This window comes from Schistocerca cancellata, chromosome 1 (assembly GCF_023864275.1).
Source record: "Schistocerca cancellata isolate TAMUIC-IGC-003103 chromosome 1, iqSchCanc2.1, whole genome shotgun sequence".
NCBI lineage: Eukaryota > Metazoa > Arthropoda > Insecta > Orthoptera > Acrididae > Schistocerca > Schistocerca cancellata.
The window spans coordinates 414867433-415011611 of NC_064626.1; positions in this window are offsets into that span (position 1 = coordinate 414867433).

The following is a 144179-nucleotide window of genomic DNA, read 5'->3' on the forward strand; positions in this document are numbered from 1 at the left end:
CGGTCTGTTGTATCTGACCACGAACGGCTCCTATGCAATGTTCACAACACGTTTCAAGCGTCAAACATGATCAGAAAACTCTTCTGTGTAGTTTTGAATGTATTATGTCGGAACTCAGTGCATTCGACGTGGGAAAATTGTTCGTGGTCGTTAGGTGGATGCTTCCGTAATCAAAGTAGCCGACGTGTTTGAAGATTCAAGAGGTATCGTATCGAAGATTTGTACCACATACAGTGAAACATCATACGGTAAGTCACAACGCGGGCGAAAGTGTGTGTTGAGTGATCGTGACAGACGGACACTGAAGAATATTGTGACGGAAAAATAAGAGGAAAGACAGCTGCAAGTTTTGCTGCAGAACTGAACGTCGCACTCTCGGATCCTGTCAGCACCAAAACAATGCGAAGTGAACTTCATAAGCAGGGAATTGTAGGGTGAGTTGGAATTCCGAAACACTCATCAATAATACAAATGCCCGTAACCGGAAAACGTCGTGCCGGATCTATAAAACCTGGACTATGAACAATGGAAGAAAGTCATTTGGTCGTATGAGTCCAGTGTCAAGTTGTTTCAAATTTCTGGCGGAGTTTATATCACAAGAGTGGAATATGACGGGGGTTTGATGAGGTCTAGGCAGCCACACAGTGGTATTCCATGGACCCCCTGATTAGTCTGCAAGATCGAATTACTGCCAAGGTTTACGCGGCCTTTTGGTACAACTTTGTTCCCCAATGGCGATGCTGTGTTGCAAGACGACAGGGCCCATGTTCGTACAGCTCGCATCGTCTAGGACTGGATTGGTGAGTACAAGGATGATTTGCCGCATCAGCCCTGGCCGCCACACTCACCAGATCTCAATATTGGTGAGCCTTCGTGGTCTATTTTGGAGAGAAAATTGAGTGACCGCTATCCACCTTCATCATTACCTGAACATTAGGTTTTTATTTTTTTTTTTTTCGCAAGTAGAAAGCTAAAAAATTCTCTTTAAAACACCTTACAGAAGCTTTATGTATCAATTCTGAGACGACTGGAAGCTCTTAAGAACATCTATGTATTCGCTTGCCCTATTAGGCAAGGTGATTCGTGATTTCAGTGTTTTCATGTTTTATACATGCACTGTAGAATAACACAGTACCCGCCAGGAACTGCTTCCTGGACTCGAGTAGGCACGCCGGCCCCAGACTGGAAGCTCTTAAGAACATCTATGTATTCGCTTGCCCTATTAGGCAAGGTGATTCGTGATTTCAGTGTTTTCATGTTTTATACATGCACTGTAGAATAACACAGTACCCGCCAGGAACTGCTTCCTGGACTCGAGTAGGCACGCCGGCCCCAGATCTTATCCGTCCAGCGGATTAACGACGAGGGCCAGTGTGCCAGCCAGCCTGGATGTGGTTTTTAGGCAGTTTTCCACATCCCACTAGGTGACTTCTGAGTTGGTCTCCACGTCCTGCCTCAGTTACACGACCCGCAGACATCTGAACACATTTGCACAATTCCATGGATTACACTACTTCCTGCCCAGGGTGTATGGGGTGGTGGTAGGAAGGGCATCCGGCCACCCATTAACATTAACCTCAACAAATCCATTCCTAACAATACCGACACTGCACAGCCGCGGGATAAAGACATAAGCAAAAGAAAGACTGTAGAATAACACAGCAATGCACAAAGACAGTATGCAACCCTGTTCCTCATTCTAAACACAGACCAGTCCTGTGCCAGCTTTTCAGCACTATTCGATCACAGTATGTGCCCTATGGTTGCAGATATAACTTCAAGAAAGTGGGCTGGCTAAAATTCTCTGCTTCAGACAAGATCGCTGTAGCATAAATTCTCAGCCTACCTCAACGTACTTTTTTTGAAAACAGCCTATCCTAGACCTTAGTGTTATATACCATATGGTTAACCATCGCATTCTCTTACAAGAAGTATTTGCTCACACCAACTGTCCATAACTTACCTCGCTGATAACAACACTGTTCCAGAATCGTAGATTTCTTGTTGATTTTCATGGGCAAAAAAATTAGTAAATGGCTGGCTAAGGAAGCATTCTGGCTACCTTGCTGTTTAATATTACACAAATGACCAGCACTTCCTTATAACACATGAAGTTTTATCTATATCAAAGACTTTGCCCTGGCCTTCCAAAAGGAATAATTTGAAGACGTATAAATCACTTCTGATACGGCTCTGAAAGACCTAGGCACAAAGGCTCGCCACCTACGGGCCAACCTCTGGAAAACTTTACTCTGTGCTCCCATCCCGGAACAGGGGTGTGGGGGTGGGAATGAGGGGGGGGGGGGCTCAAGGACGGGACGGAATCACTTCAAAGAATCTGGGAGTAAAACTGTACCACTACCTCAGACAATAATGTTCCAACGTCAAACGGAAAACCTGCGATCGAAATAATATCTTGAAAAAGTCAAGAGGCACGAACTGGGGAGATAAGGGACTGCTTTGGCGGTGTGCTAATCTGCAGCAGAGTATGTCTTCCCAGTTTGGTAATAACCATCTCATTCCAACAAAGCTATGGTACCTGCTTTGAATAAATCTTGCATGCTGATACAGGTTGCTTGAAACGTACCCCTGTTGAGAACATTTATTAACTCGCCGGTATCGCGCCGCCAGGTTGCCGCCGATCATGAACGACTGAAGGCTGAAAAGACTGAAGCTCACCATCAACTATCTCATCCTAGGACAAAAACCAAGAAATAAATCCTTCAAAAAAGCAGAACCCTTGAGGCTCCCTCCAGGCAATGAATTTCCTTGCAAAAGGATTGGATGGACAGCGGAAACGTCTTATGGCCAGCGACGATGAAGAGAGGGTGTGTGGATTACCCTTAACGATTTAAACACGGGTTGCGGTAGGGTGACATCGTACCTTTCGCTATTGGGTTTGACTAAGAAAGTGTGAGCGTGGAGGAGAACAATACTAGTGTCCTCTTAGGTCATTTATCAGCTCAACGCAGGATCTTACGCTTGCAATCAATAGTGTCAAAGGCGTGGCTCAGTTTTGGATAAATGTTAACTAATTTGCAAATGTGGTCGATGTTAAGTCTGAATTTCCTGTTTTTGTGATATCTATATACTGTGTATACTTGGAGGGGTGAGTGAAGAAGTATTAATAAGCCCTGCTCACGGAGAGGAGAAAGAAATTTACATTAGAGATGTTAAATTTCCGTGACACATAACCTCGAAGAAATTGTTAAAGCTGTGAATCATTTGGAAAATGGGAAATTATTGGGTCCGGGTGGCGTAAACATAGAATTAATAAAGGCAGGTCCTTCGGTTGTGTATGGTATCTTGGCTAAATTGTATAATAAGTGTTTGGAAGTTGATCAAGTACACAAGGAATGGAAAAAGTTAGTTATTAATCCAATCTATAAGTAGGGGAATAGAGCGATTATAGAGAGAATCTTAAAAGAAGGAATAGAGATGAGACTGTAATATCTCAAGAACTGAGGTCGCAAAGCACTGATGGAATATTCACGGTAAGGAATCTAATAGAGAAGAGAACTGCCAAACGGATAGTGATCCATATGGTCTTCGTGGATTTGCAGGAAGCCCATGTTCGGTACCATAAAACAAGTGGGCAAGTATGCAGAATAGTAGCTCGCCCGGCTAGTCGCGCGGTCTAACGCGCTGCTTCCCGGCACGAATCCGAACCGAGGTCTGGTGTACCGGCCAGCTTACGGATGGTTTTTAAAGCGGTTTTCCATCTGCCTCGACGAATGCGGGCTGGTTTCCCTTATTCCGCCTCAGTTACACTATGTCGGCGATTGCTGCGCAAACATTGTCTCCAAGTACGCGTACACTATAATTACTCTACCACGCAAACATTTGATGTTACTCCCGTCTGATATGAGACGTTCCCGAGAAACCGAGAAAGGGAGGGGGGGGGGGGGTCCACTGGGGGCCGAACCGCACACTAACCCTGGGTTCAGTGTGGGGCGGCGGTGGGACGAGTGGACTGCTGTAGCCTGTTGTGGGGTTGTGAACCACTGAGGGCTGCGGCGGGGACGAAGCCTCTTCGCCGTTTCTTGGTCCCCGGTTCAATACACAGTGTACTCAATGCAGAATAGTGGCGTGTCAACTATTAGGATCAAAGCTGTAAAACAGTTCCATACTATCTGTTTGAGCGCCGTTAGAGTAGGAAGTTCAGTGTCACAGGAGTTCTGTGCCACAAAAGGGCTACGCCAAACGTCTGCTATAACACCATCGCTATTTAAAATCTCTGTGAAGGAACAAATGTTGAGGCATGGATGTCCCGGTGGGTGATGAAGACTTGTACATACTTCTCCACAATGATGACCGAGTAATCGTAGTGGGAGACCAGAATGGTGCTGAGTACATATTTCGCAATTAAAAGAGGAGTATGAAAAATTGGACGTTACAGTAAGCATGACAGAAACTGAATATCTGGAAGTTGGTGACAGAGCATAGAGGTTCTGGAGTTTGGAGCTATTAAGATCAGAAGGTATAAGACTTTTAATACCTGGGGGTTAGTATGTTATCAAACGGAAAAAATGAAGATGGCATAAATAGTAAAATAGGCCAAAGTAAGAGGGTCATATGACAATTGAACTCGATAGTTTGGAATAACAAAATTACATAGAATATAAACAGGTAATACATTGTTCAGTTTTTGAAAACATCGATAAGCACGGCTCAGAAACATGAGTAATAAACAGGCATCAGAGAAACAAGTTACTTACGCTAAAAACGGCATTTTGAAGACGAAGTAGTGGCATCTCCTGAGTGGACAGTGTACCAAATACCAACATAAGAGAGGCTCTAGATATCGATGAGTCAATAATAGGCATAGAGATGAAACACCTAAAATGGGATTGACATCTGGAAAAGATTAACCGTAGCCGTTGGGCAAAGGAAGTGTGACACTGGATCCCGGCGGAAGGAAGTAGGCTTGAACGACGTAGGAGGAGCTGGAATCTAGAGGTCTGGGGCGCGATGGATGCCAGATAACTACATGGATACTGGCATGATAGGAAGAAGGGGAAAACGGGAAGCGATAAGCGGCGCCAGATGTACATTACTCGCGACTAGAAGATGATGACATAGTGTGTACAACTGTGTATATTATAAAGGTACGCTTCTGCCACGAGTAAGTAAAACAAAAATACTATATCTGTGTTATGACTTAATAGCTATTTGAAAAGGCAGCAGACGTACCACAGTTTCATATTTCATTACTTCATTTTGGATTTCATCAGTTCTGCTCTGATAATTGTCTTTTGATAGCCGCGATGGTTGTGTTATTGTGGCGTGGATTCAGTATGAAAAAAACTCAGAATATTTCAGCCACGTTGCCCAGTTCTGCGAACGTCATTAGTTTAGCTCAGCCTGCAGGTTGCAGTGAATATCTGCAGAGCCGCAATTAAATAATTAAGTGGAAGTGGATTCCACGAATCCACACATCAGAAAAGCACAAACAAGATTTATTGTCAGTGACCTCGAAACTTTAAAGGTTTTCCGTCAATATAATACGAAAAGCAACTAACTTTCCAACAACGACTATAGAACTGCACTTGCTTAAAAAGTCTGGAGGTACGTGCATTTAGCCCATCTAATACCGATGATAAGTTTGCGAGTAATTCCTTAATTTTAAAATAAAATGCATTATTTTTTCTTTCCCTTTTGTTATTTCGTAAGTGGAATAAAAACAAATTAAAGACTGATTAAAATAGGTTATTTTTAACCACACTAGTATGATTACTTATATTTCTTAGAAATGTTGAACCAAACATTTATGCCGGCCGCGGTAGTCTAGCGGTTCTAGGCGCTCAGTCCGGAACCGCGCGACTGCTACGGTCGCAGGTTCGAATCCTGCCTCGGGCATGGATGTGTGTGATGTCCTTAGGTTAGTTAGGTTTAAGTAGTTCTAAGTTCTAGGGGACTGATGACCCCAGATGTTAAGTCCCATAGTGCCCAGAGCCATTTGAACGATTTGAACCAAAACATTTATCTTTGAGAGATTAAAAAATAATCACTCTAGCCACTATTCTTCTAATCTATTGTCGGTTGCGTTAATTACAGAGTGTACGAAGCTAGTTTATTGTTAGGTAGTATAGACTTCTATTACTAACACAGCCATTGGACATGGAGGTCTTAGTGCGCGCTTCATTCAAAATAGAGATAAGTCGTGTACGAAACATTGACAAATAGTTTCCTAGCAAAATAAATATTGTAATACATTGTGTTTCCTAGTCGTACGTTATCCACTAATTGTGAGTGTATGATGACAATAGAGCAAATAATAGCAAACTATAGGAAGGAAGGTGTTACACTGAAATCTCTGAGCAACTTTATGGATTTCTGTCCCTGACTTCCTTACTTCCGCAAAACGACTGCACGCGGTTGCATGTACGAGGGCGTTAAATAAGTAATGCAACACATTTTTCTCTGAAAGCAGGTTGGCTTGCTTTAGGATTCCATTACACCGTATTATTCCCCATTCTTTTAATGTAATCTTCTTTCAATGCCACAGCCTTACGCCACCTCACTGCTAGGGCCTGTATGCTCACGTGGTATCACTCTACTGGTCGACGTCAGAACCAACGTCATGCTGCACCGATAACCTCCCCATCATCCACGTTCTGCTTCCCGAGGAGTGCACCCTTTAATGGGCCAAAAAGATGGGAGTCGGAAGGTGGCGTCCGGTTAAGAGGCGATGAACCCGGCAGGTACACCCTTTTGAGTAGCCCAGCTGGTGGACAAGTGTTTCATCACTGCCAACAGGGTCGTTCAGTTGTGCAGCGAGTTGTTTGACTATGATCCGTCTATCATCTCGAATGACAGAGTCTGCACGTTGCAACATTTCAGGAGCCCCAGCTGTGTGTGGCCAGCTGGCACATTGGAGATCGGATGGGTTTGCACGACCTTTTTGCGATGATGACAGGCACTTCGCCCAGTAACTCACCGTGCTTTTGTTCAGGTCACTGTAGACATTCTTCAAGCACCTATGAATGTAGGTGATACTCTGGTTTTCACGGAAACACACTTAGTGACAACTCTCTGCTTAGAATACACCACCGTTACTGACACCTGTGTGAAGGTTACACATAGCGCCGCCATCTATCGAAACTTCACGAAACCATAGGAACTGAAGCGAGAAGACTCCACAACGTCCCGCAACAAATTCCACATGTTTTCAATCGAAACGGATAGAAGAAAGAAGTAGTACATTACTTATTGAACGCCTATGGTAATCCCAATACTGAGAAAAATTGCAGCCGTTTCTCAAGGTGGCAGCCAACGCCCACCACGTAAGTCAAGGGCAGACGTAATGTCTCAGAGTCCCGTGCGCCTTACACGTAGGCCGCCAGCGGAGCAGCCGGGACCCCGCCGTATTTTGTGCGGGGTGTCCGCGACGACGTACCGGCGCTGCTGCATAATTGGTGTAGGTCAGAGGCTGCGACGCACCGCGCCTTCCCACGGCGGCTCGTATGGGAGAGCACGTGTGTGCGCCCTCGCATGACGGGCTGTACCTGCGGCTCGTTTCCATGGAAGGTCCCGCTGGTGACACGCGGCTCCACCCAAGCCCGCCTACGCCCGCCCCCGATGCTCAGATAAATAACAGCTGGCGACGGCTGGGGCGCATTTTCTACCACCGCCGTCTTCTTCACAAGACAAGTCTCCAACAGAACAGGGGTGCACAACCGGTCCACTGCCCGCCATAAGCTCTTACTCCCCCAAGGCGTCGCTAAACTGTGACTCTGCGTCAGCCTTCTCTTCCTCACTGTACTCACAGTTCCAGCAGAATTCAACGGACTTCTCTCTTCCCTGATGGTATGAAAACTCTGAAATTTTTTGTCTGAATAAACTCAACTACGGTATTCATTTTATTGCGTTATTAGCAAGCAGGAGTACAATGCTGGAGGTTTTGAATGGAGTACCTCATTTTTTATTAAATTTAATAACTTTTTCTTATCTTATCTGTATCGTAGAATGTCACTATCGACTTAGACTTTACCTGCGTTAGAATGATTGACGACAGGAAGGCCATCTGTGGCAAAATGAACTTAGAGGCGATTTTCTGCAAGTAAGGGAAATTCTCGTGGGTCAGTCGCTTTCCGCTTTTTGTCGTCGTTGTTAAGTATCTGGTTGAATATGAATGTAATAATCAAAGGGCACAGAAAATTGGTCACCCCTAGGAGATGTCAAGAGCATGTAGCACCGCTTCTAAACCTGTGGTTTCAGTACTAATCGACACGTTTTAGATCCCGGGTTCGAAACCAGGCAGCTCTTGAATTTTGAATAAAAATCGTAAGCAATGACGGTCGAAGACTCCCGGCCTTAGAAGTATCTTACGATATGCCAACGGCCTTGTCAAAGAGGACGCAGGAGCGGTCACAGGTTCAGGGCACTCTTTTGCCCTTATGGTGTGAAATTGCCCCTAAAATGGAAAAGAATTAGCTGTGACCAATGGCATGAGGATTCAGAAGGCAATCGAACTATAGAATTAAAGAGATGTAAGGTATATCCACAGCACATGTGGCCTACAATTGGAAAAGTGTCATGATATTCTGTCCATTGGCAAAAGATTCGGAAAAAAAGGGAAGGTTCGAGAGTGGGGCTAAAATTTAGGGTGAAAAGGTATCAGTGAAAAGATTTCCTGAGGACAATGATATTACTCAGTGAAAGTGAAGAAGAATTACAGGACCTGTTGAGTGGAGTGAACAGCCTAATGAGTACAGAATATGGAGTGAGGGTGTAACAGAAAAAGACAGAAGTAGTGGGAAGTAGTAGAAACGAGATTAACGAGAAAGTTAACATCAACATTGGTGATCATGAATTAGGCGAAGTTAAGGAATTTTTCTACCATGGAGCAAACTAACCCAAGACGAATGAAGTACAGGCAAATAGAACATTCCGGGCCAAGGAAAGTGTAATGGTATCAAAGATAGCCCTTAATTTGAAGAAGAAATTTGTGAGAATATACGTTTCGAGCATAGCGCAACCTAACGTTCGAGACGTGGTGCTACAGAAGAATGTCGAAAATTAGATTTACTTATAAGATAAAGAATGAGGAATTTCTTGACAGAATCGTTGAAAAAATGGACGTGCGTAAAACACTGGTGTGAAGGGACCAAAAGATAGGAAATGTGTTAAGATATCAGAGAATAACCTCCATGGTACTAGAGGGACCTGTAGAGGGCCGAAACTGTAAGGGAAGACAAAGATTGACGTACAACCGACAAACAATCGGGGACGCAAGGTACAATTGTTAATCCGAAATGAAGCTGATAGCGTGGGAAATGAATTCACGACGGGTCGCATCAAACCAGACAGAAGACTGATGACTTTTAAAAAATGAAATAAATAAAAAATAAAGCACTGATGATGGTCTCAGTTCAGCGAGGAAGAGTGTGAGGTATGCCATATTCAGATGAAGCGCCTCAGTGATGATTAAATCCCGTTGAGTTACAAATTCCGCGGATGTTTATCCCAAGTGTCATCCGCTGTTCCAAATTGTCCCATGCATTTTTTGGTGTTATGATTGGGTGATTTAACGAGACAGAGCAGGTACGACGGAGTGGCTGACCAGGAACGTTTGCGTGCAGCCTTGTCTACACAGCTGTGACTTCTTGGAATACGGAAGTGTCGACATCATACTCATCGTGAAGACTTCAACCCGAGGAAAACGCTAGGTCACCGATAATTTAGGGATAAACATCTTGGTTCACGTGTGCGGTGGCTTGAATGAGTGGCCAAAGGCCCTGCCAAGAGAAACACTTCCAAAACATCACGTAACTACCCCGCCCTGTTTTATACCTTACACACACTGCAACTTAGACACCTCATTGGGTCGTTGGGGAACCCGACGCCTTGTACCAATCGAAAGAAGGTGAAAGCTCGACTCGTCGGACCACACCAACGATCCCTGACCGTTCTTCCAGCTTCTGTGTCGTTTGGTCCATTGAAGGCGAGCAGTTTTGTATGTCGCTATGAGAATTTGCCTTTGGCAAGGAAAACTACACTAGACATCACTGCATTCAGATTCCTTCTCAATTTTTACGCGGATACTGGTTGAGGTGGACCTGAATTCGTTTACAGCAGCAATTCTTGTCGTGTTTGAAACGGATCGTCGTTGAGAATACGTGACTCTCGTTAGCGATCCCTGCCGCAGGCTATAAATTGTATTTGACCACTGCACTCACATAGTGTTGCATGACTGCGAAAGGTACGTTATCCCTAGCACACACTTTGCACAGCCCGCCTTGGCACATCTACAAAGCGGGTACCTTCATTCACGATGTAGTCACGGGAACGTCCAAATGCGACAGCTCTTTCCTGCCATTCCGTCACATGTCTTACTTCTCTAATTGTACACGACCAACTAGATCACACGCACCACTTCACTGCCATGACTTAGACACCGGTGGAGGACAATATGGTCGTCTGATACCAGTTCTGCACCGTCTTCAGCGGTCCAAAGCATCCAGAGATCTCTTTTAAAGGGGTGACTAATACTTAGTCCTGTGTACTTATTTTTGGTGTTCTTATTTTCAAGGTTATTTAGATTCTTCAGATATCTGTGGGTTTATTTGTGGTAATTGGTTCGTATACGAATCTGACAGACGACATTTGCAATCATGTGAGCCGTAGTTTGGATTATATGAATTTGATTAGTGGCATGGGTTGTCTTACGGCTGTAGCTATTGCGATCTTACGTACAGCTAATCTGTCCACTCTACTTGTACGCGTGAACAGGGTACATTCATAGTGGCGGCACACTTGCAATCACTTGCCAGCACCGAATTGTTATCACGCGCACCCAGCAGAATGACGCTATAGCATCACGATCCATCTTTGTTGCGGTTCTTACTGCGGTAATCTCTTCTTCGGCCATAGTCGTGGCCGGCCGAAGTGGCCGTGCGGTTAAAGGCGCTGCAGTCTGGAACCGCAAGACCGCTACGGTCGCAGGTTCGAATCCTGCCTCGGGCATGGATGTTTGTTAGGTTAGTTAGGTTTAACTAGTTCTAAGTTCTAGGGGACTAATGACCTCAGCAGTTGAGTCCCATAGTGCTCAGAGCCATTTTGAACCATAGTCGTGTTTCTTATTCCTGGGTGGAGAAGAGAAGGTATTTCTTGTTTGATCAGCCTGCAATGGATGGCGCCGTTAGTTTTCCTCGTTCCATTCATTGCCATTAGAGGGCCGAAATGCTGTGCTGCATCTTGCAAAATTACATCTACCGCGTTCGCTGCCTACGCGCATCGTATTGACCCGGCATATCTCGTTTTCGTTCCGCTTGTTGCTATTTTGTTCACTCAAATTATTATATTGACGGAAATCATATCCATGCTAGTTCCCGTCGTCCTCCACATGCTCCAGGAATGTAAAAATTTGTTTAGTTACTGCTTATGCATCTCCTGGAATGTCCTGCGAAATTTTCCGAGACTTCCAGACAATTTCGGATTCTGTCTGCCTATTTCAAAGTTGCACTAGTTTTCGGAAACAATTTTCACAAAACTCTTTCACAGTTTTTCTTCACTGCCTATCATACATAGTGGTGGTAATAAAACCGCATGACAAACAGACATATTTTCGTTCAAAAAAGTATTTGTTAAGAAATTACTGTTTGAAATCGGTGAAAGTCATCTGGTCTCTACTTTCTGGGATCCCAACGTTCCGCGACTCGCACAAGAGTGCTTGTTACAACGTTAATCTTTCCTTCATCGCTCATACCACCAGGCAGTATTCTTTCACAGTTCTTTATAACGTCCATAGAGTGCCATTCAACCTGTCTCTTACTCGGATCAAATTTCTTTCCATACTCCAAATTTTTTGTATTGCCAACTCTGTCCACAAGGTAGTTTTGCCCATCTTTAACTTCCTTTCCAGGATCACACATCAGATTGTACATAGAATATCAGATTGTTGGTGACACAGTTCTGTTCAAAAATATCTACCTGTTAGTTACCATTACATTAGTATAGAAAACAACTTTCCTCAAATGAGATTTTGGTTTTATTTTGCTCGACTATTTCTGCTTTTAAGGAGGACACATTTCCTTTTACATTCATTTGAATCACAGGCTCAGTACTTTCCTGCATTTTCTCTAATTATGTGTAAAATCTACAGTTAAAGTCATTTATCTGAGCGTGCATATTCGCAACATCTGTATTCAGATTGCCCAATTATACTTTAATGTATTTAATTTCCTCATTCAGAGTTCCTATCTATTTCCTATTGAATATTTTTGTGTATCTGATGTCTTACTGCTCCGAGAATCAATTTTAGTGATTATTTTTCTGTTCATCAAAAGTTGACACTCTGGGCTTCAATTTTGCTACTTATTAACAAATTTTGATTAGGTATTTGGTCAAAATTCTTAACAAACTTTTCGCGCTTAATTGTGATTCAGGATTCTATTCTGAGACCATACTATTATACAGTTCTCCTTCGCCCACTTCGTATTTAGGTCCTTGTTTTATGTGACTTGTGTTCTCTGTCTCTGCATCATCAGCTTCATGGTTGTTACTGGCTACGTAAGTTTCTTGCAGTACAGTAGAATCAGCTGCATTCTCTGTCTGGTACTGCCTAGCAGGGTACCCACTCTCCATTCACCATACTGAACTTCTCCGATCTGCTCATCACTTGTTGCTACAGTTCTCACGTCCGTTACAGTGCAGTTATTTCGCTGCAAATTATAATTTATTTTTCCTGTTTTGTGCGTTAATTATAATCCTTTTTAATTCATTCGGCTTGTATTTTATAGCGTTATTCAAATTTGAGACACCTGGATAGTGAGTAGATATAGTGTCAAATAGTGGAGGTCTCACATGTAACACCTATTCACTACAATTGAAAGAAACCAGCACTCGGTCACCATTTTTATCAAATTAACCGGGTTTCAACACTTCTAGGAGTGTCTTGCTCAGAATTTACATCAAAGAATGGTCTATAACATGGACACATAATTATGACTAAAAACGTATGATACAGGGTATAAGTACAGAATCATCGTGAAAGACTGGCAGTACTTATATGTCATTTACAAAATAATGAAGATGCCAAAAGGGCATTAGTCACAACGATATTTAAGATAAAAACTGGGATGGCAAGCCGCTAAGGGCTGCTCGTTACTTATGCGGTTACAGGTTGCAAACGGACCGAGATGCCCACATTAACAAATGCGACCAGGTGAACATGGCACTGCAACGAGCGCGCCATCTAGTAGCCGTAGATACAATTAGGCTACTTCACATTGAAATATAGGCAGAAATGATTATAAATGAACAGTATTTAGTATATAATGGAAAGCAGTGTTTGTCTGATTCGTTAAAAATAGTGACCGAGGGCAGTTTTCTTTCAATTGTAACTATTCACTGTCTCTGAACGTGCAGCCATGTACAAAATTTTACCCATTTACTAGTTTACTTTGATAGTTTTCTCTTTAATGGTGTTACTCATGTGCAGGATTTGTGACTGTGATCGTGTAACTAATGGATTTTAAGCAGTTGGCTCTTGGAATTGTCTCCAAAACGCAACAGTATTTTATACGGGAGAGTATACATTCTAAAACAGTACTGGAACAGGGATTAGTTTACAACAGAGCCCCGAAGTTCGAGCTAATTGGGGCTGAGGCTACATCGAATTACAAAAACTCGCATTATACGGAAATATCACTAAATCAATGGGTAAATCATGAATAAATGTTTAGTGAGCAAAATAATGATTAAAAAATAAATAAAAAACAATACAGCACATACCTGTGTTATATGTACGTATGACTCTGTGGTCTTCAGTCCGAAGACTGGTTTGCTGCAGCTCCCCATGCTACTCTATCCAGTACGTGCGAGAAAATCTCCCAATAATTACTGCAACCTACATCTTTCTGAATCTGCTTAACGTATTAAAAAATGTTCAAATGTGTGTGAAATCTTATGGGACTTAACTACTAAGGTCATCAGTCCCTAAGCTTACACACTACTTAACCTAAATTAACCTAAGGACAAACACACACACCGAAGCCCGAGGGAGGACTCGAACCTCCGCCGGGACTGCAGCGCCTTAGAACGCTCGGCTAATCCCGCGCGGCATTACCGTATTCAGCCCTTCGCCTCCCTCTGTATCTTTGCCCCCCACACACTTCCTCCCAGCAATAAACTGGTGATCTCTTGATGCCTCAGCATGTGTCCCATCAACCGATCCCTTCTTTTGGTCAAGTTATGCCAAAAGTTACTTGTCTCCCAATTCTGTTCCGACTTCCTCATTAGATACGTGATCTATCTAAGCTTCAGCATTCTTCTGTAGCACCGTATTTGGAAAGCTTATATTTTTAGCTAAACTGTTTATCGTCCATGTTTCACTTGCATTCATGGCTACACTCCATACAAATACACACATCAAAAAAAGTTTTGCATCATCTCGGTTCCGAGGGTTCCGGAACCTGTACAGTAAATTGGAATAGAGATTAACATAAGTACCATTTCCGCCATTTTTACTGCTCATGAAAGCCACATATTGCATGTTGTGCCACCAAACAGTGAGACCTTCAGAGGTTTAGGTCCAGACTGCTTTACACACCGGTACTTCTAATGCCCAGTAGCACGTCCTCTTGCATTGATGCAGGACTGTATGCGCTGTGGCATACTATCCACAAGTTCGTCAAGGCCCTGTTGGTCCAGATTGTACCACTCCTCAACGGCGATTCGGGGTAAATCCCTCAGAGTGGTTGATGGGTCACGTCGTCCATAAACAACCCTTTTCAATCTATCCCAGGCATGTTGAATACGGCTCATGTCTGGAGAACATGCTGGCCGCTCTAGTCGAGCGATGTCGTTATCCTTAAGGAACTCATTCACAAGATGTGCACGATGGGGGCGCGAATTGTCGTTCATGAAGACGAATGCCTCGCCAATATGCTGACGATATGGCTGCACTATCGGTCGGAGGATGGTATGCAGGTATCATACAGCCGTTACGGCGTCTTCCATGACCACCAGCGGCGTACTTCGGCCCCACACAATGCCATTCCAAAACAGCAGGGAACCTCTACCTTTCTTCACTCGCTGGGCATTGTATCTGAGGCGTTCAGCCTGACCGTGTTGCCTCCAAACACGTCTCCGACGATTGTCTGGTTGAAAGCTTATGCGACACTCATCGGTGAACAGAAATGATGCCAATCCTGAGCGGCCCATTTGGCACGTTGTTGGGCCCATCTGTACCGCACTGCGTGGTGTCGTGGTTGCAAAGATGGGCTTCGCCATGGCGATCGGGAGTGAAGTTGCGCATCATGCAGCCTATTGTGCAAGGTTTGAGTCGTAACACGACGTCCTGTGGCTGCACGAAAAGTATTATTCAACATGGTGGCGTTGCTTTCAGGGTTCCTCCGAGCCATAATCCGTAGGTAGTGGTCGACCACTGCAGTAGTAGCCCTTGGTAGGCCTAGCGAGGCATGTCATCGACAGTTTCTGTCTCTCTGTATCTCTTAAAAGTCCGAACAACATCGCTTTGGTTCACACCGAGACGCCTGGGCACTCCTCTTGTTGAGAGCCCTTCCTGGCATACACTAACAGTGCGGACGCGATCGAACCGCGGTATTGAGCGTCTAAGCATGGTTGAACTACAGACAACACGAGCCGTGTACCTCTTTCCTGGTGGAATGACTGAAAGTGATTGACTGTCGGACCCCCTTCGTCTAATAGGTGTTGCTCATGCATGGTTGTTTACATCTCTGGGCGGGTTTAGTGACATCTCTGAACAGTCAAAGGGACTATGCCTTTGATACAATGTACAGAGTCAGCGTCTATCCTCAGGAGTTCTGTGAACTGGTGTGATGCAAAACATTTCTGTTGTGTGTACTTTCAGAAAAGACTTCCTTACACTTAAATCTGTACTTGATGTTAGCAAATTTCGGTTTTCCAGAAACGCTTTTCTTGCCATTGCCAGTCTACATTTCATATCCTCATCACTTCGGCCATCATCATTTATTTTGCTGCGCAAATACAAAACTCATCTACTGCTTTAAGTGTCTTATTTCCTAATTTAATTCTCTCGTCATCACCTTATTTCAGTCGCCTACATTCTATTATCCATGTTTTGCTTTTGTTGATGTTCACCATATGTCCTCCTTTGAAGATAGTGTCCATTCCGTCCTCTGCTATCGCCACTATTTCGTCTCTCAAAGCCACCCATTGTTCTGCTAATATATTCCTTTCCTCTTTTCTAGTCCACTGTTGTATAATGCTCCCTCTGAATTTCTCAACAACCTTGGTTATTTCGACTTACCCAGTTACAGTCATCTTAATTTCCTACCTTTTTTCAATTTTTTCAGTTTTAACCTACAATTCACTACTAATAAATTATGGTCAGAGCCCATCTACGTCTGCCCCTGGATACGTCTCACGATTTAAAATATGATTCCTAAATCTCTCTCTGACCATGATATAATCAATCTGAAACCTTCCAGTGCCTCCAGCATGTATACAGCATTCTTTTATGATACTTAAACCAAGTGTTATCGATGATTACAGTATGTTCTGTTAAAAATTCTACCAGCCACGTTTATCTTTCATTCCTTTCCCCCAGTCCATGTTCACCTAGTAGTTTCCCTCTTATTCCTATTCCTACTATCGAATTCCATCCCCACGTTACTATTAATTTTTCGTCTCCCTTAACCATCTGCATAATTTCTTTCATCTGATCTTACATTTCCTTAATCTCTTCATCATCAGCGGAGCTAGTTGGCATATAAATACGCACTATTGTTGTGTGTGTGTGCTTCTTGTCTATCTTGCCTACGATAATGCGTTCAATATGCTGTTCGTTGCAACTTACCCACGTTCCTATTTTCTTATTCATTATTAAAGCTACTCCTGCATTATCCCTATTTGATTATGTGTTTATAAGCCTGTATTCACCTGAACAGAAGTCCTGTTCCTCCTGCCACCGAACTTCGCAACAACTTTAATCTATCCGATTCCCTTTTTAAATTTTCTAACTTCCCTGTCCGATAAAGGCGATCTGACATTCCACATTCCGATCCGTAGAACGCCAGTTTTGTTTCTCCTTGTGACGACGTCCTCCTGAGTAGTCCCGCCCCGGAGATCCGAATGGGCCACTATTTTATCTGCAGAATATTTCAGCTAGAGGATGCCGTCATCATCGTTTACTCATACGGTAGGACTGCATGCCCTCGGGAAGAATTACAGCTGTAGTTTGCCCATGTTTTCAGCCGTTCGAAGTACTTGATGTTACAAGGCCAAATCAATGAATCACCCAGACTGTTGCTTCTACAACTACTGAAAAGGGTGCTGCCCCTCTTCAGGAACCACACTTGTGTAAAGCCTCTCAACAGACGCCCCTCCATTGTGGTTGCACCTACGGTACAGCTATCTGTATCGCTGAGGCACGCAAGCCTCCCCACCAACGTCAAGATCGATGGTTTCAGGAGGGGGAGGGATATAGACATATATTATTATTATTATTATTATTATTGGTTTTTTGCCCTTAAAGAGCGCATTTGGACTAAACTACATGGCCAGTTCCTTTTGCTGCCTTCCTTGCTGCCCAAACTTCCCTCATTCGCTCGCTGTGTTTCTGTTTCCGGTCCTCTGTCCATGCTTCTTGTCGGCTTTGTGTCTTCGGCTTCATCTTGTTTGCCTTTTTGGTTGCCCATATTTCTTTCATCTTCTGGCTGTGATCTTGCTTGCGTTCTTCGGTCCATTTTATGCCTGTTCGTTTGTCACATTGTATCTCATGTAGTTTACTTTTCTTAATGATGTTTCTGAACTTTATTCTGTCGTTTATTGTGTCTGCTGTTATGTTGAGTTGCTTCAGGTCGTTTTCTACCTCTGCCACCCATTTGTTGTTTCTAGTGGTTACCCAGTCAAAGATCTGTTTGGTCAGCCTGTGTGATGGCATTCTGTATAGGTGTCCATAGAATTGTAGTCTGCGTTTTCTAATCTTTTCTGTGATTGTCTCCGTATGTTTGTACAGTTCCTCTGTAGGTTTCTTGTTAGTTGCGCCAAATATTTTCCTAAGTATTTTCCGTTCTACTTTTTCTAATTGTCTGATACGTGTATGCCCTAGGATTAGTGTGGTCTCTGCTGCATATAGTGCCATACATATATAGTAATACATTTCTTAGAAAAAAATACAAGTTACATTTTTTTTAAAAATGTCTATAGTCCTTTGTTTTGAAATACAGCCTCGTTTTTTAGCAGCAGTGTCGCGCTACCTTCTAAGAAGCAGGGTGTCAGGTGGAATAGTTTCCCTAGCTGCGCAGTATAACGAAATGCCAAATCTAGCGCTACTAAACCTTTGGCGTGAGTGAACACTAGTACAATTTCTTCAGGCAGTTCATCGTCGTCATTGTCTTCAATGGATTCACTATGTTGTTGTTGTTGTTGTGGTCTTCAGTCCTGAGACGGGTTTGATGCAGCTCTCCATGCTACTCTATCCTGTGCAAGTTTCTTCATCTCCCAGTACCTACTGCAACCTACATCCTTCTGAATCTGCTTAGCGTATTCATCTCTTGGTCTCCCCTTACGATTTTTACCCTCCACGCTGCCCTCCAATACTAAATTGGTGATCCCTTGATGCCTCAGAACATGTCCTACCAACCGATCCCTTCTTCTGGTCAAGTTGTGCCACAAACTTCTCTTCTCCCCAATCCTATTCAATACTTCCTCATTAGTTATGTGATCTACCCATCTAATCTTCAGCATTCTTCTGTAGCACCACATTTCGAAAGCTTCTATTCTCTTCTTGTCCAAACTATTTACCGTCCATGTTTCACTTTCAAACATGGCTACACTCCATACAAATACTTTCAGAAATGACTTCCTGACACTTAAATCTATACTCGATGTTAACACATTTCTCTTCTTCAGAAACGCTTTCCTTGCCATTGCCAGTCTACATTTTATATCCTCTCTACTTCGAAAATCATCAGTTATTTTTCTCCCCAAATAGCAAAACTCCTTTACTACTTTAAGTGTCTCATTTCCTAATCTAATACCCTCAACATCACCCGACTTAATTCGACTACATCCCATTATCCTCGTTTTGCTTTTGTTGATGTTAATCTTATATCCTCCTTTCAAGACACCATCCATTCCGTTCAACTGCTCTTCCAAGTCCTTTGCTGTCTCTGACAGAATTACAATGTCATCGGCGAACCTCAAAGTTTTTATTTCTTCTCCATGGATTTTAATACCTACTCCGAATTTTTCTTTTGTTTCCTTTACTGCTTGCTCAATATACAGATTGAATAACATCGGGGAGAGGCTACAACCCTGTCTTACTCCCTTCCCAACCACTGCTTCTCTTTCATGTCCCTCGACTCTTATAACTGCCATCTGGTTTCTGTATAAATTGTAAATAGCCTTTCGCTCCCTGTATTTTACCCCTGCCACCTTTATAATTTGAAAGAGAGTATTCCAGTCAACATTGTCAAAAGCCTTCTCCAAGTCTACAAATGCTAGAAACGTAGGTTTGCCTTTCCTTAATCTTTCTTCTAAGATAAGTCGTAAGGTCAGTATTGCCTCACGTGTTCCCATTTTTCTACGGAATCCAAACTGATCTTCCCCGAGGTTGGCTTCTACTAGTTTTTTCATTCGTCTGTAAAGAATTCGTGTTAGTATTTTGCAGCTGTGGCTTATTAAACTGATTGTTCGGTAATTTTCACATCTGTTAGTATTTTGCAGCTGTGGCTTATTAAACTGATTGTTCGGTAATTTTCACATCTGTCAACACCCGCTTTCTTTGGGATTGGAATTATTATATTCTTCCTGAAGTCTGTGGGTACCTCGCCTGTTTCATACATCTCGCTCACCAGATGGTAGAGTTTTGTCAGGACTGGCTCTCCCCAGGCCGTCGGTAGTTCCAATGGAATGTTGTCTACTCCGGGGGCCTTGTTTCGACTCAGGTCTTTCAGTGCTCTGTCAAACTCTTCACGCAGTATCGTATCTCCCATTTCATCTTCATCTACATCCTCTTCCATTTCCATAATATTGTCCTCAAGTACATCACCTTTGTATAGAGATATACTCCTTCCACCTTTCTGCTTTCCCTTCTTTGCTTAGAACTGGGTTTCCATCTGAGCTCTTGATGTTCATGCAAGTGGTTCTCTTATCTCCAAAGGTCTCTTTAATTTTCCTGTAGGCAGTATCTATCTTACCTCTAGTGAGATAAGCCTCTACATCCTTACATTTGTCCTCTAGCCATCCCTGCTTAGCCATTTTGCACTTCCTGTCGATCTCATTTTTGAGACGTTTGTATTCCTTTTTGCCTGCTTCATTTACTGCATTTTTATATTTTCTCCTTTCATCAATTAAATTCAATATTTCTTCTGTTACCCAAGGATTTCTACTAGCCCTCGTCTTTTTACCTACTTGATCCTCTGCTGCCTTCACTACTTCATCCCTCAAAGCTACCCATTCTTCTTCTACTGTATTTCTTTCCCCCATTCCTGTCAATTGTTCCCTTAGGCTCTCCCTAAAACTCTGTACAACCTCTGGTTCTTTCAGTTTATCTAGGTCCCATCTCCTTAAATTCCTACCTTTTTGCAGTTTCTTCAATTTTTTATCTACAAGTCATAACCAATAGATTATGGTCAGAGTCCACATCTGCCCCTGGAAATGTCTTACAATTTAAAACCTGGTTCCTAAATCTCTGCCTTACCATTATATAATCTATCTGATACCTTTTAATATCTCCAGGGTTCTTCCATGTATACAACCTTCTATCGTGATTCTTAAACCAAGTGTTAGCTATGATTAAGTTGTGCTCTGTGCAAAATTCTACCAGGCGGCTTCCTCTTTCATTTCTTAGCCCCAATCCATATTCACCTACTACGTTTCCTTCTCTCCCTTTTCCTACACTCGAATTCCAGTCACCCATGACTATTAAATTTTCGTCTCCCTTCACTATCTGAATAATTTCTTTTATTTCATCATACATTTCTTCAATTTCTTCGTCATCTGCAGAGCTAGTTGGCATATAAACTTGTACTACTGTAGTAGGTGTGGGCTTCGTATCTATCTTGGCCAAAATAATGCGTTCACTATGCTGTTTGTAGTAGCTTACCCGCATTCCTATTTTCCTATTCATTATTAAACCTACTCCTGCATTACCCCTATTTGATTTTGTATTTATAACCCTGTATTCACCTGACCAAAAGTCTTGTTCCTCCTGCCACCGAACTTCGCTAATTCCCACTATATCTAACTTTAACCTATCCATTTCCCTTTTTAAATTTTCTAACCTACCTGCCCGATTAAGTGATCTGACATTCCACGCTCCGATCCGTAGAACGCCAGTTTTCTTTCTCCTGATAACGACGTCCTCCTGAGTAGTCCCCGCCCGGAGATCCGAATGGGGGACTATTTTACCTCCGGAATATTTTACCCAAGAGGACGCCATCATCATTTAATCATACAGTAAAGCTGCATGCCCTCGGGAAAAATTACGGCCGTAGTTTCCCCTTGCTTTCAGCCTTCGCAGTACCAGCACAGCAAGGCCGTTTTGGTTATTGTTACAAGGCCAGATCAGTCAATCATCCAGACTGTTGCCCTTGCAACTACTGAAAAGGCTGCTGCCCCTCTTCAGGAACCACACGTTTGTCTGGCCTCTCAACAGATACCTGTTGTGGTTGTACCTACGGTACGGCTATCTGTATCGCTGAGGCACGCAAGCCTCCCCACCAACGACAAGGTCCATGGTTCATGGGGGGGGGGGGGGATTCACTATACATTTCAACAATTGCAAGACCAGTCACTTCAAACTGTTAATCCATTCGCATTTTCACAAAAAATGGCTCTGAGCACTATGGGAAATAACATCTGAGGTCATCAGTCCCCTAGAACTTAGAACTACTTAAACCTAATTAACCTAAGGACATCACACACATCCATGCCCGAGGAAGGATTCGAACCTGCGACCGTAGCGGTCGCACTGTTCCAGACTGAAGCACCTAGAACCGCTCGGCCACACCGGCCGGCGCATTTTCACACACAACAAGCTTTTTCATCAGTTCCTCCAAAGGTAGGTCATCTTCGTCTGTGTCATAGGTTTCAATTTCATTCCGCAAAATCTGGTTACAAGACTATTTTAGTGTCTCCGCCTTTATTTCAGACCATGAATCGGCCATCCAGTAAACTAAGTCTTTTATCGTAGTTCTGTCTAAAAATTCTTTGATCGTTTCTTCACCTTCTGTTACTTGTAGATGCGTCTGAAGTAAACGACGACGATACATTTTTATCAACCATTGTAAATCGCCCTTGTCCCAAGACTGTGTTAAACTCGTCATGTAAGAGGGTAAGAACAACGCGCAAACACCGTCACATCGCAATTCTTTCTCATTGTCAACCGTTAAGATCGCTTTGGACGGCAAGCAATTTTTCTTTAGGTATTTCTTTATCTCTGGAACAAATTCTTCAAATAAACATTTCTCAAAAATATTTTTGTGCGGCTAAGCAGATTTTTCGTGGACATATGTAACAGGCAGTGCGGAAGCAGTGACATTTTATGAAGCTGTAGGGTTAGCAGACGCCCCTATTACCAGCAGCTTCAGTTTATGACCTCCATTTGCTTTCGAAGCAGCAAGAACTGCTAAACTCTCTTTAGGTTATTTGTAGCTTGAGGCAGTCTTTTCTTCTTTTGAGGCTAGAGTTTTAGATGGGAGTATTTTATACTCTAGCCCTGTTTCAACACAGTAATGCATTTGATCACGAGTAAGGTTTTATTCTTGTACAATATTTCTTAATTTCACACGAAATTGTGTAACAGTCTGAGAAGCCGCGGAAATTCACAGCAAATTTCAAGCTACCGTATGCTGTATCGCTTCATCCATCTATCCAACCATCCTGAACTTGCAGTAAAATCGTCCTCACCTTCCTTTAACTCATTTGTAAAAAATACTGCTTTTTGTTGCAGAACAGACGGTGATATCTGATATCTGTTTTGTCTTTGCTGAGAAAACCAAACAAACATGGCTTCATATTATATGATGTTTCGGAATTGCAGCCGGATCATGTTGACTTCTTGCCGTATTATTTCGGATGGCAACCGTCCAGCCATCTTCAGGTGAGTGTCCGCCTTGTAGTCTGCTAGTTCACGGCGTCGGCTTTATAGCAAAAATTAGCGCGCAATCGCATGCCGATTGGCGGCCGTCACAAGAGCGTCCTCTATCGAAGAGGAGGTTGGGCGGTTGCCAGCCGCAATATTGCGGCAAGAAGTCAACATTATCCGGCTGCAATTCCGAAACCTCATAGGATATTCAGTACGCCGGGTAAACTTTAGTTATCACAAACAAATTGTTGTTTTATACACTTCCGTTCAAACGACGAAACAGAATACTTGTTTGATGAAAACTTCTCAAATTTGTCTCTGTTTCTACGCCAATCTCCAACTGTCACTTCATCGACTCCACATTCAGCAGCATTTAGACACAGGGAAAACAATCTTAGTTGCACGAGATCAGATCATTTAATCTTCACTTGTGACGCGTTTCGCCTGTTTTAGGCATCATCAGATAATCGGGGAAATTACAAACTGCTGTAGGTATAAATCGATATTAAAGACATTAACAGATGAATACATTAAAAATAACAGAAGACAAATATTGATTGGACTATGGAGCACAGGGCGACATTTGTGTTTCAGTGGGTGGTTTCAGCGGGTGGTGAGGGGTATAAAATTGAACTTGTAAAATGTTGCACCATAACTGAGCATACCAACAAAACTCATCCTAATCGTAACCGAAGCGTCGAACGTAATTAAAAGTCCCAAAGAACTGGGAGGAAACAGCCGGATACCCACTGTCAATGGTTCATTACATAAGCAACGTAAAAAGAGGTAATGACAGTAGGAAAAAGAAAGCTACAAAGGCTTGCAAGCGGTACCTACCTTAGGCAAATAGGCAAATAGGCAAATTCAGTGAGCAGAAAAAACGGCTAGGCTAAATAGCTTTGGAAAATGAATGAGCACTAATAATAATGATAAAACAGCTAAAAATTTTAGTAAAAATATGAAGCAACGGTAAATCAAAAACTGGCTGTAAGAATGACAACTTACCCGTGAAGAAACAGCACCATGAACACAAATGTGGTCTATTTACAACACTGTGAGCACCCGCTGTCACCCCGACAACTAGACTGAAAGCAAGTATCAAGATAATGGGCCACTGACTGAGGAATTTAATCATGTACCCTAAGTTAATCTTCACCCATGAAATAGTGGACGAAGGCGGAATCTTAAATTACCTCTCTCTATGGCTGAGTAACGGTAAAATTATCTTGGATAATTTCAGAAAGCCTTCTACTAGTGTTTCAACAATTCACTCCACCTCCAGTCATCCGAGGAGCTATAAAGTTAGCTGTTTCAGACCAGCTATAACAGAAATGTGTGAAATTCCATCTCTGATGGCGATATCATAAAGGATTAGACAATCTGCGCTTTGTAGCACATTAAAATGGTTACCACCCTTCGCTGGTAAACAGTTTAGCCGTTTATATAATGAACGAAGAAACACTCAGTTATAGTGCAATATTTTATAAGTTGAAAATTATATCGCTTACCACTCCCTGAAACACAAATGTGGCCCTGTGCTTCATACTCCAGTGGATGTTTGTCTTCCTTCCGTTATTTTTAATTTATTCATTTATTATTGTCTCTCACAGCAATTTATACTTATAACAGTTTGTAATGTCCCCCCGTTTTCTGATGTTGCCTGGAACAGGCGAAACGTGTCACATGTGAAGATTAAATGAACCAGTCTTCTGCAACCAAGACTGTTTTTTTTTCTGTATCTAAGAAATTATTGCGTTTGCTGTACCAGTGACACTGCGGTAGTTGTAGAGTGGAGTTATTTTATTCAGCAGCAAGTTTTTTAATGTTTCTCCCTTGTCTACTCTTTTCAAAGCCTTCCGTTTCACATTCAATGCCACCAGTTTCCTGTTACTCATACCGCTCATTGTAATGCATGGATTAAAATTTTAAGAAACACACGCTTACATTTGTACAGTACACTGTACGTACCTACATACACTGTACGTGCGTACAACACTTTAACGGCATACAGATGGGCTCACTGCAGTTCAGATATTACACACAACCAACTACAGTGCATACAACAATGGCCAGCCAATGTTGTAAAATGTGTACTGAATTATTACTTAGACGTATAGTATTTTAATAACCACTGTTGCTGAGTACACAAACAATAGCAGTAACAATACAACTAATTGTCTAGCGGTCCCAGTTAGTGAAGGGTCGACGAAATACGAGCAAGCGCACTCCTCGAAACCTAATAGTACCTGTCAGTCTGTAATAAAAATGCATTAGCAGTCTGAGGCCAAGGTTGTTTCTGTACACTATGAGCGAAAACGTAAGTTGGCCAGTTTTACCTGTATCTTACATGGAAAACTGAAAGGAAGTTCAAAATGTAAAACATTAGATAGAGCGTAAAACGCACATGCGGACAACGTAAGAAAACGAGTTCTTGCGGTTGTGCCGGCCGCTGGGAAAGAGCAGTTCTAGGCGCTTCAGTCCGGAACCGCGCTGCTGCTACGGACCCAGGTTCGAATCCTGCCTCAGGCATGGATGTGTGTGATGTCCTTAAGTTAGTTAGGTTTAAGTAGTTCTAAGTCTAGGGGACTGATGACCTCAGATGTTAAGTCCCATAGTGCTTAGAGCCATCTGAACCATTTTTCTTGCGGTAGTTTTCTGTAAAATTTTAATTTTCCTAAGGCCAGCTCGAATATCATGGAACCTCGAAATACCAGGGCTCGAGTCACTGGGGCACTACTCAATTTGTAGGCACATACAAATACAGCCAACACTCCTAACTAAACATATAATTTAGAAATACATTTTAATCCAGAAATTCATTAGATAAAATTGAACCTCCTTGCATTTATGTCACCCTTAAAGGAGTCACATGGGGAGGACTACAGTGTACAATATACTTGACCGGTGAGAGTGCTGTGTTCACAGATTCGGAAGTCAGTTCAGCAACCTTATGCCTCCCCATATCGTAATACCTGGATCATTAGACCAATCACTTTCTAAAATGTTCGTTGGTGCATTAAGTCCGCTGATAATCGTTACAAAATGTAACCTGTGTACCTATGTGCAGCATAATGTTCCACGATATCTGATGACGGAAATGTCCAAAAGGAGTAATACTGGATTAACACAGTCAGCTTGTATCCAGTCAATGACTTTACCTTCAGCGATCTATTCGGAATATTTTTCCTTCGTGATTTCATGTCACAGGTATGTGTTCCCTCCTCTCGCCATATGAGGGTAATAGCAGCAGTGTCTTGATGATCGTTTTGGTCGTGATGGAGTTTTAATGGCCTCCATATCTTTGTCACGGTGCACTCACCACTCAACGTTATTGCGACACTTATTCCTTCCCCACGTACTTGTTTTCGGGGGTGCATTCGGCCGTGACTTTATTTTTATGGATGATAATGTGCGACCGCATCGAACTGCACAGGTGGAGGAATCTTGTAACGAGAGGATATTCGGCTAGTGGACTGTCTTGCCCGTTCCCCATACTTAAACCCCATCGAACACGTGTGGAATTCGTTAGAGAGACGGACTGCAGCACGTCCACATGTACTAACGATTACAAGCACTTGTCAACTGTGCTGATGAAATAATTGAACTCCCTACCAAAAGAACTTCTTACTACCCAGAATGAGATTTTCACTCAGCGGAGTGTGCGCTGATATGAAACTTACTGGCATATTAAAACTGTGTGCCGGACCGAGACTCGAACTCGGGACCTCTGCCTTTCGCGGCCAAGTGCTCTACCATCTGAGCTACCCAAGCACGACTTACGCCACGTCCTCACATATTTTTTTAATTCTGCCAGTACCTCGTCTCCTACCTTCTAAACTTCACAGAAGCTCTCCTGCGAACCTTGCAGAACTAACACTCCTGAAAGAAAGGATATTGCGGAGTCATGGCTTAGCCATATCCTGGGGGATGACTCCGAAAAAAAAAAATTGAGGACGGGGCGTGAGTGGTACTTGGGTAGCTCAGATGGTAGAGCACTTGCCCGCGAAAGGCAAAGGTCCCGAGTTAGAGTCTCGGTCCGGCACACAGTTTTAATCTGCCAGGAAGTTTCATATCACCGCACATTCCGCTGCAATATGAAAATCTCATTCTGGAAACATCCCCCAGACTGCGGCCAAGCCATGTCTCCGCAATATCCTTTTTTCAGGAGTGCTAGTTCTGCAAGGTTCGCAGGAGAGCTTCTGTGAAGTTTGGAAGGTAGGAGACGAGGTACTGGCAGAATTAAAATTAGTGAGGGCGGGGCGTGAGCCGTGCTTGGGTAGCTCAGATGGTAGAGCACTTGCCCGCAAAAGGCAAAGGTCCCGAGTTCGAGTCTCGGTCCGGCACACAGTTTTAATCTGCCAGGAAGTTTCATATCAGCGCACACTCCTCTGCAGAGTGAAAATGTCATTCTGAAAACATCCCCCATGATGTGGTTAAGCCATGTCTCCGCGATATCCTTTCTTTCAGGAGTGCTAGTTCTGCAAGGTTCGCAGGAGAGCTTCTGTGATGTTTGGAAGGTAGGAGACGAGGTACTGGCAGAATTAAAATTTGTGAGGACGGGGCGTGAGTCTTGCTTGGATACCTCAGATGGTAGAGCACTTGCCCGCGAAAGGCAAAGGGCCCGAGTTCGAGTCTCGGTCCGGCACACAGTTTTAATCTGCCAGGAAGTTTCTTACTATTCATTCAGCCATCATGAGAGCACGTTGCAGCTCATGTACTGTCGTCCATGGTGTTCACATACTCCCTTGAGAACCATGTTCTGCCTTTTGGAATGTCCTGGGGACCATTGTACATCTCGGTGACTTTAAAAAAGGTGTCATCTCTGGTCGCCTCACTGCTTATCTTTTTCATTCATTCTTTACTGTACTCTACAGCAGCAGTTTTTTCAATACATGATCCATGTTTCATCGAGATGTATTACTTGGCAGTGACATATCACGCGAAAACTAATTTCGTCCACAAGTTTTGCACACCAGTGAATTAATGGCACAAAATTTAGGGCTATTTTACCTTTCGCGTCAGAGAATTACTTGTGACGTCAGGTAAACTGTTACACCAAGATGTAATATTGTCATATGATGACATGGTTGCAGATCGTGGCTTGTTATTTGAAGACAAATGTTGATGGTGCTGAGACAGCAACCAGCCACATATTTATTTTTAGTTTCTTTATTCAAAAGGTACCGTTACCGGTTTCGAATCATTACAATTCATTGTCAGACGGCTTTCACGCTTTCATTAGAACGTGTGGTGCGTTTCTTATTGATTAGCTGTCCTAAAATATAAATAATACACAATTATAAGCACGTTATATAGATGGTTGCATTACAGATTTGCATTGGGATGTGACTCACGTGAAGTGTCGGTTTGGAGTACTTGTTTTCATAGTTTTCATCCAGCAGACGACGTTCCTAGGTCCTTTCCTTTTCCAAACATGGGGCATCTTTACAATTTTGCGATAGCATATTTGACACTCATATGTTTGTAAACACTTTGTATCCATCAAAACATGCGGTGCATGTTAGAAATCCGTTCTGTGACAAATCTGAAGTGCTCAGTGATACAAATTTAATTTATGGAAACAAGTACTCCAAACCGACATTTTACGTGAGTCACATCCCAATGCAAATCTGTAATGCAACCATCTGTATGACGTCCTTATAATTATGTATTATTTATATTTTATGACAGATAATCAGTAAGAAACGCACCACATGTTCTAGTGCAAGCGTGAAAGCCGTCTGACGATGAATTGTACTGATTCGAAATCGGTAACGGTACCTTTTGAATAAAGGAACTTAAAACATATTTGTGGCTGGTTGCTGTCTCAACACCATCAACATTTGTTATGCCAAGGACTGTCACACTGCAAGATGTGGCACATATTACGCGCTAATGTTGCTGCTAGATAAGGTGTATGGCACGACCGTAGACACGGTAACTGAACAGTCCGTTACAGACTGGTGTTGTGGTGAACGTGGCACCACATGGTACAGTTACCGACTTTGAACGTGGGCTGATAACGCAAGACGCTTAGGTCACAGCGTAGCAGAGATTGAACACTTTATATCTGTAAGGATGTCGATACAGAGTGTACATGCCACTCATCAGTGACGTCAAATTATGAGAGCTGATTGCGACCAAGCTTCGATACAGCCTTGCTGACACGTAAGCCGCAGTCTCGCAGACGCGAAACCTCAGCACGACAGAAATCGGGACTTAGACTATGCTAAAAGTCATCAGTGTTTCATAGTCCGCTGCCAGTGTTGACCATAGATGTTAAGTCCCATAGTGCTCAGAGCCCATCCATCAGCTACATGTGATGGGAATCGTAATATTGTGACATCTGTTCGGCAAACATTTGTGGCAGTTCCGTGCAACGATTTACGCTTGTGGAGACGTCTGCTCGGTAATATTGCCGATCAACCCAAGCAACTAAAAAGAAACAAGTAGACAGTTGACGGACTGCATTTGTTTCGATGGCAAATGTTAACTGAAATCAGTTCTCATGTATGGACAGTTCTATACATTAATAATGTACAGGGCTTTAACTATCATTTACATTCCAAACTAATGTAGTTCTTCTTGAATCTTTTGTAATAGCGCAAAATATACTTTCGTTTTTCTCCAAGTTAGTTTGATCGTTATAGTAGCATTCAGTATGCGATCAGACTTGTTTCTCACAGCATGATGCAATTATTGGCTCATGTACGCTTTTGTAAATACTTTCACTTCGAACGTTTCTAGAGAAGCAATAGATATATTAGGCTAGAGAACACTTGTAAATCCGATCATAGAGCTTCTTAAAATTAAATGAACTTTATTTCGTCAGAAAATTAGAGCAGTCGTGAAGTTGTTTATGACAGATATGCAAATATAACATGGCATCTATTAACCGACGGACAGATTGGTATCACGCAGATGCGTTACTTATACGCTTTGTTCAACTGACTACACGTGTATGTTACGTATAATGAGGAGACATACTAATATAGAGGATGGAGGTATCGATATTCTGTCATATCAGTAGGACGCATAACGTAACAATACGCTGATGATGACTATTGTCTACATTGTTCAACGAACCGGCGGGTTGGTCATTCTCATCAGCATAGCCTGAGCCCAGATATTGTTTCGCAACGTTTGTTCACACTCTCTTTGTGAGCTGTTCTAATCAATTCGGCATCGGTGGTTTACGCCATGCCATTTCTTTCTATTTGGCACCAGAATTGTTTCATGTGACCGCAGACAATTCATACTTAAATATTAGTATTATAAATGCGAAAATAACTCTCTTTGTTAGGTTTGTACCGCTGAACCGATTTTAATTAAATTTGGCATGGAGATAGCTTGATCGCTGTCAAAGTAAACAGGTTACTTTAGAATGTGTAAAGCACAACACATTTATCGATTTGAATAATATTACGCGACTAAGGGAAAAATATTTGTCTTTGAAAAAGTTATTTATTCTTTTCCCTTCAAACTTTATCACATCGGTGAAAACACTTTTAGTGGTAGAAAACTTCTGCATGATACGATTCAGCGTAACGTCTGCAATGCTTATATAGTCCTCAACTTTTTAATCCATGCTTCCATACTAAGATTATAAATGCTAAAGTAACTCTATCTTTCACGTTTCTATGATTAAACAGCTGAAACTTTCGAAGGAATGTGCTATTGAGACAGTTTGAAGCCTGAAGAAGAAGAAAGGTTACGTTAGACAAAAAAAGGATAGAAAAAGAAAAAAAAAACATGATTCCTTAGGGAGTGAAGTAGGGATTGGGAAAAGAAATCAACACCTAAGAGGATGGAGTCGGGAGTGGAACATCTTTCTTACATCAATAAACATAAATCGTGTTAAAGATTTTTAAATTTGTTCCATTGTTGTCTAGCTACTTCAGTATCAAGGCTCACAGATGAATGTTTCTGCCCACACTCCTCTGCACACAAAGTTCTGCATCGTCGTGCTTTTAGGCAGCCCGGGGAGTAGAGAGCAGCGAGACGTTATTGTATGTACAAATACTTACCATCAATCATCGTACTGATATATGAGTGCAGCTGCGAGTAACAACTTGGAACTGAATAAAATATTTTAAGTGATTATTTCATTTTGATGTTCAGTTCAATTTTAATCTAATGACGATGGGTCATCTAGAGATGTTTGCTTAATTTTTTATTGGATGGCTAACATACACTCCTGGAAATTGAAATAAGAACACCGTGAATTCATTGTCCCAGGAAGGGGAAACTTTATTGACACATTCCTGCATGTTAAGCCAGCATGTGCAACCATTTAAGTCGAGTTAGACGGTATCTGACATTTGGTGAGTTTGTTACTGGATGTTACGGAATCCACTTGTTTTTTTTACCCACTGCACTCGACTTCGTTGGTTGCACATCCTGGTGTAACACGCTGAACAAATTGTAATGTTTCCTTTTGAAGGCTTCGTTGGTCTTTGTCATTGTGGTTCGCCCGTTGATGGCAGATTACGTTTGGGGTCTGAGGATGACACTTTTCCGCCTCAAAAGTCTTAGCACATTTTGAATAAACGACGTTTGAATTATAATACAGCAATTAGTTTCAATAATCAATATTCAAGTACTTCAAGTCCGGCTTGTGTTCGACGGTACTCAATGAATTACCAAAGACTTAACTTTGCAACTGGTATACCGACCTTATTGTTACCCAATCACAAGCTTATCATTACAGTCACATTTTCTAGTAAACAGAATCACCAAAATTAGGGACACACCTCGTACGTCGGAGATCCCCTGTTTCTTCCAGTCTGGAGTAGTTGGAAACATCACTGTACAGGAACTTCATTTCTGTGCATTGTTTACGATGCGTTTCCAACAAATGGTGTATCTGACGGGAACTCAAAATCAACACCCTATCTTTTGCGGGCAGTTCTCTTACTGTCTCAGTTTTGCAGGCACAGATCCCATCCGCCCTCACGGTTTTCATCCAGAGCGAGATTCACGTATTTTCGCCACCTTGTACAGCAACTGCTCCCTTGTAAAAATGGTTCAAATGGTACTGAGCACTATGCGACTTAACTTCTGAGGTCATCAGTCGCCTAGAACTTAGAAATAATTAAACCTAACTAACCTAAGGACATCACACACATCCATGCCCGAGGCAGAATTCGAACCTGCGACCGTAGCGGTCGCTCGGCTCCGGACTGTAGCGCCTAGAACCGCACGGCCACTCCGGCCGGCCGTTCCCTTGTAATCACAGCTTACAGCGGTCATGGTAAACTTCTTCGCCTGAACACACTGGATAGAAGTAGAACTAAACTTGCCAGTGGAGACAAATAAGGACGTGGGAACATTGCAGCATGCAACAGGCAGTCACTGACAAATATCTTGGATATCACATAACCGCAAAGACGAACCTTCAGTGGTGCAATACATATTTAGTGTGAACTAGCGACCAGTGAAACATTTAATTTGTTCAGACGAGTCTAATTTTACTATGTACTTTACCAAACACCGTGTTAACCATGACGAACTCCAGGAAAGTGTGCAATCATATTAATCTTCGATCTGTGGAGTACAGCGTGGGTCACATACGGAAACGGCATTGTTGTCATGATTTTCGGTAGCCCCTTTGATCCTGTTGATATGATGTAACACTGTTAAGGACTATGAAACATTCATTCAGTGGCGTAATCGCTTTACAGCAGAATATATACATCAAACAACTCAGGTCATTGGTTGTAGGCACTATTCTGACATGAAGAAGTTGGGACAAGAGAGGATATTGTGCCAGTACACATCAGATTACTAGAAAAAAGCCATGTTCAGATTGAGCTGTCTATTTCTTGTCTGTTATGCAGAAGTAATGCCTTCTTTCCATGAATTTCTGTGGGCGATAAGCAATCCAAAACAAAGGAATTTATGGCGACTATTACTCGTGGTCTAAGGCAGCAGTCGCCCTTCGGTAGGCTAGCGGCAGGAATGTCTTGTTTACGTCTTCGCCGCATGGTTCGCTCGCGGAGGTGATTACGTGATTCTGCTGTCTTAGCGCGCTATATTTCCTTACAAGTGAAACTCCCAATCTCACCTCCCTCAGATTTAGTGGTAATAGGGCCCAATCGACAACTCATCAAAAACTGAACACAGTCAATCATGAAAACAGGAAAGAGGTGTACTGAACTGTGAAAAAAAAGAAGCAAAATAGAAACAGAGGACGGTCCAAGAACAGGAAGTGTAATACAGCGCAGCACGGAAGACAAGTGGCCCCACGGTTAAGTAGTTACGGTGTTGGACTACCCAGCGGGCAACCCGTGTTCAGACATCCCTCTTTTTTTCTGTCGCTATTCTCTTGATTCAAATTTGTGTCTGTGACGTGGAGACGTGGTGTAACGCACGTTTGCAATAGGTAGGTGTAAGGGACCGATAATGACAGTTGGTTCTGCACAACTACGTTAGCAGCGGAAAGGAAGTTGCTTTCGAATGAGAATCGCAAATGTTTGATGACGAAGGCGACAAGTCATCCGAATCTTTCACCGGAAAACACGTCTGGTCTGTCATAACGGCATTAGTGACAGTAAGTGTGTCAAATAGCCAACGGCCTTGCCGCAGTGGTAACACCGGTTTCCGACAGATCACCGAAGTTAAGCGCTGTCGGGCTGGGCTAGCATTTGGATGGGTGACCATCCGGTCTGCGGAGCTCTGTTGGCACGCGGGGTACCCGGGGTACCCGCCAACTGAGAAACTACTTGATTGAGAAGTAGCGGCTCCGGTCTCGGAAACTGACACACGGCCGGGAGAACGGTGTGCTGACCACATACCCCTCCATATCCACATCCAGTGACGCCTATGAGTTGGGGACGACATGGCGGCCGGTCAGTACCGGTGGGCCTTATGGCCTGTTCGGGAGGGGTATTTTAGTTTCTTTAAGTGTGTCAAATGATAGGAATCTTTTATCGACCCACCTAATCTGTAGGACTGGTAAGTGAGTGAGACACCTCCTTGCCCGATATAGGTGTTCGTATGAATGTGAATGCGATCACTCCCAAGAAAATGATGAAAACATTATAGTTTGTCACGTGAACTGCTTACAAATGAATGCAACGGTTTCACTGTCGCATAGTTTCCCTGTGCTCCGACAAAACATATGTTTTTAACGTTTTTGAAGTTCCGTTCCCATTTGGAAATCCTGACCCCGACACTTGAATTTCTTTATTGTGCCATGTTTCACACACGTTTATTTGTTGTTTTCATTTTCTCGCCTGTTCTAACTATTCCTCATATTTACTTGCGAAGGTAACGTTTTCTTACCACATGATTCATATTCTATAACCAATGTATAGTATAACAACTGCCACGTCTACAGAAAGAGAACAAACATTTCAATGACCGGACAGACAGTTCATTTGGTCCTGAAAAAAAAGGAAAATAAAAGAAAAATAGAAATAAGTGGCACTACGGAATTTTGAACACCATCACCACTTACCCACAACGCCGCTGCTGTTTTAGGCTGCTCTTTATTGCATTTCTTGTTTTTGGACAGTTCACTGTTTCTATTTTGCTTTTTCTTTTCACAGTTCAGTAAACCTTCTTGTTTTCTAGCTTGATCTGTGTTCAGATCTTGACTGGCTATCCAATGGGCCATCTTTCCACCAAATCTGAGTGCGGTGCAATGGGGAGTTTCCCTTGTTAGAAGGAGAGTGGCTTATGCCCACAGAAAATCGGTACTGAAGACTAGCTTTTCACCAGAATATGCTCGACTGAAAGCATTTGAAATCGAACGGTTTACCAGAGAAGAAGTGAAGCTTGATTGCATCGATCTTGTTGGCCTCCACCTGTCTATAGTGAGCGTTGTGGTGCACGCGAAACTGATTACTGAAGAAGTACGTGACACAATTCAATGTGCAACTCGAAGTGGTCTCAAGCTCCGGCACTCTGTTGGTCACATTGTTGACGTAACTGTGGAACGTGCGACATGTGGACTGCGGACTACCCGTGTATTTGAACGCTCCTTCGATGTGTCTTCAGAGGTAGTGGTATCTGCATTCCGCCTATATGGAAAGGTGATTGGTCTTACAACTGAAAAGTGAGTTCAGTTCACCACATATCCAGTTCTCAATGGAGTACGGTAGATCCGCATAGAGCTAACCAAACATGTGCAGCCTTACTTGTATAATGGCGGATGCTGTGCAATTATATGGTGGCCAGCCGAAGATGTACTGTGGATGGGACTAAGGACACCTCTGTTCCAGGTGAATGCAACGCAAAATCACACAGTTACCGCCTGGGAACCAGCAGACCACGACCGCCCCGACGACGCTCCCGCTGACGTTTGTCAAGTTCTCCAAACGACCCGCGACCACGACCGCTACTGGCTGCTACTACTGACACATCGCCGTCTCAGGTAGTACCTCAGGGTGCTGCGATGGAACGACGCCTTGCCCCGTACTCCTGCCTTGTGCAATGATGAGCAATCTCGGGTGCATGGGATGGCCCTTGACCCCGTGGTAGTGCGAACCAATGCTTTTGTGTCTGACCATCCGGATCCTCTGGCGTCTTCCGACACGGAAGATCACGTATGCGACAACGGTCACCGAAGAGAACTTCGAAACATCTGCGGGACGCAATCTCACGACGATGAGGATCACATATCTCAAGATATCCACCCGATGAACGATTCCGTGGTGGAAGCACCGTTGAGGACATAGGATATCCATGACGTTCCGTTGTGCCGCCAGAGTTCCCTCAGTCACAATCATATGTAACCAGAAGTCGTACCTGATAGCTCCCCACATCATGACGCCATGAGTGCCACCACTGTGCCGCTGAAAATATTGGAAGAATGGAACCAGTCCCCAGATCACCGTGGTCATCGAGGGATGTGCAGAAACACATTTCATCACTGAGTACAATGCGACACATTGATCAGCAAACAATGCTTTCCAGTAACGACGCCACTCCAAATGCAGCTGTTTGTGTTGTGGTGTTAATGGCAGCTCACGCATGGGGCGGTAATCCCCAAGTAGAGCTTCTCCTAGTCTCCAACACTGATGGTTGGGTTGTTTGGGGAAGGAGACCATACAGCGAGGTCATCGGTCTCATCGGGTTAGGGAAGGACGGGGAAGGAAGTCGCTCATGCCCTTTGAAAGGAACCATCCCGGCATTTGCCTGGAACGAGTTAGGGAAATCACGAAAAACCTAAATCAGGATGGCCTGACGCGGGATTGAACCGTCGTCCTCCCGAATGCGAGTCCAGTGTCTAACCACTGCGCCAGCTCGCTCGGTAGCAACATTGAGGGAGGTCACAGAATATAGTAGGGACAAAGCAGGAGGGCTATCTAGTTTCCAGGCGCATATGTGTAGAGATTTGATGTCCTTGGTGCACAGTACGATGATCCACGCATGTGGTGAATAGACTGGTCAACCGGAACCTTGACAACTACTGTCCTGCCCTCACGTTTCGATAAGAACCAACATCGGACCACTGTCACATATGAATATCCCAGGAATCTGAATATTTCACTATTCGACCAGCCGAACCAAAGACACCAATAACGAGGACCTTTTCAAACAGTGTCAGTTGCTGATAACGCTGTCTCGTATGAGTATGTGGCATCTCCATGTCCTCCAGAGTTACCACTCAACGTGAAACGTCCCCTTTGGAAAAAGTTATGAATTACTATGCTGATAAACCTCTTACGTTATTTGATTTTCAAACAGCTGAGCAGAACTGAACTACTCAGACATTTCTCTCTTTACTTATTCTGATCAACACTAAACTGAAACACAATATTTTTAGCGCAACGCAGTCTGACTTTCAATAATCCCTACAAAAGAATGGCCCTGACTAACAATAACCTATACCTTTCATGAATCACTTACCTCACAAATATCTTCGTTGCTCGATCTACTGCAATGCAGCAGCGCCAATACTGCCAGCTAAATAAAAGATTTTAACTACTGAAGGCACTAACTACTGATAGGCATAGTCAGCAAATGAAAGATTTTGATAGTTTGATAGAGAACAAACAATGTATTTACCTTAATAATTTTCAAAGGTCATCATATATATATATATATATATATATATATATATATATATATATATATATATATATAGTGTGGTCAGAAAAGTCTGAAACGCTTTTAGGGATGTTGCAGGGTAGGTTGTACTGAGATATGAATGTTAGAAAAGAAATTCGATACGTTGCGCCGTTTCCGAGTTATTTAGCATTGAAGTTATCCAATCAGATCGTCGCGCGCGTAAATTCAAGTTTCAGCTAACGAGACAAAGCACTCGTTGGGCAATACCGCCCCTGGCAGGCCGCTTGAATGTGAGCGCGCGACGCCCCGATTGGATAAATTCTATGCTAAATAACTCGTAAACGGAGCAACGTATCGAATTTCTTTCTTAACATTTATGTCTCAGTACAACCTGCCCTGTAACATTCCTACAAGCATTTCATACATTTTCTGACTACCCAGTATATATATATATATATATATATATATATATATATATATATATATATATATCCATGATATCTATCTTTACAATTTTCCTTTTTCTAGCGGACACACGTCCAGATCGTCCATTCTCAAAACTCTGGCATCTCTCTCTCCACATCCACCATTGTTGGCGGCTCACCTCCAACTGCCCAACGCTACGCGCTCTTCACATCCAAATGCCCAACACTACAATAGCGAATATTCCAACAATGCAAACCAGCCACAGACTGCACACAGCACAGTCAGTGACTTCCATACAGAGCGTTGCGTGGCGTTACCAGCATAATAACCTAAACAACCTACTTACAAACGTCTGGCGCTGTTCATTCCCCTTATATATATATGTCACAAGGTCAGGTAACAAGAATAAACAAGACTTACACTATTGCACTTTGGAGACAGTTCTGCTTCTCACAGCTTAATATCCGTTTTTTTTGTGTTGTCAGGCAGTGTATTTCCCTACAAATAGAATGAGATCTACTGATTGCTGATGGTGACAAATTGGCTTTGAAACGTGTCTGGGAAAAGAGGAAAACTTATTTTTTAATTTTTATTCTTTCTGGAAAAGGTCCAAGAAACAATATTTGTTTTGCAAAAATTTACTAAAATGACCATGAAGTAATTGTTGTTTGGAGACCAAGCACAGAAAAGTGAGCCGGTACTCGATCTCGCTACAATTAACTCAGGGGACGTGGTCTTACTTCCTGTGTGTAATAGCTACAAAGCTCCCTTGGAGGACAGTAGTAGCGCTTCGACCCTGGGGGAAGCTGCCACCCCCGTGGACAGCCCTGGGCAGCGGCGGGTACACAGTGCAGCCGGGGGTGCTGCGTGTGGGCGCGGTGGTGCGCTCCAGTGAAGATGGACGGCCGGCAGCCGGCAGCCGCTAATGACGAGAGTCTTAATTGTGGCCATTCAAGGCGCCACACACACAAGGCTGCCGCGCCGCGCCGCCGTCGCCCCCGCGTATCGCGGCGCGCGCATCTTCAAAACAGCCGCGCTTCCGGCGCCGACACACCCTCCGTCACACAACCCCGCTTCTTCTCCGGGGCTGCTAGCAAGTGAGGTGGAATACTGATTACGTCATTGAAATCTTGTTTCAACCCCAGTCCCACAGTGATGCCCACAACCTTGTCCGGGCTATGTGACGGCGGTATAATTTACGATTAAGGAGGCCCCGAATCATGAGATGTGCTATCAACGTCTCTGGTACTGTTCATATCACACTGTGCCGTCATACTTGCTTATCCCAAAAGACTATGCTGTCAGGGAATGAGCGTACGGGAGCAGATGTAGGGCCGGCCGGTGTGGCCGAGCGGTTGTAGGCGCTTCAGTCTGAAACCGCGCGACCGCTACGGTCGCAGGTTCGAATCCTGCCTCGGGCATGGATGTGTGTGATGTCCTTAGGTTAGTTAGGTTTAAGTAGTTCTAAGTTCTAGGGGACTTATGACCTCAGATGTTGAGTCCCATAGTGCTCAGAGCCATTTGAACCATTTTGAAGCAGATGTAGGAATACTTCATCGCTGTTCCAGGGCAGATCCCAATGGAGGTAATTTGACACTGCCTTCTTCCAGCTTCTATGAAGTGTCATTTGCGTAGCTGAGTCGTGTGGATGACTGTGACAAGTGCTTCTACATTTTAGTCTCGGGGTTATGTTGTTACGGCTGAAGGGGAACGAGAGGGTGAAACTCGATGCCTTCTTCTTCAACTTCTAGATGTCCGCTCCTGGACATAGGCCTCTTCAAAGATTTCCTTACCGATCAGATAAGATCGGTCTGGATCAGATTTTATCCCCAGTGTCGTCTCTCCATCTCGCCAGAGTGCGTCCGACACTTCTCTTAGACTTTCTTTGTCACCACTGCGTCAGTGTTTTGGTCCATTTGAAGGTATTTCTGACCAGCACCATTTCAGTCTCGCTATCCGTTTGATAACGTCTTACACCCCCGTTTGTCTTTTTATCTCTTCTTTCTTGATGCTCTCAGACTCACGCAAGCATTTTCTCGCTATTTCCCTTCGACAGAAAAGCTGTTGGCACTCCTTGTTGTAAATGTCATTTGAGCTCTTAGGTTGTTACTAGCAGGATGCGCGCGTCATAAACCTTCATTTTCAAAGCACGCAGCCTAATCCTCTCTAATAGCACCAAGCTTGACGTCCCATCAGCAATGTTACAGGACACAGGCGCGAAGACCAGAAATTTCACGCCGCATAATTTCCTCCCCTGTCAGTAAAAATCTTCCACACGATTAGAACCGGTATATCTCCGAGTTGAAGGTCATTGTACAACCGTGGATACAGACGTTACATATGCTAATACATCTGCCGCTTTCGCACACAATGTAACATATACATGAGATAAACGCTTGTTCAATCACAGAAAGCACAGTTTTATTTAGAAACGGTATATACTGAAACGTCCCCTTAGAACAATTGTACATGTGAAACGTCCACTTAGAACAATTATACAAGCCTGTGCTTAACCTGACACACAATATTATTTAGCGCAACGCAATCTGACTTTCAATAACCCCTACAAAACAATGGCCCTGACTAACTTTAACCTATACCTTTTACAAATCACTTACCTCACAAAAATCTTCGCTACTCAAGCTACTGCAAAACAGCGAGCGCCACTACTGCCAGCTAAATAAAAGATTCAAACCACTGAAGGTACTAACTACTGATAGGGATAGTTAGCAAATGAAAGATATTAATAGAGAACAAACAATGTATTTACCTTAATATTCATAATTGACATTCAGTCTTACAGATTATCAAAACTCCGCCATCTCTCTCCCCACGTCCACCACTGCTGGCGGCTCACCTCCAACTGCCCAACGCAATCTGCTGTTCACATCCAGCTATAGCAGTTCATGACAACAATGGCAGGCAACAATGCAAACTAGCCACATACTGCACACAGCACAGCCAGTGATTTTCATACAGAGAGCGCTACGTAACGTTGCCAATAAGAAAACATAAACAGCAAACTTACATAAAGAAAACATAAACAGCCTACTTACAATACATTTAAAAATTTCGTTGTAACTGTAACTAGTCTCACTACGAAACTGCCTCCTGCTTATTTTCTTGCAACCTAGAACAGATATTGAAAGCACACTAGCATACTTACATACAGCAAGATTTCAGCTATATTTTTTAATAAAAAAGAATTAAGAAACAGATTGGCACAGACCTCGAAGAAGATTATTGATATAATAGAAAATTGTGAAGGTGAACCCTCTGCCAGGCACTTAAATGTGATTTTCAGAGTATCCATGTAGATGTAGAAAGTTCACTTCGAGTTACAGAGAAATGCAGGAGCACGCGAGGCGATACTGACCCATGACTTACTTTAAAAGGTAAACTGAAGGAAGGTAAACCTACATTTGTGGTATTAGTAGATTTAGAAAAACCTTTTGAAATTCTGAAGATACCAGGGACATAATACAGGGAGCGAAATTTTTTATACAAGTTGGGCAGAAACCTAAATGTAGGTATAAGATTCTAACGGTATGAAAGTGAATCTGTGATTGAGAAGGGTGGGAGACGGGGCTGTAACCTAACCCCGATGATATTCAACTTGTTAACTGAACAAGCAGTAACGGAAACCAAGGAGAAATTTGGAAAGGGAATTAAAGTTGAGAGACAAGGTAGAAACCTTTGAGGTTTGCTAATGACACTGAAATTCTGTCAGAGAAGACAAAAGAGTTGGATCAGCTGAAAAGCATTGAAACTGTCTTGAAAAGAGGTGATAAAATGATGAACAAAAATTAAAAAAGGTAATACGATGCAGTCGAATTAAATCAGCTAATATTGATAGAATTAGGTTAGGAATTGAGACACTGAAAGTAGTCGATGAGATTTGCTATTTGGGCATGAAAGTAACTGAAGATATCTGAAGTAGTAAATTAAATACGATATGGAAAAGATAAAAAAAGTTTTCCTTAAAAAGAGTAATTTTTTAACATAATACATAAATTTAAGAGTTAAGATGTCTTTTCTGAAGGTATTTATACGGAGTACAGTTTTGCACAGAAGTGAAACGTGGAAAGACAAAAACGGAACAGAAGCTTTAGTAAGTGGTTCGACAAAATAATGCTGAAGGCTAAATTGGTAGGTCGAATAAATTATGAAGGTCTACTGAAAAGAAGAAATGTAAGTTACAATATGAGGCATCAAGGAATCGTCAGTTTGGTGATAGAGGAATAATTAAATTGGTTGTTGGGGGGGGGGGGAGGGAATCCGGTGAGGGGGCGGGGGTAAAAGATGCAGTGGAGACAAAGGGTTCGTTGCACTAAGAAAGTTCTGAACGACAGCGTAGCCATTACCATACTGCTTTGACAACAGCATCTAAATCTGGTAAATTTTAAGTACATAGTCTTCCATAATCCCACAGAGTCTGTCGGTGCTAAATCAGGACAGTCAGGTTGTGGTAGGGCAATCTGTCAAATTTGGCAGTGATTTCCATGGTCGAAGACAGTTGTGGGTCCTAGCGCTATCGTGCTGCAAGTGGATGTATGTCTTCTTCGCTGGCCCTTAACTTTGGAAATTCGAGTTTTCAGACTTATCAGTGTCATCTTGTTGCGTTCTGTATTAAAAGTTGGTGACAAGCTCCAAGACATTCCAAGAACCACACGTTTTCTACCCCAGAAGACTGGACATATTACTTCTTTGTTGAATGATTCGCATACAATCATTCGACGGACACTCAGTCTCGTACTGGTCCAGCAGATAACGGCAAATTTCCGTTCGATGATTTTTTTAAATGTGTATATGCCGAATGAAGCGAAGAATGAAAATTAGTACCAAGGTTGGTATTCGAACCCGCATCTTCTGCTTGTGATGTATCTGGTCATAAATCAGCTTGCAGTTCCTCGGTAGCAGCGATCACGGCGAAAAGTTGGCTGTAAATATGGGTAGGTATGGCACTAAGTACATCCAGTAATTTACTAAACCTCAGACCCCTCTCACCAAGGAACTTTGTGGGCAGGGCCCTCCAACCAGTTCGGGATTTTGATGATCTGCAGCGCCAACTGGATAGAAGTTGGCACGGTATCCCTCAGGACGATATTCAACAACTATCAACCAATGCCAAGCTGAATAAATAGTTTCTTAAGGGCCAGAGATGGACCAACGCTGTATTAATTCCCTGGATTTGTAAACTTCTTTCTCTTGAACAAGTGATCCAATATTTCTGAAAACGTGACCATTCGTTTGTCTATACATGTACATCATATCCATCGATTTTCGACCCATTCGTGTAAATTATTCTTGGTGAGTAGTTTTTCTTTCCTTTTTGTTAGTGTGTGTTATTGTGTTACTCTACAAAGAAGCCACGGAAGAATCATTTAAAATGATTACTGAAGTGTGGGAACACAAATGTAAAACTATATGCTTGAAGCAAACTGAATTTTACGTAACTTTGCGCATGTAAGAGTTCTATTTCAGTAGAGTACGCTTTTCTCGTGATGCGAATGCCACCTGTTGGTGGACGTGTAATTTATCGTTCCACTTGTAATCTCCAGAATACATTCATATTTGGCACGTTTAAGTACTATTTCGATGCAATATAGAGTATTGATTTTTTCCTTTGTGCTATGTTATGTGTATTTTCTGTGTGTACATTTTGGATTTCCTCTTGTTTATTGGTATGTATGTTTTTGTAATTATATGTGAAAAAATATATACACTCCTGGAAATTGAAATAAGAACACCGTGAATTCATTGTCCCAGGAAGGGGAAACTTTATTGACACATTCCTGGGGTCAGATACATCACATGATCACACTGACAGAACCACAGGCACATAGACACAGGCAACAGAGCATGCACAATGTCGGCACTAGTACAGTGTATATCCACCTTTCGCAGCAATGCAGGCTGCTATTCTCCCATGGAGACGATCGTAGAGATGCTGGATGTAGTCCTGTGGAACGGCTTGCCATGCCATTTCCACCTGGCGCCTCAGTTGGACCAGCGTTCGTGCTGGACGTGCAGACCGCGTGAGACGACGCTTCATCCAGTCCCAAACATGCTCAATGGGGGACAGATCCGGAGATCTTGCTGGCCAGGGTAGTTGACTTACACCTTCTAGAGCACGTTGGGTGGCACGGGATACATGCGGACGTGCATTGTCCTGTTGGAACAGCAAGTTCCCTTGCCGGTCTAGGAATGGTAGAACGATGGGTTCGATGACGGTTTGGATGTACCGTGCACTATTCAGTGTCCCCTCGACGATCACCAGTGGTGTACGGCCAGTGTAGGAGATCGCTCCCCACACCATGATGCCGGGTGTTGGCCCTGTGTGCCTCGGTCGTATGCAGCCTTGATTGTGGCGCTCACCTGCACGGCGCCAAACACGCATACGACCATCATTGGCACCAAGGCAGAAGCGACTCTCATCGCTGAAGACGACACATCTCCATTCGTCCCTCCATTCACGCCTGTCGCGACACCACTGGAGGCGGGCTGCACGATGTTGGGGCGTGAGCGGAAGACGGCCTAACGGTGTGCGGGACCGTAGCCCAGCTTCATGGAGACGGTTGCGAATAATCCTCGCCGATACCCCAGGCGCAACAGTGTCCCTAATTTGCTGGGAAGTGGCGGTGCGGTCCCCTACGGCACTGCGTAGGATCCTACGGTCTTGGCGTGCATCCGTGCGTCACTGCGGTCCGGTCCCAGGTCGACGGGCACATGCACCTTCCGCCGACCACTGGTGACAACATCGATGTACTGTGGAGACCTCACGCCCCACGTGTTGAGCAATTCGGCGGTACGTCCACCCGGCCTCCCGCATGCCCACTATACGCCCTCGCTCAAAGTCCGTCAACTGCACATACGGTTCACGTCCACGCTGTCGCGGCATGCTACCAGTGTTAAAGACTGCGATGGAGCTCCGTATGCCACGGCAAACTGGCTGACACTGACGGCGGCGGTGCACAAATGCTGCGCAGCTAGCGCCATTCGACGGCCAACACCGCGGTTCCAGGTGTGTCCGCTGTGCCGTGCGTGTGATCATTGCTTGTACAGCCCTCTCGCAGTGTCCGGAGCAAGTATGGTGGGTCTGACACACCGGTGTCAATGTGTTCTTTTTTCTATTTCCAGGAGTGTACCTTGCGTTTATTCTTTTTTCGACTTATGACAGAACCGATGATTAAAAATTAAATTTCATATGATATTGTTCGCTGGGAAGTCCGGGGCGGTGGCTTCATCCGCCTAGCGGAAACAGTATTCTTCCTCGACACTCATTGGACTCTTTCCTTGTCGAAATCAGAGAGATGTTTCGCGTGTTTATTGGTGGATTGTAGTGAACGTAGTAGATACGTGGATATTGTAGTGTTATGTTTGCGTCGTATGATGATGTTGAGAGAAGGAAGAGTGTGATACGTGGTGCCGCTATGTAGCCTATTCTTCTCGAATAGTGCCAAATGGGACGCTGAACTTAACGTCCCCATCCGACAGTTTTACTTCCCTCACTTTATGAGGCACTGCAGAGAGATTTGCAATTTAACCCAGGACATTGACTCGAAGACTGGTAACCAGGAACTTCTTCTCTTGCCGTCCAAATAGCGAAAGTGAAAATCTCATCCACCACCAGGATTCGAACTTTCGTAGCTCCTAGTCGAACACCACCATACATGCTTGCATTAGCAACCTTGCTACGGAGGCGCGCGCCGATGGTGATAGGTTGCCGAAATGCATAAGCTATGTGGATAAATTAACTGCGATTCAGACAGTTAATTTTGTGTAAGAGCTTCATCACGTTCGCCGATCTGTAACGGCTACATTTAACGGCTGCCTGCCACTAGATGTGGAGCAATGAAGTTAATAATTAACTGAATACACGCCTGTGTGCCACTGTTACAATCCGTGATAGATGACAGCGGTCCTTGTGCTCGATACTGTATGCTGTTGCTCAGTCTCCCTGAATCCGAGGTATTTTCAGTGCATTATTGGCATTTGCGTCTCAACCTTCTAGCGCTCCACTATTGCTTTAACAAGGTCATCCAAATCACTTTATTCTCTCTCGATAGAGGGTCTACCTCTGCAAAAATTGGTCAATCGTTACTGCGATGCAATTAGACGGTATGAGAGTGTACGTTTGCTCGACTTCTGTAGCGAGTACACCGGTTCCCGTCAGATAACCGAAGTTAAGAGCTGTCGACCTTTGCTAACATTAGTAGGTGGTCATTCGGTCGACCGAGAGCTGTTGGCGAGCATGGTGCACTGAGCCTTTGTAAGGCAAATTGAGGAGCCACTTGATTGAGAAGTAGCGGCTCCAGTCGTGCAAACTGACAACGGCCGGGAAAACAATGTGCTGACCCCATGCCCTCCATATCCGCATCCAGTTACACCTATAGGCTCAGAATAACAGGGTGGTCGTTCTGTACCGTTGATTCTTCCGAGACCTGTTCGGACATAGTTTAGTTTATACCCTACCAAGTCAAAACTCTCGGCTCACCTGTCAGTTATGATGTAGTGAACTCTGCTGAGGACACTTTCAGTGTGGTGTCTGAATGTCTGTGGAGCAATGGCAGCCCATTCTTCCTCAAGAATCGCCGCTAGTGATGTTGGTCGCTGAGGTATAGGGCGACGTCGTTGTTCCAACTCATCACAAAGTTGGTCCGTTGGGTTCATGTCAGGACTCTGGGCGGACAGTCCATTCGACGAGTGTTACTGTTCACAAACACAAAAGTTGCTTTATGATAGGGGGTGCGTTGTTATGCTGATACAAATAACTGTTGTCTCCGAAATGGTCCTGTACTGTACGCGATATACAATGCTGTAAACGTGTTCGTAGCCTTCCTCGTTTAGCACTTCCTTAAGTTCAATAAGGGGACCACATCCTAACCACAGAAAACAAGCACATACTGTATTACCACCTCTCTCGTACTTCACTACTATCATTACACTTGATGGCAAGTATCTTTCCCCGAACATTCACCACACTCCAACCCTTCCATCTGACTGCTACAGGGTGTAGTGTGAATCATCACTCCAAGTCACTCATTTCTAATCATGCACTGTCCAGTGCGCGTCGCTCTTTACACCACCTTAGGCGTCGCTAAGCACTTGCTACAGAAATGTCTTGTTTATGAGAAGCTTCTCAACCATTGGACCCCATTCTTTTCGACTCCCTGCAGTCCGTGATTGTGCTCGCTGTAGTAATGGTAGCACTGGAACTCACGAGTGATTCTTTCCGGTGATTTCATTCAATTTTTTACAACTACCCTTCACACTACTCGATGATCCCTGTGCGTCAGTACATGAGGTCCCACTGTTCTTCGTTTAGCTGTGGTTGATCCTTTGAGTTATAATCCCTTTCAATCACTCCATTACGTTATCACTTTACATTTACATCACAAACAGTGGACTTGAGCAGATTTAGAAGTGTTGAAATGACCATGATGTATCTGTTACTCGAGTAGCACCCAATCACTAGTCCGCGTTTGAAGTCACTGTGCTCTACTGATCAGCCCATTCTACCGTTATTGCCTTTCCACGGACGACGCAGTACTACCCGCCTTGTTTTATACTGACTAATCCGCCTCTCGCAACATCTGATGATCAATTCCGCTTTACATAAGGGTTGACCGGACACTTTCGATCAGATAGCGTATGCTACTCACCTTCGTAGTGGTGCGAGTATTAAAGTGCGATAGTTCTCTAGGATTTGCCTTTGCAAAGGAACAGTGAAAAAGTCTTTCAGAGGTATTGTTTTCTCTTTCCTTTGCACAATTTCAATTCTTTCTCGTTTGTGTCTGGACTTTAACCTCGATGCCCATGACGAACTTGACATATGACTAGAAGTTGTTCCGGGCTACAGCTCTTACCGAGGATTTCCGATGTAATTTTTTTCCTTGTTTTATTCTGGACAGGACAGGAAAGGGAGAAATGATAGCGGTATGCAAATTATGTTCTACAGTACGTCGTCACATCGTAAGGTGGTCTTTAGAGTGCAGTCATAGATGCGTAGCGACTTATCTCTTTCGGCGTTCGCCTGAAGCCTTAACAAGTGATCGCTATGCGACGTGAGTTAGCAGCCCTGCGTCAGTATATGCCTGTGCAGCCGCCGGCGTGCGCCGCGGTAATGCTATGTATGCACCGCTCCGGCCCTGCCTGTGCTCGCCATATGCGGGCCTCGTTACGCTAAGGGCCGACCGCTGCGTCTTACAGCGTCGCACCAGTCCTGCCAACGCACCAGCGCCTCACAGCCTGCTTCTCGTGCCCTGTTCCTTAAAAGATGTCGCTTTCCGAACTGAACAGGTTACTTGATGGCCAGCGATGAGGCGACAAGATTATACGACAGCTTGCGTTAATGATAACATTTTCGTACATATACGCGGAATATGCACTCACTGCGTAACAGAAGCATGGTAGCAGCTTTATGGTGTGCCACACGTGCCTCTCATCGCACTATCGATTGAGTAGCGTTTTGTTGTGCTTACATTGAGTCTAGTAATTACTTGATGTGATTTGTTTAGTCAGACCAAATAACCGGAAATGTTTCGCGCCATCAATTTTGATAGCATTGTTTCCACATTGTATTACGTTACTCGAACATAACTATAAATTTTTCTTCATTTTCAAGATCGCGAGATTTGATGGAATGTGTATCAGGATTTACATTAACGATGAGAACATTTAACGGTGAACTATCTTAAGTGGAAGCACTTTGGGACGTGAATATTAATGAACATGAGACTTCTATGTTACGTACACGAGAAGACAGCAGAAGATACTTACACGAGAAAGCAGAAGAAGAGGAAGTGATGGTGCACACACAGTTACTAAATCCCTTAATCATTGATTTATGTTTATGTTGTAATTTGTATATTAAAGAGCAAGAAGGATGAGATAATATCGCCATTAGGAGATCCTAAGATCTGCTTCAGGGAGTAGTCAGACAGGGCCAAATCTTCATTTTTGCATTTAGTATTTTCCTTTGCGAACATTCATTTTTTACACCCGCCTGGAATAGCATCTTGGAACATTATTCAGCAATATTAATACCTTTTCCTAATTTTTCATTAGTTTTCTCTACTGCCCGCTTGGTTAACATGGCGAGTAGGCTAAAAGCGCATCTCAATCCATTTTCAACTATTACTACCCTCTCATGTCCTTCAACTCTTAGAAGCACCGATTCGTTTTGGGGCAAGTCGTCCATAATCTTGCGCTTCCTCTTAAATTAGCCCCGCAAGTTTCAAATTTCAAGGACTCCATTTCAGTCAGAACTGCCAAAAGCTTTCCCTACATCTGCAAAACCTTTCTTTAGTCTATCTTCTAGGATAAGTCGTAAGGTAAGTACTCCCTCACGTGATCTCACATTTCTCTGCAACGCAAGCTGATCCTCACCGAAATCAGCTTCTGCCAGTCTTGCCATTCTTCTGTAAACAATACGTCTACGCAATTTCAAACCGTAAATTAATAAACTGATGGTTGATTGGTCTTCACACCTGTAACTATCGCTATCTTTGGAAGTGGGATTATTATATTATTCTTGAAGTCTGACGGGTTTTTGTCTCCTTCCAATACCAGTGGGAATACTTTAATCACATGCCCTCCCAAGCAGCTCAGTAACGTGAGCGAAGGTCGTTTATTCAAGGTGCCTTATTTCGATTTAGTCCTTTCATTGTCGTGCCCAGTTCTTCGCCCCTTCCTTAAGTTTCCCCCTTCCTTAAGTTTCTTTCAAAAGCCCTTTTATATTTTCTTCCACATTTCAGTCTCTCCTAATTTGCTTAGTGCTTGCTTGCCATCTCAGCTCATTCATAAAGCTCGTTCTCTCTTCTCCAAATACCCGCAGCTTGGGGTCTAGTGGCTAGCATTGCTGCCTCTGGATCACGGGGTCTCTGGTTCGATTACCAGTGGGATTGGGGATTTTCTCTGCCCGTGGACTGGGTGTCTGTGTTGTCCTCATCATTTCATTTCATTATCGTCAGTCGTGACAGTGGCTCGATTGGAATGTGTAAAATAAAATTGGACTGTGCAAAAATTGGGCCTTTGTACGGACGCTAATGACCAGATAGTTGAGTGTTCCACAAACCAACTATCATCTCTTTTCCAAACACCTCTTTAGTTTTCCTATAGGGAGCATCTCTCTTTCCTTTACTGATACATTCTTCCTTAGCACTGCATTATCCTCGATGCATTCCTGCACTTTTTGTTAGTCTCACCAGGTTCCACCTCCGTAAGTTCCCACAGATCTGCAGTTTCGTCAGTATTAATCTACAATTCATTACCAATAAATTATGATCACCGTTACATCTTTCGCTGGAAATATTTAACATTTTAAAATCTTTTAGCTAAATCTCTGTCTCGCCTTTATGTAATCTGATATAAATACGTATCTTTTTGAGGCCGGTGTCAGTCTTATTTAAATTCTTTTGAGTCAACTGCCGCAAAGAATACGCTGTCTACGAGGAAGGCCGCTTCACTATTAGCTGACACCTCAGTTCACCCAAGAGGATTGTTACGAGATGATATGTTGCTTTTGTTGTTGTTGTGGTGTTCAGTCCTGAGACTGGTTTGATGCAGCTCTCCATGCTACTCTATCCTGTGCAAGCTTCTTCATCTCCCAGTACCTACTGAAACCTACATTCTTCTGAATCTGCTTAGTGTATTTATCTCTTGGTCTCCCTCTACGATTTTCACGCTCCACGCTGCCCTCCAATGCTAAATTTGTGATCCCTTGATGCCTCAGAACATGTCCTACCAGCCGGTCCCTTCTTCTCGTCAAGTTGTGCCACAAATTCCTCTTCTCCCCAATTCTATTCAATACCTCCTCATTAGTTATGTGATCTACCCGTCTAATCTTCAGCATTCTTCTGTAGCACCACATTTCGAAAGCTTCTATTCTCATCTTGTCCAAACTATTAATCGTCCATGTTTCACTTCCATACATGGCTACACTCCATACAAATACTTTCAGAAATGTCTTCCTGACAATTAATTCTATACTCGATGTTAACAAATTTCTCTTCTTCAGAAACGCTTTCCTTGCCATTGCCAGTCTACATTTTATATCTTCTCTACTTCGAACATCATCAGTTATTTTGTTCCCCAAATAGCAAAACTCCTTTACTACTTTAAGTGTCTCCTTTCCTAATCTAATTCCCTCAGCATCACCCGATTTAATTCGACTACATTCCATTATCCTCGTTTTGCTTTTGTTGATGTTCATCTTATATCCTCCTTTCAAGACACTATCCATTCCGTTCAGCTGCTCTTCCAAGTCCTTAGCTGTCTCTGACAGAATTACAATGTCATCGACAAACCTCAAAGTTTTTATTTCTTCTCTATGAATTTTAATACCTACTCCGAATTTTTCTTTTGTTTCTTTCACTGCTTGCTCAATATACAGATTGAATAACGTCGGTGAAAGGCTACAACCCTGTCTCACTCCCTTCCCAACCACTGCTTCCCTTTCATTTCCTTCGACTCTTTATAACTGCTATCTGCTTTCTGTACAAATTGTAAATAGCATCACGCTCCCTGTATTTTACCCCTGCCACCTTCAGAATTTGAAAGAGAGTATTCCAGTCAACATTGTCAAAAGCTTTCTCTAAGTCTACAAATGCTAGAAACGTAGGTTTGCCTTTCCTTAACCCAGCTTCTAAGATAAGTCGTAGGGTCAGTATTGCCTCACGTGTTCCAATATTTCTACGGAATCCAAACTGATCTTCCCCGAGGCTGGTTCTACTAGTTTTTCGATTCGTCTGTAAAGAATTCACATTAGTATTTTGCAGCCGTGACTTATTAAACGGATTGTTCGGTAATTTTCACATCTGCCAACACCTGCTTTCTTTGGGATTGGAATGATTATATTATTCTTGACGTCTGAGGGTTTTTCGCCTGCCACATACATCTTGCTCACCAGATGGCAGAGTTTTGTCAGGACTGGCTCTCCCAAGGCAGTCAGTAGTCCTAATGGAATGTTGTCCACTCCCGGGGCCTTGTTTCGACACAGGTCTTTCAGTGCTCTGTCAAACTCTTCACGCAGTTTCATATCTCCCATTTCATCTTCACCTACATCCTCTGCCATTTCCATAATATTGTCCTCAAGAAGGTCGCCCCCTCCCCCCCCCCGTATAGATCCTCTATACACTCCTTCCACCTTTCTGCTTTCCCTTCTTTCCTTAGAACTAGGTTTCCATCTGAGCTCTTGATATTCATACAAGTGGTTCTCTTTTCTCCAAAGGTCTCTTTAATTTTCCTGTAGACATTATCTATCTTAGCCCTAGTTAGGTAAGCCTCTAGATCCTTACATTTGTCCTCCAGCCATCCCTGCTTATCTATTTTGCACTTCCTGTCGATCTCATTTTTGAGACGTTTGTATTCCTGTATGAAGTCATCTCGTGTCCTCAGATCCATTCTAGGTGTACAATATTCTTTCATATCTTAAGCGAAGTGTTTGTAATGATTAAATTTTGCTCTGTGCAGGGTTTCTAGCAAGTGCCATCCCTTTCATTGGTTTCTCCCATGTTCTTCTACTACTTTTCTTTCTTTTTTCTCCTACTGAATTCCTGTACGTCACCATAAATTTTCATCATCCTTAATGAAGCGAGTAACTTTTTTTATCTTATAATTGTTTCTGTAAATTCCCTCGTCATCTACGGGGTCAGTAGGCGTATGCACTTGTGCTCTGTGATGGGTCTTGTCTTTTTGTCTGACTTGCCAACGATTATGCGTTCACAGTGCTTCTTACAGTAAGCCTCATTACCATTTTGTTATTCATTATTAGACCTACTTTTGCGTTGCTCCTACTTGATTTTCTTTTGATAATTCTGTACTCCTCTGACGAGAAATCCTGTTCTCCTTACCACCAGACTCCGCTAATTTCCTTTATATCTTACTTAAACCTATCCAGCTCGCTGTTCAGTTTCTATAACCAACCTACCAGATTAATGGATATAACATTCCCGATCTAACCCTTACAACCACAAGACTTTTTCCTCTGATGATCATGTCCATCCTAGTAGTCATCTCCTAGAGATCCAATTACAGAACTATTTTATCTGCAGAATATTTTATCCGAAAGGATGCCATCATTATTACGCCGTGCATTAGAGCTGCATAATCTTGGGAAAGGTAATTGCTGTAGGTTCCTCTTGCTTTCAGCCGTCCGCGGTAGCAACATAGCAAGGTCAATGTTACAAGGCTAACGTTATAAGATGAGATCAGTTAATCACCGAGATTTTGGCCCCTACAGGTCTTGGCAAGACTGTTGCCCCTCTTCAGGGATCAGGTGTTAGCCTGGCCTCTCCACATACACACGCATCCAATGTTGCTTCACACAGTGACGACCCAACCCTATCCGAGCACTAGCTTGGCACCCCCAGCTGATGTTGCAGATACATTGACTAACTAATCTTGTTCTAGAACTCAGGCCTTGGTGACCACCTGGAGCCGACACTGGGCTGCATCCATCCCTTGCGTCCTGGAGTAAGGCCGACTCTAGCTCAGGCTGTCTGTATCGTTGAGGCAAGCAAGTAACTCCAGTGCGGCAAAGTCAGTGGTTTGCAGACGACAGTTATTGTGATGTCTTGACAGTAACGATAATTATTATTGTATTTAAGCAATTTGTTATAAAAAACAACGTAACAGCAAATGTACTGAGGAACGATTATGTGTGTATGAAACTGAGGATGCAGATACTGCTGTAACGAATCCCACAGGAGATAGTTCCGTTGACGAGAATTTGTCGTCTCTAAATAGTACAATCGCAGTAGTTCGCTAGAAAAATATTGAGACAGTACAGACGATTGCAACGTTAATGGGTCACAGAGGAAATTATTTGATTGACGAAAGAAGGAAATATAAAAACGTTCAGGAAAAGAATGGACTAAATAAAATCTATAGGGAGTGGAAGGGAGCGAAAGCAGAATGGCTGGAAGAAAAATGTGAAAAATTAAAGACATAATCAGTAGCTGGAAGAACAAATTCAACGTGTAAAACAGTCAAAATATCTTACACAGAACTTAAAAGCGAAGGGGGCACCGTTAAGAACGTAAAGGGAATTTCGCCGTTGAATACAGAGATTAGAACACATAGGTGAATAAACTTCTTCGTATACTATTCTGCAAGATGTGACAGCTTGTAATACAGAGTGCGTGAAATGCAAATGGTTCAGAAAACATTTCATACCCTTTAAGATAGGCAACCCAATTTACACCAAGTTGGGTTGCCTATCTTAAAGAGCGTAAAATATTTTACGAGACAGTTTTACACTGTTGTTGTTGTGGTCTTCAGTCCTGAGACTGGTTTGATGCAACTCTCCATGCTACTCTATCCTGTGCAAGTTTCTTCATCTCCCAGTACCTACTGCAACCTACATCCTTCTGAATCCGCTTAGTGTATTCATCTCTTGGTCTCCCTCTACGATTTTTACCCTCCACGCTGCCCTCCAATGCTAAATTTGTGATCCCTTGATGCCTCAGAACATGTCCTACCGACCGGTCCCTTCTTCTCGTCAAGTTGTGCCACAAATTCCTCTTCTCCCCAATTCTGTTCAATACCTCCTCATTAGTTATGTGATCTACCCGTCTAATCTTCAGCATTCTTCTGTAGCACCACATTTCGAAAGCTTCTATTCTCTTGTCCAAACTATTTATCATCCATGTTTCACTTCCATACATGGCTACACTCCATACAAATACTTTCAGAAACGACTTCCTGACACTTAATTCTATACTCATTGTTAACAAATTTCTCTTCTTCAGAAACGCTTTCCTTGCCATTGCCAGTCTACATTTTATATCTTCTCTACTTCGACCATCATCAGTTATTTTGTTCCCCAAATAGCAAAACTCCTTTACTACTTTAAGTGTCTCATTTCCTAATCTAATTCCCTCAGCATCACCCGATTTAATTTGACTACGTTCAGTTTTACACTACGCAACCGAATTAAAGAATCACTTTTTCGAAACGCCCTAATTGCCTCCATAACGACGCATAAGATCTAAATTTAGCTAAAAGATGCCTACGACCTTCCTCTGTAACGGCGCAAAGGTGTGGAACCATGTAACGTCACACTCGGGTTCGTTTAAGCTTTCGACAGCGAGGTGCTGACACACGCGAAAAAAAAAGGACAAAGCTCGATAGTTTATGTGACATGTGAGGTGGGGTTGATGATCACACACTTCCACCAAATTTCACCACAATTCTGACCTATTACCCACATTTCACCACTTCTTTTGACGCCTTTGTTATAGAGCTCAGAAACACCACGCTCGGCGTTGAAATCAGGCACTTTTCTTATGGTAGGACAAGGAAAACATTTCAGAGACACCGCCGCTAAGAGCAGGCACGAGAAGGTCTAAGGGAGTGTATAAAGTGTGTCAGTGAAACTACGACTTTTCTGTGGCGTTGATTCGCACATAGTTCTTGATCCTTGACTATCTTTGACACTGCTGACACACTCTGACGTCTAAACTTTTCGTGAGGTTGAATCCGTATTGAACGTGATCGCTTCTCTTTGGAGAGCAACGCGATCGCAGTTTTAGCTCTCGTGTACAAGTTGAAACACTAGGGACCTTTCGAAACCTTTCGTCTAAATTTAAGCCCTTTCAAATCTCTGCGATTCCAGTTGCGTGCCTCCAAGCGCCTCAGACTACTTTATACACTGATGAGCCAAAATATTCTGACCACTGTACGCCTTCTTAGCGCAGCCGTAGCGTTACCACCTACCTTGCAAGGGGACACGGGTTCGATTCTTGGCAGGGGACTGGGTATTGTGTGTCCTTCATCATCACTGACACGCAAGTCGCCGAAGTGGCGTCAACTAAAAAGACTTGCAATACGGCGGCCGAACCCCGAAAGGGGATATCCCGGCCAATAAATGCCATACTATCATTTCATTATGACCACTGCCCACCGCGAGGTTGTATGCTGCCTAGTGGCGCTGAGGACACGTGACGCTGTAGGAGCAGTATATGAGCTCAGTTAGAGACGAATGGGGAATCATTCTAGCGATGATAAGTCATACGGTCATGCCAAACCTTTTCGGCTACAGCAAACAGAAGATTGCGCTATTGAGACAATTTACGGCATCTGCCTCTTACAAGTCAGCGGTCCGTCCCATTACATTTTTGCCGCTGGCTGATGCCAGTGTTGAGAAGTTGTTCGGGATGGACGCATTTCAGGCATTTGTATTTTCTGTCACCGACACAGTTCACCTTGTGTCCGATTAGGTACCGAATTCTCGATTGGAAACGCTGTGTGAGAAGTTTTCTGACCTATTTTCTGGAGGTATAGGGTGTGCTACGAATCTTTCTGCTTTCATTTCTATGAAATACACGGCTCGACGTCGTTTTGGTCCTGCGCGTCATTTTCCTGTCGCCCTTGAAGATCACGTGAATGGAGAACTGGACAGATTTCAATTTATAGGGGTGTTGCATCTTATTATGGCTTGTGAATGGTCGTCTCCGCTGGATGTACTTCGGAAGCTATCGAGGTAACCTCGCCTCTGTGGCGATTTCAGTACTACTATCAACGCGCAGTCGATCGTGGATACGTATCCTCCCGCACGCGAAAATATCGGGTAGCCAGGACGTTTCCTAATTTGTTTGACTGAAGCGTATCTGCAGGTTCTTGTGGACGAAGAGTTTCAGCTAGTTCTGGTTTTGAATACTTCTGTTAGTCTCTACCGATATTAGCGCTTTCTTTTTGGTGTGGCTAGCGCCCCTGCTATTTTCTAGCGATTGTAAGAGTTATTGAGTATGCTTGTCCCGGCTTGGATGTAATTACGGTCACGACCTCCTCCACGGCCGATCCCTTGAAAAAAATTTCGCACTTTTATTTCTGTCTTACAGCTCGCTTACGGTGTAACCTCGAGAAATCTCAGTTTTTTTCAAACTTCTACTGTTTATTTGGGGTTCGAGGTCACGCGGCGTGGGCTTCGCTCTCTTCAAGAGCACATCTTCGCTGTTACGTCTATGCCTCGCGCCTCGTCCACGAACAAGCTTCAGGCCCGCCTAAGGAAGGTAGTATATTATAGTAAATTCTTCCCAAGACGGCTACATTAGCATCCCAGTTGCGTGCCCTGTTGCGCAAGATTGTATCTTTTTGCTGCAACCTGGATTGCAGACGCGCTTTTTAAATCTTGAAATCTAAACTACTCTCTCCCTTTCGTGTGGCTACGTTCTCTTCAGACCAGCACATAGTTTTGGCGAATGACTCCTAAAATACAGTCTCTGCGTAGTCATAGCGAACCGACAGGCTGACGGCTTTGAACGGCCTGTTGCTGTCGCCTCCAAATATCTCACTTCAGCTCAGCAGCGTTACTTTCAGGTGGAAAAAGAGGCTCTTCCCATAGTCTATGCTCTCCAGAAATTTTATGATTTCTTTTTTATGGCTACAAGTTTCACCTTACTACTGACCACAAACCCTTGGTTTCCTTGTTTGCCGGCCGGAGTGGCCGAGCGGTTCTAGGCGCTTTAGTCTGGAATCGCGCGACAGCTACGGTCGCAGGTTCGAATCCTGCCTCGGGCATGGGTGTGTGTGACGTCCTTAGGTTAGTTAGGTTTAAGTAGTTCTCAGTTCTAGAGGACTGATGACCTCAGAAATTAAGTCTCATACTGCTCAGAGCCATTTGAACCATTTTTCCTTGTTTAACACCCACACGTCCTTGCCCGACAAGACACGACATGGCCTACATCGCTTAGCACTGTTCTTGTCTCGCTGCAGGTACGATGTCCATTTTCTACTAAATTCAGACACACCAATGGGGACGCCTTGTCTCGCTTTCCCATGCGTCCTGATCCCAACTTCATCCGTATCTCACGTCTTTCAATATTTTTGTTTCCACCACGGCATTCGTCGTGTCATGACTCTGCCATTACAGTCTCAATCAAGTTCCAAATGAACCTGACACCGCCTTTCTTCATTTTCTGAACACCTATCCCTTCATCCTTATGGGGTAGTGGAGCCCGACTGAATTGCTTCATGGCCAGAAGCCACCCATGCCCCTCCACCTTCAGTGGCCTGCTGCAGTTAGGTTTCGTCCAGCCACTTCACGCCAGTTTGGGCGCGCGGGTTTGGTCACCGGCCCAAGAGGATACTGGCCACAGTTGTCCACTGCCGGGGACGCCATCTTTTTGACGTCCATATGGAGGACAGTCTGTTGGGGCTCCACTTTGACCACTTGGGCCCCCTCACGCCACTGGAAGCCAACAGTTTGCGTTTTCGGCCGCCTCGAGCCCGTCGTCGCCTGCTGTGTAGGCACATCCATCACAATGACTGCTTCTCCACGTGTAGCCCCTGGGGATGCATCTCGCTGGTGCTGCGTGCTGATGTCTCTCGATCCTCAGCAGCCCTGCTGCTGTTCTAGTTGGGCCGACTTAGTTATCTTCTCCACTGGGTCCAGCACCATTTCCACTGCAATGGGACCTGCCTGCTGACAATGATGCAAAAATGATGGTGGTACCTACCTCTCTTGTGCTATTGTCAGGTGGTGCACAGGTCCAACAAACTAGGGTGTGCCCACATCCCTTGGCGTTGAAGCCCAGAACGCCATTGTCTGCCCAGCACATCCTCCTCCCACCTCCTTCGAAACTGCCTGCCGCCACTCTGGAGCTGGAGGATGTATTACTGATTTATGCATAAAGCCATGTTTCGATCGGTTTCAAATATTACTTGGTTCCTTGTGGTTACATATCTGTTTACTTTGAGACAAATGACAGGGCAGGGAAGAAATTGGCTAGCCTGTAAATAAATAACTAGATAATCCAGTAAAATAAGAATAGTTTCATGACGCCTTATGTCCTCCAGTTAATTTTGATTGTTGTTCAAATTAATCTGTTCTACACACCAGAATCTAGTGCAGTTTCATGAGAGCCACTCATTCAAAGCAATCGTTTTCTCAACATATTCTTTGACAACTAGCAAAATCCATCAAAAATTAAAGTTAAGTACTCGCTGCTACAGAGGCATGTGGGACTCATAATACAACTGGAGATTCATACACTGCTTCTGCACCATATTAGTAAATAATTTTCCATCTTTTTCACATTTTACCTATGCATCCAGGACCAGACTGACTTAAGCAGATACCTACCAGCACTGACAAAATCGTGCAGCAACCTAGTAACCATAGCCCGACTAACCATCACTGTAGTGGGAAAAGATGGAATCGTGTGAAGTACATTACTTTAATCGCTGCCAGTATTGTATGTATGGGGTTTCTGGACCGAAGAGCATATTTTTTTTATAATTCTGTGGTATGTACCAAGATTTTAGTTTTGCTAAATCCCCAATCAAAAATTTATTTATACCAACAAACGAAATTATCATTTAATTAGAAAATAAAAAAATAATAAATTTTCTGTATAAATAAGTTCTGTCAAATCTGCTTTATCTGTACGAAGAATTGATTTTTCATTTAAAAACTCGAATATACATTTCAACTGTAAACATTTTCACTTTTAAAAATCTAGTTTTCTCTGTATATAAAATGTAAACAAAATATACTCCAAGATAGAGCTATTTTAAAAATTAGAAAGTTATTGCAAAGAGAAACATAGATATACCTTTATGAATTTAGAAAATAATTGTAAAGAGAAAAGTTATTCCAATCTAACTGGATAAGTTATCTTGGAATTTTTTGATTGTTTTAATATGAAACAAATGAAGAAGAGAGAAATAAGATACAGAAATATAAAAGTAATTTGATAAATTTGTGAAACAAAAAAATTTAAAGAATTATTCCAAACCTAATAAAGAAAAACCAATCAAACTTACTCAAAACCATATTGACAGTATTAGTAACAACAATAACGAATTAAATAAAAATCTTGAAAAGAACCTAATGCAATCTCTAAAACGAAAAACTAGAAAAAATAATCTTACTTTAATAAACAACAATTAACTGAATGTATCGAAAAATCTGAGGACAATATTAATAGAAACAATAAAACGAACTGAATAAAAACTCTTTAGAAGATCTTCATAAAATCAATAAAATTTAAAAATGAAAAAAATATTCTGAATTTTATGAACAACAGTTTCTCGATTTTATCAAAAGATTTGAGAGTAATATTAGTAATGAATTAATAACAGTTATTTTCAAAAGCTTCTAGTAGATAAATCTCAAAAAATTAAACAAAAAACTATTGGAAAAACGTTCCTGGTTACAATTTCGTAAATGAAGACAAATTTCTTAAATCACCTAAACAAATGAACAGAATACCTTCTCCTTTTAAATTTAGAATAATAACTTGTGAAATTAATAATACTGATAATATTAAAGTATCACAATAATATATTTTTCAAAATAAAGAACAAGTATTCATTAAAATAAATAATATTTAAAACAGGAGCAACAATTAGTGTTAACATGAACAATTATTATACTTTTAAAAGACAAGACAAAGTACAAGAATTTAATTTTAAAAAAGCCATAAATTATTAATAAAGACCACTAATTTAGAAGATTATTAATAAAAAATTAATGAAGAACCTATTAACTGAAAGGGAAGAAATGCAAAAAAAGGATGGTTGCTCTTTATTTTACATAAATAGCTTAGAATTAAGTGTTTCTAGACATAAGTAAATTTGTAGACCTTCTGATACTGATTTACCAAAAGATATTAGATATAGAAAAGCTGGAATTAATACGAAAAATGAAGATCAAAATTTTTTTTCGATTCAAAAAATCATTTTTATATCCAGGAAACGATCATGTGGGAATAATTGATCATTTTTAAAAATGTTGCTTGAGAGATAGGTGACATCTTTGAAAAAGAAAATTATCAACTGACCTGTTAAACTAACAGAAATTCAAGAATTTGAAAAGATGTCAAACAATTCCATTAATATTTATGATTATCTTAAAAACATTATTGTGTAATCTCTTTATCATACAATAATGCACAACAAAACTTGTCAAAGATCTTTTAATTCGAAAAGAAATAATTTCCATTATTGTTAGATAAAAGATTTATCTGTATGTAATAAATCACAAACAAATAACATTTCTAAAAGTTATCCTTGTGATAGATGTTGAAGTAATTAATTCTCAAGATAAATTAGACATACATATAAATGACTGTAAGGACAATAAAGAAGTAAAAATAGATATGTCTGTAACAGGTGAAAATATTAAATTTGAAAATTGTAAACATTCATGATATGTACCATTGCAATTTATGCAAACTTCGAATGTGTTTTGAAATATTTCAACACTTGTTAACCAAATTCTGAAAAACCTTATTCTAATAACTACCAAACTACTTCTACCTGATGATTCATTATTACATAAAACATTGTAATAATGAGTACAAACAACCTGTAGACTATACTGGCAATGAATTGAACACAAAAATTTATAAATATGTTGAAACAAGAACCTCGTAAAACTAAATAAATATGTGATTGAAGTATAATGACTAAAGAAGGTGAAATAAATTTTAGCACCTTAAAAGTTTGTTTTATTTCTGAAGGTGAAGTTACTAAAGGAGAAAATAAAGCAATCAATCAGTGCAATTTAACAGGAAAATATTGAGGAGCTGCTCACGAAGTTTGTAATCTTACTTATCAAAATCCTAAATTTATTCAAGTTTATATTCATAATCTAACAAATTAAATGTTCATTTGTTTATCAAAGAATAGGCAATAGATAAAGAAAGTAGTAAAAATACTTCAATTAATGTACAAAAATATCTTTCTTTCAGTAAAACAGTTGAAGATAGGTTAACCTTAATATTTTTGGATACATTTAAATTTATAGTTTAAGCACTGATAAATTATATTCAGACCCTACAGAAGAACAATTTGGAGAAACTAGCAAATATTTGAAAAATGAAGAGTAAGATTTAATAATTAAAAACACACTAGTCCTAATAAGGATTTTGAAGAAAAACTGCAAGACAAAAAATTACCTAATACACAGTGATTTTATTTGTGACTTTCTAAATCGAATATTTCTGATGAGTATTATAATCATGCTAAAGTAGTCTGGACAAAATTAAATATTAAAAATTTAGATTATCAAACAATGAGTTGGAATTTCTCAAAGCATTAAAGAGATATTCTAAGTCAAATAATAAGTATGTAAAAAATTTCTAGCCAGAAAAATTATATTACATGTTTAAATGCATATAATTTATACACTCGGACAAAGTCTCAATTTTTACCATTTAAAAATTTTTAATGGTTAGATACAAAATATATTAATTCCGAAAAAACACTTAAAGTATCAAAAGAAAGTAAATATGCAGATATTTTAGAAGTAGATTTAGAATATCAAAAAATTACATAATTTACAGAGGTATTTACCATTAGCACGAGATGGAGGTACTAAATTGTTAGCAACATTGGTAATAAAGAAAAAAGTGTTACGATATTGGTTTCTTATCAATGAGAATTCGTGGAATAAAATCATTTGAACAATCAAAATGGCTGAAAAATACTTTGATTTTAACACAAGAATGAGACAAAATGCAGCTAATGAATTTGAAAAGGATTCTTCAAACTAATGAATAATTCGACCTAAAGTGAAAAGTGGTAAATGTTACAAACAGATAAAATGTTAAAATAATGACAAATCCAGCTCAATATCATCATCATCATCATCATCATCATTTAAGACTGATTATGCCTTTCAGCGTTCAGTCTGGAGCATAGCCCCCCTTATACAGTTCTTCCATGATCCCCTATTCAGTGCTAACATTGGTGCCTCTTCTGATGTTAAACCTATTACTTCAAAATCATTCTTAACCGAATCCAGGTACCTTCTCCTCGGTCTGCCCCGACTCCTCCTACCCTCTACTGCTGAATCCATGAGTCTCTTGGGTAACCTTGCTTCTCCCATGCGTGTAACATGACCCCACCATCTAAGCCTGTTCGCCCTGACTGCTACATCTATAGAGTTCATTCCCAGTTTTTCTTTGATTTCCTGATTGTGGACACCCTCCTGCCATTGTTCCCATCTACTAGTACCTGCAATCATCCTAGCTACTTTCATATCCGTAACCTCAACCTTGTTGATAAGGTAACCTGAATCCATCCAGCTTTCGCTCCCATACAACAAAGTTGGTCGAAAGATTGAACGGTGCACAGATAACTTAGTCTTGGGACTGACTTCCTTCTTGCAGAAGAGAGTAGAACGTAGCTGAGCGCTCACTGCATTAGCTTTGCTACACCTCGCTTCCAGTTCTTTCACTATGTTGCCATCCTGTGAGAATATGCATCCTAAGTACTTGAAACCGTCCACCTGTTCTAACTTTGTTCCTCCTATTTGGCACTCAATCCGTTTATATTTCTTTCCCACTGACATTACTTTCGTTTTGGAGATGCTAATCTTCATACCATAGTCCTTACATTTCTGATCTAGCTCTGAAATATTACTTTGCAAACTTTCAATCGAATCTGCCATCACAACTAAGTCATCTGCATATGCTAGACTGCTTATTTTGTGTTCACATATCTTAATCTCACCCAGCCAGTCTATTGTTTTCAACATATGATCCATAAATAATATGAACAACAGTGGAGACAGGTTGCAGCCTTGTCTTACCCCTGAAACTACTCTGAACCATGAACTCAATTTATCGTCAACTCTAACTGCTGCCTGACTATCCATGTAAAGACCTTTAATTGCTTGCAAAAGTTTGCCTCCTATTCCATAATCTTGTAGCACAGACAATAACTTCCTCCTAGGAACCCGGTCATATGCCTTTTCTAGATCTATAAAGCATAGATACAATTCCCTGTTCCACTCATAACACTTCTCCATTATTTGCCGTAAGCTAAAGATCTGGTCCTGACAACCTCTAAGAGGCCTAAACCCACACTGATTTTCATCCAATTGGTCCTCAACTAATACTCGCACTTTCCTTTCAACAATACCTGAGAAGATTTTACCCACAACGCTGATTAAAGAGATACCTCTGTAGTTGTTACAATCTTTTCTGTTTCCATGTTTAAAGATTGGTGTGATTACTGCTTTTGTCCAGTCTGATGGAACCTGTCCCGACTCCCAGGCCATTTCAATTATCCTGTGTAGCCATTTAAGACCTGACATTCCACTGTATTTGATGAGTTCCGACTTAATTTCATCCACCCCAGTCGCTTTATTGCACTGCAATCTATTGACCATTTTTTCCACTTCCTCAAATGTGATCCTATTTCCATCATCATTCCTATCCCATTCTACCTCGAAATCTGAAACATTACTGATCGCATTTTCACCTACATTCAGCAACTCTTCAAAATATTCCCTCCATCTGCCCAAGGCATCCACAGGATTCACCAGCAGTTTTCCTGACCTGTCCAAAATACTTGTCATTTCCTTCTTACCTCCCTTTCGAAGACTACTAATTACACTCCAGAATGGTTTTCCAGCAGCTTGACCCATAGTCTCCAACCTGTTTCCAAAGTCTTCCCAAGATTTCTTCTTGGATGCTGCAATTATCTGTTTGGCTTTGTTTCTTTCTTCAATATAACTTTCTCTGTCTACCTGGGTTCTGGTATGTAGCCATTTTTGATACGCCTTTTACAGGCTGAATTAACTGTGTCATTCCACCAAGCTGTTTGCTTCATTCTACTTTTACACACTACTGTTCCAAGACATTCTCTAGCGACTTCTAGTACTGTGTCCCTGTACCTTGTCCATTCCTTTTCCAATGACTGTAATTGACTACATTCAACTAACTGGTACCTTTCTGAGATCGCTGTTATGTACTTGTGCCTGATTTCCTTATCCTGAAGTTTCTCCACTCTTATCCTCCTACATATGGACCTGACCTGCTGCACTTTCGGCCTCACAATCCCAATTTCACTACAGATTAAATAATGATCAGTGTCATCAAAGAATCCCCTGAATACACGTGTGTCCCTCACAGCCTTCCTGAATTCCTGATCTGTTATTATATAGTCAATGACAGATCTGGTTCCCTTGCCTTCCCAAGTATACCGGTGAATGTTCTTATGTTTAAACAAGGAGTTTGTGATTACTAAGCCCATACTGGCACAGAAATCCAAGAGTTGTTTCCCGTTCCTGTTGGCCTCCAAATCCTCTCCAAATTTACCCATAACCTTTTCATAGCCTTCTGTTCGATTTCCAATCCTGGCGTTAAAATCACCCATGAGCAGAACACTGTCCTTGTCCTTTACTCTAACAACTACATCACTGAGTGCCTCATAAAAACTATCCATCTTATCTTGATCTGTCCCTTCACAATGCGAATATACTGACACAATTCTAATTTTCTTGCTAGACACTGTCAAATCTATCCACATCAGTCGTTCGTTTACATGCCTTATTGCAACTATGCTGGGTTCCATTTCTTTCCTGATGTAAAGCCCTACTCCCCATTGTGCTATTCCTGCTTTGACTCCTGACAGGTAGACCTTGTATTCTCCCACATCCTCTTCTTTCTCACCCCTTACCCGAATGTCACTAACAGCTAAAACGTCCAGCCCCATCTTACTTGCAGCCTCTGCCAGCTCTACCTTCTTCCCAGAGTAGCCCCCATTGATATTAATAGCTCCCCATCTCATTACCATTTGTTTGCCAAGTCGTATCTTAAGAGTCCCTGGTTTGTCAGTTAGAGGTGGGACTCCGTCACCTCCAAAGGTCCGAGGCATTTTGCTCTGATTGTTGCCAGCATCATATTTAAAGTACCAGGGGAAGCAGGTTGCTAGCCTTACTTGCACCGAGTCCCATTGGGTTTTACCCCTAATGGCTGAGGGACTAACCGGTGGATTTGGTAGTCTTTGCCGTATGAGCACAAAGGTGACCACGACTCAGAATATGTCCGAGATGCCCAGCCTTATTCCAAAGTAACTGGTATCCCGACTGTCGGGACCACTTACTTGGCCACTCATACGTTGCCCGTGGTTCATGAACTAGGACATGACTTCAACAACAAAATTATAAACATAATACTGCATTTTCAGGAAATTTAGTAGCAGGTCATATGGAAAAAATAGTAAAATCCAATAAACCCATTTACACTAGAAAGAGTGTTCTAGATAATACAAAAATAAAAATGAACAATTTTTATTACAAGGTTATGAAACGAAAGAACAATGGAAATTTTGATTTATGGTGTCTGGATACAGATTCTGTTATTTATGAGAAAAGAACTAATGGTTTTTTGAAGATATGAATCTGTGATGAACAAATTTGATATAAGTGAATATTTAAAACATAATATACAGCCAATTTCGCAAGTAAACAAGAAAGTCTTATGAAAATTGAAACATGACGATAGTGGCAAAAGAATATTAGAAAACGATAGTTAAAAATGTATGCGTACAGAGTAGATAAAACGAATGCACTAAATTTACAGGAGTTAAATAATCTGTTTTGTAAAAATGAACATTCTTTTGATGATTTAAAAAAATGTTTAGATGACAAAAATAAAACAACTTAGAAAAATGAATTTAATTAGATACTTTAAACATTCTTTGTATACAACAGAATGTAATAGTTGTTTCGAGTTATGACGATGATTAATGTATTATATTAAAAGATGGAACAACTATGTTACCGTATTCGCCATTATAAAATAAAAGAAGTAAATCTTAACATTTAAAGAAAATTAATATTCTTAAATCTTTGTAATATTACTCTCTCTATCTCTCTCTCTCTCTATCTCTCACTCACTCGCTCTCTCTCTCTCTCTCTCTCTCTATCACACACACACACACACACACACACACACACACAAACACACACACGCACACACACACACACACACACACACACACACACACACACACACATGCGTGCACACATATACAAATATGTATATATATATATTATACTGTGAAGAAAATATGTCAAAAACTGATCAACTGATCATTATATATATATATATATATATATATATATATATATATATATATATATAATGATCAGTTTTTGACATATTTTCTTCACAGTATAATTGTTGATGGGTTTTCATAAGTATATTGCTAACACATTATCCACAAAAACATTTGAAGTTTTCATAAAATGCTTTTTCTCCATTTTTGCATTATATTGTTTTATAATATATTCTCAAGAATTTTTAGTTTTTCACCAGTAAATATTGTTTTATTCCAATTATTGATAAATTCTTTATATGTTCTAATTTATTTTATCTGTATTCTTTTTAGTTTTTTATACAGTCAATACTGCCCAATTTATGCTCTATTTATGAAGAAAGAGAATTATTAAAATAAAAAATAAAAGTTTAATAAATTTTATCTGTAAATAGTTTAAAGCAGAAGATATTTCTTATATTTTGAAATATCGAAATCTAGGAAAGCTATAACAATAACATTAAAGTATAAATAGAAAAAATATTAAGATTAAGGGGTACTGAACAGTTACAGCAATTTTCATATACAAATTTCATAAATGAACAAGGATGATATTCCTTAGCGACTAAATCGAAAACACCTTTAGCAGATATTTTACAATACTTGATTTATAAAAATTGATTTGGAATAAATACGTGAACAAAGAAAGTATAAAATAAGGTATAATGTAAAAAATATTCAAAGAGGATCAAATACTCACTTAAAAGACCTAATGAAATTAAGAATAATTAAATAAAAGCACTGATGTAATATACAATATCACTATTCATAATTTACGTGGAAGAAATGAACAAATACCCACATTATTACCACGTGTTGTATCTTAATTAACTCATGTAAATTTAAGACCTCCATTTGCTATTTTAAATTAAATTATCATAATTATAATTGTGTATTATTCGAACACAATTGAAACATCTTCAGAAACAAATAAATAATATTAGAAATAGAATACAAAGAGTAAAGAATTTTTTACGAATTATTAATTCAACAAAACTTTGCCATAGAATAAAATAAACATTGGATTCTCTTTGTTGCCGAATTTATTTAAACAAGTTGAATAACTATTAAAGACAATAATTGCATTATGATGAATATAATCTAACGAACTTTACTTACACTATAATACTATATTTCCAAGTACTTTCTTCATATTCTAAATTAATACAAGTTTCCTAAGAATTTCTATACCTTACTATACTAAAACTATCAAAACTGTCTCATTCACTTAATCCATTATTAAAATTCTCAAACAATTCTGACATAAGGCCATTGTTATTAACTTTTCTTTTTTAATCTTGTTTAATAAAACAATCAATGCAATTCGTATTATATTCATACTAAATGTGTTGAATTTTCAATAAAGAATTCCACTAATATAAAATTTTTGTAAATGATAATTTCGTTATGAATTTTTAATTTTATTTTTATTGTCTAATCCATTCTTAAATTCTCTCATAAAATCGTCAGAATTTTTTTTACAGTATATTCCCAAACCATCTACTTTATCTTAAAATTCTCTAATAAAACCTTAACATTTTTGTCCAGTGAAAATAAATTCCAGTCTAATTTATTTTGAAGTTCTCTAATATAATCTTCTGACAGTTTTGGATCCATTGTAACATGAACCCAGTTAACTTTATCTTTAAATTCTCCAATTAAAACTTCCAATAATTCTTGAATACCTGATTAATCTTCCTATTTAAATATACCTTGAAGTCCTCTTATAAAATCTTGTGAAAGTTTTTGACTGTGTAATATAGTAGACCATTTTGTTTTACCTTGAAATTCTGTTCTAAAATCTTCAGATAATTCTTGATATTTTGATACAGTCTTCTTATTTAATTTTTTCTGAAATTCTCTTCAGTTACATTGATATAAATTCCCAATGTTCTCCATTAAATTGATTTGCCTTTTTAATACAATAAACAGTGCTAACACTATATGTTCAATTTTTAAATACAAATACAAATTTCTGTTGACCAATTTCCCATATATCTTTTTGCGAAAATTCCACTATTTTAATTCTTCTTACTTTAACTCCTTTTTTATATTTAGCATTAGTATCAAACAAATCTTAACATAACCAGATTTAAAAAAATTCATTTCATATGATTACATCTTTGGTTTGATATTTATTGTTGAACATTTCATGTTATTACTTCAACCCAATTATAATTTTCTTCTGCATCTCATTTTTTCACAGATTTTCTTCAAATTTCTTTTACATCTTTCAACAGCAGATGCCTTTGATTCACTATTTTGGAATAATAATTAACGTTAATTTAGAATTAATTCTTGAAATTTTTTATTAATTAAATTATTTACCATTTTCTGACTAAATTTTTTGGACAACCTATGTTAAATATTTTTAAAAGAATCAGCTATACTTTCATTCGTTTTATTTTTAAGTGGAATAGCCCAAGGAAATTTTGAAAAAGCTCTTGTAATTGTGAACAATTTATTATATTGTTGATTTATTTCCCATGTTCCTTTTAATTTTCCAGAATCGTTTTGACTATATCTGCTTGCAATAAATCGCCTGTTCCAGACGATAGTTCATTTATATACAATATAATAATTGAAATTTAAATTATTTCAGCAAATATAATTAACTTTATGTTAAGTGGAAGAGTTTTAACAGAATCTTTTAACCTTGTAATTAGAAAAGTTGAATTACTTACTATCATTAACTGATTAGTCAGGAGTTATTTTACAAAGATTACCAAATGTGAACACTATTAATTCGTTATTTATATTTCGAGCAAAAAAAAGTACTTTTTTAAGGCCGAACCTGTGCTCGAAATTTTGTATTTTTCCCCCTCCAACCATAAATGTGACTTCAACACTTTCTGTATCATATACTTTTCTTTAAGATGACTTTAGTTATTTGAGTATGGAGTTAAATGAGTTTTTGAGAAACAATCTGTAGAAATTTTGAGTACTTCCATTTTGTAAAGTAAATCGATACATTAATTTTTATTAAGGTTATTAATCTTTTCCTTTACATCCGTTATATTAAGACTATTATTCAACTGCATTAAAATATTTGTATGAAGATTTCATACAAATAATAACTATTTCCCTTTATAAGTATGGTTGGTTCACTAAAAGCTTACATTTACTAATCATCTACTTGTAAAATCAACAGGTCTTCACTAAATAAAAAAATGTTAGCTATTTTATTTATTTTTGAAGTTGCTTAAATAGAACATTTAATTTTGGATTTGCTGATGAATGAGAACTTCGGATTACCTTAAATTGTTTTGTAATGGCTGTAATGTAGTTTTTTTCCATCTGTTGCTGGCTGAATTTTTTAAATTTTGTTTGTAAAAACTGTGATGAAGTTTTTGTTTTCCGATTTTCTGGTGAGTGAATAAATTTTAGTTTTCGACTGAAAATCTTCAATTTTTGCTTTGAAATCTTCGAATTTTGAAGATAATTCATTTTTTATTTTTGGTTCAAGTGACAGAAAACTTTATTTCTTTCTAAATCGCCATTGCATTGCATGTAACTTATTTCCTAAAATGTTCATTTATTAAATTTTAAATGTCATTAAATATATCGGTTAATACTTTTACACAATGATAATCTAATTCTGTAGTCCCTAAGTAATTTAGTATGAATCTTTTTTCCCAATTAGTTAACTAGTTGCTATGATATAAATTTCTCCAAATGAATCAGAAACAAATTATATATTTTTATTTTTATGATTACAAATCTAATGAGTACCAACATGGTCAGATGTATGTAAATACACTATTGCACTTTCTGTATTTTTTTAAATAGATAATTTGTCACTGATAAATAAACCATGAAAATCTGTAATTTTTATCACTTAACTAATTCTTCAATGTTAAAATTAAATAAAGTATTATTAATTTTTTTATTACTACTTCAAATATTGCTTTACTTTTTCCAATCTTTTCATTTATTTTCTGTTACTAGATTGTGTGTTGTTTGTTCTTCTTGTTTGTTTATCATTAACTGATTCTCCTATGCAGCTGCACCATGAGATAATGAACAAAGCTGTTCAGAATTAACCTTTGTGTTCTGTTTAGTTATTTTTAATTGAACATTCGAGAATTTTTTTACAGTGGGAATACAAAATTTAATAAGGAAAGCCAACCATTTTTAACTTTTTTCCTTTTTTGTATGTCACTTAAAAATTATCAATACTATTCATCTTTCCTTGTTCACTATTAAAAATTGTGGTTTAAATTTAACATTTGGATGTTTATAACAATCGATACTGATGTTATTCATTTACTTAAATTAAAAATCAATGAAGAATTTTTATATGAAATCTTTCCTTACTGTCAATATTTAAACCCAATTATTGTTCTCCATACATTACTTCTGTAACTGATTTTGCTTCCTAATATTTAACCAATTGAAGAGATGTTTGAGAACATTCTTTGTTCGCAATTAATTAAATTTCTTTATCTGCTATGGGTCTTTTTCTAAATATTTACTGTCTCTCTAAATAATAACGTATTTTAACAAGGGTTCTCAAATAGATATATCCCTTGATCTCCTCTAGATAACCTTTCTTGTAATTTTCTTCCATTACCGTAACAGTTACAACCAGGAAGATGCATTTCAGAGGGTGATTTCTTAATCAAAGTGTTTTCGATATTTTCCACTTTCCAAAATGAGTGTCATAAGTTATTCAAAAATATAATTAAATACACAATTCCTTTTGAAGTATTAATAGTAAAATATTTATTGGTTAATATCTGAATTATTCCTACTTTTTCATTATGATAATTTTTTCCAGATAATTCTTCACCATGAATTACTGTTGATCTACCTATTAAATTGGGAACATCATTCATCCAAGTATATTCGATTTGTCTTGATAAATATTTTCGATTAAAATTTCACCATCTGTTTGAAATGAATCATTAAATTTTCTGTTTGGAGAAGTTAGAAAAAGCCTTCAACAATTGTTTTTATCAAATTATTTCATTTATTTTCTTTACTTGATTTTAGATTACTTTCTTTATACGTATATAGCATTTAGTCTAATAAAATTGTAGCATAGTTTTCTAATTCAACAAACTCAAATTTGACTTCTAAATCATCTATAGTAATTTGTCTTTTAGATAACAGAGAATTGCCAGTCCAGTCATGTACATACCTGTAGATAATGTCTATGCATACCTTCAAAACAATAGAAAACGGAAAACATGGTCTGTCTATTAGTCTCAGAAATTTGTTGTTTTGACACTCTTTAAATTGAATGGGCCCAAAACAGTGGTATGATTTTCATGAAGACTGTGGCAATTAACAGAATTCAACCCGATATTATCAAACACAAGAAACAATAATTCCCTTACAAACAATCTCAGGTTATTACGAAAATTCAGGAACTGAAACAGTTCTGCTGCATCTCAGGTGGAAAAATATATTGAGGGCCTGTGCTACAGGAAGTAAGTGTTTGCTAATGTGATAGAATAAGGAATTGTGTCCATTTGGTGCTCACAGGAGATCTAGTATTAGAGTTAGAGTCAGACAGTGCTTTGGAAGACTTGTAGTCGAACAAGGCAGATGTAACAGATATTTTTTCGAAATTTCCACAATCATTAGGGGAAGCAGTAATAAACAGTTATTCAATATAGTGTGTAGAATCCGTCAGGTCGCCTAAGAGAGCTATCTTTTCCGGCAAAGAAGCAGTCTGGGAGTTGCTTGTTCAGGATATTCGAGATTATGCTATAGGACAGTGTGTACAGATTTTAATGATCAATGACTTTTGTCTAATAGGGGGTCAGCAGTCTGATTACTATAATTTAGAAATACTTTAGTAAGCCACGTTTGCACAAGATAAACTGGATGGAATGTTGGCTTATTGGCTCAGACTCAGGAAAATCGACTGATGAACAACTTAGATAAAAGTGCTACCACTTCAAATGAGGAAAGGTGCTGTAAGAGCCTCAAGAAAGCAACAGGCTGCTCAACAGTTAGCTGTACACTCCCTCGAGCCAGCAGCTGGTCAGTCCATGAGATCCGTATGTGATTCATAGGGTGGCAAACACGATGGAAGACTTATCATGTTACGAACCCTAATTCATTTGGGCATAACATATTTCTCAAATGTAGAATTCATTTGATGAATTCAGTTCTATTCACTGGCAAATCAACTAGCTGCAAACTAAATCACTTCGTCAGTTTTCATATTTAGAAGTTACTAAAACGCCACTGTTGACACTGTGTTGATTAGCTAGCTCTTTACACAGGAACTTATGTCGAGAGGTTCTCAGCACTGTTTGACGCCTGCATTTTCAATGAATACCAGAAATCTGAATTTCTTCCCCACAGTGCACTGGCAATGTTCGTAAGAGAAATTCATTTTTTTTTAAATTGCAGTAATTTTGAGGTCTGCGGTAGGTCTTCCGGCTGTAGTGTCATAGTTACGATACAACTGACCTATTGTAATATAAATCTGACTTTACAGTAGTTTTAGTCGCATGTTATAGAATGGGATAGAAGGCGGCCAGTCCGAAGATAATGCAGAGAGAGTAATTTTCCTGAGTTTCCTCGAAATTATGTTTGTGCGGGCCACTCCTATTATGTGCTGGAAATTTGAGGGGGGTGGGTGTTACACCTATTTCACACTGCGACTTAATTTCGCACCACAAGTGAAGGAAACTTACGTTAGTGCGAATTAAACTCCAAACTCTTGTGTGTAGGTAGTTCCTTGGTGTTTCTTCTTCAGTGTAACTTAGACCCGTGAGATGAGGTTAAGCTGTTAAGGCTCTTATTCCACTGTTTTAGTAAAACATTGGGATTCTATGAAAGCCTCAAGGATCCCGCTACAGAACTGCTCTGGAAGAGAAAACACCGTTTATCGTCTCCACTCAGTGGTCAACCAGTGACCCACAAAAGGAGAAAATTCTGTAATTGGAAGTTAACAGCAGGAGGGTAAAAGCTTTTATATGAAATGATACACTTTGGTTTTCCTGGAACAGCAGAGTATGTTCGTTTAATTCAGGCTCGCCCAGCCCATTCGTTACGTCTTCCAGTTGATTACTCTCTCCGCATACTCTGTCATTTAGCCGAAAAGTCTCGCATCTGTGGAGAGCTCTGTTACCGGGCTATATACTAACTATGCTCATTTAAATCGGAAGTCTCGTTGGATCGCCACAATCACTTGCTAAAACTGCTGAACCACTACCTGTTCCGTTCCGCTTGGAAACTTATCTTCACGCTGAGGAATCCCGTGCTCGAGTCATCAACCTTGTCACTCAACCAGCTCTGGGGAACAAAAATTTTAAACGTTTATCCTTTTGTGTCAAACGGAACTTCAGGTGCAGCTTCATAAGGTTTCCGTCACAGACTTTTACATTGGAAACGCAACATTTCTCGTAGTAACGGCTGACTGTAACTTCCAGCCTCCAGGCACTTTCAGAAAAGTTCCAGGACTATTACGGAAAACGAAGCTCATCTAGAAAGTCAATGAAAATAGTTTCCCAGTTAGACAAAGTCTGGCCACATCTTTTGAAAATACAGCGAATATTCAAGTACACCATCTGTTTCGTAGCTCTTATTCCGAGCTACAGATCCGCCGTTTTCATAATTTGGAATTATTATGTTACTTTTATGGCCCAACGCGCTTTCCGTCATCATAGTCTTCAGTTAACCCAAGGGAGTGTTAGTGTGTGCAACATTAGTTTTAAGTAGGCTGTCTATGTTTTATTATTGGCAACGTTACGTAGCGCTCTGTATGAAAATCACTGGCTGTGCTGTGTGCAGTCTGTGGCTAGTTTGCATTGTTATCTGCCATTGTAGTGTTGGGGAGCTGGATGTTAACAGCGCATAGCGTTGCGCAGTTGGAGGTGAGCCGCCAGCAGTGGTGGATGTGGGGAGAGAGATGGCGGAGTTTTGAAATTTGTAAAACTGGATGTCATGAACTGCTATATATATTATGACTATTCAGGTAAATACATTGTTTGTTCTCTATTAAAATCTTTCATTTGCTAACTATCCCTATCAGTAGTTAGTGCCTTCCGTAGTTTGAATCTTTTATTTAGCTGGCAGTAGTGATGCTGCTGTATTGCAGTAGTTCGAGTAACCAAGATTTTTGTGAGGTAAGTGATTTGTGAAACGTATAGGTTAATGTTAGTCAGGGCCATTCTTTTGTAGGGATTTTTGAAAGTCAGATTGCGTTGCGCTAAAAATATTGTGTGTCAGTTTAAGCACAGTCCAGTATAGTTTTTCAAAGGGGACGTTTCATATGTCGACCCTTAGCTGGGGATACCTCACTGGAATCTTCTGATTTTTTTCTTGTAGTTTGTGCAGTTAGTGCAGCCTTTGTTTACTGCTAGCGCGTAATTGTAGAGAGAATTTCCTTTGTAGTTGTAGTTTTTCATTCTTGTACAGTAAAACAGTTGTGGCATGAATGTAGATTTGCACCAAGTATTTCGCAGCTGCGCTTGCAATTAACTAGATATTATTTTCAGTGCTATGTTAATGTGTTCCCCAATTTTTGCTCTTCAAATTGTGTTTTTCTGTGTTATCGTGTGAAATATTATGACAATTATGGCGTGTGAAAAACGTAATACTAGGCTCCAAAGTAAACTGAGATATGACATTGAAGACGAAAGCAGTGTGTTAGCGCCACCGAGTAATGAATTAACTAATGTTGAAAGTAGTAATTTGGTAATTGTGCATAGGGAAATGGAGCGGGCGGCAAACAATGGCGTAGGCAGTGAAACAAGTAGTGAACAGGGAAGCATTATCGATCGATCGCTCGGCAATATTTCGCCTCAGGAATCCGAAATGGCAGGGCACAATTTTGCAAATACTGTAGATTCAGGTTTTGCGTTCTCACCGTTTTCCCAAATAAGTCAAGACAGATTTTCTGCTTGTCAAAATTTGAATGTTGCCGGTGCAAATGCACTAAAGGAAAAGCGTAGAGGAACAGATTCCAGACACTAATGCATTGTTATTACAGCTAATGCAACAAATGGAACAAAATCAGAGACAAACACAGCAAAAGCTTCAAAAGTTAGACATAATGGAACAAAATCTTCAAAAGTTAGACACAATGGAACAACACCAGAGAAAAACACAGCAAAAGCTTCAAAAGTTAGACACAATGGAACAAAATCTTCAAAAGCTAGACACAATGGAACAAAATCTTCAAAAGTTAGACACCACACCTGAACAAACACGTGAAGATTTAACTACTGAGTTACATAAAATCGAATCAAAAGGCCAAAAAGTCTGTAACTACATAAAAACACAAATTTGTGAGAATTTCCAACCTATTTTTTTGCGTCATGAAAATGCATTACAGAATCACGAAGCAACCATAAAAGAACTGCAAACTACTGTTCATGAAAATCATGAGACCTTGCAAGCTAAAATTGACTCAGTTGCATCTACCGATTCGGTTATGCAACTTGCAAAAACTCAGGAAAACTTAAAGGACACAGTAGATACGATTTCAACACAAATGGACACTCTGATATTTGGTTCAGAAAAACACACTGAGGAAATACGTACACTATCGGAGAAAGTAGCCGAACTTTCAGATCAGTTCACTAACTTATCTACAAAGGTAGATGATGATCTGAATGACACAAGACCTGTAGCCATCACTGACACAGAAGAGTATGAACAAATTAAGAAATTAAAACAAAATCAGAATCAAATTAATACGCAACACAAAAGAGAAATCCGGGAAGTACAAGATCAGTTGGCACAAGTAATACAAAAATTACATATTTCAGAGGACACTCGCGCTCCAACACAGGAACAGGGACTTAGAAATACGGAACAACCACAAAATAATAACACAGGACACTTCGGAAATTATGAAAGAAATTGGTGAGGCGCACCGAATTTTGAGATGGAACCGCTGAAACGACGTAACAATGAACGAAATGTGACTTGCGGACATGATGATTTTGACTATAAGCTGTTCATTACTACACGTAAACTCAAAACATTTAAGAATTCTGGCAACGACAATCATCCACAAGCATGGCTCCATCAATTCTCTCATTGTTTTCCTCCCAACTGGTCGTTAGACCACAGATTAGAATTTATGTGTGGCTACTTAGAGAATGAACCAGCTGAAAGAATGCGATCGGTCATTCACGATTGTCACAGTGAAGGAGAATTTCACCATGCGTTCTTCTCAGCATATTGGTCTCAAGCTACACAAGACCGAGTAAAACACAGCATCATGATGATGAAACACTTTGAACAATCTGAATTTTCCAGTCTTGTCAAATATTTTGAAGACATGCTGCACAAGAATCAGTACCTGTCAAACCCATACAGCCCCTCAGAACTCATCCGCATTTGCTTAATGAAATTACCTGAACATTTACGACATATTATTTTGGCAGGACATTGCAAAGACGACATTGAAGCTTTTCAGGGGCTCTTACAAGAACCGGAAATTGACACTGACAATCGTGGAACGCGAAAACAGGAGCACAGCAATTACAGGTCACATCCGTCGCAATTCCGCGATGAAAGAAATAATAACTGGACACGACAAGGCTATTGTCACAACACAAATCGTGACCAAAACAGACACCACCTGTATGACAACCGTTGGCAGAGCAGTAATAATTACAGGGAAAGTTCACTTCTCCGCAGTAGTGACTATCACAGAGACAATCAGAGAAACAGACAATATGGAAACCAGAACTATTATTATAACGGGAGACAGAATAACTTCAGACGCAACAGTCCACCATGCAGTGATAATTCAGGGAGAAATTCTCCACCACATAACCGACAAGAAAGAAACTACAGGAACTATCGATATGACGACAGACGATATAATCATAACTACAGACGTGAATTTCATCAGAACTGGCGGGATTCTAACAGGGCTGGGCCCTCTCGGCAAGGCGAATTTGTAGAAGTTAGGTCTCCTAATCCCAGTAACGACGCGTGCCAACAAAGAAACAGACAAAGACTCGCACCACACACAGCCACGTGCGCCCGCTGGCTCAGGGAAAAATAACATAGATGCTAACCTTGAGAAAAATTCCAGTATTCTTTACCAACGAATACCACATGATAATTGCTTTAAAGTTGAAACTCTGCGTACTAGGAAGAGCAAAGGGTTACACCACATTTCACAGGTAAAACCATTTATTTAGAGATAATCTGCTTTTTAACTTTGTCTTTGCCATAAAACTTTTCACTTCACATTTCTAGTATGCATTGTCAGACTTAGAAACTGTTACCATGCAACAATGTTTGAAGTTAAATATCCAGTCAAGAACCAAGAGAACTTATTTAAACAGAAATTACGAAAGCATTGTTATAGTGAACAGACAACACAGTGTTGTTATTTGTACATTCTTGCTTGTTAGTTGAACGATTATGTAACGACTATAAGGCTTACATACTTAGAACATATACTGGTACTGCTAATGAGATTTTAATGCAACATTTTGGTTTACTTGAAAATATATTCGAGATTTAAAGTACTTTCTGTGAGATACCAGATGACACAGTGGTTAGTTTATGTGACAGCTACAGGATTATATCACGACGCTACTAATGTGTGACACAATTTACATTGTTACTTTTGTGGTGTTTCTGTTTTACATCTGCACAGTTTTTCTGAATTATTCTGGAAAGTAAAACATGTTTTAGTAGTAAGTTTTGTGGTATAGCTACAATGAGACAGCCTTTTCCATAGCACAGCAATACGTTACAGCACAGTACTTTCTTCATCATGGTAATAAGCGTAATAACTAAGATATCTATACACAAAGCATTTCACTTTTGTTTATCATGAGGTAAGTGCATTGGCTTCTGCAGAACTTAGCTTTTGGAGGACAATAACTATGACACTTCCACAGAATTATCTTACAGCAAGATGCACATTTAGCGCTACAGGACACGCATTTGAGTGATTGATTTTGTACTTAAACCATTTATTTTTCAAGATTATTGAATCACAAAGAAAGTTTTCTGTGATACATTTCATTCCATTGCTGTAATCTGTAAAACCTGAGGGTATAATTACATTAATCCTCATGGGGGTACATGCCTACTTTGTGTACCATGTGTTTGGCAAGCACAAGGAGCCCTAGCTAATATGGTATTTGCTTATACAACTTTACACATCGGTACCGTATTTCTCTAACACATAATTACACAGCAATCTGATCATTTAACTGAGAGAGACAAACATTTCTTTTTACTACATCAGTGACATGTTTACGTAATTACACCGTTGTATAACTTCACACTTACGAAATTGTATTTTGTTTGTACTTTGTGAACTGTTCATATTTTTTCAGACCCATTGTGATATTATGAGAGCTTTGAATGATATATTTGGTATGGGATCACGATTTTTAAAGTACGTTTGAGGTAGATGACACTATTTAAATGAGCAGAGAATTTTTTTACGTTTTGATATTGTTGCAGAAAGCTACGACGTTTTTGAGATTTGACTGAGGTGTTATGATGTTATTATTACGATGACAATGTGTATTATGCTGTTGAGGTATGTTTATGATCAATAAGCTGATGCTATATGAGTTATTTTATTATGCTACATAGCTGTTATGATGAAATATTGAAGAAGTGTCCACGAATAAGGTAAGGAATAATGAGTAGTGTTTAGGGACTCTGGTTTGTGAAAAAGGTTGTTGGAAACCAAGAATCATACTTTAAGAGTTATGAAATGTATGTAAATGCGTGAATGTATTACAATGCCGACGAAAATTTTTTGGACACTGTTATATCAATAGCATTTTGTTTCTACAGATTTGTAACGCAAATTCTTGACCTGTGAAATATTTTTATATGAGACTGTCACTGTAGCGGAAACTGGTGTCGTAAATATTTCGGCAAGAAAGTTAAGTGACCTTCACATATTCCGTCGTGGGCATGACACATTACATGGGCAGCTGTGTGACAGTCGCCTGGAAAAAAGCCATTAGTGTGTGCCTTTCAGAGGCACAGGTGGAGAACAAAAAAGAGGCCATTATCCTCGCTATTGACATTCCTTTGTAGAAAGCATCGTAAATACGACACCCTCAAACTTGAAAACATGATTACACTGTAGAGCTCTTAATTTATGATATTTTCTTAATAGAAATGATGAGAAACATTTCGTGTCTATTGTCTTGCTAGTTAAAAGATTGTGTACTGCATTATGAAATGCCATATGGCTAGTGACTGACGTTTCACACCTGCTTTGCCTATTTTGTTTAATATCTAGTTCCTAGCTGCACTGCAGCATTGGTTAAAATAAAATTTTATAGCTGTACTAATATAAATATTTTATGCCTACAGATCCAGTAAAAAATAAATTTATGATGGATGTACTCCAAAAAAATGAGGGAGCACAATAAGACATATCCTCTTCACAGGAATTGCATACATAATTTTTGTCAGTGACTTGGTAACTTGTCTGCTAGAGCAAGTTACAGTGATGCATCACCCTAGTGTTAAGATGTGACGTAGGTATTAAACATGGCCATTTTTACTGTAATATTTTTTCTGCTTGAGCTTGGTCATGTTTAGATATAAGTTATTGCATTTGCTGCTGCTGTTTGCCAGGCATAATGTTACTGAATTTGACTTTGTATTACTCTGTTAAGCCAGTTTTACTACGGATTTATTTTTCTTGTTTGCTGCACAGTGCCTTATATTTTTTGTAATATTGCAATTGCTTTGCCAATTTTAATTTTTTGTCGTTGCTGTTTGTGTTAATTGTTTTGTGCTGCTGCATTGCCTCATCCCTTAGTTTATGCATCTGAGCTCAGTAGATTTAAGTTAGCTTAAGAGGGGGTAGCCTATAAGAGAATGAGTTGCGATGAATTTGAAGAAATGCACTGAAAGGTTATACGAGAAGAGTACAGAAAGCAGGTATAGATAGGACATTTTGGAAATAATGAAGAACGAAGGGAGATCTCCGAGAAGTAAAGGAAGTTTTGTTTGCAAAATACTGCAGTAAAACAAACCCTGTCCTTTCCTTGTGATATCCCACTATGTGTTTGTGTACCCTTGTGTATTTATGTTCTTCCTGTCTTTAAATGTTTATCTGACAAGATTTATGTTGTAGAATTTTTCTAATACTCAGCTACATGAACTATGATGATGAATACTGTTATCCTCAAATATAATTTGCATTAATAATATGTTATTTACTTTGTAAAGATGTTAGACATTATTAATTCTGTTCTGTTTTAATGCTCATGCGTGAAATTGATGTTTCAATAATTATTCTGATCTTTTATGTATTTACTTATGTCATAATTCCTGTAACACTGATGTATCTGTTTATTTCGATTCTTTTGTAAAACCTGTACTACAAATGTTATCTGTATTGTTACGTTCTTTAATGATGTATTTTGTACCTTTGTAATTGTATTCTTATGTTATAATACTGTAAATGACACCAGTTCATCATATTATTAACTTGTAAGTTACATTTCACTGCACACGTTCCTGTTCGTCATAGTATATGGACAATATGTGAGAAGTAGGGACTGTTAGTGTTTGCATGTGTGTTAATAATTCAGCAAGGGACTGGATAACAGCATTGCTGGTTCTAAGGACAGTTCCAAAAACTTTGTGAGTGCACAAGTGCTGGTTATGGACTTGCTATATTATCCGCAAGACTCTTCAATGGTGATTGTGCACCTGCACAGTCACAACAGATGGCTGCGAGCCATCTCTAAAAGGACTACAGCGGGGCTGCATCTTTGATGGCTCACCAATACCATTATTTCTACCAGGTCTACAGTGGGTCTACACCTTTGCTTACTCACCAATACCATTATTTCTACAAGGACTGCACTGGGTATGCACCTCTGGTGGCGCACCAATACCACAATCTCTACCAGGACTACTCTGTGATGACCTACCTACCAATATTCTTCAAAACTTCGAATGACTCTGGTGTGGGTTTGCTCTGTTGTGGCCCATTACCTGTCTGCATGTCGAGAGTCAGCACTGTCTTTCCATTGAAAGGACAACACTACTTCTTCAAGCTGCATGGAAATCCACTACTTCCATGTGAATTTTCTTTTACTGCTCAGACTTTGAGAAAAAAAAACACTGCAATTTTACTGTGATGACTGATCAGGACTGTCTTTATGGACTGTGAGAAAATTTTAGCTTTTGACCAGCATTGTATCAATAAGTGTGTGCATTTGATTTCTTTGTTATTGTAATTATGAAAAATTTTATCTAATCATTATTGGCCACTGCCCGAAACAATTTGTAAATTTTTTTGTGGGGAGCATGGGGGCTATTTAAGTAGGCTGTCTATGTTTTATTGTTGGCAACGTTACATAGCGCTCTGTATGAAAATCACTGGCTGTGCTGTGTGCAGTCTGTGGCTAGTTTGCATTGTTGTCTGCCATTGTAGTGTTGGGCAGCTGGATGTTAACAGCATGTAGCGTTGCACAGTTGGAGGTGAGCCGCCAGCAGTGGTGGATGTGGGGAGAGAGATGGCGGAGTTTTGAAATTTGTAAGACTGGATGTCATGAACTGCTATATATATTATGACTGTTAAGGTAAATACATTGTTTGTTCTCTATTAAAATCTTTCATTTGCTAACTATCCCTACAGTAATTAGTGCCTTCCGTAGTTTGAATCTTTTATTTAGCTGGCAGTAGTGATGCTAGCTGTATTGCAGTAGTTCGAGTAACCAAGATTTTTGTGAGGTAAGTGATTTGTGAAACGTATAGGTTAATGTTAGTCAGGGTCATTCTTTTGTAGGGATTTTTGAAAGTCAGATTGCGTTGCGCTAAAAATATTGTGTGTCAGTTTAAGCACAGTCCTGTATAATTTTTCAAAGGGGACGTTTCATAGTTTATAACTCATTGTTCTATGTGTTATCGTATTAATTATTTCTGTATAAATTTTTGGAGGCATAGATTGGAACCGTCCCAGCATATGCTTAAACGGGCGTGGAAAAATGACACCCATGGCGGCCGTGTACCAGGTCAACGACTGCTAACCTAGCGCGCGGATTCGATGTGGGTCTCATCCACATACCTGTCTAGCAAGGTAGCCCACCACCCGATTGTTCGGGCTGGTCAGATACCCACTTCCACCCATCAGTCGAATATTCTATCCCAAATTTCTGTCCTTTGTCGAGTTTCCCTTGAATTTTGCATGCTATAACGAGGCTCGTAAGCTATACACACTCAAAAATAAAATAAAATTGAGAAAACAAGAAAAATAAAAAAACTATGCACTATGTAGGAAATTTTAGAAAGGCAGGGAAATTGGTTGACATGCTGTACAAACAAATAGTTACAATTAAAAAAATAGGATAATTTATTCAAGAGAAAGAGCACCACAAACTGACCATGGCAATAACGAGCTAGTCCACCTCTGTGCCTTCGCAACCAGTTATTCGGCTTGGCGTTCATTGATGGACCTGTTGGATATTCTCTCGAGGGATATCGTGTCAAATTGTATCTCATTGGCACCGTAGATCGTCAGAATCGTGGTATCGTGGTACTAATCAAAACGTCCTCAGTCCCAAGCTCGAAACTCGCCATCATTTATTTATTTATTTTTAAAATTAGCATTGGCAGCCGAAGACTTCCAGCATAAGAAGTCACCCTCATTCTCGCAATGCCATTGTCAATGAGGGCAGACGAGCGGATAGAGGTTCAGGGCACTCTCTTGTCCTTGGGGAGGGAAACTGCCTCTAAAGGCGGAAGAATCAGCAATGATCGAAGGCATGGTGGTTCACAGGGCAATGGAAACCACTGCGTTAAAGATCCATAACGTGTATCCACAGGACGTGAGGCCTGTGATTGAATAATGTCATGATAATCTCTCCAATGGCAAAAGATTTCAGAATAGTCCCCCATTAAGATCTCCGGGAGGGCAAGGGCCAGGTGACCATTACACTGAATAACCGACAAAACGACAACGTACTACGTCTCGTGGGGGGGATCGTGGAATGTCAGGAGCTTGAACGTGGTAGGGAAGCTAGAAAATCTGAAAAAGGAAATACAAAGACTTAATCTATATATAATGAAGTTCAGTGCAGTGAAATGGAATAAAAACAAGCGTTTCTGGACAGAGGAATGTAGGGTAATATCAACAGCTGCAGAAAATGGTTTAAGGGGAGTAGGATTCGTTATGGATAGGAAGGTAGGGCAGAGAGAGTGTTTACTGTGAACCGTTCAGTGATAGGGTTGTTCTTATCAGAGTTGACAGCAAACCAACATCGACAACGATAGTTCAGATACACATGCTGACGCCACAATCTGAAGATGAAGAGATAGAAAAAGTGCATTGGGTGATTGAAAAGGTAATACAGCACGTAAATAGAGGTGAAAATCAAACTGTCACCAATGACTGGAATGCAGTTGTAGGGGGAGGAGTAGAAGAAAAGGTCACGGCAGAATACGGGCTTGGGACAAGAAATGAGAGAGGAGAAAGACTAAAAAATTTGGAATAAATTTCCCCACTATGAGCGAGTACTTTATGAATCACAAGAGGAAGAAGTATTCTTAGAAAAGACCAGGTGAGACGTGAAGATTTCAGTTGGATTACATCATAGTCATACGGGGATTCCGATATCAGATACTAGATTGTAAGGTATACCCAGGAGCGGGTATAGACTCAGCTCGCAGGTTAGTAATGATGACGAGTAGGCTGAAGTTTAAGAGACTAGTGAGAAAGAACCAATATGCAAAGAAGTGGGATACGGAAGTACTAAGGAAAGACAGCCTACCCTTGCAGTTCTCTAAGGCTATAGACAGAGCAATAAGGAATAGCTCAGTGGGCAGTACAATTGAAGAGAAATGGACATCCATGAAAAGACTGGTCACAGAAGCTGAAAGGAAAAACGTAGGTACAAAGAAGGTAGGCGCGATGAAACCATGGGTAACAGAAGAAGTACCTCAGTTGATCGATGAAAGATGAAAGTTCAAAAGTGTTCAAGGAAATACAGGAGTACAGAAATACAAGTCGCTGAAGAATGAAATAAATAGTAAGTGCACGGAAGCTAAGGCGAAATGGTTGCAGGAAAAATGTGAAGAAATCGAAAAAGAAATGATTGTCGGAAGAACTGATCTGCATATAGGATAACCAAAACAACCTTCAGTGTAATTAAAGGCAAGGGTGGTAACATTAAGAGTGCAACGGTAATTCCATTGTTAAATGCGGAGGAGAGAGCGGATAGGTGTAAAGAGTGCACTGAAAAGCTCTATGAGTTGGAAGATTTGTCTGGTGTGACAGAAGAAGAAACAAGAGTCGATTTATAAGAGATTGGGGATCCATTGTTAGAACCAGAATTTAAGAGAGCTTCGAAAGACTTAAGATCAATTAAGGCAGAAGGGATAGATAACATTCCATCAGATTTTCTAAAATGATTGGGGGATGGGGCAACAAAACGACTGTTCACTTTGGTGTGTAAAATGTATGTATGAGTCAGGCGACATACCATTTGACTTTCGGAAAAATATCATCCAGTCAGTTACGGAGACTTCGAGAGCTGATAAGTGCAATAATTATGGCACAATCAGCTACACAGCTTATGCATACAAGTTGCGGACAAGAATAATATACAGAGGAATAGAAAAGAAAATCGTGGTTTCGTTAGATGACGATCAGTTTGGCTTTAGAAAAGGTAATGGCACCATAGAGGATATTTTGTCGTTGTGGTTGATAATGGAGCCAAGACCAAAGAAAAATCAAGACACGTTCACACGATTTGTTGACTTGCAAAAAGCGTTCGACAGTGTAAAACTGTGCAGGACGTTCGAAATTCTGAGAAAAACAAGGGTAGGCATTAGGGAGATGTGGGTAACAGACAATAGCTAAGAGGGAATAATAAGAGTGGACGACCAAGAACGAATTGCTCGGATTGAAAAGTTAGTAAGAGAGGGATATAGTTTTGTACCCCTACTTTTCAATCCGTACTTCAAAGAAGCAGTGACGGAAATAAAAGAAAGATTCAGGAGAAGGATTAAAATTCAAGGTGAAAGGCTATCAATGATAGGATTCGTTGTATCCTGAGTGGACGTGACAAAGAATTACATGATCTGCTGAATGGAATAAACATCTAATGAGCACAGAATAAGGATTGGGAGTAAGTCGAAGAAAGATGAAACTAATGAGAAATGAGAACAACGAGAAAATCAACAGGACTGATGGTCACAAAGCGGACGAAGCTGAATAATTCTGCTACCTAGGCATCAAAACAACCAATGACGGAGGGAGTAAAGAGGACATCAAAAGCAGACTAGCACTGGCAAAAAGGATATTCCTGGACAAAAGAAGGCTACTAGTGTCACACATAGGCCTTAATTTGAGGAAGAAATTTCTGAGAATGAGAATATACGTTTTATGCACAGCGTTGTGTAGTAGTGAAAATGGACCTTCGGAAAACCGGAACAGAAGAGAATCAAAGCGTTTGAGATGTGATGCTAAAGTCTAATGTTGAAAATTAGGTCGACTGATGAGGTAAGGAATGAGGAGATTCTGCGTGGAATAGGAGATAACATCAAGGAATGACTTCAATGGTACTAGAGGGAGATGTAGAGCGCAAAAACTGTAGAGAAAGACAGAGATTGGAATACGTCCAGCAAATAATTGGGGACATAGATTGCAAGTGATACACTGAGAAGAGTTTGCCACAGGGGAGGAATTTGTGGCGGGTTGCATCAAACCAGTCTGATGACAGAATAAAAAATCCTCAATCCTCAAAATAACGAATGGTTGGGGGACACTGCCCAAAATTGTCCTAACATTCTCAAATGGGGAGATATCCGTCGAACTTGCTGGCCAACTTACAGTTTCGCAAGCACCAGGACAAGCAATAGAAATGATTCCGTTGACAGCTGGTAAAATTCTTGTTTTATTGATACACATCCGGTTTCGCGGCCTGAAGTACCATCATCATGTGCAAAGTACATGGTAACGAGTAATATACGGTAATGTCTCAACTTTGTGAATATTAAAATTAATGAAGATAGGCGTAGTTTTCTCCCTTGTGTTACAGTCTATTACCTTCTGATTGCAGTGTAACATCTCTGGGCTGAACTTATGCATCTGTTCTATACCACATCGGTTCACTTGATACACGGGAGTATTTTATGGTTATCTGACATGATCATTCAGTGCAGTATACGATCTGTAATTTTGTATTGTGGTATTCTTCGGAAAACTAATTTATTTGCCAAGAACTCTACGTGAACACAGTTATTGGACTACTAGTTTCGGCAGTAAGTACTGCCATCCTCAGGTCCATATAACCGGGCAATAGCAGTACATCATGCAATGTACACACCACTTTGTCACATGAGGGCTGTACAGAATGCACAAAAAAGTGCATTGCAGGTATTTTGTTTCCAAAATAAGACTACAATACAAAGAAACATCTCTCCATCTGGCTACAGGAAGAAAGAGAGAGAAGTCTTCAATGCATCACAACGTATTGTAAAACCTACCACGAAATTTTAAAGCTGCGGTAGTAGCTAAAGGATATCGATGGCTTTTTGGTACTGAAAGAAGAAGAAGAATCAGCGGAATTAAGTCTCCATTGTGCAGCAATTAAATTGTTCCAAACTGTTAAAAACATTTGTATTTGGTTTTCGTTATCCCTTTTATTGTTATTATTTACAGAAGAATGAAAAGACTGATAGAAGACGACCTAAAGGAAGACTAATTTGGATTACCAAGAAAGTAGGAGTGAGGGAGAAAAAAATGATCCTATAGCTTATCCTACAACATAAACTAAATGACAGCAAACCTACTTTTATAGTATTTGAAGACTTAGAGAAAGAGTTTGACGATATTCATTGGATACAACTTTTAAAGTTTTGAAGATAGTAGGGATAAAGTACGGGGAGCGAGACTTGTACAGAAACAAGTCTGTAGCTATGAGTCAATGGACATGAAAGGGAAGCAGTAGTTAAGGAATGAGACACGGTTGTTACCTATTCCAGATGTTACTGAAGCAGGCAGTAAAGAAGACCAAAGAGAAAGAGGGTTACAGTTCAGGTAGAAGAAGTAAAATTTTTAAGGTTTGTCGACGACATTGTAATTGTATCAGAGACTGCAAAAACCTTGGAATATTATTCGAACGGAATGCATTCTGTTGTGAAAACAGGTTATAAGATGATCATCAACAAATGTGAAATAGTAGCAATAGAATAACGTCGAATTAAATCCTGTGTTACTGAAGGATTTAGATTAGGTAATGGGAAAATTAAAATAGTAGATATGGTTTGGTATTTAGATAGTATAATAAGCAGCAAAGACCCTCTTAGAGAGGCTAAAGATAGCAAGAGAAGCATTTCTGAAAAAAAAATTATCAATACCGAACATAAATTTAAGTATTATTGAGCCTATTCTGAAGTTATTTGTGTGCAGTTTAGCCTTCCTTTCATGGAAGTGAAACGTCAACGATAAACAATACAGAGAAAAGACAAGCTTTTGAATTGTGGTGCTGCAGTATACAGATGAAGGCGACGAGAAAGGCTTCCAGTCATCCTGTATCACTAACACTGCCAAACACGAAAATTTTTGTGTCGAACACATGCAGATATGGGAAAAAACCCAGGAAAAAGAAGAGGAAAAAGAAACATGTCATATTATTGTTTACTGTGAAGAATGGTCGAAAAAAATCTTCAGAAAAAACTATAATTCCGAAAATCATTGAGTCTCCGATTCTACATGACCTTCCCCTCTATCTGTCTTCGTAAAATAAGTGCGAAGGAATAAAGGAAGTAAGTTTCACATGATCTTTCAGTACCAAGCAACACAGCTCGACGTAACATCGACTATGTACAGAAATAACTCGTACAGTATAGTAAAGAAGACAACTGAAAGAAATGCGTAATGGGACGAAGAGGAATGACAATATTATTCAACGACAGTAATTACACTGAAGTCAGCGTGATTCACGATGGCTCTCTTGGCATTAAAAAGGGTGTGACACGGTTTTTAATAGGAAGTATAATCAACACAGACGACAACGCATTTTCTGCAACGTGCTCTCATGCTGGACACAAGATAGGTGAGAAGCTCATGAGGTAGGAGTTCCATCCCTCCACCAGCGTGGTTGACATCAGCTGGACGAGAACGTGCTGCAATACGCCTCCCCAATGCATCCCACATTTGCTCGATGGGATGAAAGTCGGGGAAGCGAACAGGCAGTCCATTCACCGAATATCATCGTTTCTAGATTCCCTTCACGTGCGCAGTTCGGAGCGATCGCGCTCTGTGATCCATAAAAATGAAGTAAGGGCCAAATGCAGTACTGGAAACATGGACATCAGGAAGGAGTACAGTGTCACAATAACGTTGACCAGTGAGCGTATCGTTTTCAAAGGTTTGGAGGTTAGCACGTCCATACAATATTATGTCTGTCCACGCTATAACTCTTGATTCACACAAACCATCACTTTGGACGTTGTTCCCGGTTGCATTACGTATCCTCATATAGCGAGAGATGGAGAGATCGTTTTGGTGGCCCATGTGTTATGGCCTGCGGAACGATTATGTTGCAGTGGTGTACTGAATTCCAAATCCTAGAGGACGACTAGCCAACCGTTGTGACGGGCACTGGTGGATGAATGGAACTCCCTACCACAAGAAAGCCATACCATACTTGTGGCCGCTTGCAAGTGAGTTGCAGTGCATGCGCTGGCATCCATAGTGATCTCATAACCTATTATGAATCGTGTTCCGCCCTTTGAGAGGTCCAGGGGACCGTAATGAATAGCAGTGACTTCAGTGTAACAACAATCTTTGATTAAAAGTTTCATTTCTGTTGCCGCCCGTTGTGGCCGAGCGGTTCTAGCCATCTTAACCATTCATTTCTGTTCGTCCCATTGAGTATTTGTTTCAGTTAAGTTCCGTGCTATGTTGCAGTTCCTTCTATATGAGTTCGAAGTTTCATCGAGCTGTTCTACAACTCTGTGACATGTCACGCGAAAGCCACTGTTGTCCTTGAGTTTTGCACACCAGTGTGCATCTGATTATCATCGTATACTACTAGTATTGAGCAAGCAGTAGAGGAAACAAAACAAAAATTCGGAGTAGGTATTAAAATCCATGGTGAAGAAATAAAAACTTTGAGGTTCAGCGATGACATTGTAATTCTATTGTAATTCTGTCAGAGACAGCAAAGGACCTGGAAGAACAGTTGAATGGAATGGACAGTGAAAGGAGGATATAAGATGAACATTAACAAAAGCAAAACGAGAACAATAGAATGTAGTCGAATTAAGTTAGGCGATGCTGAGGGAATTAGATTAGGAAATGAGACACTTAAAGTAGAAAAGTTATGCTAGTTGGGGAGCAAAAAACTGATGATGATCGAAGTAGAGAGGATATAATATGTAGACTGCGAATGGCAAGGAAAGCGTTTCTGAAGAAGAGAAATTTGTAAACATAGAGTATAGATTTAAGTGAAGTAGTTTCTGAAAGTATTTGTATGGAGTGTAGCCATGTATGGAAGTGAAACATGGACGACAAATAGTTTGGACAAGAAGAGAATAGGAGCTTCCTAAATGTGGTGCTACAGAAGAATACTGTAGATTGGATGGGTAGATCACATAAGTAATGAGGAGGTATTGACTAGAATTGGGGAGAACAGAAATTTGTGGCACAACTTGACTAGAGGAAGGGATCGGTGGGTAGGACATGTACTGAGGTATCAAGGGATCACAAATTTAGCATTGGAGGGCAGCGTGGAAGGTAAAACTCGTAGAGGGAGACCAAGAGATGAATTTACTAAGCAGATTCAGAAGGATGTAGGTTGCAGTAGGTGCTGGGAGATGAAGAAGGTTGCACAGGATAGAGTGGCATGGAGATCTGCATCAAACCAGTCTCTGGAGTGGAGATCACAACAACAACAACCAGTAGTAACATAAAGGAAATTATGTTACTTGTTGTGTTGTTCAGAAGTATTGTTGAGAACTATAGTGGACACAAGCTCATCTCTGAAGGAACAAGGACTGCAACGGCTACAGCCATTATGAAATACATGAAATGTATTCGCAGTTGCGAATGGTGACAACTATCAGCTGTACAACGGAATGTCGACGTTGGAAGTTTGTGCCGGACTGGGACTCGAATCCAGATTTTGAGCTTATGTCGAGCTGTCGCATTAGCATTAGGCTGTCTGAATGCGCTTCACGACCAAACCCAAACTTCCATATGTAGTTAACCATGTGTCTACGACGTACACTCATATATCCGGTTATATATGTTCGCATGCAAGGGAGATATTTTAATTGAAAGTCGCTTGTCCGGTGACTCCTGATAAATATGCACGCACGTCCGAAGGAACAGGCATTGCAAAGACTGAACGAACATTGCATCGCGCTTCCGAACAGCACAGACAATGCAGTATCGTATTTATCAGTAGACACCAGGCAAGCGACTTTCAGCTAAAATATCTCCCCTGTAAGGAAAAACGCATAATGAATGTACGAGAGCAGATTGTTGACACATGTTTGACGGCATATGGAAGTTTGGGCCGGGTCGCGAAGAGTGCTCGGATAGCCAAATGGTCAGGAAACTGCTTGCGATAAGTGGGAAATCAAATTTCTTGTCCCATACCGGCACAAATTTTCATTGTGGTCATTCACTTATAGAGGTAATGGTTGTACATATTCGCAACTGCGAGTACATCTTGTGAAAGACTGTTTCAGACTTATCAGCTGTGCGGAGCCGTTTGCTGTCACCGGAGCTCGTGAGCGGCGGCGAGCGGCGGCTCGCCGATTAGCCGGCCGGTGTCTTTGCCCTCGGCGAGGGACAATGAGCCATCCTTCGTTTTTGCGCCGCTGTGACGCTGGCGGGCGGAGGGCGGCGGGGCGACGGTGCGATTTCTTACCGCCTGGCTGGCTCAGCCGCTGATTACAAGAGAGGATTTATCACGGATCTTTTGCGACGTCATTACGAGCCGTGCAAACAGCGCGCCGCCAGCTGGTGTCAGCTGAGTTCCCGCTGCAGCTCCGGCGAGCAAACAACGTGTCGCAGAAGTACTAACAGACTACAGGGCGGCGAGCGGAAGGCGAATATTTCATTTCTCTTCTTGTCCAACGTTTTTCTCCATAACGCTATAATTACGTAATTCGCTACTTTTAAAGCATCGTCCGCCTAAGTGTTCCGATTCAAAAACTGTTAATCACGTTGCATTACATTTATAACACCGTGACGAATTTTGCTTTAAACGTAAACGTGACTACACTACACTACTCAGTGGAACTTTACAGAAAACACGGTGCAAACAGCTGAACACACACACAAATACACAGACATACACAAATACAACCGGCCGCTATGGCCGAGCGGTTCTAGGCGCTTCAGTCCGGAACCGCGCTGCTGCTACGGTAACAGGTTCGAATCCTGCCTTGAGCATGGATGTGTGTGATGTCCTTAGGTTAGTTACGTTTAAGTAGTTCTAAGTTCTAGGGGATGTTATGTCCCATAGTGCTTAGAGCCATTTGAACCATCTGAACACAAACATATGTAAAGAGAGAGGGAGTAAGTAAACAATAAATTTGGCGCTAAACTCACTTGCGAACACATGAACGCCACTTGGGACTGGACACGTAGCAGCAACAACAACAACAACAACAACAACGTTTACCCTGTTTTTTGGAAAAGTTGGAAACTGTTATTTACAAAAAAGTTATGCAAAATATTTATAGTGTTTGTGAATGCCTCTCAAAAACACGTGGGAACGCAAATGAAAACGCTTTTGCGACAGCTGAGTGTAAGTAGTCGCAAATATAGTCGCGAAATGTCTTAGGATAACAAAATTACGTTTAGATATAAAGTCATCTGTTAACTCGCCAACAAATTCACATTAGCATAATTTAGTTGTAGATCACTGGCTACCAGTTCCCAGTAATGTACAGCGAGTTCTGCATGAAACTATTATGATAAACTAAGATAATGAGGATAAGAAACAACAACTGTTTTAGGCGTAATTTTCATAGATAAAGTATCACTTAAAACATGTTCACATTTTAAAGATTTGAGTAAAGAAAACTCACTGGCGATGACACAAAGGCAGTGAAACATGTCTAGCTCTATACGAAAAACCAGTGTATTCCATAATAGAGAGACCTTATATCCAGTAAGTGACCAAGGGACATTACTTGAAGAAAATTATTTAATGAACGAATTTTCAGGAATATGCGTTTGACCAGAAAGATATGTAGTCGTTAATAAAAAGGAAAAAGAAAAAGAGAAGAAAATAAAAGAAAAGAAAAGGTTGAAAATGGTGGGAAGGAATGGTGAATAAAAAGGGGGTTTTAAAGTCGTAAATGACCGTGAAAAAGGGAAAGAATGAAAAGCAAATCGGACTTCGTATTACAGAAAAGCTATCGGACTTCGTGATTCGGAAAAGCTATTGTTGGGGTGGTCCTTGTGACGTTTTTGAGCAAAAGTTAAACCAGTTTCCACTACAAAAATTATTGAAAAAGAGCAGAGAATAACAAAATGTAACTGACAGGGGGAAATGGCGTAGATAAGAGTTCATCCTTTACCAGGTTAACATGTCTACTTTCGTGCGGCGTCCAGGTCTTCAATAATCTCCTACTTCATTTCTGCGTGAAAAGTCTGCTCCGATATCTTGCAATGGTCCAGGATTCACTAATTTATGCAAATTAAAATCATCTTGATACTGAATTCAATTTAATTTACTTTGCTACTTCCATCCTCCGAATTTCATAACAACTTCCACAATATGTCTACACATTTTTACGTCTGAATCAAGCTACCGCTCTCGAGAGACTATATGAAACGGATAGAAAAACAAAAAAGAGTTACAATTTTAGTATTTTCTCTGCCGTCGAGCACTCATACCGCTGCGACGGTATAATTTATGTCTGAGGGAACGAGTGTAGCGCGGCGAAATTCAAAGTCCTGCTATAGATATCCAGATTGGACAGTGAATTTTCAACGCAAACGAAAATAAATTCTGGACAGGACAACGTAGAGTGATAGTATCGAGAGTATTTTAAATACGAGGGGTTATTACATGATGGTGTTGCAGACTTTCAGGTATGTAGGAGAAAGGTAAATGTATCTATCTGAGGTAAGGGACCCTGGTTCAGATCGAATGTCATAAGCAATAATTGTTCCGACACCTCCCTGTTTAAATGCACCAGTGTACACAGTGTCTATCAGAGACGTACTACCCACGTTCCTGAAATATATTTTACTTGTTATTCGACAGTGGATGTGGTTCCATCATGATGGGGCCTCGCCTCACTTTCAACTGAGACTCCTTGAACACCTGGATCAGATATTCCCTGAAAAGTGGATAGGAAGACAAGGTCCTGTTTCTTGGCCAGCACCTTCACCTGATCGTACCCAACTTGATTCCTGCTTGCGGGGCCATGCGAAAAGTTTTATGTACGAGATGCCAGTGATGACTAAAGACGATCCCTGGCAACAATTCTGGCTGCCTACGACACTGTTCGAACGATAGAATCTTGTGCGACGATGCAGTGCCTGCATTGACGCTGGGGCACGCGATTTTGAACAACTGTTGTATGTGTAGCAGCTCGTGAAACTTGTGCAGTAAGTGGAATTGATTATTGCTGTATCGTAGGCTTAAGATTTTAGGTTTTCTGACATCAGGTTACTTGCGCCGTTAATAATCCATCAACAGCGGAAATTATCTGTGGGCATTGTGGAGTGTTCGGTGGGAATTCTGTACGTCGTGATCAGGATTCAAAAGTTGGGTCGCTTAGTTCGAGTGCTGCGCGAGACTAAGGAGGAACTTGACCATATTTTCGCTTATCACTTTCAACTCGTTCGTTACCGGACTAGGTTACCTTGTCTCAGATAGATACATTTCTCCAGTATACCTGAAAGGTTGTAACGTTATCACGCAATCATTCTGTACATAATCTATTCATCAGATATCGCCAGCAGGGCTCTCAGATTCATAATGTTGTTATCACCAGGTAAGAAACATCACTTGTTCTGTGATCTACTCTGGATTTACTATCAGCCTATCCTTCTGAAATGAGGGTAAATATAAAATAATGTCCATAAGAAGGAGAAATAACCTAGCTGCGTCGGATTACAAAACGATGGTAAACTTCTGACGCCTGTCACACTGAGTAATAGGTTTGAAAGTGAATGTTCTTGGAAGAAGTTTGGGAAAGTGTAGCGCATACGATATGCAAATCAAACATAATGTTCTAGTAAAAGCTAATTTTCCGCGCCATCTCCAGTATTTCAATTGGTTAGTCTGTCAAGAGACGACATATAGAAGAAACACTGCGTTATTTATTGCAGAAAGAGTATTGGGAACCGACTGCGCAACGATTCTATTGCTTCCATCGTGTATCTCCCGTAGGGACGATGAAAACCAGGTAACAGTGTTTAAGACATATGCTGGAGTATAATAACCATCAACAACTCTTAACTCTTCCTCATCCACTGCGACAACGAGTGGCTAACAATGGTACATTAAGCCATGTACAGGGACTAACGAAGAACAGTAAAAATTAAATGGATATATGGAGCATGGAGTGATGAAGCGGTAAGAGAAAGGGGTGGGAAAAACATATGTGGAAGGCCTTTGCCAGAGGAAGTGACAGGTTAGTGGGGCATATCCGCTAAGACGTCCAGAAGTAACTAAGCAGGCGCTGGACACAGCAGCAAAGAGGAGAAATGATCGAGGTAGACCAAAATCTGTGAAACAGATTTCGGAAATTGTTGCTTGTAATACACTGCCCGACAAAAAATGTGGAGCACCCAGAAGGGGAGAAGAAAATGAAATGAAACTTTATTGGTTGGGAGGGTATGTAATGTCATTGCAGTGATTACGAAATCGAGTCAAATTTACGATCAACTTCACAGTATGTTTGCACTTATAAATATGACGTTGCATCCTTTCTGGCCGGAATGCATACACTGATTCGGTTGGGAAGTACGTCATAAAGCAGTTGTACCCACACCTGAGGCAAGACCGCCCACGACTGTTGTAATTAATCGTTGATATCCTGGCTCTGATCACGCATACAGTTCATAGAGACACGTGCCATGCGTCGAAGGACATTATCTTTTTGGAAAAATGGCACCACGATACTGTCACAAGAGCAGAAAGACGTAAGGACGCATGATATCCGTGACTTGCCGTTGTGAGGTCACAATTCCCTCAATCACTACCGGCCTGACCTGAAATCGTAGCCAGTGGCTCCGCACAGCACGCCGCACTCTAGGAGTAACATCGCTGCGCCGGTAGAAAACATCGGAAGAATGGAATCTCTCCCAGCGCGCCACCATACTTGCCGGGACAGTGCCAACCGCGATTCATAAGCTGTACATACTTGCCGGTCACGTGACCACTCCAAATACACCCGTTCCTGTTGTGGCGTTAATGGCAGCTAAGGAATGGGACGCTAATTCCCTAATCCGGCTGCTGCTGATCTCCAACGGTATAAGACAAAATGTTACAGGGACTTGTTCTCAGATTCAGGGGCATATGTGAACGGGTCGAAAAGGTATATGATGTTATTGCAGTGATTACTAGATAGAGTCAAATTTATAGAGAACTTCGCAGCATCAGTATGATGTCGCATTTCCCTGGCCTCGATGCATGGATTGATCCTGTTGGGAAAGGTGTCAAAATCCATTCCATCACCTCCTGAGGCAAGCTGGTCGATAACCCTAACTGATCCTTGATATCCCGCATACTTGCAACACGATGGATTTGGTGTCCGATCCGATTCCACACGGTTCTATCGGGGACAGATCTGGGGATCTTGCTCGCAACAGGAGTACCTCAACATCACGCAAACAGCTCATAGAGGCACGTCCTATGAGTGGATAAGCATTGTCTTCTGGGAAAATACTTGTGTCGGTCGAAGGTGATCGACTGGAACCTTGTCAACTGGTATGCCTGACCACTCGTTTCCATGAAGTCCGTCATCGGACCACTGTCAAACAAGTGCGCATACTCCACGATTCGACTCGCCAGCCAAATGGAGACTCACAGTGAGGTGTCTTTTAAACTCATTCAGGTGCTGATAACAGTTGAGCCGTGGCACCATTGAGTTAGCAGCCTGTTCTGTCCGGCTCCACTGACTCACGTCTACTATCGACCATCCCTCTTGTGACCCCATTGCCAATATATATGAAGAAGAGTTGGTATCTGTGGGTTGTGTCCTTAGAGGGTCGTTGCATGCCTATCTATATATATATAGAAAAACCCTGATAAATTCCAAATGGAGTAGCAAACAAGGAAACAGAGTCCCTACACACGAGGAACACGAAGGGGGAAACTTTATAGGCTATGCCACCAACATGGCGGCCATCTTGAAAGCCACCATCTTGGATTCAACTCCAAAATTTCAAATGGGAATGTGGTCATGTGACATATCAAACAGATAGAGAATTTCACCAGAAAAACAATGCCGTTGTTATTTTAACCATATCTTTATTCATTCTCGGGTTATAGTCAATTACTTGCGGCAGCAGTGGGACGCTCGGCAGCGTGAGTACTACGCACTGAGAAGTCATAAACGGAGTCTGAAACGGTGCAAAGTAACTATCCCACACCTGATATGTTACATGTGTTTAATTGTTAGGTATCATTTACTCATGCTAACGTTTTAATCTTTGTTTCCTTATTTACAGGTTACAAAATGTCCTTAACACGTGAAGAACGCATTAAAATCATCTTGATATCAGGAGAAAGAAGCACACGGGTCTTTGCTGAGGATTTCAACAGTTGTCACCCAACTAGACAGCCCATCACTCACAGCGCAGTTGCCAAGCTTTTGACCAAATTCTGAGCAACAGGTTCTGCCGCAGATAAACCTAAGGCTGGAAGACCGAAATCCGCCACCGATGAAGCAACAACAGTGAGCGTGTTGGCATCATTTAGCAAGAATCCGCAACGGAGTAATCATTGCCTGCCATAAGAATGTGGGGTTAGCCATACCTCCACACTGCCAATTTTATCGCAGCACAAATGGCACCCGTACAAAATTCAGCTGGTCCAACACCTGAACGAGGATGACCCAGACCGTCGGGTATAGTTCGCAGAATGGGTGACACAGCAGCTGCAGATAAACCCACGTTTCCCCTATCAGGTGCTGTTCAGTGATGAAGCCAATGTCTTTATCAATGGTGAAATGAACAAGCTGAATCACAGATACTGGTCCGACACAAATCCGAACTGGATTGATGCTTCCAGAACGGTCGACTCACAAAAAGTGATGGTCTGGTGTGGTGTGTGAGGTACCAAAGTCGTGGGACCTTTTTTTTTATATTGATGGTACGTTAACAGCCAACGGTTATCTGAGGTTATTGGATGAAGAAGTGTTTCCCTCGTTGTTAACGGAGGACGGGGCATTTCTGGAATTCTTCCAGCATGATGGAGCCCACCACATTATGGGCACAATGTGCGAGCATACCTGGATGTGCAGTTCCCTCAAAAGTGTAATGGTCGTAGGGGTGCTGTGGAGTGCCCACCACGTTTACCAGATTTGACTCCTCTGGATTTTTATCTTTGGGGTCATGTCAAAGCACTGGTTTATTCTGTGAAAATACGGGATTTGCATCATCTAAAGCAGCGCATTGTTGAGGCGTGTGGTCAAATTCAGCCAGATATCTTGGTCAAAGTTCATCAGGACTGGGTTCGGAGGGTGGCATCAACAATCCAACATAATGGACAACATATCGAGCCATTCCTGTGACTGTTGGTGGTCTCTCGGGACTGTGTAACATTGGCGTAATGTCTCTTCGGCACATAACGCACATGCTGCCGAGCGTTCCACTGCTGCCACATGTAATTGGCTATAACCCGAGAATGAATAAAGCTATGTTTAAAATAACAACGGCATTGTTTTTCTGGTGAAATTCTCTATCTGTTTGATATGTCACATGACCACATTCCCATTTGAAATTTTGGAGTTGAATCCAAGATGGTGGCTTTCAAGATGGCCGTCATGTTGGTAGCATAGCCTATAAAGTTTCCCCCTTCGTGTTCCTCGTGTGTAGGGACTCTGTTTCCTTGTTTGCTACTCCATTTGGAATTTATCAGGGTGTTTCCGGACTTTTGGACCACCATATATATATATATATATATATATATATATATATATATATATATATATATATATACTGGAGTACTTCACGGGGGCCAGCGTAGACTACAAGCGGCAGGCCGACATTCCGTAGGTTGGTTGGCAACATTCGTGTCGGAAAACCACTCGTGGCCTCGCTCCCCCCTTCGACCTGGCTTTCATCGGCACCACTCAGTAACCGCTGCGACGTACTGTGGATCCACGCAACTGCTTGCTGATCAAGGGGAGTAACATTCTTTAATCCTCGTGGTGATTTGTTTCTTTGTCTACATGCCCTCCTTATTATTTTCTGGTTTGTACCCAACTTTCAGAGGTTTGCTCGGTCGGCTCTTTGGTCGTTTGAAAATTTGTCCCGCTATCATATTGTCTTACCTATTTGGTTTGTACCCGATCATTAATGTTATAATTAATCAGCTCTTGGTCCTAAATACAGCACTAAGGCACAGGTTACCATTAAACAAAAGAGGGACCTGCAAGCTAGATTTACCTGTTAACCGTTTCAATTCTTTGATTGTAATTACATTTCTCAGTAATAGTTATAATTTGAACAACCTGTAGTACTAAGCTGTTCGTTTCCGTGTTTGAAAGACAGGGTCATTATTGGTGTATTTTAGCTGGTTCTTGTGGTTCCGTTGAGTGACTTGTCTTGTAATAAGAGTTCAGAAGTGATGTTTTAGGACGTTCCTTCAGAGCGGTCTTAATAACTGACATTCAGTTAAACCTTGAAAACATTAACAGCCAACTGTCACCAGAGTTTTAGTCTATTGTCAGAAGGGGTCGGCTGGGATCCAGTCGCAGCTTGGTTGCCGATTGAAATTAAGAGGTTGGTTGCTTTGAAGTATGCCTTATCATTGTCATATTGTTTGAGAATCTGTTTTACCTTTAGGCACAGGTGCGCATCTTAACCCCCGAACCTTTCGACATACAGCTTTCAAATTAAAAGTTAAGTAATTTGTTTTGAGTAGCTGAATCACTCTTGCCATCAATGGTGCTTATATAGTTTTTGTGTGTTGCAGAAGGGCATTTAGTAAGGCAGACTGTGTCCAACGCGGTAGTATGCACTGCTGTTTCACCCGATAACGGCGGGCTGCAGGTCCGGCAGTCTTGTAATCACTGCCATATAGTTTGTTGTTTTGCAATACAGCACTTCAGATTTCTTTGGTAAAGATTAAAAGCTTATTCAACTTAAGTCTTAAGGTCATAAGAATTTTGCAAACTTGTTCATTATGATAAAAAAATATTTATTTGTAAAACACGGAAAATATATTGTTAAATAAACTGGTTGTGTGAAAAGAAACTTAAATTGGTGAGTCCTACCTCCCACGTTTTCCTGAATTCCAACAGTGTCTCATACGCGTACGCTGTATCTACTTGTCCTTAACATTTGAGACTGTTCACTTCTCTTGTACACCCTACCAGGCCTGGTAAGTATACGAACAATAATAATGCACTCTGGTGATCGTTCGATCTGTCACAAAGAACTGCAACCCTAATTATTTACGCACCTGCAGATGGTGTGTACGTGTACAAAGTTACATACACATCCGACCATGTGTCCTTTGTGCTTCACGTTTTTTGTCGGGCGTTGTAGTTACGTAGGATAAAAAGGAAAACTCAGGTTTACAAAATATAAAACTCAGCAAGAAACCAGTCAAAAGACTGATAACTTGAAAGGTCAGAGCTTAAAAAAAGCTTGGAAAATTCCTTTAAAATGATGTACTAGTGCTTAAGGGACAGACCAGTTACAGAATAACTTTATTATCTCAGTTGAATTACGAGAGAGAATTTTGTCAAAGCAAAGTATAACTTACAAAATCGACTGTTTCATACTTTAATAAAGAGTAATTACTCTCCTATACATCCAAGATCACTAGTTTAGCGATATGAAATGTCACTTGAGTTGGCAGTAGGAGATTCAATTCAAGGAATGTTCATGTGTTTGATGATAATATTTGGTTTGTAGGGGCTCAACTGCGCCGCCATCAGCGTCCGAACACAGTCCCAATTTTTACACAGTACATCTCCCTTCACAGTCCGATGTAGCCACTGTCACGCATGATCATGATGAAATGATGACATCATATTCACCCAGCCCCTAGGCAGAGAAAATCCGCAACCCGTTTTCACGTGTGTGTATGTTGATGGATGAAGGACAATCAACGGCTAGGGGCCCGAAACTGCCTTCTGGAGTGGCTTATTCCGGTTAATAACACTATCATCAATGGGTTTGTCAATGAAGCTGACTCTGGACAGTGTTAGTTTATTTCGAATCGGGGTACGCCTTTAAAATTGTGCCACATGGAAAGCCAAGAGCCTGCACTCGCTGTGAAATAGTGTGTTCCATGCCTTGGACATCCACGATATGAATGCGATCGAAAACTCTTATATAGTACTTTTTTCACTCTACACTTTCAATTGTTGTGGCCAGTATAATATTTGACATTCCAACCACGCAACGCCGGAACTTTGGAACTCTTCGTGAGAGTGGGAGTGCTTATTTCCCAACACAGCAGTGGCCCGCAGTTCAGCTGTTAGTGAATGTAGGTTTATACAGGCGGCCACTATTATGGATAGAAACAGGAACTTATTGGTGCATACATCATGATCCAATATGGGTTATAAGGCTTTCTTCGACATCTAACCGGTCATTCTTCGCATTTTTTCGCTATTTTTTGATGTCGTTCTAAATAAATTAAAACAACATGTGGGAGAGTTGCCTATACTGTACCAGTACTATAAAGTTTATATCTCATGTATCCGACATTTAATGAGGTCAGCATGTATGTTCTCATTGGAGTCTTGTGTATTAAGGAACAGATCGTCAGAAGGCAGCGTCGATTTTGTGGTAGTTTCCAACCCATGTTTGGAGTACATCTCAAAGGGAATTACTGTTATGATGTGAGTTGCAACAAATCTCTTATTTATGTGTGAATGTACATGAAACAACCTTAGTTTTCAGGCTGTTATAAATCTGTACTCGTCGTGGTTAATCTATAGGAAATAGACAAAGAGAAAAGGACGACGTCACCTATAGCGCAACGCTATCAGCTTCCGAGATTGTACCGGTTCAATTTAAGAAACTTGTTTGTGTAGGGAGTTTAAAAAAAGGCGTTTATCATTATCAATGCATCATAATGTTTGAAAATGACGTGATGGATTCTCTAATGCGTTCTTAGCCTAAGCCAACAACTAAATACTTTTTTTTATATTGTATTGTGGCACAGAAATGCGTTATGGACTGTGGAGAACAGATGCATTGTGTTTAACTGTAACGGTATATCGAAGTGGGGATCATGGATTAAATGGATGTAGACTCAGTAATAATTTGTCTAAGCCAACAATAAAAGGGGTATGCTGGAAATAAAACAAAAATTCAAACAACATCATTAAAACTTTGTCTCCAGTGAAGTGTTTTTCATCGAAGTTGAAAAAGAACTGGATGATTATATTCTTAGATGTGAAGAGCCCGTCGGACATGAGGGAAACTTGGATTCAGCATCTAATAACTAAAGGGACGGCCCCTTAATTACACTGCAAAACAAATCGTGGTAGGCAAAAAGTGGGCTGAAGGTGTCTATCCAAGAAATATCACCGAATTCGATGGAAATGAGAAAAGCTCCAAACAAAACAATGTATTGCAATTCCTGCAAATAGTGATGTGAGAAAATATGGAACATTTCCTTAACGTTAGACTAGTACATGTAATTAAGCTGAGGGATATAGTTTATACGGATGGTACAATTTATACATCCACTAGTACAAATTAGGAAAACAGATTCATAGGTTGTACACTTGCAGATGTTTAGGAAATGTATGTGTTAATTTTTCTCAGAATTTCCTTGATTGAAATCAGACGTAAAGAACAACATTGTACAGTTTGGGGATATCTCTTTTTAAACAATTTTGTAATTTACTATATGGGCTATAACACGTAAACTCGAGATAGTGATATAATTTAGGTGAACCTCTCCTACAAAATTGAGACCATAAAGTGGCAGTATCTCTTACTTGACCTAGTGGCTAATGTAAACAGCCATAAGGCTGCTCACGAGTGATGCTACTCGGGTACAGATAAGTTGCAACTCTAGGACATGCAGACAGCCGAACCTGCAGAGGATCAATGCATGGTGTAGGGATTCGCAGTGGAACATCAGTGCACACAATTGTTACCACAGCGAAGAAAAACCTTAATGCATGATCGTATGATTACCAACGATTACTGGACAATCATTGGATGCACTCACATCCATTACATGTTTGGGAGTGTGCTTACTGAGTGACTTAAAGTAACACGAGAGATCTAATAGAAGGAAATGTAGATGTCAGGTTCAGATTAACTGGAAGAATATTCAGGCAGCAGAACGCACCCACAAAACATTTGTTTCACCGATACTAGAGTATTACTGCCCAATATGGAATGCTTACCAGACAGGCACACAGGGTTCATAAATGAAATAGAGAAGAGCCAATGAAGAGTAGCGTGTTTCGTCACAGGCTCGTTTCATGGAAACTTGGCGGAGACTCTCACTCACCTTCACTGCCAGACGCTAGAAGAAACACGTTGTGCATCACCGTGTGAACTACCATTAAACCTCCGGGACTGTAACGTCATCCTCATTTGTTTCGAAAGGCGCATTTTCTTCTCCTGTGAAGACAGTACTTATTTCCAAGTTACATTTTGCAACTGCAGTGCCACTTAGGACTGTATGTGGCATATTTGACTCATAAAAAAACTGCAAGGTTTAACAGTATTTATTAACAGAACCTAACTTTCCATTTCGCATACATTTAGAAATACACATTTTTACACAGACTGTTTGCCACAAATGTACTCTGTAAAGCAAAGTTGTGTTTGAAGACTAAATGCTCTGTGACTCACACCAGTGTGGTGCACTTGGCCTCTGTTGCCGTGTCGCTTAGACCAAATTCTTGGTATCAGCGATAAACTAACTTATTCTTACTGATCTTATTTGAGTACAGCACATTACGTACTAGTATCCTTCAATATATCTTTACTTAACTGATAAAACATACGAAATTATACAATAGTAATTGCGTCTAACGGTTCTGTACTCGTACTTTTCATCTGAAATTTACTCAACATATTGCTTCATCTTACATAAACTTCATGAAAAAAAAGTAAGGCGACGGTTTGGTCTTATAATTGGTTTAAAGCAGCTCGCAGCAGTTACCTATCCTTTTCTGCCAAAACGATCTGCAAGTTTTTCCTTGACTCCGAGTGTAATGGAAGTAACGGCCTGATGTTTTAACGCGTGCCGAGTTGTGCTGTCCCTTCTCAAAGTTACTGACTTTCACAAATTTGTTTCGTCGCTAATGCTGCGGAGGATCTACTCATTTCGTTTCAGTCCACTTAATGTTCAGCATTCTTCATTAACACTATACGTCCAATGTTTCGATTCTTTTCCTTCAGCACCCACTTTCTACCTTCTGGTCTCTGTCTTCTCTCCATCGTCCTGAATGTTGAACGATGCATGATGTACACAATCCCGCAGCAGTTCTCGCTTTGCTATCCACTTTGCCTTTTGTAAACAACACATCGCCCTTTCCAATAATTATACGAAGTTACATATCGTAATACTGTCAACTAATTAATTGCGTTGGTAGACAAAGCAGGTGGCCAATTATGGAGAAAAAACGAAGTACCATGGAAAGACGCTGTGCATGTGTTAGAAAACTATTAGGTGCAGTCCGTATGTCTACCCTACACAGGTGGCTAAAGGGATGCATAACGAATTGGTATACCAAACACAACACAAATGAGTATTGACGCTACAATTATCAACTTTCGACGTGCAAACTACGAATTTCCGGACAGAGTTTTTCACTTCAGAAATAAAAATTCGCAGAGAAAAAATGCACTATGAAAAAAAAAAAGAGAGAACTACGCGTCATGAAGGAATTCTTCAATTGTTCGAGTGGGATAGTAATCGGTAGATATGATGTTCGTATAGAGATAAGCAAATCATTACAATTTCAGGCTCTTGTGCAGGAAATTATTCGGCTTAGCACTGATTGACACAGATGTTGGATGCCCACCTGAGGGATATCGTGCCAAAGTCTGTCCAGTTGACGTGTCAGATTGTCAAGATCCCGAGATGGTTGGAAGTCTCTGTCCATAATTTTCCAAACATTCTCAGTTGAGGAGAAATCTGGCGACCTTGCTAGCCAGGATAATTTTAGGCAAGCACGAAGACATGCAATAGAAAGCCTTTCCATATGCGACTAGGTTGGTATCCCGCCGCTGTCCAGAGCGTCTCCGTACATGTCTTCGACCTGGAATGTCAATGACTGGAGTAGAACAGTCTACAATGACGAATCCCACTTCTAACTGGGCCCCGATAATCAGATAAACGTAAAATTCTTACATAACAAATCTGTGAAAATTAACATCAAATGTCTTACAAAAGCGGTAAAATACGTAAACGTAAGCACAAGATTACATAAGTTATATAAGTAATTGATAAGCTGTAGAATGTAGTCAAGCAAAATAATGTACAAGTATCATCTTGTACATGTAAACACTCGTATCCACATGACATTGATAACACTTCATTTGATAAGATACTAAAATGTTATTTATAGTTCTCCAAAAGTGTAAAAAAGTCTTTCAGTTGTTTACCTACAAATATTACCAGCAATGCAAATAGTTCAAAGAGAAAGAAAATAAATGTGCAAGAATCCTTGTGCTGGTAAGCACTCATATTGGTATGACATTGGTGATATTTCCTTCAACAAGACAACAAATGTTATTCACAGTTCTTGAACAGAGTAAAAAATCATACGGCAATAGAAAACCAGGTAAAGAAATACATGGTTTAGGTGCAGCAGACTCAGGGACAACGCACACTGTCCACTGACCACCACACCAAAATGTTTTTATGAGTGGCTCCTTTTCATATTCAGATAAAGATACTGTACGGTATCAGTACTGACAGTATAAGGCACAAGTAGACCTTGTTTAATACGAAAAATTCATGATAAGAACATAAAAGCAATGAAGTTGTATCTCTTTGTAGAAACAGTTTCTCAGGATTGACGTAGAAGATCAAAAGTCTCGTATATGACACAATAACAGAAACGAATTATAGTGAAAAACTGAAAAACAGTAACACAGTTGAATATTAAATCTATTTCATGTGAATAGGCACATAAGCTCAGCACTCAGTAAAAGACTCAAATATTTATAACCACAGATGACTACACAAGTGTGGCAAGTTTCTTGAGGTACAGTTGTAAGTATTAAGTCGAGATCAATCACATGGTGGCAACCTTGTTCTATAATAGTTCATTTCCTGATGGTACAGTACACAGTGCACCATGAAGTACATATGTTGATCCAGAACACGTAAAGCGCGTGACATATAACATCATTGAATGACATGGTTTTGTCGAAAGACATTAATGGTGTTATATTTTAAAAAGAATGTTACAATTAATCATAGATTCCAATGTTGATATATACATAGTAATTACATGTGATTTAAACTATCACAGTCAGAATTGTAGGTCGACAAACAAAGTAAAAGTTCGTATAATTCAATTTCTGTTGTAGATACTTAAGAAATACATGAGTATACACGAAATTCCTTCATATACGTCATAAGAGACTTCAGCTGAAGTTAATGTAGGCAGTTCAGTTTTCATAAACTTATTACACATACAGTCTCAAATAATTCTTTTTTATTACAGCACAGTATATCATTTCTAAAAAATCTCGTACTAATATTTACATGATGATCATCGAACAGAAAATAGTAAGTACCATTACAAGGTCAGTATTGTCAAATGTCAGCTTGTCTGTATGTAGAAACAGAATTGTATGTCCATACATACTTAATCACAACAGTAAAGTAAATATAACATTCAAGAGACATATCTTATAATGCAATCAGTAGTGACATAATTTACTCTAAGGTGCTAAACAAGAAAGATTTATCCTCGAACGGTTCAGTAGTTATTGAAATAAATGGTTTCTTAACCGATAATGAAGCAAATAACTTCTGTTGAGCTTCAGTATCGTTCAATGACAAGAGAAAAAATCATCTTACAATTGTTAACTTAACGTGCTATAATCAGCACTGCATCACTTCTGCAGCATCTTCATTCGTCATCAAAAGAGAAATCCCGAAACAAAAATGTTGAAATAAGAAAACACATAAGTGCTCTAGTAACTTATTTTACACAATTATTTACAACACGCATAAAAATTTAGCAGATCAACTTCCATCAAGGTGTAAATATACTACAAGGTGAAAAGAAAAAAGGTTGTCAAAATACGTAACATGCTTCTATACAAATCATGGATCAATGTTTTTAAAACAACCGGGTACTTCCAGAACGTCTAGTTATCTGTAACAGACCACTACAACATTCGCATTGTTAGAATGTAACTCGCTCCCGAAATACGCTACACTCCGCTCTGAAGAGATTATTTAGCTCATACAACTGCATACAGTTCCGTGTTTTCTATTTTTTTTTGCTTAATTCTCCAATAGAGATAAATTCAGTTATGTTCGTGTCACACACGGAAAATTAAGTACAGTAAACGTATACAGCAATAAATCGAGATACAAAATTTTTACGAACAAAATTTCATTCCACCACTCCGCAGAGCTAGAAAATCCATCTCACAGATATATCACACAAATCAACAGACAAAAAAATCTTTGTTAAGCCATTCATACTCAGACAGATAAAGCCACATATGCAGCTTCATCTCCAAGTGGGTGAAACGAAAACATCTCATCTGCAGGTGGTGGTGTTTCATACAGGTAAAAGTTTATTTTTTTCTGGAGTTTACAATATATATAGCAGGTTTAATTGGTATTTCAAACTAAAATGGGTGTCCTTTCTATAATCGACAGCTCTCACACGTCATAATACGTTTCGTAAGCAGCAACAGAACTTCAGTAGTATGTCCTCTCTAAAATCCTTGCACGACAAAATAAATCTGTGTTGAAAATATCTTTGCGTCTCTACTTTAGAACAAAGTGTGCACAAAAAGAACTTCCACGTATCTAGTACAGCTGTTCGATGCTTCGTTTTTAGGGTGTACTTCCTTACCTTGTCTTGTTCCATAAATAGCACAATAGAAAAAATGTACTTTCCCATTCAGGCATATATAATACATCCTGTCTCTTCCTCAGAACAACATACGAGGTGCATTCAAGTTCTAAGGCCTCCGATTTTTTTTTCTCTGGACTGCAAAGAGATAGAAACATGTGCATTGTTTTAAAATGAGGCCGCGTTCATTGTCAATACATCCCAGAGATGGCAGCACCGTACGGCAGATGCAATTTTACCACCAGCGGTGAGAATGAGAACTGTTTTAAATACTAAAAATGGCGACGTTTTCCTTACTTGAACAGTGTGCAATCATTCGTTTTCTGAATTCGCGTGGTGTGAAACCAATTGAAATTCATCGACAGTTGAAGGAGACGTGTGGTGATGGAGTTATGGATGTGTCGAAAGTGCGTTCGTGGCTGCGACAGTTTAATGAAGGCAGAACATCGTGTGAAACAACCTCGGGCTCTCACAAGCCGGTCTGACGACATGATTGAGAAAGTGGAGAGAATTGTTTTGGGGGATCGCCGAATGACTGTTGAACAGATCGCCTCCAGAGTTGGCATTTCTGTGCACACAATCCTGCATGACGACCTGAAAATGCGAAAAGTGTCATCCAGGTGGGTGCCACGAATGCTGACGGACGACCACATGGCTGCCCGTGTGGCATGTTGCCAAGCAATGTTGACGTGCAAAGACAGCATGAATGGGACTTTCTTTTCGTCGGTCGTGACAATGGATGAGATGTGGATGCCATTTTTCAATCCAGAAATAAAGCGCCAGTCAGCTCAATGGAAGCACACAGATTCACCACCACCAAAAAAAATTTCGGGTAACCGCCAGTGCTGAAAAAATGATGGTGTCCATGTTCTGGGACAGCGAGGACGTAATCCTTACCCATTGCGTTCCAAAGGGCACTACGGTAACAGGTGAATCCTACGAAAATGTTTTGAAGAACAAATTCCTTCCTGCACTGCAACAAAATCGTCCGGGAAGGGCTGCGCATGTGCTGTTTCACCAAGACAATGCACCCGCACATCGAGCTAACGTTACGCAACAGTTTCTTCGTGATAACACCTTTGAAGTGATTCCTCATGCTCCCTATTCATCTGACCTGGCTCCTAGTGACTTCTGGCTTTTTCTAACAATGAAAGACACTCTCCGTGGTTGCACATTCACCAGCCGTGCTGCTATTGCCTCAGCGATTTTCCAGTGGTCAAAACAGACTCCTAAAGAAGCCTTCGCCGCTGCCATGGAATCATGGCGTCAGCGTTGTGAAAAATGTGTACGTCTGCAGGGCGATAACGTCGAGAAGTAACGCCAGTTTCATCGATTTCGGGTGAGTAGTTAATTAGAAAAAAAATCGGAGGCCTTAGAACTTGAATGCACCTCGTAATTCATTAACCTTCAGCATAATTTCCTACAAATAATAATTCACTTCACAAAATATACCATACTTGCACCATAGTATAACATGATTACACCATAATAAACCATAATAATATCATAAACCTCATGCGGCAATCCTTAAGCAAAATTACTCATCATATTCCATACCTATATCACGCAGTATTCCCTAGATTCATCATGTCTATGCATATAAATTTGAAATTTTCACTTTTCAAAACACTTCCTACATAGCAGAACAAGCGTCAGTCAGAAATATTCCTAGTTAAACTACCGTCCATCTGAAATACACCTCTGATTTCAGACCACTCATACACTATCTCTTATATCCAAAATAATATCAGCAGTTATTTATACCACTAAAATTCATTACCTACTTCACAAAATATGTACCTAGAGAAAAGGTCATCTCATGTACTCACAGTATTCTGTCTGTTGAAGGTAAAGCAAATTGAAATCTCACTACTTACTACAAGTCACAATAAACTTCATTATGTGTGCAAACTATCTTTCCGAAGAAAAAGTGATTATTTCAGAACCTCAAAAGCAAGTCTTCTCTTCTGTATCAAGACCTCAAAAGAAAAGTTTCCATCTCATTAAATGAGGTAACAGAATTGCCTTTCAATCTGACACTTCACCAGTAAACTCAGAATAATACCAGCTGAATACACATTTTTCACAGATTTCTTACCATTCCATATTGTCCTAATGCAAATATAGTTGAAAAAATTGTCTACTTCCACTGTATTATCACCTTGTCAGATTATGCTTAGCAAATTCAAAGTACCTTTCTTCAGACAATATCATATAATAAGGATGGAATAAAGTTTTCAAAGGCTACTTTTTGCATTTATAACAAACTAAAATTATTTTATTTGCAATCTTCCTCATTACTCTGGACTAAACCAACAGGTGCACTTGAAAGTGCATCAGCAATAATGTTTTATGGAACTGGAGTGAAACTGAATTCCTGAAGGAGCAAAGCCCAATGTCATAAACGATCACGATTTAGTTTAAATCTTGTACGAAAGTGAAGTGCCCAATGATCAGTATCCACCTTAGTGTGTGTATCTTGTAGAGAGTAACGAAATTTATCAAATGCCCAGACTATGGCTATCGCTTTGAGCTCGGTGACAGAATAGTTATGTCCGGTTTGGCGAAGACTCGGCTGGCCAAAGCTATACTTTACTGTGTAAGAATTCCATTTTCTACAGCTTCTTAAAAAAAGGTGTACACCAAGACCGGATTTTGAGCTATTAGTCGGAAGGCAAAAATCAAGAGATGAATCAGGATGAGATAACATGGGTGCATTAAAAATGCAGTTTTCAGATCATCATATGTGGTCTGGGTGACTTTATCCCACTCCCAAACCGTATTCTTACCTGTGAGATGACATAGTCTAGGTGTAGACAAGCTCCATAAGCTGATGAAACATCGATAAAAATTCAAAAGGCCTAATAATCCTCTAAATTGTCGTTTGTTTGTAGGTACAGGCATTTCTTCGATTCCTTTCACTTTTTCTGGACTGTGTGAATTAGCTTTCATTGAGCCAATGTGGCCAAGAAATTTAACTTGCGTTTTAGCATATTCTCATTTTTCTAAATTGACTGTAATGCCCCCTCAAGAAATGTTTGTAATAGTTCGCTCGGTATTTGGTTGCGTTCCGTCCATGAATTTTCAGCGATCAAAATGTTTTCAACGTAAGTGGTGATCCTGTCTTTCAAATGCATTGGTAAGATAGTATAGAGACGTTCTGGCAACCGTCAGGCAATTTCAGTGAGTGTTGTGTCTCGAACGGAAAGAGAAAACGCAAACAGTTCTTATCTTCACCTTCCTTTGGCAACCATCCCTGAAATTTAAGCGTTAGAGGTACATGATTTACTTGTAACATTACTTCTTCATCGCAAAAATTTAAACGTCGCTTTATACTCACATAGAAACTCTACACCCAAAATAACTTCTTTTGACAAACGAGGTCCTATCAGAAAATTCGCAGAAAATTTGTGTCCCTGAGACATGAAAACTAACGAAGTCTGATTACATACTGAGCCGTGGTAAAAACTGCTGTTTTGAAGAGCGCGCCGCAGCGCGTAGTGTGAAGCAGTCGCCCTCCGTTTCTGGCGGTGGCGCCGCTGTGGCAATCGTAGCTTTAGTGTCTCCCTCTGGTGGTAAAGGGGAAAGGTAGCCTGTTCACGTGCATTTAAGGGGCGCTATGAGCTCGCTAGGGCCTCCATCAGCTCCTTTCCCGGCTCCCCCCCCCCTTTTTTATTTTCCCATTATCTGTCCAGTTTCCCCCCACCTGATCTCGGCTGTGGTATGTCACATTTGCCAACTTTTTAGTGCAGTGTTCCAGTGATTGTTCAGTGTTGTTCGTCTTTCTCGTGTTGCGAACAGAAACCATGCTGTCGCTGGGTGTGACTTTTATGTCTTTTGCGAACAGAAACCGGACTGCCGCCGTGTTTTTTTCATTGTCTGTCTATTGTTTTACCTGTCTGCTTTGTATGTCTTTTCTTAGCGTCATCATCCCTCTGTTCTTCGTTTTAAGTTCCACGATTTCTTTTCGCCATGTTACTCTTTAAGTCTCTGATTTTATCGCCTGTTTTTATTATTTATTCTCTTCATCTTTCTAACAAAGTCTGTAGGCTGAAGAGCGGCATACTAAGCTGCTGCCAGCCCGACCCCCTTCGGGGGGAATTGAAATTCAATAAAGGAAAAAAAAAAAACTCGCTAGGGGCGAGCCTGGTCACTTGGTCAGCCGGGTCAGTGTGGGGCAATCAGTGTCTGTCTGTCGTCCGGAGTGCTAGCATGTGTTAGACCGGCAGTCTGCTTAAGTTTGTTCAGGCAATGGTCATTGGCGGTTGGATCGATCGGTTGGTCGGTCGCGCACTGGGACACGAGATGACCTGTCCGTCTTGAGCGTCGGCGCATGTAAGGTCGCCACGTCAGTCCAGTGGGCCGCGCCGTATATCGAGGCATAGTAATGGCTTCGCGACCGACACGAGAGCAAAAGGAGTCAAACCAAGACATCGGTCTGACCAGGGCGAGCTGCGACGCCGTGAGACGGGAGATCGGCGCGCCTTCCTGCGTCCGTTGAAGCGGCTGGCAGCGGACGGTTTGGGAGAGCGTTTTGGGGGTGCTACGCCGGGGCTTCTCCAGAAATCGCAGTTTGTTAGAAGTTAAGTGATTGGTGATATGTGATTTCATTTACTTGTTAAATTCTACTTGTTTTCTTGGTCAATCTCTCGTCCCCAGCTTGCTCGTCTGTCTCCCGTCCGCATTTGTTAGACAGTTAGTGTCTGTCTGTCTGTTTGTCTGTCGGTCTGCCGTACGCTAATAGCTGCCTCTGTCATGTATGTCGGATTCGGTGTTAACGAACTTATTGCTTAAGGTGTAAAAGCAGAATTCCTGAAATATTTTTTTTATTTTGCCTATCATCTTGAGAGGCGGTATATGTGTAATGTAGAGCATGTTTGTACATTTTATGTAAGACTGCATTTCATGAGTTTTTATTTAAATGGTCATTTTAGTATATTAATTGCCACCCTACCACTGTAAGAGTTTTCTTTTAAAAACAGTGTGTGTGTTGGGGCTTATGGGCGCTCAACATCGAAGTCATCAGCGCCCTTTTAAAAACAAGTTGCACTTTCGGTGGCAAGTAATTTTTTAGTGTGAGTGTTTTGTACCATTTCCATCCCTCCTACGGGGTGCATAGTTTATGTGTTTGTGTGAGTTGTTAAAAGTTTTAGCTTAAAGTAATCTGGTGTGTTGCAGATTATATTTGCACCAGTGTAGTCTTTCAGTGGTTGTTGTGAGCGGTCATGACTACGGCCGTGTTAAAAGGGACCGGCAAGCTTCTCAGCCCGAAAGCTCATACTGTAAAAAAATATATAAAAATTGGAACTTGATATTTAGAGGGTGCTTTCTGATTATAATTTTTAAATGTGTATTTTTTTAAGGAAAGGGATTTTAGGAATAAAATTTCCATTTGTTGAAAGAAATTTGTTTTCGTTAGTTACCCACTGGCAATTACTTCCACGCTCACACAGTGTGATTAAATGTGTTAATGTTCTTGATGGATCGCTAGTAAATAAAGTTAATTCTTTAAGGAAAGATTTTGAAAGTAAATCCACGGTTCACATACATCCGCACTCTTTTCTTGGATCACTTCTTTCAATTTATAGCTTATTAGCAGCAAAGTTGGACAAACAGATGACTGAGCGGATTTACTAAGCACTGTCTCACTAACCGTGCTACCAGAATCAAGTACAGCAGAAAGCGAAACGTTTCCTATTGAAATTTTTACAACTGGATGTACAGGTCTATTTTCACAGTCGTCACTTTCTTGTAAAAACGTGTCTCTAATGCCATCAAAACCTACAAAGTTAATATGGTTCGTATGTGGATTGTCGGCAAATGCAAACGGTTCGTTTGCGGGGATGGCTGCTAGTCATTGTCGTGTCGATTCGTTTTGCAGGAGTTGTTGAGTGAGTTCGGTGGTCTGATTTATACATTAGCACCACACTCAGAATTTGAATTTTTACGATCATGCAAATTTTGATTTGATCTGTCACCGTAATTATTTCGTCTTACATTACAGTTATTCGTATTATTGTACCGTGGGTTCGATGCCCTGACATCTGAGCACCACATTAGGTATTAAAATTAGTGCCGTCACGCCTATTTCGATTTCCTCTGTCATTACCATTGTGTCTAAAATTTCTTAAATGCCATAACGTCTATGCTAACGCGATATGCGATTTGTATTCCTATACTCATGATTTCGATGTTCATAAGAACCATTTCTCGAGCGTCTGTAAACTATATTGTATGGCTGATGTCTCATGCCATGCTTGTCTTCGCTGCGTTTCGTATCAGTCGTTCACGTGAGTGCCATTTACGTTTTCGGTTACGCCGCGGACGGCAATTTTTCCAAAATTGATTATTGTTTCTCTCTCTCTCTCTCTCTCTCTCTCTCTCTCTCTCTCTGTGTGTGTGTGTGTGTGTGTGTGTGTGTGTGTGTGTGTGTGTGTGTGTGTGTGTGTGTGTGTGTGTGTGTGTTCTTCAAATTCATGTTTTGTAAAGGAGCTTGGGAAGCTTCCAAGTCATCTTTACAATGTCCTGCCAAAACTATGAGCCGTTATCTGATAGGTAAACAAGTGCGGATTAATTACGACGGACTGTACGGATTAGTTAAATACTTCTTCATGCGCATCATGTTTCCAAAGTACTCCACAGAAGTTGGAAAATTCGGTTGTTCATAATTCTGCATTATATTAATATTTGTTTCACGCTATCTTTGGTTGTTTCAGACCAGTGGGCGGACAAGAATGCGTGAAGAAAAACACCGTACGTATGACATTCACGTGCTATCGACCTCAATATTGTCGCAGGTTCTCCTTTTTTTCAGATAACTATAAATGAATTGAAATTTGTGGCCAATTGGTCATGTTGGTGGCAAAGAAGAGTCAGATTGAGGTAACCACTCACTTGGTTGAACTTCATTGGTGCCATTGAGAAAAATTTTAAATTTCCTAAGTGATGAGAAACTGTTTGTAATTAAAACCATTGTTTTTCCCTCATACTCTCTGAGTATTAACCGCATTGTTCGAAAGTTCCCAGATTTCATCGTCTTGAGAAGAATTTTCTACATTATATCTCAAATTTTCCTTAACTTCGTTTGGATCTACTTCTACGCGCTTTTCCATTTCTGCCTGTGCTCTAGTTTCCATTGTTATTGTACCAATATAGAAAAAGACACAAAAATGCAAAACAGACACAGTAACACAAAGCTGTTAGCCTCACTGTTATAAAATAAATAAAGAAATTCTGAATCGGAAAACTGCTGAAATAAAAAATTTTGAATTAATGCAGAGCAGCGTGCAAGCAACAAAAATGCTGTCCAACACCTACTGACCAAGCACATTGCATAAAATTTTGCATATGCAGCATCAGCGAAATCATCCAACGAAATGAAATCCTTACAGACAGATTGACAGATAAAAGTTTCAATTTTTATGAAAATTTGGTGAAAGGTGAAAGTTTTATCTGTCAGTTACAATAATTAGTATTGTTAACGTGGTGGAAAACGTACGGAAATGTATAAGTCTCAGTCTGTGTCAATATTATCGTTACTTATACTTTTCTCTAAAAAATGTAAGGCAACCTAGTGAAACTTTAATATTGTTATCATAAAATCTGATATGTAACCGTACAACCTGTATTATGGAAATCCTTATTCCGACATGGCAGTATTCAAACATTTTCTTGAATCTCCTACTATCGGACACGCCAGTATTCTGATAGAGAACAAAAGCTCAAATTAATTACACATGTTACAAATGATAAAAAGTTCTCTAGTTCTGACTGCGTATTTTAAAATACTCTCTAAAGTCATCTAACAATTATACTGCATTGCTCCTGTTCGCAACAGACAACTTATCTTGTCGTGCCGCTGCAAATGTTTGACCAGCAACATGCTACAATAATCCAAATAAACAGTGCAATGAATGCAGAGTGCAATGATTCGTTACAAGTACTGATGCAACTGCCCCTTAGTCCTGTTTTGTCTGTAGAAATTAAATTATTAGGAAGGATTTGGTCAACAAGCCTTAAGCGCTGTAAAAAAATGAAAGGAACCAATGAAAAGTGTTAATTTACTGTATTCTCAAAATAAATATTCATACATTGCTAAACTTCAGCAAGACTTTCTTTTTCCTTGAACAGTTTGAAACGTGTAGACATTTCACAAATTCTATAATGAATAATTCCGTATCTGGTCACAAGGAAGGTACGAATATTACTCTCAATGTAAGCATACACAAATCTGACAAAATCCCTCCAGTGTGCAACCAAGCAACAACTACGTGCAGCAAAAAGGCAAATTAGGCCGCGCGGGATTAGCCGAGCGGTCTTAGGCGCTGCAGTCATGGACTGTGCGGCTGGTCCCAGCGGAGGTTCGAGTCCTCCCTCGGGCATGGGTGTGTGTGTTCATCCTTAGGATAATTTACGTTAAGTAGAGTGTAAGCTTAGACACTGATGACCTTAGCAGCTAAGTCCCATAAGATTTCACACACATTTGAACATATGAAAAAGGCAAATTACCAAAAATCCCTGATTACTATCAAAATCTCCTAGCACAGTCAGGGCAGGCTGCGGCATCTCTCCACGCCAGACTGCGTCCGACTACGCTCTACAGCTGTTCGCTCGCTAACACTCTTGATAATAATATCTCAGACTCAGACTTTATGTATGCACTTCACGGCAGACTAATTGGCCAACTTTCAAAGAAAAAAAAGTATAAAGCATCCAGTGCTTATATATCAACAAGTTAATGTCCGCCAGCTCGCAGTGGGAGATCATTCTGCTTGTCTTAGTGCTTGCCAAACACTATCCTAGCCAGAAATGTCACCGAATTTCTCCCCAACAGAGAACATTTGGACCATTGTGGGCAGGGCTTACTAACGAGCTCGTGATTTCGGCGACCTAATTCACCATCTGGAAAGGATTTGCCACACTACCAAACAAGCAGACATCCAGCAACTCTGCCCATCAATACAAAGCCGAATAACTGCTAGCGTAAGGGCCAAAGGTGGACCAACGCGTTATTGACTTGCTCCAAATTTTATGAAACTGAAAGTTTTTTCTGCACATATTCATCAAATATACCGATTTTTTGTCCCATTCGGATAATTCCTTCATCCTGAGACCTTTTTTTTACCTTAGTGTGTGTCTATGAATTTAAACTAGCGTACTATGGATAAACTACAGATATGCTCTGTGTATTGTGATAAGCGACAGCTTGCTCTAACTGTAGAAAAATGTAACTTATTGCAGTTGATCAGGAAAAATGATAAAATCTAGCATTATCCGTGTGCTTCATGGTAAAGTCACGTCTACTAAATATCTAGACGTAACGCTGCAAAGCGATATGAAATAAGAAACGAGCAAGTGAGGTCGATAGTAAGAAAGGCGAATGTTCGGTATATTGGAAGAATTTTAGGGAATTGTAGCTCCTCTACAACGTATAGAACACTACTGAAACCCATTCTCGGATCCCCACCAGGAAAATTAAAGGAAGGTATGAAAAATATTGAAAGGCGTGCTGCTAGATTTGTTACCTGTAGGATCGATCACCGCACGAGCTCCGCGTGGTGATTCCTGAACTCACAAACAAATGGAAACAAATGGAAATACTTGGAGGGACAGGCTATTGATAAATTCAGAGAACTGGCATTTGTAGTTGGCTGCAGATCGATTCTACTACCATCAACGTATATTTCACCTAAGGACCGCGTAGACAAGTGAAGACAAATTAGATCTCGTATGGAAGCATCTACACGGTCTTTCTTCTTTCGCTCCATTTGAAAAATGTTCAAATGTGTGTGAAATCTTATGGGACTTAGCTGCTAAGGTCATCAGTGTCTAAGCTTACACTCTACTTAACGTAAATTATCCTAAGGATGAACACACACACCCATGCCCGAGGGAGGACTCGAACCTCCGCCGGGACCAGCCGCGCAGTCCATGACTGCAGCGCCATAGACCGCCTGGCTAATCCCGCGCGGCTCGCTCCATTTGTATGTCAAACAGGAGAGGGGGAAAAAAGCTACTACTGGTGCAAAATACCCTCCGCTATGTACCGTATGGCTGGTTGCAGAGTATGGATGTAGGTATGCATGTAGATGCAGATGCACGGCGTGTGTCACCAACAGCAAACCGAAATAGTCACGTGACGTTCATACGACGTTGCGCGAAGTCCTAAATTTGTAAATTACACATATTTACACTGCTTCCACAGAATTGTTTATTTTTAACACTGATGTTGAATAATTGTTGCTGTTACAAATGTAAACTGACACACGTTAAAGGGGAAATGTTACTTTTCACAGGCGAGTACCACAAATAGCTAATTATACGAAGGCTGTCCTGAAGTAAGGAACGATCGGTTGCAAAACAGAAACCATAGTAAAAATCAAAACTGTTTTATTTGCAACGGTTCAGCTACTTCTCTACATAGTCGCCGCTCCGACTTAGATTTTTGTTGTAGGGTTGTTCCAACTTTCCAATACCTCGTCATAGAAGGCAGCCGCCTGTGCTTTACGTCAATTCTCTAAACTGGTCCACAGCTCGTTGTCTGTGCTAAAATAATATCTTCATAGGCAGGGGTTCATATGAACAGAAATGAATCTCAAGTGTGCGGGTTGCGGGGGGGGGGGGGGGGGGGCAGTTACAGGCTGTATTGTGAGAACTGTCACGAAGAAGAAAATGCACGACAGTTACGTTATGTGGGGCTGCATGAAATTAGGCGAAACCTCACGGCAAGCACCCATACTTGGCGGGAGACACTAGCTTCTAGGCATCTTTACCTGCTCACTGTGCGCTCAGAACTGAGAAGAGCGACGTGATGCTCTCTGTGGGCATACTAGAGACTCTGCCCAAGACATCTGTGCAAAGCTCCATCGGATTTTTCACTTTGTATTCCATTTCGAGACCAATCCTTCCTTACTTTCCAGATAGCCATCGTAGTTATCATACCAATATTTAAAGGTGTGGTATGTGTTAATTAATATCACGACTCTGTGTAACGAATGCACAGGAACGTGAGGCTAATTTGTGTCTTTGTGGGGCCATACATTTATCAGACAAGTGAAAGAGAAATTCGGTTGTGGAAAGTGTGATGCCAGTCAGTACGTTGAATTTAAACCCATGTTTCGTGCAGTGTTCATCTGTAGATAAGAGTTACACGTGACAGTCTTAGTCATTTCTTTCGAATGATTCATGTTTCTGATTTCTTGAACTTAATTTACAGTAATCACACAGTTTCTACGAAGTGTGCAGTTAATATCGTAGTTTTTATAAGAAAGAATTAAGATTAGGAAGATTATACCAGATTATAAAAACGGAAGAATTTCGCCCCTAAAATACTTCAATAATAACAGACAGTGAATTTTCTGCATTGCATACTTGAAAATTTGATACTTCCCAGGACAACTTCAGTTGGACGCTCTAGAAAGTCATTCCACAGTACCACCGCAGAACGGCCACTCATTGCCTTTTCATCATTTTTAGGGTTATAGCATCACATTGTTGTGCGTCTATCGGTCTTTCTGTTTCCGTGTCAGACTGTTAAAAATCCTTTTTCTCAGGATGCTGTAGACGTACACTATGTGATCAAAAGTATACGGACATCCTTAAAAAAATACGTTTTCCTATTAGGTGCATTGTGCTGCCACCTAGTGCCAGGTACTCCATATCAGTGACCTCAGTAGTCATTACACATCGTGAGAGAGCAGAATGGGGCACTCCGCGGAACTCACGGACATTGAACTTGGTCATGTGATTGGGTGTCACTTGTGTCATACGTCTACACGCGAGATTTCCACATTTATAAACATCCCAAGGTCCAATGTATCCTATGTGATAGTGAAGTGGAAACGTGAAGGGACACGTACATCACAAAAGCGTGCAGGCCGACCTCGTCTGTTGACTGAGAGAAACCGCCGACAGCTGAAGAGGGTTGTAATGTGTAATAGGCAGACATCTATCCAGACCATCACACTGGAATTCCAAACTACATCAGGTTCAACTGCAAGTACTATGGTAGTTAGGCGGAAGGTGAGAAACCTTGGATTTCATGGTCTAGAGGCTGCTGATAAGCCACACGTCTTCAAATGCCCATCGACGTCTCGCTTGGTGTAAGGAGCGTAAACATTGGACTATTGAACAGTGGAAAAACGTTGCGTGGAGTGGCGAATCACGGTACACTATGTAGAGATCCGTTGGCAGGGTGTGCGTATGGTGAATGCCCGGTGAACATCATGTTGTGGAGGAGTGGTTACACGATAATAATATCCCTGTAATAAACTGCTCTGGACAGAGCTCTGCCTGAATCCTATAAAACACCTTTGGGGTGTTTTAGAACGACGACTTCGTGCCAGGCCTCACCGACCGACATCGATACCTCACCTCAGTGCAGCACTCCGTGGAGAATGGGCTGCCATTCCCCAAGAAACCTTCCAGCACCTGATTGAACGTATGCCTACGAGAGTGGAAGCTGTCATCAAGGCTAAGGATGGACGAACACCATATTGAATTCCAGAATTACTGATGGAGAGTGCCGCGAACTTGTAAGTCATCTTCAGCCTTGTGTCCGGACACTTTTGATCAGATAGTGTATGTAACTGAAATTTATGTCACAAAAGTTTATGAACCCTTGCCGGTGTAACAAAGTTAGTTTCAAAGTGAATGGATTCGAAATACAAGGGTATTTGTGTCATATATTTTGATTCAAACTCTATCATCAAAACATATACGGTACTTTCCGTTAGTCTAGATTCATGACATTTGGCAAGAAGAATGATTTCATTGTACAAGAAAGGGGGAAAATCAGAAATTATCAATTTATAATTGTTGTTGTTGTTGTTGTTGAGGTCTTCAGTCCTGAGACTGGTTTGATGCAACTCCCCATGCTACTCTATTCTGTGCAAGCTTCTTCATCTCCCAGTACCTACCACAACCTGAATTCTTCTGAATCTGCTTAGTGTATTCATCTCTTGGTCTCCCTCTACGATTTTTACCCTCCACGCTGCCCTCCAATACTAAATTGGTGAGCCCTTGATGCCTCAGAACATGTCCAACCAACCGATCCCTTCTTCTAGTCAAGTTGTGCCACAAACTCCTCTTCTCCCCAATCCTGTTCAATACTTCCTCATTAGTTATGTGATCTACCCATCTAATCTTCAGCATTCTTCTGTAGCACCACACTTCAAAAGCTTCTATTCTCTTCTTGTCGAAATTATTTATCGTCCATGTTTCACTTCCATATACGCGACTCCATACAAATACTTTCAGAAATGACTTCCTGACACTTAAATCTATACTCGATGTTAACAAAGTTCTCTTCTTCAGAAACGCTTTACTTGCCATTCCCAGTCTACATTTTATATCCTCTCTACTTCGACCATCATCAGTTATTTTGCTCCCCAAATAGCAAAACTCCTTTACTACTTTAAGTATCTCATTTCCTAATCTAATACCCTCGGCATCACCCGACCTAATTCGACTACATTCCATTATCCTCGTTTTGCTTATGTTGATGTTCATCTTATATCCTCCTTTCAAGACACTATCCATTCCGTTCAACTGCTCTTCCAAGTCCTTAGCTGTCTCTGACAGAATTACAATGTCATCGGTGATCCTCAAAGTTTTTATTTTTTCTCCAATGATTTTAATACCTACTCCGAATTTTTCTTTTGTTTCCTTCACTGCTTGCTCAATATACAGATTGAATAGCATCGGGGATAGGCTACAACCCTGTCTCACTCTCTTCCCAACCACTGTTTCCCTTTAATATCCCTCGGCTCTTATAACTGCCATCTGGTTTCTGTATAAATTGTAAATAGCCTTTCGCTCCCTGTATTTTACCCCTGCCACCTTCAGAATTTGAAAGAGAGTATTCCAGTCATCATTGTAAAAATCCTTCTCTAAGTCTACAAATGCTATAAACGTGGGTTTGCCCTTCCTTAATCTAGCTTCTTAGGTAAGTCGTAAGGTCAGTATTGCCTCACGTGTTCCAACATTTCTACGGAATCCAAACTGATCTTCCCCGAGGTCGGCTACTACTAGTTTTTCCATTCGTCTGTAAAGAATTCGAGTTAGTATTTTGCAGCTGTGACTTATTAAACTGATAGTTCGGTAATTTTCACATCTGTCAACACCTGCTTTCTTTGGGATTGGAATTATTATCTTCTTCTTGAAGTCTGAGGGTATTTCGCCTGTCTCGTACATCTTGCTCACCAGATGGTAGAGTTTTGTCAGGACTGGCTCTCCCAAGGCCGTCAGTACTTCTAATGGAATGTTGTCTACTCCCGTGGCCTTGTTTCGACTCAGGTCTTTCAGTGCTCTGTCAAACTCTTCACGCAGTATCGTATCTCCCATTTCATCTTCATCTACATCATCTTCCATTTCCATAATATTGTCCTCGAGTACATTACCCTTGTATAGACCGTCTATATACTCCTTCCACCTTTCTGCTTTCCCTTCTTTGCTTAGAACTGGGTTTCCATCTGAGCTCTTGATGTTCATGCGAGTGGTTCTCTTATCTCCAAAGGCCTCTTTAATTTTCCTGTAGGCAGTATGTATCTTACCCCTAGTGAGATAAGCCTCTACATCCTTACATTTGTGCTCTAGCCATCCCTGCTTAGCCATTTTGCACTTCCTGTCGATCTCATTTTTGAGACGTCTGTATTCCTTTTTTCCTGCATCATTTACTGTATTTTTATATTTTGTCCTTTCATCAATTAAATTCAATTTCTCTTCTGTTACCCAAGGATTTCTATTAGCCCTCGTCTTTTTACCTACTTGATCCTCTGCTGCCTTCACTACTTCATCCCTCAAAGCTACCCATTCTTCTTCTACTGTATTTCTTTCCCCCATTCCTCTCAATTGTTCCCTTATGCTATCCCTGAAACTCTGTACAACCCCTGGTTTAGTCAGATTATCCAGGTCCCATCTCCTTAAATTCCCACCTTTTTGCAGTTTCTTCAGTTTTAATCTACAAGTAATAACCAATAGATTGTGATCAGGGTCCACGTCTGCCCCTGGAAATGTCTTACAATTTAAAACCTGGTTCCGAAATCTCTGTCTTACCATTATATAATCTATCTGAAACCTGTAAATATCTCCAGGTTTCTTCCATGTATACAGCCTTCTTTTATGATTCTTGAACCAAGTGTTAGCTATGATTAAGTTGTGCTCTGTGCAAAATTCTACCGGGCGGCTTCCTCTTTCATTTCTTAGCCGCAATCAATATTCACCTACTACGTTCCTTTCTCTCACTTTTCCTACTACCGAATTCCAGTCACCCATGACTATTAAATTTTCGTCACCCTTCACTATCTGAATAATTTCTTTTATTTCATCATACATTTCTTCAATTTCTTCGTCATCTGCAGAGCTAGTTGGCATATAAACGTGTACTACTGTAGTAGGCGTGGGCTTCGTATCTATCTTGGCCACAATAATGCGTTCACTATGCTGTTTGTAGTAGCTTACCCGCATTCCTATTTTCCTATTCATTATTAAACCTACTCCTGTATTACCCCTATTTGATTTTGTGTTTATAACCCTGTAGTCACCAGACCAGAAGTCTTGTTCCTCCTGCCACCGAACTTGACTAATTCCCACTATATCTAACTTTAACCTATCCATTTCCCTTTTTAAATTTTCTAACCTACCTGCCCGATTAAGGGATCTGAAATTCCATGCTCCGATCCGTAGAATGCCAGTTTTCTTTCTCAATTTATAATTATATCACATGAAAACAACTCTTTGTTACTTTTTGTCCGACTGACTCTCTGTTCTTCCGTCTGTTAAGACGCCTTTAATATCAGGAAATGGAGGACCTATCAAGTTAAACTTTATGTCACACACTGAGGCGTAAGTTCCCTTAGTGGTGTAGAGGAGTTGAGCTTCTAAGTCAGTACAATAAAAAAAATATGGCCATTTATTTTACGCATGTTAATATACGCAAGTTCATTCATTAAAACTTATAGTGTACATCTCGTTGACCTAGAATCATGTGATTTGCAAGAAGTATGTTGTAACAGTACGAGTAAGAGGAAAAAATTATAAAACTGAAATCTGTGATTCCATCACACGAAAATATATTTCTTTTGTCACTTGTCATCCGTCTTCAGTTCTGAAATTAAAAATTTATCGTAGTTTTACTTAAACGTCTGTAAACTGTCGATCAATCGATAGTGTCCACACTAACGCTACTATCGGTATCACTCGATAGTGCTTTCGTTTGTAATGTAATTCTTCTTCAGTTGGCGCGCCAAAAAGTTTCGAATCCTGTTATCCATGGCGTGTGAAATAGAAAGTAGATTGCCTGCAGGCATTTAATCAAAATGTGTATGTTGCCTATATACAACTCCTGGAAATTGAAATAAGAACACCGTGAATTCATTGTCCCAGGAAGGGGAAACTTTATTGACACATTCCTGGGGTCAGATACGTCACATGATCACACTGACAGAACCACAGGCACATAGACACAGGCAACAGAGCATGCACAATGTCGGCACTAGTACAGTGTATATCCACCTTTCGCAGCAATGCAGGCTGCTATTCTCCCATGGAGACGATCGTAGAGATGCTGGATGTAGTCCTGTGGAACGGCTTGCCATGCCATTTCCACCTGGCGCCTCAGTTGGACCAGCGTTCGTGCTGGACGTGCAGACCGCGTGAGACGACGCTTCATCCAGTCCCAAACATGCTCAATGGGGGACAGATCCGGAGATCTTGCTGGCCAGGGTAGTTGACTTACACCTTCTAGAGCACGTTGGGTGGCACGGGATACATGCGGACGTGCATTGTCCTGTTGGAACAGCAAGTTCCCTTGCCGGTCTAGGAATGGTAGAACGATGGGTTCGATGACGGTTTGGATGTACCGTGCACTATTCAGTGTCCCCTCGACGATCACCAGTGGTGTACGGCCAGTGTAGGAGATCGCTCCCCACACCATGATGCCGGGTGTTGGCCCTGTGTGCCTCGGTCGTATGCAGTCCTGATTGTGGCGCTCACCTGCACGGCGCCAAACACGCATACGACCATCATCGCTGAAGACGACACGTCTCTATTCGTCCCTCCATTCACGCCTGTCGCGACACCACTGGAGGCGGGCTGCACGATGTTGGGGCGTGAGCGGAAGACGGCCTAACGGTGTGCGGGACCGTAGCCCAGCTTCATGGAGACGGTTGCGAATGGTCCTCGCCGATACCCCAGGAGCAACAGTGTCCCTAATTTGCTGGGAAGTGGCGGTGCGGTCCCCTACGGCACTGCGTAGGATCCTACGGTCTTGGCGTGCATCCGTGCGTCGCTGCGGTCCGGTCCCAGGTCGACGGGCACGTGCACCTTCCGCCGACCACTGGCGACAACATCGATGTACTGTGGAGACCTCACGTCCCACGTGTTGAGCAATTCGGCGGTACGTCCACCCGGCCTCCCGCATGCCCACTATATGCCCTCGCTCAAAGTCCGTCAACTGCACATACGGTTCACGTCCACGCTGTCGCGGCATGCTACCAGTGTTAAAGACTGCGATGGAGCTCCGTATGCCACGGCAAACTGGCTGACACTGACGGCGGCGGTGCACAAATGCTGCGCAGCTAGCGCCATTCGACGGCCAACACCGCGGTTCCTGGTGTGTCCGCTGTGCCGTGCGTGTGATCATTGCTTGTACAGCCCTCTCGCAGTGTCCGGGGCAAGTATGGTGGGTCTGACACACCGGTGTCAATGTGTTCTTTTTTCCATTTCCAGGAGTGTACGTTTGTTGTGAATAGATTGGCACCTGGGGAGGAGAGCACGTGAGGGAGGGAATTTTCTTGTTTGTCTTCCATTGACGACAAATCATGGTCGAGTGCGTCTCTTACTGATCAAATTGTCAAAATTACAAACACGTAAGTAACGTGGATTCATGAACGCGAATTATACAGACGGCCATCTTCAAATGCGTGTACATACTTACTTGTGGTAAGGTATACAAGTGTAAATAAAGTTGTAGTAATACAAGGCTGTTAGTAGGGGTAAAAAAGGCGGTTTAAAGATTTGTTAAGCATTTGTGATTGTAGTGCATAATGCATTTTAAAATATATACAATTATTTTCGTTATTGGTTCAAATGGCTCTGAGCATTATGCGACTTAACTTCTGAGGTCATCAGTCGCCTAGAACTTAGAACTAATTAAACCTAACTAACCTAAGGACATCACACACATCCATGCCCGAGGCAGGATTCGAACCTGCGACCGTAGCGGTCGCTCGGCTCCAGACTGTAGCGCCTAGAACCACACGGCCACTCCGGCCTGCTTTTAGTTATTAATTACAAACACCCACAATTGCCCTCTTCTGTTTCTGATCCCTCATTCTTCTTAGAAGTGTTTTCAGTTGTACATGTTAATGTGTAAAGCGATTCGAAAACACAAAACATCGACACTACCCTAATGCTCTTGCATCAATTCTGCTTTTGTTGGAGTATAAATATCGTTCATGTGTTGGTTGCCTGCGCTGTGTTCGACTAGCGAAGCTTTTTCCTTCAAGAATGCACCAGTTTCCGCAAAACTGAATATAGTAAAAGCACAACCTGTCGAGTGTCAGTTTTTACATTGTATAGTGGCTGCACATAATCTTTAAAATAAACGGGTGTCGTCGTTAGATGCTATCTACTTTCACAGTATTGCAATGCATATTCATACGTAAGTCGGCGAAATGTGTTTCAATGCATGTGAGACAAAACTAATCTCCAAGTTGCCTAGAGTTGACCGTGAATGTCCAGGAATGCTTTTGCAAAACCCTAATCCTGTTGGTAAGCTCTTTTCCGTTAATATTTAAACCCGCTGTTGAAAATTGTGCAGCAGGCAAATTAGTTCACCATTAATTTTTATTTTTGTTTTTTCGAGTTTGCGCCAGTCTGCGACCTAATTAATAATTTTTCCAGCCTCACGAGGAAAAGTGCTGCCACTAAAGCTTCTAGCTCTTTGGGATACCGTAGTAGGTGACCTCAGTGTGCCCACAATGGCGTCTTCGTCATTTCCTTACTTAAACGCCACACAACAACAGGATTATTGTTCGTCACGCAGCTATAGTGCCTCAGCTGTTGAATCGTTATCGTCAGCAACCGTGAGACAAAGAGAACAGTCGCCACGAAGTGTTCCGAATGGTGCCAATAGTCTCTGTTGGCCGAGGGAATCCCATACTTACAAAATTACCTTTTATATGTGAGAAGTGCATAAATGAAGTTTTGGGTGACATTTTTTCAAGAAAGTGGGCGATAATAGTCATTTTGTGAAGTGTACTATCTGCAGTAAATAATATAAACATTCAGGGAACACGACTAATTTAAGAGAGGACTTAAAAAGAAAGTATGGTGAAAAACGAGAGGACAATCGATTAGTAATAAAACTGAATGGTGAGGGATCAACTTGTGAGCTAGATCAAGCGCAGGAGGTGCTCTATTGAAAAGCTGTTTTAACAGAAGTCGGTCGTATGACACCACTTCAAAAGTAAAAAAAGAACTCGATTCTCATTATGAGCGAATGACGGTCATCAATATGTTGCCGTGCAGAACTTCCGATGATCGAGGTTTGAAACATTTGTTCGTGCCTTAGACAGCAGATATGATTTGCCAGATAAAACATTCATATGTACACTGGTCCCAAAATTATTTGAGGAGATAAAAAAATAAATTACAAAACGCCCTTGCATAATTTAAAATTTTGTGTTACGACGGACATGTGGACAATCAGCGAAAATGAAGGCGTACTGCCGCTGACTTCCCACTTAATATTGGACGAAAAATTACTTTCATCCATATTAAAAATAACGAAAATTGCACGTCATCACAGCGCAGAATCTATGGCTCATCGTTTTTACAAAATGTTTCCTTCTTTAGTTTATGAACGCAATGCTGAGTTTCAGTTCATTCTTGTTATCGGTACATGTCGTCGGTATAGCTCACAAAGTTTTTCCTTGGCTGCTTTAACAACCTCTGCCCCCCCCCCCCCCTTCCTCGCTCCATGATTCCAACTACTTGTTGATAGAAATCGTAAAGTCATCGTGTCATTTGTGTTCTGTTTGCGGACACTGGCAACCTTAACAAATCATTGAAGACTTATCGTATAATAGGCTTCATTTATTTTCTTATTCATTACTACAAATAGCAATACATTTGAACCAGGATGTCTCTATTATGCGCTTTCTCAAAACATTGCTACTTCCGCGCGTCATTTATAGCGGACCGCCCAATGTTTACACTTGAGAGATGCACTTCAAGTTTGTACTACAACACAGTAACAAGTGAGAAACGAACGGGAACCCTAATACCGTTTGAACCAAACAAGCATAGCACACCAAACTCAGCTGGTTGTGGCGTTAGAGTTGCTGTGTATACTGAGTATGTAAACAATTGACTTTGGCGTGTGATTTATACGGAAGAGCTACCCATTGGGTTAGCGAATCGAAACAGAATGAAAACTTCTGGTGCTGATTAAATGGCGTCAATATTAACGAAACTTTTTTGCCAAAAAGGTTAACCATAGCAAGTTGTAAATATATGCCGTATTAACCGAATCTGAACTTTCCAATGGTCACGGAAAACTCTCTGCTGTTATGTAATGGAATCTGTTGTATCGCAAATACAGTGAAGCCGACGAAACGCTATCTGTCAGGTTCTGTAAAGTGCATATTTTGAGCGGCCTTGGTTTACTGTAGGAATACATCCGTATGATGGGTGAAGGTGCAAGCACTGCTATCTCTCCCCACACCTTTCGTTACCCTTCATCACGATAGTGCTCTTCATATTGTTCCGTGCGCTTCCCTCGGCGAACGGCTAAATTTACGAGAAAACATATACGATCTATATACCATATGTCGGTTGCATTAAGTTCACGAGTGCCTCTGACCGCAGCCATATAGCAGCTTTAGCACTACAGTAGAGTGATGGCTAGAGTGATGGACCGATTGTTTTGTATTGAGTGTCAACTCAAGTGGGAAACAACATAATGAAAGACGAAGCCACATCTGGCCTCTTCAACGCGCTTTCACTGAACCTTCTTACTCCCGTGTGCAGTTTATACCATGTATGGTGCAGTTCATCAGCAAGCTCGTAAGTAAAGTCGTGGTAAGATCTTATGGGACCAAACTGCTTGGGTCATCGGTCCCTAAACTTACGCACTACTTAATCTAACTTAAACTAACTTACGCTGTGGACAACACACAGAGCCATGCCCGAGGGAGGACTCGAACCTCCGACGGGGTCAGCCGTGCGGACCGTGACAAGGCGCCCCAGACCGCGCAGCTACCCCGCGCGTGTCAGCAAGCTCTACACCTAAGGTAGCAGCATTTTATTTCAGACCATTAGCGTTTCCCCTCTCGCACCCCTTTTCGATGTGGTGACATCCCTCTTCTTCTTCTTCTTCTTCTTCTTCTTCTTTTCCTTCCTCCTCCTCTTCCTACTTCCCTCCTGCTTCTAAGATGGTGAATCTCAGCACCGATTTGTACGAGAATTAAAATTTTTAATACTTGAAAGCAACTTTTGAAATAACAAAGAAATTGAGAAACAAAACCTACTCGAGAATATTATGCTAAATTTCTGAAATATTGGCAGTTGATTTCAACACTACATTTTTTACAGGTCATCAATCAGACCTCACCAGTATACAATACTCCTGTTATGACAGTAGAAGTGGTTGTGGACAACGCCGCAGCTATGAAAAATCTTCCGAAATCTTAAGGATACTACATTCACCCTGTTTCGCCCACTGTATCAACTTAACAGTAAATGATTGTTTCAAAGTAGAATCATTTTCTGAAATATTATTGAAAACAAAAGCTATTGTGACCCTCTTTCATAATTCTGCACTACCTAGTGACAAACTGCGCAAGCTAAAAAAAAAAGAGCAAACAATAAAGAATTGAAACTGATATAAGAGGTGCTGACTCGATGGAACAGCTCAAACTACATGTTCAAAATAATTATGGAAATACGAAGTGAGCTTGGGATTACGATCGATGAAAATTCACAAGCATCGCCTTCCCTCACAACAGAAAATTACTTAGCTGTACAAGAGATAATAGATGTTTTTGAATTTTTGAAATAGTGGCAACAACAATCTCAGGGCGGTCATACATCTCTTGCATCCTTAATTATACCTCTTATACTAAGAATCTGTGCAAAGTTGTCGGACTTGGAAAGTATCTTAGCAACTACTGAGCGATAAGTGTTCTGGATTCGTTGATTAAATCAGTCAATGAAAAACTGAAACTACTTAATACACGGTCTGTTAATATGCTTGGGACATTATTAGATCCTAGGTTTAAGAAAGTACTAATTTCAGACATTTCAAGAGGCAGACAACATACAGTTAATTCAGGAAGAGCATGTTGCAACCATCGCATCAATACCAAGAGTAGTACCTGAAACAGAAACATCCATGAGCAGTGTTAATACGTCTACTGATATGTGTACCAATCTGGAATTGGACGATCCAATTCTTTTTTTTTTTTTTTTTCAGATCAGCAACAGCATAGCGTTGATGTCGTTACAACACTCAGTGATTCCATAATTGACCTATATTAATATTCTGAAAAACCTGTAACAGTCAAGCATGCCTCTGTATTAGAATATTGGACAAAGTTCCTAGTACGTTTCGTGTAATGGCCACTAAATATCTGTGCTGGCCAGCGGCTTCACATCCCTCAGAGAAGGGGAAATAATTAATGAAAACCGCAACAGACAAAAGGAGAAGAATATAATAACTTAATTTTTATAAAACGAAACTTGCATTTCTTGTAGAGTTGTATTTTAAACAATATAAAATCTTTAGAAAGTTATTATTCATTTGAAATATCTGCCAAAAGCAATCGATAGTTAATTGACATATCGATACTTTTTAAAGATTCTACCGATAAGATCGTATGTGTTAATTATCAGTGTTTAACTAACACTACTTTCTCGAAAGTCTTGGAATCTGCGGAACCCTTGTCATGTCAGTATCATTGTCGGTTACAGGCAGAAATCATTGAGATTCTCGATTCCCGGAATGGATTAACCGCCTGAGTACATAACTGAGGTTGTACGGAACCCTCGGAGCATGAGTCCTATTTGAACGTAGCTATTTCTTTTTCTCCCTGATCTCCTGTGCCAAGCTCGCCATGCCTTCCGGCGTCCTCAATTATTTGTCACTACATTCTGATTTATACTATTCTCTACCTTCAACTGTAGTTTTTACTGCCTAAAGCACCACGTATTATCATATAGCCCCTTCTTCTGGTCAGTATTGTCCACGTGTTACTTTCTCCGCCGGTTTTATGGAGAACCTCCTCTTATCTTAGCAGTTCACCTAATTTTAAATGTCTTTCTACAGTATTGCATCTGAAATGCTTCCATTGTGTTCTTTTCCCCTTTTCCAAAGTACTGATTCTCTTCCATACAGTATTATGCTTCAGACGCAAATTCACAGGAAACTGTTCCTCAAATTAATGTCTATGTTTGTTCTTGGTAGTCATTTTTGGCCAGAAATAATCGCTTTGTTTGTGCTGGTCGAATTTTTTATGACGTTTATGGCTGCGCCAATATTGTGATATTTTGCTTCTAAGGCAGCAGAATCCCTTCATTTTGTCCACTTGGCTGTCTCCAACTTCGATGTTCATTATATCTCTTATGTCATTTTTGCTACTCCTTATTACTTTTGTCTTTCTTCGGTTTCCTCTCAATCCATAGTGTGTGACCATTAGAATATTCATTCCGCTGAACAGACCTTCTATTGTTCCTCACTTTTACCGAAGGTAGCGAATCTAATCATTCATACACTTTTATGACGAATATAATTCCCTTATATTTGTTGTATTTACATCACTATTTCTTCGATGTGGATGACAACATATCTGTCTTTCCCCCTTAATGATCAGACCACTTCGTGCTTGGCCTTCCATGCTTATTTTCGCTTCATAGCTTTTGTACGTATTACTAGTCTTTACATACAAAATGTTCAAGTGTACGTTAATTCCTAAGGGACCAAACCGCTGAGGTCATCGGTCCCTAGACTTACACACTACTTAACCTAACTTAAGCTAACTTATGCTAAGAACAACACACACCCATGACCGAGGCAGGACTCGAACCTCCGGCCGGAGCTGCTGCGCAATCCGTGACATGGCTCCGTAAACCACGCTGCCACTCCGTGCGGCTCTTTACATACAGCTTACATATATTTTGTCTAGAATTTTGAGTATCAAGCACCATTTCACATTGCCCAAACTGTCTTCTAAATCACCACTAATGTAAAGTCATTCAAAATATGCACAGACCTAACACCGCACCGTAGCCACGCTGCTTTTGGAGCCGACGTTTGTTGCCGACAAAAATTCTGTTCTGTGCAGCTGAATGCTCACTCCATTGATATTCCTACTCTATGAAAAAGTTCCCAGTTTTAAGTCCTGCGGAACATACTAAGCATTGTCGGTGTTTTCTGCCTAGAACTTGTATGCATCAATGCCTCGGAAGACGCCAGAGGAGGACATTTGCGTATGATCCGTTGCGCTATGTAACTTTCCATTGTTTAATCTCGTAAACTGAAACTGGAGTCAATTGAACTGTTATTCTTTGTAACTAGTATATCTGTGTTGTATTATTGTACAGTGTAAGTGGTGTAGGCACGGAAACGCTATCGCCGGCCGGGGTGGCCAAGCGGTTAAAGGCGTTACAGTCTGGAACCGCGCGACCGTTACGGTCGCAGGTTCGAATCCTGCCTCGGGCATGGACGTGTGTGATGTCCTTAGGTTAGTGCTCAGAGCCATTTGAACCATTTTTGAAACGCTGTCTGATAAATGAGTCCACAACAATGAAATTGCATAACTGTTTTCTAATTAGCTTCAAACAAATTAACTAAAAAGCCAACACGTTACAGGACATAAGATGTCCTGTAAAACTCTGTATTGCCCAGTATAGTGAGGAGTGCTGAAATGAATGGCGTCACAATACGTGACAATTCCAATGCATAACTTAGCAACGGGGGATTAGCCGAGCGGTCTATGGCGCTGCAGTCATGGACTGTGCGGCTGGTCCTGGCGGAGGTTCGAGTCCTCCCTCGGGCATGGGTGTGTGTGTTTGTCCTTAGGATAATTTGGGTTAAGTAGTGTGTAAGCTTAGGGACTGATGGCCTTAGCAGTTAAGTCCCATAAGATTTCACACACATTTGAACATTTTTACACAACTTAATAGAATAAAAATGTTACATAAAGTCTCAATCGAATTTCGAAAGAATAAATAACGAATTGTTTTTACATGTGATTGTACGTAAGCACTCTGGCTAACAAATTTCCAAACATCGAGCGATACACACACAAATATAACACTGCACTATGAGATTAAGACTGTCTGCACATGAAATGTTATGTGCTCTAAACTTGACCTAAACGGAACTGATAAAATTTTTTGAAAAGCACCACCTAACTATAAATGAACCTACTTTTTTAATTATTTTACAGCTGTCTCTAACAGATTATCATGGATGTCTGTGGCAACGGAAACTTGGTGCTCCTCGAAGTGATGAACATGAAAGATTCAGCGCAGGAGCGACCAAGCTAAATTGAATATATGAAGCCCTATGCAATGCAATTCAAGGACGTGCAACCATTTTAAACAGATCAAGGTTCATCTTTTAAGAAGTTGTGTTCCGCTCTGTGGAATGTGGAGACACACATAATCAGAAAATATGAAGTTCTTTCATGAGGAGGAAGTGGTGGAATTTCAATGTACTAACTTACAACGAAATGAATACCCCTAGCTGCATACAGGCGTTGATATATGTCAACGGGGACAGTTGAAAATATGTGCCCCTACCGGCACTCGAACCCGGGATCTCCTCCTCTGATGGCAGACGTTCTATCCATTTTTTTTTTCATTTTGTCCGGTATAGTTTGTTGCGTTTGGTCCGGGTGGACGTCACAAGACATCCGTTCAAGTCGATCGTTGATTCGTTGTCTCAGTTTTTTTTTTATTACAGAGAGCACGCAGCCCTCTGATCGAACAAGCTGAGCTACCGTTCCAGCTCCATCTGAGCCACCGAGGACACTATATTCATAGTGTCCCTACCCATTATACTCATCACTCGCGGCCTGACATGTAAGCTGGAGACCCCGGGTTCGAGTGCCGGTCGGGGCACACATTTTCAACTGTCCCCGTTGACATATATCAACGCCTGTATGCAGCTAGGGGTATTCATTTAATTGTAATTTCATTCTAACGAGCTGCATTGTCACCGATGGTATCTGTTCTTTCGGACATGTCCGAAACAATAGACACCTTCTTCATATATATAATGTACTAAATGATCGGAAGTAATTCGTCCTTTAAAAACTGTGTTGCGGAAACTGATAGTCATTCGTCAACAATTACGGGAGCTATTCGGAAAGTAAGATCCGATGGGTCAAGAAACGGAACGTGAAAATCCGATGAAATTTTGGACAGATGTATTGGCTACTGTCGCTAATGCGGCTCTCGAACGCGTCACGTCGCGCTTTTCAGTCCTGTGCACACAGTGAGCAAGTAAAGATGCGTGGAACAGTAGTTCCTTGCGCCAAGTAAGGACGCCCACTGTGAGGTACCGCAACCCACGTAACCTACCTGCCGCTCATTTCATTCTTCGTGATAATTCTCGACCGAACAACGCAGGGACAATGAGGACGACCCTACAGCCTTTTCGATGATAAGTGTTTGATCACCCACCATACAGCCCGGACTTGGCTCCTTCTGATGTTGATTTCCGCTCACGTGAACCGCTGGCTTTGGCACGACAAAGAAAGGGTGATCAGCGTGGAGAAGTGGCGGAAAGCACAGGCAGCTACCTTATTTGACGAGGGTACTGGAAGACTGGTAGAACGCAGCGACAAATATCTAAGTCGGTTGACCAGGCATTATTACCTAATAGCTCTCGCACAATGGTTTTGAAAAAAAAAATATCCTCTATAACAAAAATTTCTCTGACATGAAATTAATTACTGGAAATGTAAAGGACTGATAAAACTAACTTCGTAGTGCAACCCAGGTGAACAGTTAACTTACTTATTCTCGTCTCAACAATGAACTAACACAGCCGGCCGGTGTGGCCGTGCGGTTAAAGGCGCTTCAGTCTGGAACCGCGTGACCGCTACGGTCGCAGGTTCGAATCCTGCCTCGGGCATGGATGTGTGTGATGTCCTTAGGTTAGTTAGGTTTAATTAGTTCTAAGTTCTAGGCGACTGATGACCTCGGAAGTTAAGTCGCATAGTGCTCAGAGCCAACTAACACAAACGAATAAAGAAAAATCTACTAAAACTTACCGTTTGCAGAACACAACACAATTATGCATAAACCAGCAGTGTATTACATCATAATCTTCACTTATCCAGTTAATCTTTAACAAATCATATTTAACAGTTCATTATAATCTGCAATTATATCTCTGTGCACTGCGTGTCATTTCAGTCAGTTCAGTAGTGTAGACAACACCCGACACCTTCTCTAGTTCTATCAGAATGGAATGCTGCTGCAACGAAAATATTACCAGAAACCAAAGATCACTATGTTTCTACTTCGAGCCTCCATGGCCTTATTTGTCGACTATTGAAAACTAATATTTGAAAAAATTTTAGCGCACAAATATGAAATATGACTCTTTCAAAGAAGATATAAAGCTCACGCCCCTTTCTCTGAACAAAAATAAATAATCTAGAAACCTTAGGACTCTCCTTCGCAAGTTCGGGAAGTAGCAGTACACATTAATTTTTCCTGCTCATTTGGTAACACCACAGTGCGCCCTATCATAGTTGTCAGTTATAGTGTGCATAAGCATTAACTGAACAGAATATATGACGTTGTACGCTATTCGTCACATATCGTATAAAATTTCATTAATAAATCTGATTTTAACAGTGAGTGGAGTTGATGTTAATTTGCGCCAGAAACCCGAATCCAGAGTACAAGTTCTAAGTCACTTAAAGAAAATTGTAATTAATTACCATCAAAACTAAATATCACCATACAGAGCTGTAACCAACAAACCACTATGACGTTAAATATCTTTCTCCTTTCGATCTTTAACAACCGACGTCACTACTGCGTCTCATGTGTCCCGTAATTATGCTTCCCAGATATCTGAAAGCACTAACTTGTCCTATAGGTTCCTGCACTAACTTTACTCTTGTTCTTACATTTCTAGCACTTATCACCACACCATTTTGTCTCTTTCTTTTTATTTTTCATTCCGAATGTCTCGCAGGACTGTTTTTTTTTTAACATCCCAATCATACTCATTTCGTCCTCTGCCAATAATACCATATTATTGGCAAATTGAAAACAATCTGAAATGATAATTAAATTGACCCCCTAGCTGCAAAGAGGCGTTTATAAACTTCATTGAGGACATGTTGAAAATGTCTGCTTCGTCCGGGACTCGAACCCGGCATCACCTTCTTACATGCCAGACGCTCTATCCGACTGAGACACCGAGGACACAGAGGATAGTGCGCCTGCAGGGACTTATCCCTTGCACGCTCCCTGTGAGACCCACACACCCAACATGTCCACACCATTACATTCGTAGTGCGCCTAAAAGATGTTTGCCCATCACACTCATTGCTTATGGCAGATTAATCAACCAAGTCTCGTACGAGTCCCTTGCAGGCACACTATTATCTGTGCACTTGGTGGCAGAGATGGATAGAGCGTCTGCCATGTAAGTAGGAGATCCCGGGTTCGAGTCCCCGTCGGGGCACAAATTTTCAACATGTCCTCAATGACGTATAGAAACTCCTGTTTGCAGCTAGAGTGTCGATTTAATTATCATTTCATTCTAGGGAAGCTGCACGATCATCAATGGTATCTGTTCTTTCGGGAACATATACTACCTTCATATATAGTAAAACAATCTATCCTCCAACTACCAAGCCACCTCTTTATCGTTTCAAACATTTCTGAAGAATATTCTCCAAATATCTGTTAAACAGTGTTGAGGAGAGAAAGCAGCTTTACCTCACTCCCCATCCACTTGTGTTTTCCTCGGTGATCTCATTATAAATCTGAACTCGAATGTTCTGTTGTATGTATTGTTTCTTTATCAGCCTCTGTCTATCCAGTGGACTCCATTTTCCTTCCGAGGTACAGTAATTTATTCTATTATGCTTTCTCAAATGCTTTCTCCAAGTCAATGAAAACAGCATAAACTCCCCTTTTTCTTTCGTGTATCTCTCCCTGTTATTCTCAGCAGTCAAGTTGCATCTCTTGTGCATTTCCCCCTTTTTAATTCCACATTGTTCCTTTGAAGTACTTTTTTCCAGTTTTCCGTGAAGTCTTCTGTGTATCACCTTTAGTTAAAAATTTTGCTGCTTGAAAAATCAAACTTCAGGTTCTAAAGTCTTCACATTTGTTGGCATTGCTTTCTTTCTCATTTGGCGTTATTACTGTGGCTAATACGCGTGGTCTAACGGTAGCATCTTTGATTAGTAATCAAAACGTCCTCTGTCTCATGTTTGAACAGCGCCACCGCTTAAATTTTGAATATAAATCATTATCAGTGATGGCTGAAGACTTACAACATAAGAAGTCACCCTCATTTTTCCAACGGCCTTGTCAAAGAGGGCGGAGGAGCGGTTAGAGGATTAGGGTGCTGTTTTGCCCGTATTGGGAAACTGCCCCTAAAAGCAGAAATATTAGCAGTGACCAACGGCATGTGGATGCAGAAGGCAATGGAAACACTGCGTTAAATACACTTACTGTGTATCGACAGGACACGTTGCCTGTACTTGAAAAAGTGTCACGATGGTCTCTTTCATTCGAAAAAGACTCTGGACTAGTCCCCTTTCCGATATCCGAGAAGAGCTGCCATCGGAGCTGTCATAGGACCGTTGCTATTCACAATATACATAAATGACCTGGTGAATGACATCGGAAGTTCACTGAGGCTTTTTGCAGATGATGCTGTGGTGTATCGAGAGGTTGTAACAATGGAAAATTGTACTGAAATGCAGGAGGATCTGCAGCGAATTGACGCATGGTGCAGGGAATGGCAACTGAATCTCAATGTAGACAAGTGTAATGTGCTGCGAATACACAGAAAGATAGATCCTTTATCAATTAGCTACAATATAGCAGGTCAGCAACTGGAAGCAGTTAATACCATAAATTATCTGGGAGTACGCATTAGGAGTGATTTAAAATGGAATGATCATATAATGTTGATTGTCGGTAAAGCAGATGCCAGACTGAGATTCATTGGAAGAATCCTAAGGAAATGCAATCCGAAAACAAAGGAAGTAGGTTACAGTACGCTTGTTCGCCCACTGCTTGAATACTGCTCAGCAGTGTGGGATCCGTACCAGATAGGGTTGATACAAGACATAGAGAAGATCCAACGGAGAGCAGCGCGCTTCGTTACAGGATCATTTAGTAATCGCGAAAGCGTTACGGAGATGATAGATAAACTCCAGTGGAAGACTCTGCAGGAGAGACGCTCAGTAGCTCGGTACGGGCTTTTGTCAAAGTTTCGAGAACATACCTTCACCGAAGAGTCAAGCAGTATATTGCTCCCTCCTACGTATTTCTCGCGAAGAGACCATGAGGATAAAATCAGAGAGATTAGAGCCCACACAGAGGCATACCGACAATCCTTCTTTCCACGAACAATACGAGACTGGAATAGAAGGGAGAACCGATAGAGGTACTGAAGGTACCCTCCGCCACACACCGTCAGGTGGCTTGCGGAGTATGGATGTAGATGTAGATGTAGATGTGACTATAAGACAGAAATTGAATCACCAAAGAAACGATAACGTTCTATGGAACTTCATATGATTCAGTGTAGTACGGAAGCTATAAAATATGAAAATGGAAATGTTAAGGATCAGTCTAGTTGCATTGAGGGTCAGTGGAGTGAAAAGGAAAGAAGCAAGGATTTCTGGTCAAATGAGTGAAGAGTACTATCAAAAGCAGCAGCAAATTGTATTACGAGAACAGTATTCGTCATGAATGGGAAGGTAGGCCAGAAACTGTGTTACTGTGAACAGTTCAGTGGCAGGGTTGTTCTCATCAGAATCGACAGTAAATCAAAACCGACAACAACAGTTCAATTATACATGCCGACGTCGCAGTCCGAAGATAAAGAGATAGTGAAAATATGTGAGAATACTTAACGGGTAATTCAGTATGTAAAGAGTAAGGGGACTGCCAAGGGGGAGGTGACCATGAGAAAGATTGAATAACGAACAAAAGGATAACGTTCTACATGTCGAGGCGTTGAATGCTAGAAGCTTGAGCGTGGTAGGGAAGCTAGAAAATCTGAAAAGGGAAATGAAGATATAGTGTGGGTCAGTGAAGTGAAATGGAAAGAACACAAGGATTTCTGGTCAGTTGAGTATAGGGTAATATCAACAGGAAAGGTTGATTAAGTTGTTCGTATCAAAGTCGACAGCAAACCAACACCGACAACGATAGTTCAAGTATACACCCGGACATCACAATCTGAAGTTAGAGAGATAAAGTATGTCAGGATATTGAAAAGGTAATACAGTACGTAAAGGGAGATGAAAGTCTGACAGTCTCGTCGGACTGGATTGCAGATGTAGGGGAAGGAATAGAGGGAAAAAAGTTACAGGAGAAGGGCTTGGGACAAGAAACGAGGGAGGAGAAAGGCTAATTGATCTCTGTAGCAAATTTCAGCTCGTAATAGTGAATTCTCTGTTCAAGAACGACATGAGGAGGATGTATACTTGGAAAAGGCCGAATGATTCGGGAAGATTTCAGTGATTTCAGTTAGATTATATCAGACAGAGATTCCGAAATCAGACACTGATTTGTAAGGCGTACCCAGGAGTAGATGTAGACTCAGATCACAATGCAGTAGTGTGAAGAGTAGACACAAGTATAAGAGACTAGCCAGGAAAACAGTGCGAGGAAGTGGAATACGGAAGTACTAAGGACATAAGAGGTACGCTTGAAGTACTCTAATGCCACATATACTGCATAGGAATAGCTCAGTAGGAAGTTCAGTTGAAGAGGAATGGACACCTCTAAAAACGCAATTACAGATGTTGGAAAGAAAATCATAGGTACAAAGAAACCATGGGTAACAGAGGAAATGCTTCAGTTGATCGATGAAAGAAGGAAATATAAAAATGATCAGGGAAATTCGGGAATACAGAGATGTAAACCACTTCGCAATGAAATACATAGGAATTGCGGGGAAGTTACGGTGAAATGGCTGCATGGAAAATGTGAAGAAATAGATGCAGAAATAATCGTCGGAAAGACTGGTTCAGTATACAAGAAAGTCAAAATAACCTTCGGTGATGTTAAGAGCAAGGGTGGTAACATTAAGAGTGCAACGGGTATTCCATCGTTAAATGAAGAAGAGAGAGCGGAAAGAGTACACTGTAAGCATCCACGAAGAGGAAGACTTGTCTGATGACGTGATAGAACTTAATATTTCATAAGACAGAAGCGGTAGATAACATTTCATGGAATTTGCAAAAACCTTGGAAGGGGGGGGGGGGATGGCAAGAAAACAGCTGTTGACGTTGGTGTGTAGACTGTATGAGACTGGCGATATACCATCTGACTTTCGGAAAGACATCATCTACAGGATTACGAAGACTGCAAGAGCTGATAAGTGCGAGAATTATCGCACGATCAGTTGAACAGCTCATACGAGTCGATGAAAAGAATAATATACAGAAGAATGGAAGAGAAAACTGAGGATGTATTAGCTGACGATCAGTTTGACTTTAGGAAAGGTAAAGGCACCAGAGAGGCAACCGTGACGTAGCGGTTGATAATGCAAGCAAGACTAAATAAAAATCAAGACACGCTCATAGGTTTTGCCGACCTGGAAAAAGCGTTCAGTGATGTCAAATGGTACAAGATGTTCGGAATTCTGAGAAAAATAGATGTAAGCTATTAAGAAGGAGGATAATATACACTTGGTACAAGAACGAAGAGTGGAAGACCAAGAACGAAGTTCTCGGATTAAAAAGGGTGTAAGACAGGGAAGTTGTCTTTCGTCCCTACTGTACAGTCTATACATCGAAGAAGCAAGGTTGGAAATACAAGAAAGGTTCATGAGTGGAAATTCAGGGTCAAACTATATGAGTGGTAAGAGTCGCTGATGATGTTGCTATCCTCAGTGAAAGTGAAGAAGAGTTTAAGGCTGTGTTGAATGAAATGAGGAGTCTAATGAGTACAGAATACGGATTGAAAGCAAATCGAAGAAAGACGAAAGTAATGAGGAGTAGCAGAAATGAGGACAGGACTGGTGATCATGAAGTAGATGAAATTAAGGGATCCTGCTACTTAGGCAGCAAAATACCCCATGACAGAGGGAGCAAAGAGGGCATAAGGAGCAGACTAGTATTGAGCACCTTCCCGGCCATTAGAAGTCTATTGGTATCAAACATAGGCCTCAATGTGAAGAAGAAATTTGTAAGCATACACGTTTGGAACACAGCATTGTATGGTGGTGAAATATGGAATGTGGGAAAACCGGAAAATAGAAGAATCGAAATAGTTGAGACATTGTGCTACAGAGTAGCGGACCGATAAGGTGAGAAACGACGAGGTTCTCTGCAGAATCGGTGAGGAAAGGAATATATGAGAAACGCTGACAAGAAGAAGGGACAGGCTCGTAGAACATCTGTTAGGTCATCAGACTAACTATAGACAAAGACAGATACTGGAATACATCCAACAATTAATGGAGGACATCGGTTGCAAGTGCTACTTTGAGATGAAAAGACTGTCACAGGAGTGGAATTCGTGGCGGGCCACAAGTCAGTTAGAAGACTGATGACTCATAAAAAAAGGAAAATAAAATGAGAAATACAAATAAAAATAAATGTTTACTGCTGAGTGAAAGTCATCTATCCATTCACCTTTTTCGTATATCGTACTACACAAATAAGGTAACTCTTTCAAGGCTCTTATACAACGCTGATGGAAACCCACCAGTTCTGCTTTCTTTATGATCCTTCGTCTCTCTTAAACCGCTTTCTACTTCTTCTTCCAAGATGGAGCAATCTTTGTTCTTTTCTGTAACTCTCGTCTCCTCTTTTCTAAGTCAAAATGGTTTGGTGTCAGATCAGCTTCATCGAGGCACTCTACGTATTTTTGCCCCATTCTGAACACTTCCTCCTATGAAACATTGTGGCATGAATTTTTTCTGTTGCCATACTTGCCCTGTTTCTCTTTGTTTCAAAGACTAGGTCAATCAGCTAATGTATGCATCATTTCCCATTTCTGCCTCCCCCATTTTCTAGTTTCTCTATTTCTTTACATTTCTCTTTCATCCATGTCTTCCTCGCCTGCCCTGTTTCTCTGCTGAATTCATTATTCATCTTCCTGTTAATTCTTTTCCATTACTTAATTCCTAATGTCTTCCATTACCTTCTTTCGTTAGTTTTATCCAGCACTGTCTTTGTTCCTCATTCCTTTCTCATTCTTTCGTACTTACTCACCCCTGCACCTACTTCTGCAGGTTTCTTAAAGTTTTGTCTCACCCTCTCTCATTTCTCGTTTATACCAGGTTATCAAAAAGTCAGTATAAATTTGAAGACTGAATAAATCACGGAATAATGTAAATAGAGAGGTACAAATTGACACACATGCTTGGAATGTGTGGTTTTATTAGAACCAAAAACATACAAACGTTCAATAAATGTCGAAAAATGGTTCAAATGGCTCTGAGCACTATGGGACTCAACATCTATGGTCATAAGTCGCCTAGAACTTAGAACTACATAAACCTAACTAACCTAAGGACATCACACACATCCATGCCCGAGGCAGGATTCGAACCTGCGACAGTAGCGGTCACGCGGTTCCAGACTGAAGCGCCTTTAACCGCACGGAATAAATGTCGGAGAGATGGCGCTTCATCTGATCAGAATAGCAATAATTAGCATAACAAAGTAAGACAAAGTAAAGATGATGGTTCTTTACAGGAAATGCTCAATATGTCCACCATCATTCCTCAGCAATAGCTGTAGTCGAGGAATAATGTTGTGAACAGCACTGTAAAACATGTCCGGAGTTATGGTGAGGCTTTGGCGTCGGATGCTGCCTTTCAGCATCCCTGGAGATGTCGGTCGATCACGATACATTTGCGACTTCAGGTAACCCCAAAGCCAATAATCGCACAGACTGAGGTCTGGGGAGCTGGGAGGCCAAGCATGACGGAAGTGGCGGCTGAGCACACGATCATCACCAAACGACACGCGCAAGAGATCTTTCACGCGTCTAGCAATATGGGGTGTTTTTTTTTTTTTTTTTTTTCTAATAAAGCCCCACGTCATTGCAAGCTTGTGTGTCAATTTTTACCTCTCTATCTACATTATGCCGTGGCTTATTCAGTTTTCAAATTTATACTGACTTTTTGATCGCACTCTCTCTATCTACATTATTACGTGGTTTATTAAGTTTTCAAATTTATACTGACTTTTTGATCACCCGGTACTTTCGTAACAATTTCGAAAGTCAAATGATATTGAGTCCATCATAACGACGAAATAAGTTGGCGATAAAATGGCACCTAGGGAAAAAGGCTTTTAGCGTTTGTTAATCCATTTTATTAATTAATGTAGTGAGCGAATCGATACGAGTAACGGCAAAGAGCAGTAAGTGCGGCAGATATGTAGAGCACTTCGTGAGGTGGATGTTGACACGCTACGCCGTGTGCTCTCGTAAGGACGGGGCCGCAGAGCGCGGTGCGGGCTGCGCTGGCAGACCGGTGTCCAGTGAGGCTGGCAGCGCGGTGGCGGCGGCGGCGGCGGCGGCGGCTGGCAGCGCGCCGGGTGTGGCGGGCCGTTGACCCTGCTGGCTGCAGCGCGCGCCGCGCGGAGCCGCGTCGTGGGAACGCAGCGCGCAGCGCCGGGCCGGCACCGCGCCCCCTGCCCGCCACTCGCTGCACTTGCACCTGTCACATGGCGCCTGCCCCTCACTGCACCCAGCCAGTCTCTACCGCACACTATCTTTCGCTGACACACCTACACAGAAGAATCAAAGAAACTGGTACGCCTGCCTAATATCGTGTAGGGCCCCCGTGAACACGCAAAAGTGCGTCAGCACGACGTGGCATGAACTCGACTAATGTCTGAAGTAGTGCTGGAGGGAATTGACACCATGAATCCTGCACGGCTGTCCATAAATCCGTAAGAGTACGAGGCACTGGAGATCTCTTCTGAACAGCACGTTGCAAGGCATCCCAGATGTTCTCAATAATGCTCACGTCTGGGAAGTTTGGTGGGCATCGGAAGTGTTTAAGCTCAGAAGAGTATTCCTGGAGCCATTCTGTAGTAATTTGGACGTGTGGGGTGTCGCATTTTCCTGCTGTAATTGACCGAGTCCGTCGGAATGCACGATGGACATGAATGGATGCAGGTGAACAGACAGCATGATTAAGTACGGGTCACCTGTCAGAACCGTATCAAGACGTATCAGGGATCGCATATTACTCCAACTGCACACGCCCCACACCATTATCGAGTGTCCACTAGCGTGAACAGTGCCCTGCTGACATACAGGATTTATGACGTTTTCTCCATACCTGTACAAGTCCATCCGCTCGACACAATTTCAAACGGCACTCGTCCTAGTAGGCAACATGTATCCAGTCTTCAACAGTCCATTGTCGGTGCTGACGGGTCCAGTCGAGGCGTAAAGCAGTCATCAAGGGTAGACGATTAGGCCTCCGGCTCCGAAAGCCCTTGTCGTTGATGTTCCGTTGAAT